Source organism: Vulpes vulpes, chromosome 2, assembly GCF_048418805.1.
Source record: "Vulpes vulpes isolate BD-2025 chromosome 2, VulVul3, whole genome shotgun sequence".
Classification (NCBI taxonomy): Eukaryota; Metazoa; Chordata; class Mammalia; order Carnivora; family Canidae; genus Vulpes; species Vulpes vulpes.
In genome coordinates this window covers 17,413,387-17,556,267 of record NC_132781.1, presented here as the reverse complement: position 1 = coordinate 17,556,267, position 142,881 = coordinate 17,413,387, and the positions used below count along the sequence as shown (strand labels likewise).

Sequence of the window (142,881 nt, the reverse complement as noted above, 5' to 3'; positions counted from 1 at the left end):
TGCTTACAATGTTGTTCCCTATTTAATCTTCGCAATCAGTTCATGAAATAGGTATTGATAACTCTCGGGTGTATCCAAAACTAGCCTATGTGGCAGGTTGTGATATTTTTCGGTCTCTCTCTCATGTCTTTTGGTTCATGTTGGCACCAAACATAAAGCGGTTCAACATCAGGCCCTTGCCCTAAACAGCTCCCAATGCCAAGAATTGGCAAATTATTATTTTGATTTCAATGGATGGTCAAAATGGATCATCAAGGCAAACTTTATAGATTTTCTTTGACTAATCAGACTCACTTCAACATTGAAATCCTGGACATTAGAGAAGAGAGAACTGGGAGTGGGGAGATGTGAGAGTTCTCTAAGTGGAAACACCTGAACATTGGCCTGCCACCTAAAATTAATAATACTCTCAATGATTTGGGTGGCAGTGTTCATAATTTTCACCAATATTTGTAGGGTGTAGAATAAAAAACAATTGTCTATATCTAATAGTTCATTTGCAAGTCTTACTTGATTTTGAAGCTATAGGATACTTCAACTGTTAGCTAGGTTTGCTGGAGTTTAGTTTTTATTTCTAATAACAAAACATCTTGAGATCCTAGGAAGGACCTTTAATTGAAAATCCCAACAGCTTCAGGATCTTTCTGACTTTGAAGAAAGGGAAAATGAAGATACCACGGAACCCCTTCAGAAGCAGAGCCTGAAATTCTTCTGTGCTTTAGAGGTGGTGTTGCCATCCTATGAGGGCAAGAGTCTTGGAGTTGGCATGGTCGAGGAGCCTTTGGATAAGCTGCAGGAAGGTCTGTTTACAGTGGAGGTAGAGGTGGAGGTAGAGTGGAGAGGAGGTAGAATCTTTCATCTTTCTAAAACTCATCTTTTCAGATATATCATCAAGTCTTTCCCCTTGCTGAGCTACTAAAGCCCTGGGGGAAGTGGAGTTTTCTGCCCTACAATACAGTTTTGTTTTGTTTTTGTTTTTGTTATTTTTTTATCATAGACAATACCTGAAAGAACCTTTAGCTTTAAAATCAAAAGCTGACTCTCTGCCTAGAAGTTTAGGAAGAGGGAAGTAATATTTTTCCTATTTTTGGTTAAGAATTTGCCTTTTCCTAGTCCTTCAAATACAGTTCTCTTGTAGCCTTCAATTATGCCAGCAAAATTATCAACTAAAGATTTAAATAAACTCTTTGTAAATGTTCAGTCCTTTGCCTCCGATAAAAGGGCTGCTGTGTAAAGAAACAAATACAGATTCTTAGAAAAGGTATTCCGATTGATACCGATTTTTTCCCAGAGTTCATAGCACTTAAGCTCTGGGTTGTTTGTTTGTTTTTGAAGATTTTATTTATTTATTTATTCATGAGAGACACACCCCCACATACACACAGAGGCAGCAGAGACATAGGCAGAGGGAGAAGTATGCTTCATGCAAGGAGCCCGATGTGGGACTCGATCCAGATCCCAGGGGCCCCAGGATCACGCCCTGGGCTGAAGGCAGACACTCAACCCCTGAGCCACCCAGGTGTCCCTAGGCTTAGTGTTTTAAGGCAGGGACAGGGCTGTTAGCAAATAGGCTCCTGTGGGTGATGCTTAGGAAGAGACCAGGTCATGTGCACTAACACCAAATGTTCCTTACTGTGTGATTCCAGCCCTTGATGCACAGGAGAGTAGGTAAGGTCTGTAGAAGTAGAGTTTCAACTTGTCCATTTGAAATCTGTGATGTGAGATTTGTGCCACCTTTTTTGGCTTGCATCTCCCTTCTGGTACTTCAGGAACTTCTGGGAGAGATCAGGGCAGTAGAATGTGCCCTTCCAGGATACACCTACAGCAGAGCCATTCCACCAAACTCTTGTGTTATGCCTGCCCTTAGTTGCTAGGATAATGATCTAAGAATCATGGATGCACTTTCCTTTTAAACATACAACAATAAAAATCAGTTATCTTTCAGTTATAAATTTTAAGTTCATTTGTTTTGTTTGGATTTAGGGCCATTATCATTTCTGATGAAAAGGAACCCAGAAGCTTGCTTTTCAGAAGTCTATATCTGATGTATTCCAGAAACTGTTGGTTGTGGTTTTAGGTAAGACTTGTTTGATTGTTCTTTTTTTTTTTTTTTTTTTTTGTCCTTAAAGTACTTCATGTTCCTTAAGCAAATAAATTCATTTTGAAAAGTTAGTTGATGAAAACACTTCATATTCTTTTATTCACCAAATGCTTCCAAAGCGGCAGTCTCAAATTTGTTGTTTGTTGTATGTGTGAGACAAATGTGTGAGACAGCAAATATTTTTGTCCCCAGTGTATAGGTATACAATGACTTGCCTCCACATAGGAAGTGTTTGACCCAATCTTCTTTCTTGATTGCTTGCCCATAACACAAAGTAGTGATATAGTGATTAGAAGCTTTGGGTATCTGTTGTCCATTTCTGTCTCTAGATTTCTTATGCAATTTTAGGTTTTAGAGTCAAATTTGTAGGTATTTATTCTTGCTAGGCTGCTATTTCTTTATCTGCAAAGTAAGGTAATTCAACTTACATCATGAGGGATATTGTAAGAGTAAACGAGATGACAAATATAAAAAGTTTAGAACTATCCCTGGAACATGGTAAGCAGACAAAACATGTCAACTTCTTATCATTATTGCTTTCCTCTTGGAGAATTTATTAGATTATGTTTTTTGAATCAGTTCGGTTTCATTTTTTGTTTCTGGCACTGACATATTGAGTAAATATGATTCTGATATAATGATCAACTATGTTTTTGTGAACCTTGAAAGTGGTCATCCTATTGAATAGTGTTGATTGTATTCCCTATTGAGTTCTACAGTGCTGTGAATGTTACAGGCTGTGCTCAAAGGAAATTTTATTTTTTAATATTATTTTATTCATTTATTTTCTTAGAGAGGGAGGCAGGGGAGGAGTACAGGGAGAGGAAGAGAGAGCTAATCTTCAGCAGGCTCCAAGTCCAGCATGGACTCCAATGTGGGGCTTAGTCTTACAACCCTGAGATCATGACCTGAGCCAAAATCAAGAATCAGACACTCAACAGACTAAGCTACCCAGGACCCCCCCCCCCTTTTTTTTTTTTTTTTTTGCCAATTTTACAATTAGTAGAGAGTCCCCAAATAGTTCTTCCCCTGCTTCAGAGCCTTGAGTAAGAAATCCTGGCAGCCCTCCTGGCTCAGCGGTTTGGCACCACCTTCTGCCCAGGACCTGATCCTCACGACCTGAGATCTAGTCCCTGGTCAGGCTCCCTGCATGGAGCCTGCTTCTCCCTCTGCCTGTGTCTCTGCCTCTCACTCTCTCTCTTATGAGTGAATAAATAAAATCTTAAAAAAAAAAGACTAAGAAATCCTAGCTAAGTATTAGAAGCTTTGTTTGCTTGTAAGAAGTGACCCTAACGCTGGATTAGTCACAGGTTTCCAGCTTGGGTAGCTCTTCCAGTGAAGATTGACTTCCGTGGTCATCAGATGGAATCTCCATTAGCTGTCAACTCTACAACCTTTAAGAACCAAACTAAACGTTTGGGTTGTTGGCCTCGCCCTAATATTCCAACCCTCGCCCTAATATGCTGTGGTATCCTTATACACATTCAAAACTCCTTAGGCGGGATCCCTCGGTGGCACAGCGGTTTGGCGCCTGCCTTTGGCTCAGGGCGCCATCCTGGAGACCCAGGATCCAGTCCCACGTCTGGCTCCCGGTGCATGGAGCCTGCTTCTCCCTCTGCCTATGTCTCTGCCTCTCTCTCTCTCTCTCTCTCTCTCTCTCTCTCTCTCTGTGCGACTATCGTAAAAAAAAAAAAAAAATTAAATACAAAACTCCTTAGGCTAAAAAGTCTTGTAGCTCTAGTTTGCCTTAAGGGAAATTGTATTGTCTATAAGGTACATAGGCCTGTTTCTGCCAGTAAAGTGTTCAGATGCTTGCCCGCCCCCTCTCCAAAGTATTGTATATTGTATCTGCAAGAAGAGGAAAACTGGACTCCAGCTGGATTGAAAGCAGTAGGGAAGGGATCATCTCAATAGGCTTCCAGAATAGAAGAATGGTGGTTGCCAGGGGCTGGGCTGTGGGTGGGATGGGGAGTTATTGTCGAGTGGATACAGAGTCTCTGTTCAGACACATGGAAATGTTCTGGAAATGGTTGCAAAACAATGTGAATGTACATAATGCCACTGAACTATACCCTTAAAAATAGTTAATATGAGAGACAGGGTCACAGATTTAGAAAGATACTTAATCCAGCCTCAAGATTGGTGTTGAATTAGGTAACATCTAGAAATCTCTTGAAGATACATACATTTATGTTTGTATCTGCATATCTATCTGTATCTTTGTAGGTAGATAGATTATAGGTAAATACAGACATGTTTTGGTGGGGGGGAAGATATGCTTTGGGGAGAGGATTGGGACAAACTGCTTTTAAATGTATTCTGGAAAAAAATCCAAGGATATACAGGAATCATTAGTAAAAAAAAAAAAAAAAAGAAAGAAAGAAAAGAAAAGAAGGGTAATGAGAGAGAATAGAGCTATCAGATATTAAAGCATATTGTGCAGCATAATGATTTTTTAAGTGTGATTGGTTTATCACTAAATGAGATGGAGGGACTTGTGGGTGGCTAGATGGGTCCAACATTGGACCTCTGATTTTGCTTAGGTCATGATCTCAGGGTCCTAGATCCAGCCCTGAATTGGGGGTTCCACACTTAGCAGGGAATCTGCTTGGATGCTCTCCCTCTCCTTCTGTGCCTCCCCCTACCAGTGCCCTCACATGTATTCTTTTTTTTTTTTTCTCTTTCTCAAATCTTTTTTAAAAACTGAGATGGAGGAGTGCCTTGGTGGCTCAGTGAGTTAAGTGTCTGCCTTTGGTTCAGGTCATGATCCCAGGGTCCTGGAATCAAGCCCCAGTCAGACTCCCTTGTTCAGTGGAGAGTCTGCTTTTATCTCTCCCTCTGCCCCTCGCCCCCGCTTATGCCTGCTCTCTCTCTCTCTCCCCTTCTCTTACTCTCTATCTCTCAAATAAAGTCTTTAAAAAATAGTTATGATAAAAACAGAAGTGTGAGATGAGAAAACTTCTAGGAAAATGCTTTTATTTTCTGCTTTTAAATCCAAAAGAATGTCTAATAATGGGTTCTATTATTGTATATGGCAAATTTTATTTTATTTTTATTTATTTATTTTTATTGGAGTTCTATATGCCAACGTATAGCATAACACCCAGTACAGCACATTTTAGAACAAGAAAAACTCTGAATTGATCCTCGTTAACTTTATTACAGAAAGTGGTAAAATAACTGTGGAATACAGACCCTGTGAAGAGATTACAGATGCCAGAACCCAAGAGGAGCTCCACGATTTAATTCAAGCATGTGGTTATTAAAGCTCAAGGGTTCCACATCCACTATAACCATAATTTAAAGCAACTGACAGGATTTGGAAGACTATTGTTAGCTCTGTCATCTTTTGGGAAATGTGAAACTCTGAAACTGCTTTTGAGTGCGGGGAATTTGTGGGGCTTCTCTTGAAGTCTTGGCCCTTGGATCTGACCCCTTATTTGAACTTTGGAGAGCCAATTGCATCAGAGTGCTCCTAGAGTTGTGGACATAGAAGAGGACACAGCCTTTTAAAGCTCCCCTCAAACAGAATCTCAGGGACTTGGGAACAGAGTAACTAACTATGGCCTTAAGTGAGATGATGCTACAGCATTTGAAATCCTTTATGTGCATTGGGACAGTGGTTGAGCATCTGCCTTGGGTTTGGGGCGTGATCCCAGGGTCCTGAGATGGGAGTCCCACATCCCTCCCCTCAGGGAGCCTGCTTTTCCCTCTGCCTATGTCTCTGCTTCTCCCTGTGTGGCTCTCATGAATAAATAAAATATATTTTTAAAAAATTGTCTTTCAAATAAAGTATATTACCCAGATATCAGTATCTCATACACATCTTGTATGAAATATTTTGACGAACTTTTCTGTAACCCTAACGCTGAATTATGGATTAAGTTGACAAAGTAATTTCTAAAATAAAATACCAATGTTCTACATATTGAATGTTAATAAAAAAAATAAAAGAAGCAAAGAAAGTGTTTCATGTCGTTAATAATTTGGGGCTAGAATTCTGATTATTTAACTAACTCCTAGTTGCAGCCTTTGTTTTGAAGGGAAGAGAGTAGAGAAAGAAAAGATCGTTACTTTCTGAAAAAGTATTTGACATTTTGTCTGTGCAAAAATTCTTCTAATTCAATTTAAATCAAACCAGTCAAGGAAATTTCAGACTTATCCAAGTTTACACTTTAAGAAGTCTAGCTTCCTGTGAAATGTGAGAGAAAGAGATTCAGTACTGATGCTATAGATTTCAGAAACCTGACTCTAACAACAGATCCATTCCTAAATAAGAGCAGTTTTGGAATTAGTTCCATTTAAAACCATTACTATGTGCTAGACACTGGGAATAGGATAAAATCCATTCTCTTGGGCAGCCCAGGTGGCCCAGCGGGTTAGTGCCCCCTGCAGCCTGGGATGGGATCCTGGAGACAGGGATCTAGTCCTGCATCGGGCTCCATGCATGGAGCCTGCTTCTCCCTCAGCCTGTGTCTCTCTGCCTCTGTTTCCCTGAATAGATAAATCTTAAAAAAAAAAAAAAAAAAAAGGACGTTCTCCAGAGCTTGTGCCAGACCATAAACACGAACCAAAATGAAACAGATTATAGAAAGGACAGTGAAGGAAGTAAACGGGGTGCTAGTTACAGTATTTCCAGAAAGTTTAACACGCTGACCTCAACATTTTAAGTGCCTTCTCCAGGCGTGCACACGGGGTAGACCTCTGAGAAATGGTGGTTACTTGTTCTAGATTGACAGGTGTGTTGAGTGTAGGTGGGACTGGGAAGTTTTCCATACTAATGTAAGCTGAGGGCTAGTCCCTTGGTTTCAGACTCTCATTCCCAGAATGAATTGCTCACCTCTCCCCTACCCCATGCCCCCAAGCCCCTCCCACAATAATTTGGAGCCACCACTGATTCAGTGGTAGGTAGCCTCCTCCTAACACAGTAGTGAATTAAAAATCAGACATGCGTATTGAGAACTTAGAGGAAATGGCAGCATTTCAGAGTAACTGTAAAGTGCGCGCCCCTCCCCACTGTCCCCCTTATTCTTCACGTCAGCCTCTTTTCTTAGAAACAGTATAGCCAGGGGGAGGAGGAATGTGTCTGGGATTTAAGCTCTGAAGAGGACAAGTTCGATCCGCCAGAATTGGACTAGCATTTTGAATCTCCCGGGACGCCAGGTCTTCTGCTTCCTTGGGAAACTGCTCCACACCCCGACCCTTACACCTCAGAGCGCTGGAGTCTGGGTCCATGCAGACTCCAGCAGCCCAAATGCTTCCCCTTAGCTCAGCGGGAGGTAGTGGTGGCCTTTGCAGGGGAAGGGAGGCTTGGCCTGGGGATTCTGGGGAAAAGGCTTGAAGGAGGGGCTTCAGGGCCCAGCCGCACCCCAGCTGTGCCAAGCTACTAAAGGTGTCATAAATAAAGGGTGGGACTTGGGCGGGGGAGGGGCGCGCAGTTGCTAACAATGGGGGCATCCCAGGGCTCCCTGAACACTTCCGTTTCTATGGCGAGACCAAGCACCCCACTGGCTTGGGTCTCTGCTCCGCAGAGTATCATGACCCGTCTTTGCTTCTGCGTTTTATTACTTCTCTTTACCTGACAACCATTGTGGTTGTTGGGCCAGGCAGCTCCCCTTCGGGAGTGGGCCCGTCGGACCTGAAGCCTTCGAGATCCCCTGAACCCTGGTCTTCCCACTCTTTTGAACTCCTGCATGAATCGCTCCAGGAACTTACCCACCCCGCAGAGCCGGGGGCTTTAATAACTTGAGGTCCTCTGCTCCAGCCCAGATATCGCCCCGCCTAAGCAGTTGACTGAGACTTTGGTTCCATTCCTGGACACGGATACAAATGGTGAGCTGCCCCCAGACACAGATCAGTATCTGAATGACAAGCCAACCCTGCACGAGAGGCTCTTACAAGTGGTTCCAATGTTAGGTGATGAGAATCAGGCCATAGTTCTGCCTCCTCCACTCAAAGGCAAGATGAAACCTGGAGATGAGCCAGAATATCACCAGTCATTGGAAATACTTGCTCCACCTCTGGACAGTCAGAGTTTAAACCAAAGAAAGTTTTTTGTTTCATCCCCAAACCTGGACAAAGATCTAGTTCAGCATCGAAGGCTTGCCAAAGTTCTTATTGGAACTCCAAACCAATTTGCAAATAAAGAGCTCCTAGAACAACTACAGGACGATTATTCAGATTCTGGTACGGATATCATATATCCTGAGGAAAACCGACCAATGGATTCCCCAGGGGGACCAGATCAACCCCCAAAGCACCCTGAGGAGCTTGAAATTTCTTCACTCCTGCAGCAGACCCCTGCAGGACCTCTCCAGTCCACTTGAGAGGAACCTGAACCTTTTCTGCCTGGGGTGGAGGCCCAGGCCAAGCATCCAGAGTCCCCCGAAGAGACAGAAACACCTCCACTGCTTCAGGACGCTCTATCTCAGCCTCCAGAGATCCTTAAGGAAGCTGGACATTCTGTAGGCCCACAGGAGGCCCCAGCTGAACCTTCAAGTACCCCTGAAGTCCAAAAGGAAGCCTCAGCTCAACCTACAGAGGCACCTGAGGAAGTAGAACCTTCGACCCCTCAGGAGGCCCCAGCTCAGCCACCAGAGGAGGAGGTACCACCTCAGGAGGTAAATGTGCCATCTCTGAGTCAGAATGAAGCTCAGCGGCCAAAATTACACAATGTCGTGTTAAACCTGTAGATTTGGCACTTACTGTAACTGTGACTCAGCCTCCACAGCACCCCGAGAAGGCTGAGCCTTCTCCAGTCCCATAGGAGGTCGCAGCTCAGCCTGTAGAGCTCCCCGAGGGGGCTGGGCCTACTCTAGTCACACAGGAGGCCCCAGAACAGGCTGTAGAGCTCCCTGAGGAGGCTGGGCCTACTCTACTCACACAGGAGGCCCCAGCTGGGCCTGCAGAACTCCCCGAGGAGTCTGGGCCTACTCTAGTCACACAGGAGGCCCCGGCTCAGCCTGTAGAGCTCCCCGAGGAGGCTGGGCCTACTCTACTCACACAGGAGGCCCCAGCTGAACCTGCACGGCTCCCTAATGAGGCAGAATCTTCAACCGAGCAGGAGACCCCAGGTCAATCTCCAGGGGAGATAGAATCTTCTGCAACCCTGCAAGAGCAATGATCTCAGCCACCAGAGCTGTCTTTGGGGGAGGTGGAACCTATTCCAACCCAGCAGGAGCACCCAGCTCAACCTCTAGAGCATCATGAGGTGACAGTTGCACCTCCAGGTCACCATCAGGTTCAACATTTAAATCTGCCCAATATCACTGTTAAACCTGCAGACGTGCAGGTTACTGTAACACCAGAACCCACTACAGAGGTGGGACCTTTGCCAGTTCAGCATGAGTCTGTCGCTCAGCCCTCTGTGCCCCTTAATGTGGAACCTTTTGCAACCCAGCATGAAGCCCCAACTCTGCCTCCACAGTCCCCTGAGGAGATTGAACTTTTGCCATTTCAACAGGAGACTCCAACTGAGTCCCCAGAATCTCCCACACAGGAGAAACCTCCAACACAGCAGGAGACCCCTGTTCAGACCCCTGGAGAGGTTAAACCTTCCACAACCCAGCAGGACACCCTGGCTCAGGATTCACAGGCCCCTGAGGAGGGTGAATCACCTTCAACCCAGGAGGAGGCCCTGGCTCAACTTCCAGGGACTCAGGAAGAGAAGGAACCTTCTCCACCCCAGCAGGAGGCCCCTGCTGAGCTTCCACAAATCCCTGAGGAGGGTGAACCTTCCTCAATACAGGAGGAGAGCCAGGGTCATCATGCACAGACTCCTGAGAAAGCCAAACCTTCTTCAACCCAGCAGGAGGCCCCAACCCAGTATCCACAGGCCTCCGAGGAGGGAGAACCATCTCCAGCTCAGGAAGAGGCTCCCACTCAATTTCCACAGATGTCTGAGAAGAGTGAATCTTTAACCCAGGAGGAAAGCCAGGAGGAAAGCATCCACAGACCTCTGAGGAGGTTGCACCTTCTCCAATCCAACAAGAAGCCCCAGCTCAGCACCCACAGGCCTCCGAGGGGATCAAACCTCCTCTAACCCAGGGGGAGTCCCCAACTCAGCACCCTCAGACCCCAGAGGTGGGTGAGCCTTCTCCAACCCAAACAGAGGCCCCAGCTAAGTATCCAGAGTCCCTTGAGGGCATTGAACCTGTTCCGGCCCAGTCAGAGGCCACAGTTCAACCTCCAAATCCCCTAGGGGAGGTTAAACCTTCTGCAACCCATCAGGAAGCCCCAAGTCGGCATCTACAGACCTATGAGGAAGTTAACTCTTCTGCCACTCAGCAAGAAGCCACAGCTCAGTATCCAGAACCTTCTGGTGAGGTTGAACCTTCTCCAACCCAGCAGGAGGTCCCAGCTCACTCTCCAGAGCACCATGTGGTAACAGTTTCTCCTCTAGGTCAGAGTCAAGCTGAGCTTTTACTCTTCCCCAAAGTCACTGTTAAACCTGTGGATCTGGCACTCATCATAACTGCAGAGTCCACTAATGAAGCTGAAACATCTCTACCCCAGCAAGAGGCCTCAGCTCAGTCTGCCATGTCCCCGGAACAGTTGGAACCTTCTGCAATCCAGCAGGAGTTTCCAGAACAACATCCAGCCCCTGCTGAAAATGTTGAACCTTCTCCAGTCCAGCACGGAGTCCCAACACAGACTGGAGATCTTCCAGAGGAAACTGAACTTTCTCCAAGCCAGCAGTGGAGCTCATCTCTGCCTCAGATGCCTGTTGTAGGTGTAGAACCTTCTCCAGTCCAGCCTGAGCACCAGGCTCAGCCTCCAGAGTCCTCTACAGATATTGTAGCTCAGCCTCCAGTACATCATGAGGTGACATTCTCATCTCTAGGTCCTGGTGAAGCTCAGCATCCAATGTTGCCCAATATCACAGTAAAACGTGTAGATCTGGAGGTTTTCATAACTCCAGTGCCCACTAAGTTTGAACATTCTCCAGGGCAGCAGGGGACCCCTGCTCAAGCTCCAGTTCCCCCTGAGCAGGTTGAATTTTCTCCAGCCCAGTCCAAGCTTCATTTCCAGGCTCCAGAGACCCCTGAAGATGAATTTCCTCCAGGCCAACAAGAACTCATAGTTCAGACTCAAGACCCTCCTAAGGAGATGGAACCTACTTCAGCGCAACAGGAGGTCCCAGCTGAGCCATCAGAGCCCCCTAAGGAGATTGAACCATGTGCAAATGAGTATGCAGTCTCAGCACATTCTCCAGGGCCCACTGAAGACGGCAAACCTCCAACCCAACCAGAGGTTCCAGCTCAGCCTCCTGTTCCCCAGCAGGTCCCAGCGATATCTCCTGAGCCCCCTCAGGAGGCAGAGCCTTCTCCCACACAACAGGAATCCCCAGCCCAGTCTTTAGAACTTGCTGACAAAGTGGAACCTCTTCCGGTCTCTCAAGAGACCCCTTCTCAGCTTCTGCAGCTTCCTGAGAAGGTGGAATCCTCTCCATTCCTGCAAGAAGCTCCATCTCTACCTCTAGAGCCCCTTAAGGAGGTAGAACTTTCTCCAGCCCAACAGGTGCCACAGACTCAGCCTTCAGAGCTCCCTGAGAAGCTAGAGTCATTTCCAATTCTGCAGCAGGCTTCAACTCAGTCCCCAGAGCCCCATCAAGAGGCAGAACCTTCTCCAGCTCAGCCTCCAGAGCCATCTAAGGAGGTTGAACCACAACTTCCAGTCCATAACGAGATGACAGTTCCACCTCAGGGACAAGATCAAGCTCAGCATTCAAGCTTGCCCAGTGTCACTGCTAAACCTGTTGACCTGGAGCTTACTGTACCTCCAGAGCCTTCTACAACCCTGTAGCAGACTCCAGCTCCTCCAGAGGATCCAGAGGTGACACTTCCACATCTAGAACATGTTGAGGCTCAGAGTCCAAGTTTGTCTGAAGTCACAGTTCAACCTTTAATCTGGAGCTTACCATAACACCAGAACCCATTACAGAGGTCGAAACTTCAACCATGCAAGAGACTCCAGGTCCTCCTTTAGAGCCACCTGAGGAGTTTGTAGTTCAGCCTCCCATGTATCGGGAGGTGACAGTTCCAACTCCAGGTCAGGATCAAGCTCGGCATCTCTTGTTACCCAATGTAACGGTTCAGCCTTTGGACTTGGTGCTTACCATGACTCCAGAACCCCCCACGAAAGTGGAACATTCTACAACCGTGAAAAAAACTACTGCTCCTCCAAAGGACCTGGAAGTGACATTTGCACATCAAGAGCAGGTTCAAGCTCAGCATCCAATCTTGACTGAGGTCACAGTTCAGCCTTTGGACCCGGGGCTTCCTAGGACTCCAGAATTCACTAAGGAGATTGAGCATCCTCAACCTATGCAGGAGACTCCAATCCAGATTCCAGGGCCACCTAAGGAGGTTACTGTAGTTCAATGTCCAGCATATCAGGAGGAGACCATTCTGCAGTATATCAGGGGGAGACCGTGCCCTGGTCTGGACCCTGCCCTTCTGACCTCCGGCCTTCGGGGATCCCCCGAACCCTGGTCTTGGCACTCTCCTGAACTCCTGCATGAATCGCCCCAGGCACTTACCCCCCAGCAGAGCCGGGGGGGGGGAGGCTGTAATACCTTGAGGTCCTCTGCTCCAGCCCAGATGTCGGCCCTCCTAAGCAGTTGACTGAGACTTTGGTTCCATCCCTGGACACGGATTCAAATGGTGAGCCGCCCCCAGAGACAGATCAGTATCTGAATGACAAGCCAACGCTGCACGAAAGGCTCTTACAAGTGGTTCCCACGTTGTGTTGGGATGAGAATCAGACCATAGTTCTGCCTTCTCCACTCAAAAGTAAGATGAAACCTGGAGATGAGCCAGAAGATCACCCACCAGTCATTTGAAATACTTGCTCCACCTCTGGACAGTCAGAGTTTAAAACCAACCAAGGTTTTTGTTTCATCCCCAAACCTGGACAAAGATCTAGTTCAGCATCGAAGGCTTGCCAAAGTTGTTATTGGAACTCCAAACCAATTTGCAAATAAAGAGCTCCTAGAACAACTACAGGACGATTATTCAGATTCTGGTACGGATATCATATATCCTGAGGAAAACCGACCAATGGATTCCCCAGGGGGACCAGATCAACCCCCAAAGCACCCTGAGGAGCTTGAAATTTCTTCACTCCTGCAGGAGACCCCTGCAGGACCTCTCCAGTCCACTTGAGAGGAACCTGAACCTTTTCTGCCTGGGGTGGAGGCCCAGGCCAAGCATCCAGAGTCCCCCGAAGAGACAGAAACACCTCCACTGCTTCAGGACGCTCTATCTCAGCCTCCAGAGATCCTTAAGGAAGCTGGACATTCTGTAGGCCCACAGGAGGCCCCAGCTGAACCTTCAAGTACCCCTGAAGTCCAAAAGGAAGCCTCAGCTCAACCTACAGAGGCACCTGAGGAAGTAGAACCTTCGACCCCTCAGGAGGCCCCAGCTCAGCCACCAGAGGAGGAGGTACCACCTCAGGAGGTAAATGTGCCATCTCTGAGTCAGAATGAAGCTCAGCGGCCAAAATTACACAATGTCGTGTTAAACCTGTAGATTTGGCACTTACTGTAACTGTGACTCAGCCTCCACAGCACCCCGAGAAGGCTGAGCCTTCTCCAGTCCCATAGGAGGTCGCAGCTCAGCCTGTAGAGCTCCCCGAGGGGGCTGGGCCTACTCTAGTCACACAGGAGGCCCCAGAACAGGCTGTAGAGCTCCCTGAGGAGGCTGGGCCTACTCTACTCACACAGGAGGCCCCAGCTGGGCCTGCAGAACTCCCCGAGGAGTCTGGGCCTACTCTAGTCACACAGGAGGCCCCGGCTCAGCCTGTAGAGCTCCCCGAGGAGGCTGGGCCTACTCTACTCACACAGGAGGCCCCAGCTGAACCTGCACGGCTCCCTAATGAGGCAGAATCTTCAACCGAGCAGGAGACCCCAGGTCAATCTCCAGGGGAGATAGAATCTTCTGCAACCCTGCAAGAGCAATGATCTCAGCCACCAGAGCTGTCTTTGGGGGAGGTGGAACCTATTCCAACCCAGCAGGAGCACCCAGCTCAACCTCTAGAGCATCATGAGGTGACAGTTGCACCTCCAGGTCACCATCAGGTTCAACATTTAAATCTGCCCAATATCACTGTTAAACCTGCAGACGTGCAGGTTACTGTAACACCAGAACCCACTACAGAGGTGGGACCTTTGCCAGTTCAGCATGAGTCTGTCGCTCAGCCCTCTGTGCCCCTTAATGTGGAACCTTTTGCAACCCAGCATGAAGCCCCAACTCTGCCTCCACAGTCCCCTGAGGAGATTGAACTTTTGCCATTTCAACAGGAGACTCCAACTGAGTCCCCAGAATCTCCCACACAGGAGAAACCTCCAACACAGCAGGAGACCCCTGTTCAGACCCCTGGAGAGGTTAAACCTTCCACAACCCAGCAGGACACCCTGGCTCAGGATTCACAGGCCCCTGAGGAGGGTGAATCACCTTCAACCCAGGAGGAGGCCCTGGCTCAACTTCCAGGGACTCAGGAAGAGAAGGAACCTTCTCCACCCCAGCAGGAGGCCCCTGCTGAGCTTCCACAAATCCCTGAGGAGGGTGAACCTTCCTCAATACAGGAGGAGAGCCAGGGTCATCATGCACAGACTCCTGAGAAAGCCAAACCTTCTTCAACCCAGCAGGAGGCCCCAACCCAGTATCCACAGGCCTCCGAGGAGGGAGAACCATCTCCAGCTCAGGAAGAGGCTCCCACTCAATTTCCACAGATGTCTGAGAAGAGTGAATCTTTAACCCAGGAGGAAAGCCAGGAGGAAAGCATCCACAGACCTCTGAGGAGGTTGCACCTTCTCCAATCCAACAAGAAGCCCCAGCTCAGCACCCACAGGCCTCCGAGGGGATCAAACCTCCTCTAACCCAGGGGGAGTCCCCAACTCAGCACCCTCAGACCCCAGAGGTGGGTGAGCCTTCTCCAACCCAAACAGAGGCCCCAGCTAAGTATCCAGAGTCCCTTGAGGGCATTGAACCTGTTCCGGCCCAGTCAGAGGCCACAGTTCAACCTCCAAATCCCCTAGGGGAGGTTAAACCTTCTGCAACCCATCAGGAAGCCCCAAGTCGGCATCTACAGACCTATGAGGAAGTTAACTCTTCTGCCACTCAGCAAGAAGCCACAGCTCAGTATCCAGAACCTTCTGGTGAGGTTGAACCTTCTCCAACCCAGCAGGAGGTCCCAGCTCACTCTCCAGAGCACCATGTGGTAACAGTTTCTCCTCTAGGTCAGAGTCAAGCTGAGCTTTTACTCTTCCCCAAAGTCACTGTTAAACCTGTGGATCTGGCACTCATCATAACTGCAGAGTCCACTAATGAAGCTGAAACATCTCTACCCCAGCAAGAGGCCTCAGCTCAGTCTGCCATGTCCCCGGAACAGTTGGAACCTTCTGCAATCCAGCAGGAGTTTCCAGAACAACATCCAGCCCCTGCTGAAAATGTTGAACCTTCTCCAGTCCAGCACGGAGTCCCAACACAGACTGGAGATCTTCCAGAGGAAACTGAACTTTCTCCAAGCCAGCAGTGGAGCTCATCTCTGCCTCAGATGCCTGTTGTAGGTGTAGAACCTTCTCCAGTCCAGCCTGAGCACCAGGCTCAGCCTCCAGAGTCCTCTACAGATATTGTAGCTCAGCCTCCAGTACATCATGAGGTGACATTCTCATCTCTAGGTCCTGGTGAAGCTCAGCATCCAATGTTGCCCAATATCACAGTAAAACGTGTAGATCTGGAGGTTTTCATAACTCCAGTGCCCACTAAGTTTGAACATTCTCCAGGGCAGCAGGGGGCCCCTGCTCAAGCTCCAGTTCCCCCTGAGCAGGTTGAATTTTCTCCAGCCCAGTCCAAGCTTCATTTCCAGGCTCCAGAGACCCCTGAAGATGAATTTCCTCCAGGCCAACAAGAACTCATAGTTCAGACTCAAGACCCTCCTAAGGAGATGGAACCTACTTCAGCGCAACAGGAGGTCCCAGCTGAGCCATCAGAGCCCCCTAAGGAGATTGAACCATGTGCAAATGAGTATGCAGTCTCAGCACATTCTCCAGGGCCCACTGAAGACGGCAAACCTCCAGCCCAACCAGAGGTTCCAGCTCAGCCTCCTGTTCCCCAGCAGGTCCCAGCGATATCTCCTGAGCCCCCTCAGGAGGCAGAGCCTTCTCCCACACAACAGGAATCCCCAGCCCAGTCTTTAGAACTTGCTGACAAAGTGGAACCTCTTCCGGTCTCTCAAGAGACCCCTTCTCAGCTTCTGCAGCTTCCTGAGAAGGTGGAATCCTCTCCATTCCTGCAAGAAGCTCCATCTCTACCTCTAGAGCCCCTTAAGGAGGTAGAACTTTCTCCAGCCCAACAGGTGCCACAGACTCAGCCTTCAGAGCTCCCTGAGAAGCTAGAGTCATTTCCAATTCTGCAGCAGGCTTCAACTCAGTCCCCAGAGCCCCATCAAGAGGCAGAACCTTCTCCAGCTCAGCCTCCAGAGCCATCTAAGGAGGTTGAACCACAACTTCCAGTCCATAACGAGATGACAGTTCCACCTCAAGGACAAGATCAAGCTCAGCATTCAAGCTTGCCCAGTGTCACTGCTAAACCTGTTGACCTGGAGCTTACTGTACCTCCAGAGCCTTCTACAACCCTGTAGCAGACTCCAGCTCCTCCAGAGGATCCAGAGGTGACACTTCCACATCTAGAACATGTTGAGGCTCAGAGTCCAAGTTTGTCTGAAGTCACAGTTCAACCTTTAATCTGGAGCTTACCATAACACCAGAACCCACTACAGAGGTCGAAACTTCAACCATGCAAGAGACTCCAGGTCCTCCTTTAGAGCCACCTGAGGAGTTTGTAGTTCAGCCTCCCATGTATCGGGAGGTGACAGTTCCAACTCCAGGTCAGGATCAAGCTCGGCATCTCTTGTTACCCAATGTAACGGTTCAGCCTTTGGACTTGGTGCTTACCATGACTCCAGAACCCCCCACGAAAGTGGAACATTCTACAACCGTGAAAAAAACTACTGCTCCTCCAAAGGACCTGGAAGTGACATTTGCACATCAAGAGCAGGTTCAAGCTCAGCATCCAATCTTGACTGAGGTCACAGTTCAGCCTTTGGACCCGGGGCTTCCTAGGACTCCAGAATTCACTAAGGAGATTGAGCATCCTCAACCTATGCAGGAGACTCCAATCCAGATTCCAGGGCCACCTAAGGAGGTTACTGTAGTTCAATGTCCAGCATATCAGGAGGAGACCATTCTGCAGTATATCAGGGGGAGACCGTGCCCTGGTCTGGACCCTGCCCTTCTGACCTCCGGCCTTCGGGGATCCCCCGAACCCTGGTCTTGGCACTCTCCTGAACTCCTGCATGAATCGCCCCAGGCACTTACCCCCCAGCAGAGCCGGGGGGGGGGGGGAGGCTGTAATACCTTGAGGTCCTCTGCTCCAGCCCAGATGTCGGCCCTCCTAAGCAGTTGACTGAGACTTTGGTTCCATCCCTGGACACGGATTCAAATGGTGAGCCGCCCCCAGAGACAGATCAGTATCTGAATGACAAGCCAACGCTGCACGAAAGGCTCTTACAAGTGGTTCCCACGTTGTGTTGGGATGAGAATCAGACCATAGTTCTGCCTTCTCCACTCAAAAGTAAGATGAAACCTGGAGATGAGCCAGAAGATCACCCACCAGTCATTTGAAATACTTGCTCCACCTCTGGACAGTCAGAGTTTAAAACCAACCAAGGTTTTTGTTTCATCCCCAAACCTGGACAAAGATCTAGTTCAGCATCGAAGGCTTGCCAAAGTTGTTATTGGAACTCCAAACCAATTTGCAAATAAAGAGCTCCTAGAACAACTACAGGACGATTATTCAGATTCTGGTACGGATATCATATATCCTGAGGAAAACCGACCAATGGATTCCCCAGGGGGACCAGATCAACCCCCAAAGCACCCTGAGGAGCTTGAAATTTCTTCACTCCTGCAGGAGACCCCTGCAGGACCTCTCCAGTCCACTTGAGAGGAACCTGAACCTTTTCTGCCTGGGGTGGAGGCCCAGGCCAAGCATCCAGAGTCCCCCGAAGAGACAGAAACACCTCCACTGCTTCAGGACGCTCTATCTCAGCCTCCAGAGATCCTTAAGGAAGCTGGACATTCTGTAGGCCCACAGGAGGCCCCAGCTGAACCTTCAAGTACCCCTGAAGTCCAAAAGGAAGCCTCAGCTCAACCTACAGAGGCACCTGAGGAAGTAGAACCTTCGACCCCTCAGGAGGCCCCAGCTCAGCCACCAGAGGAGGAGGTACCACCTCAGGAGGTAAATGTGCCATCTCTGAGTCAGAATGAAGCTCAGCGGCCAAAATTACACAATGTCGTGTTAAACCTGTAGATTTGGCACTTACTGTAACTGTGACTCAGCCTCCACAGCACCCCGAGAAGGCTGAGCCTTCTCCAGTCCCATAGGAGGTCGCAGCTCAGCCTGTAGAGCTCCCCGAGGGGGCTGGGCCTACTCTAGTCACACAGGAGGCCCCAGAACAGGCTGTAGAGCTCCCTGAGGAGGCTGGGCCTACTCTACTCACACAGGAGGCCCCAGCTGGGCCTGCAGAACTCCCCGAGGAGTCTGGGCCTACTCTAGTCACACAGGAGGCCCCGGCTCAGCCTGTAGAGCTCCCCGAGGAGGCTGGGCCTACTCTACTCACACAGGAGGCCCCAGCTGAACCTGCACGGCTCCCTAATGAGGCAGAATCTTCAACCGAGCAGGAGACCCCAGGTCAATCTCCAGGGGAGATAGAATCTTCTGCAACCCTGCAAGAGCAATGATCTCAGCCACCAGAGCTGTCTTTGGGGGAGGTGGAACCTATTCCAACCCAGCAGGAGCACCCAGCTCAACCTCTAGAGCATCATGAGGTGACAGTTGCACCTCCAGGTCACCATCAGGTTCAACATTTAAATCTGCCCAATATCACTGTTAAACCTGCAGACGTGCAGGTTACTGTAACACCAGAACCCACTACAGAGGTGGGACCTTTGCCAGTTCAGCATGAGTCTGTCGCTCAGCCCTCTGTGCCCCTTAATGTGGAACCTTTTGCAACCCAGCATGAAGCCCCAACTCTGCCTCCACAGTCCCCTGAGGAGATTGAACTTTTGCCATTTCAACAGGAGACTCCAACTGAGTCCCCAGAATCTCCCACACAGGAGAAACCTCCAACACAGCAGGAGACCCCTGTTCAGACCCCTGGAGAGGTTAAACCTTCCACAACCCAGCAGGACACCCTGGCTCAGGATTCACAGGCCCCTGAGGAGGGTGAATCACCTTCAACCCAGGAGGAGGCCCTGGCTCAACTTCCAGGGACTCAGGAAGAGAAGGAACCTTCTCCACCCCAGCAGGAGGCCCCTGCTGAGCTTCCACAAATCCCTGAGGAGGGTGAACCTTCCTCAATACAGGAGGAGAGCCAGGGTCATCATGCACAGACTCCTGAGAAAGCCAAACCTTCTTCAACCCAGCAGGAGGCCCCAACCCAGTATCCACAGGCCTCCGAGGAGGGAGAACCATCTCCAGCTCAGGAAGAGGCTCCCACTCAATTTCCACAGATGTCTGAGAAGAGTGAATCTTTAACCCAGGAGGAAAGCCAGGAGGAAAGCATCCACAGACCTCTGAGGAGGTTGCACCTTCTCCAATCCAACAAGAAGCCCCAGCTCAGCACCCACAGGCCTCCGAGGGGATCAAACCTCCTCTAACCCAGGGGGAGTCCCCAACTCAGCACCCTCAGACCCCAGAGGTGGGTGAGCCTTCTCCAACCCAAACAGAGGCCCCAGCTAAGTATCCAGAGTCCCTTGAGGGCATTGAACCTGTTCCGGCCCAGTCAGAGGCCACAGTTCAACCTCCAAATCCCCTAGGGGAGGTTAAACCTTCTGCAACCCATCAGGAAGCCCCAAGTCGGCATCTACAGACCTATGAGGAAGTTAACTCTTCTGCCACTCAGCAAGAAGCCACAGCTCAGTATCCAGAACCTTCTGGTGAGGTTGAACCTTCTCCAACCCAGCAGGAGGTCCCAGCTCACTCTCCAGAGCACCATGTGGTAACAGTTTCTCCTCTAGGTCAGAGTCAAGCTGAGCTTTTACTCTTCCCCAAAGTCACTGTTAAACCTGTGGATCTGGCACTCATCATAACTGCAGAGTCCACTAATGAAGCTGAAACATCTCTACCCCAGCAAGAGGCCTCAGCTCAGTCTGCCATGTCCCCGGAACAGTTGGAACCTTCTGCAATCCAGCAGGAGTTTCCAGAACAACATCCAGCCCCTGCTGAAAATGTTGAACCTTCTCCAGTCCAGCACGGAGTCCCAACACAGACTGGAGATCTTCCAGAGGAAACTGAACTTTCTCCAAGCCAGCAGTGGAGCTCATCTCTGCCTCAGATGCCTGTTGTAGGTGTAGAACCTTCTCCAGTCCAGCCTGAGCACCAGGCTCAGCCTCCAGAGTCCTCTACAGATATTGTAGCTCAGCCTCCAGTACATCATGAGGTGACATTCTCATCTCTAGGTCCTGGTGAAGCTCAGCATCCAATGTTGCCCAATATCACAGTAAAACGTGTAGATCTGGAGGTTTTCATAACTCCAGTGCCCACTAAGTTTGAACATTCTCCAGGGCAGCAGGGGGCCCCTGCTCAAGCTCCAGTTCCCCCTGAGCAGGTTGAATTTTCTCCAGCCCAGTCCAAGCTTCATTTCCAGGCTCCAGAGACCCCTGAAGATGAATTTCCTCCAGGCCAACAAGAACTCATAGTTCAGACTCAAGACCCTCCTAAGGAGATGGAACCTACTTCAGCGCAACAGGAGGTCCCAGCTGAGCCATCAGAGCCCCCTAAGGAGATTGAACCATGTGCAAATGAGTATGCAGTCTCAGCACATTCTCCAGGGCCCACTGAAGACGGCAAACCTCCAGCCCAACCAGAGGTTCCAGCTCAGCCTCCTGTTCCCCAGCAGGTCCCAGCGATATCTCCTGAGCCCCCTCAGGAGGCAGAGCCTTCTCCCACACAACAGGAATCCCCAGCCCAGTCTTTAGAACTTGCTGACAAAGTGGAACCTCTTCCGGTCTCTCAAGAGACCCCTTCTCAGCTTCTGCAGTTTCCTGAGAAGGTGGAATCCTCTCCATTCCTGCAAGAAGCTCCATCTCTACCTCTAGAGCCCCTTAAGGAGGTAGAACTTTCTCCAGCCCAACAGGTGCCACAGACTCAGCCTTCAGAGCTCCCTGAGAAGCTAGAGTCATTTCCAATTCTGCAGCAGGCTTCAACTCAGTCCCCAGAGCCCCATCAAGAGGCAGAACCTTCTCCAGCTCAGCCTCCAGAGCCATCTAAGGAGGTTGAACCACAACTTCCAGTCCATAACGAGATGACAGTTCCACCTCAAGGACAAGATCAAGCTCAGCATTCAAGCTTGCCCAGTGTCACTGCTAAACCTGTTGACCTGGAGCTTACTGTACCTCCAGAGCCTTCTACAACCCTGTAGCAGACTCCAGCTCCTCCAGAGGATCCAGAGGTGACACTTCCACATCTAGAACATGTTGAGGCTCAGAGTCCAAGTTTGTCTGAAGTCACAGTTCAACCTTTAATCTGGAGCTTACCATAACACCAGAACCCACTACAGAGGTCGAAACTTCAACCATGCAAGAGACTCCAGGTCCTCCTTTAGAGCCACCTGAGGAGTTTGTAGTTCAGCCTCCCATGTATCGGGAGGTGACAGTTCCAACTCCAGGTCAGGATCAAGCTCGGCATCTCTTGTTACCCAATGTAACGGTTCAGCCTTTGGACTTGGTGCTTACCATGACTCCAGAACCCCCCACGAAAGTGGAACATTCTACAACCGTGAAAAAAACTACTGCTCCTCCAAAGGACCTGGAAGTGACATTTGCACATCAAGAGCAGGTTCAAGCTCAGCATCCAATCTTGACTGAGGTCACAGTTCAGCCTTTGGACCCGGGGCTTCCTAGGACTCCAGAATTCACTAAGGAGATTGAGCATCCTCAACCTATGCAGGAGACTCCAATCCAGATTCCAGGGCCACCTAAGGAGGTTACTGTAGTTCAATGTCCAGCATATCAGGAGGAGACCATTCTGCAGTATATCAGGGGGAGACCGTGCCCTGGTCTGGACCCTGCCCTTCTGACCTCCGGCCTTCGGGGATCCCCCGAACCCTGGTCTTGGCACTCTCCTGAACTCCTGCATGAATCGCCCCAGGCACTTACCCCCCAGCAGAGCCGGAGGGGGGGGAGGCTGTAATACCTTGAGGTCCTCTGCTCCAGCCCAGATGTCGGCCCTCCTAAGCAGTTGACTGAGACTTTGGTTCCATCCCTGGACACGGATTCAAATGGTGAGCCGCCCCCAGAGACAGATCAGTATCTGAATGACAAGCCAACGCTGCACGAAAGGCTCTTACAAGTGGTTCCCACGTTGTGTTGGGATGAGAATCAGACCATAGTTCTGCCTTCTCCACTCAAAAGTAAGATGAAACCTGGAGATGAGCCAGAAGATCACCCACCAGTCATTTGAAATACTTGCTCCACCTCTGGACAGTCAGAGTTTAAAACCAACCAAGGTTTTTGTTTCATCCCCAAACCTGGACAAAGATCTAGTTCAGCATCGAAGGCTTGCCAAAGTTGTTATTGGAACTCCAAACCAATTTGCAAATAAAGAGCTCCTAGAACAACTACAGGACGATTATTCAGATTCTGGTACGGATATCATATATCCTGAGGAAAACCGACCAATGGATTCCCCAGGGGGACCAGATCAACCCCCAAAGCACCCTGAGGAGCTTGAAATTTCTTCACTCCTGCAGGAGACCCCTGCAGGACCTCTCCAGTCCACTTGAGAGGAACCTGAACCTTTTCTGCCTGGGGTGGAGGCCCAGGCCAAGCATCCAGAGTCCCCCGAAGAGACAGAAACACCTCCACTGCTTCAGGACGCTCTATCTCAGCCTCCAGAGATCCTTAAGGAAGCTGGACATTCTGTAGGCCCACAGGAGGCCCCAGCTGAACCTTCAAGTACCCCTGAAGTCCAAAAGGAAGCCTCAGCTCAACCTACAGAGGCACCTGAGGAAGTAGAACCTTCGACCCCTCAGGAGGCCCCAGCTCAGCCACCAGAGGAGGAGGTACCACCTCAGGAGGTAAATGTGCCATCTCTGAGTCAGAATGAAGCTCAGCGGCCAAAATTACACAATGTCGTGTTAAACCTGTAGATTTGGCACTTACTGTAACTGTGACTCAGCCTCCACAGCACCCCGAGAAGGCTGAGCCTTCTCCAGTCCCATAGGAGGTCGCAGCTCAGCCTGTAGAGCTCCCCGAGGGGGCTGGGCCTACTCTAGTCACACAGGAGGCCCCAGAACAGGCTGTAGAGCTCCCTGAGGAGGCTGGGCCTACTCTACTCACACAGGAGGCCCCAGCTGGGCCTGCAGAACTCCCCGAGGAGTCTGGGCCTACTCTAGTCACACAGGAGGCCCCGGCTCAGCCTGTAGAGCTCCCCGAGGAGGCTGGGCCTACTCTACTCACACAGGAGGCCCCAGCTGAACCTGCACGGCTCCCTAATGAGGCAGAATCTTCAACCGAGCAGGAGACCCCAGGTCAATCTCCAGGGGAGATAGAATCTTCTGCAACCCTGCAAGAGCAATGATCTCAGCCACCAGAGCTGTCTTTGGGGGAGGTGGAACCTATTCCAACCCAGCAGGAGCACCCAGCTCAACCTCTAGAGCATCATGAGGTGACAGTTGCACCTCCAGGTCACCATCAGGTTCAACATTTAAATCTGCCCAATATCACTGTTAAACCTGCAGACGTGCAGGTTACTGTAACACCAGAACCCACTACAGAGGTGGGACCTTTGCCAGTTCAGCATGAGTCTGTCGCTCAGCCCTCTGTGCCCCTTAATGTGGAACCTTTTGCAACCCAGCATGAAGCCCCAACTCTGCCTCCACAGTCCCCTGAGGAGATTGAACTTTTGCCATTTCAACAGGAGACTCCAACTGAGTCCCCAGAATCTCCCACACAGGAGAAACCTCCAACACAGCAGGAGACCCCTGTTCAGACCCCTGGAGAGGTTAAACCTTCCACAACCCAGCAGGACACCCTGGCTCAGGATTCACAGGCCCCTGAGGAGGGTGAATCACCTTCAACCCAGGAGGAGGCCCTGGCTCAACTTCCAGGGACTCAGGAAGAGAAGGAACCTTCTCCACCCCAGCAGGAGGCCCCTGCTGAGCTTCCACAAATCCCTGAGGAGGGTGAACCTTCCTCAATACAGGAGGAGAGCCAGGGTCATCATGCACAGACTCCTGAGAAAGCCAAACCTTCTTCAACCCAGCAGGAGGCCCCAACCCAGTATCCACAGGCCTCCGAGGAGGGAGAACCATCTCCAGCTCAGGAAGAGGCTCCCACTCAATTTCCACAGATGTCTGAGAAGAGTGAATCTTTAACCCAGGAGGAAAGCCAGGAGGAAAGCATCCACAGACCTCTGAGGAGGTTGCACCTTCTCCAATCCAACAAGAAGCCCCAGCTCAGCACCCACAGGCCTCCGAGGGGATCAAACCTCCTCTAACCCAGGGGGAGTCCCCAACTCAGCACCCTCAGACCCCAGAGGTGGGTGAGCCTTCTCCAACCCAAACAGAGGCCCCAGCTAAGTATCCAGAGTCCCTTGAGGGCATTGAACCTGTTCCGGCCCAGTCAGAGGCCACAGTTCAACCTCCAAATCCCCTAGGGGAGGTTAAACCTTCTGCAACCCATCAGGAAGCCCCAAGTCGGCATCTACAGACCTATGAGGAAGTTAACTCTTCTGCCACTCAGCAAGAAGCCACAGCTCAGTATCCAGAACCTTCTGGTGAGGTTGAACCTTCTCCAACCCAGCAGGAGGTCCCAGCTCACTCTCCAGAGCACCATGTGGTAACAGTTTCTCCTCTAGGTCAGAGTCAAGCTGAGCTTTTACTCTTCCCCAAAGTCACTGTTAAACCTGTGGATCTGGCACTCATCATAACTGCAGAGTCCACTAATGAAGCTGAAACATCTCTACCCCAGCAAGAGGCCTCAGCTCAGTCTGCCATGTCCCCGGAACAGTTGGAACCTTCTGCAATCCAGCAGGAGTTTCCAGAACAACATCCAGCCCCTGCTGAAAATGTTGAACCTTCTCCAGTCCAGCACGGAGTCCCAACACAGACTGGAGATCTTCCAGAGGAAACTGAACTTTCTCCAAGCCAGCAGTGGAGCTCATCTCTGCCTCAGATGCCTGTTGTAGGTGTAGAACCTTCTCCAGTCCAGCCTGAGCACCAGGCTCAGCCTCCAGAGTCCTCTACAGATATTGTAGCTCAGCCTCCAGTACATCATGAGGTGACATTCTCATCTCTAGGTCCTGGTGAAGCTCAGCATCCAATGTTGCCCAATATCACAGTAAAACGTGTAGATCTGGAGGTTTTCATAACTCCAGTGCCCACTAAGTTTGAACATTCTCCAGGGCAGCAGGGGGCCCCTGCTCAAGCTCCAGTTCCCCCTGAGCAGGTTGAATTTTCTCCAGCCCAGTCCAAGCTTCATTTCCAGGCTCCAGAGACCCCTGAAGATGAATTTCCTCCAGGCCAACAAGAACTCATAGTTCAGACTCAAGACCCTCCTAAGGAGATGGAACCTACTTCAGCGCAACAGGAGGTCCCAGCTGAGCCATCAGAGCCCCCTAAGGAGATTGAACCATGTGCAAATGAGTATGCAGTCTCAGCACATTCTCCAGGGCCCACTGAAGACGGCAAACCTCCAGCCCAACCAGAGGTTCCAGCTCAGCCTCCTGTTCCCCAGCAGGTCCCAGCGATATCTCCTGAGCCCCCTCAGGAGGCAGAGCCTTCTCCCACACAACAGGAATCCCCAGCCCAGTCTTTAGAACTTGCTGACAAAGTGGAACCTCTTCCGGTCTCTCAAGAGACCCCTTCTCAGCTTCTGCAGCTTCCTGAGAAGGTGGAATCCTCTCCATTCCTGCAAGAAGCTCCATCTCTACCTCTAGAGCCCCTTAAGGAGGTAGAACTTTCTCCAGCCCAACAGGTGCCACAGACTCAGCCTTCAGAGCTCCCTGAGAAGCTAGAGTCATTTCCAATTCTGCAGCAGGCTTCAACTCAGTCCCCAGAGCCCCATCAAGAGGCAGAACCTTCTCCAGCTCAGCCTCCAGAGCCATCTAAGGAGGTTGAACCACAACTTCCAGTCCATAACGAGATGACAGTTCCACCTCAAGGACAAGATCAAGCTCAGCATTCAAGCTTGCCCAGTGTCACTGCTAAACCTGTTGACCTGGAGCTTACTGTACCTCCAGAGCCTTCTACAACCCTGTAGCAGACTCCAGCTCCTCCAGAGGATCCAGAGGTGACACTTCCACATCTAGAACATGTTGAGGCTCAGAGTCCAAGTTTGTCTGAAGTCACAGTTCAACCTTTAATCTGGAGCTTACCATAACACCAGAACCCACTACAGAGGTCGAAACTTCAACCATGCAAGAGACTCCAGGTCCTCCTTTAGAGCCACCTGAGGAGTTTGTAGTTCAGCCTCCCATGTATCGGGAGGTGACAGTTCCAACTCCAGGTCAGGATCAAGCTCGGCATCTCTTGTTACCCAATGTAACGGTTCAGCCTTTGGACTTGGTGCTTACCATGACTCCAGAACCCCCCACGAAAGTGGAACATTCTACAACCGTGAAAAAAACTACTGCTCCTCCAAAGGACCTGGAAGTGACATTTGCACATCAAGAGCAGGTTCAAGCTCAGCATCCAATCTTGACTGAGGTCACAGTTCAGCCTTTGGACCCGGGGCTTCCTAGGACTCCAGAATTCACTAAGGAGATTGAGCATCCTCAACCTATGCAGGAGACTCCAATCCAGATTCCAGGGCCACCTAAGGAGGTTACTGTAGTTCAATGTCCAGCATATCAGGAGGAGACCATTCTGCAGTATATCAGGGGGAGACCGTGCCCTGGTCTGGACCCTGCCCTTCTGACCTCCGGCCTTCGGGGATCCCCCGAACCCTGGTCTTGGCACTCTCCTGAACTCCTGCATGAATCGCCCCAGGCACTTACCCCCCAGCAGAGCCGGGGGGGGGGGGAGGCTGTAATACCTTGAGGTCCTCTGCTCCAGCCCAGATGTCGGCCCTCCTAAGCAGTTGACTGAGACTTTGGTTCCATCCCTGGACACGGATTCAAATGGTGAGCCGCCCCCAGAGACAGATCAGTATCTGAATGACAAGCCAACGCTGCACGAAAGGCTCTTACAAGTGGTTCCCACGTTGTGTTGGGATGAGAATCAGACCATAGTTCTGCCTTCTCCACTCAAAAGTAAGATGAAACCTGGAGATGAGCCAGAAGATCACCCACCAGTCATTTGAAATACTTGCTCCACCTCTGGACAGTCAGAGTTTAAAACCAACCAAGGTTTTTGTTTCATCCCCAAACCTGGACAAAGATCTAGTTCAGCATCGAAGGCTTGCCAAAGTTGTTATTGGAACTCCAAACCAATTTGCAAATAAAGAGCTCCTAGAACAACTACAGGACGATTATTCAGATTCTGGTACGGATATCATATATCCTGAGGAAAACCGACCAATGGATTCCCCAGGGGGACCAGATCAACCCCCAAAGCACCCTGAGGAGCTTGAAATTTCTTCACTCCTGCAGGAGACCCCTGCAGGACCTCTCCAGTCCACTTGAGAGGAACCTGAACCTTTTCTGCCTGGGGTGGAGGCCCAGGCCAAGCATCCAGAGTCCCCCGAAGAGACAGAAACACCTCCACTGCTTCAGGACGCTCTATCTCAGCCTCCAGAGATCCTTAAGGAAGCTGGACATTCTGTAGGCCCACAGGAGGCCCCAGCTGAACCTTCAAGTACCCCTGAAGTCCAAAAGGAAGCCTCAGCTCAACCTACAGAGGCACCTGAGGAAGTAGAACCTTCGACCCCTCAGGAGGCCCCAGCTCAGCCACCAGAGGAGGAGGTACCACCTCAGGAGGTAAATGTGCCATCTCTGAGTCAGAATGAAGCTCAGCGGCCAAAATTACACAATGTCGTGTTAAACCTGTAGATTTGGCACTTACTGTAACTGTGACTCAGCCTCCACAGCACCCCGAGAAGGCTGAGCCTTCTCCAGTCCCATAGGAGGTCGCAGCTCAGCCTGTAGAGCTCCCCGAGGGGGCTGGGCCTACTCTAGTCACACAGGAGGCCCCAGAACAGGCTGTAGAGCTCCCTGAGGAGGCTGGGCCTACTCTACTCACACAGGAGGCCCCAGCTGGGCCTGCAGAACTCCCCGAGGAGTCTGGGCCTACTCTAGTCACACAGGAGGCCCCGGCTCAGCCTGTAGAGCTCCCCGAGGAGGCTGGGCCTACTCTACTCACACAGGAGGCCCCAGCTGAACCTGCACGGCTCCCTAATGAGGCAGAATCTTCAACCGAGCAGGAGACCCCAGGTCAATCTCCAGGGGAGATAGAATCTTCTGCAACCCTGCAAGAGCAATGATCTCAGCCACCAGAGCTGTCTTTGGGGGAGGTGGAACCTATTCCAACCCAGCAGGAGCACCCAGCTCAACCTCTAGAGCATCATGAGGTGACAGTTGCACCTCCAGGTCACCATCAGGTTCAACATTTAAATCTGCCCAATATCACTGTTAAACCTGCAGACGTGCAGGTTACTGTAACACCAGAACCCACTACAGAGGTGGGACCTTTGCCAGTTCAGCATGAGTCTGTCGCTCAGCCCTCTGTGCCCCTTAATGTGGAACCTTTTGCAACCCAGCATGAAGCCCCAACTCTGCCTCCACAGTCCCCTGAGGAGATTGAACTTTTGCCATTTCAACAGGAGACTCCAACTGAGTCCCCAGAATCTCCCACACAGGAGAAACCTCCAACACAGCAGGAGACCCCTGTTCAGACCCCTGGAGAGGTTAAACCTTCCACAACCCAGCAGGACACCCTGGCTCAGGATTCACAGGCCCCTGAGGAGGGTGAATCACCTTCAACCCAGGAGGAGGCCCTGGCTCAACTTCCAGGGACTCAGGAAGAGAAGGAACCTTCTCCACCCCAGCAGGAGGCCCCTGCTGAGCTTCCACAAATCCCTGAGGAGGGTGAACCTTCCTCAATACAGGAGGAGAGCCAGGGTCATCATGCACAGACTCCTGAGAAAGCCAAACCTTCTTCAACCCAGCAGGAGGCCCCAACCCAGTATCCACAGGCCTCCGAGGAGGGAGAACCATCTCCAGCTCAGGAAGAGGCTCCCACTCAATTTCCACAGATGTCTGAGAAGAGTGAATCTTTAACCCAGGAGGAAAGCCAGGAGGAAAGCATCCACAGACCTCTGAGGAGGTTGCACCTTCTCCAATCCAACAAGAAGCCCCAGCTCAGCACCCACAGGCCTCCGAGGGGATCAAACCTCCTCTAACCCAGGGGGAGTCCCCAACTCAGCACCCTCAGACCCCAGAGGTGGGTGAGCCTTCTCCAACCCAAACAGAGGCCCCAGCTAAGTATCCAGAGTCCCTTGAGGGCATTGAACCTGTTCCGGCCCAGTCAGAGGCCACAGTTCAACCTCCAAATCCCCTAGGGGAGGTTAAACCTTCTGCAACCCATCAGGAAGCCCCAAGTCGGCATCTACAGACCTATGAGGAAGTTAACTCTTCTGCCACTCAGCAAGAAGCCACAGCTCAGTATCCAGAACCTTCTGGTGAGGTTGAACCTTCTCCAACCCAGCAGGAGGTCCCAGCTCACTCTCCAGAGCACCATGTGGTAACAGTTTCTCCTCTAGGTCAGAGTCAAGCTGAGCTTTTACTCTTCCCCAAAGTCACTGTTAAACCTGTGGATCTGGCACTCATCATAACTGCAGAGTCCACTAATGAAGCTGAAACATCTCTACCCCAGCAAGAGGCCTCAGCTCAGTCTGCCATGTCCCCGGAACAGTTGGAACCTTCTGCAATCCAGCAGGAGTTTCCAGAACAACATCCAGCCCCTGCTGAAAATGTTGAACCTTCTCCAGTCCAGCACGGAGTCCCAACACAGACTGGAGATCTTCCAGAGGAAACTGAACTTTCTCCAAGCCAGCAGTGGAGCTCATCTCTGCCTCAGATGCCTGTTGTAGGTGTAGAACCTTCTCCAGTCCAGCCTGAGCACCAGGCTCAGCCTCCAGAGTCCTCTACAGATATTGTAGCTCAGCCTCCAGTACATCATGAGGTGACATTCTCATCTCTAGGTCCTGGTGAAGCTCAGCATCCAATGTTGCCCAATATCACAGTAAAACGTGTAGATCTGGAGGTTTTCATAACTCCAGTGCCCACTAAGTTTGAACATTCTCCAGGGCAGCAGGGGGCCCCTGCTCAAGCTCCAGTTCCCCCTGAGCAGGTTGAATTTTCTCCAGCCCAGTCCAAGCTTCATTTCCAGGCTCCAGAGACCCCTGAAGATGAATTTCCTCCAGGCCAACAAGAACTCATAGTTCAGACTCAAGACCCTCCTAAGGAGATGGAACCTACTTCAGCGCAACAGGAGGTCCCAGCTGAGCCATCAGAGCCCCCTAAGGAGATTGAACCATGTGCAAATGAGTATGCAGTCTCAGCACATTCTCCAGGGCCCACTGAAGACGGCAAACCTCCAGCCCAACCAGAGGTTCCAGCTCAGCCTCCTGTTCCCCAGCAGGTCCCAGCGATATCTCCTGAGCCCCCTCAGGAGGCAGAGCCTTCTCCCACACAACAGGAATCCCCAGCCCAGTCTTTAGAACTTGCTGACAAAGTGGAACCTCTTCCGGTCTCTCAAGAGACCCCTTCTCAGCTTCTGCAGCTTCCTGAGAAGGTGGAATCCTCTCCATTCCTGCAAGAAGCTCCATCTCTACCTCTAGAGCCCCTTAAGGAGGTAGAACTTTCTCCAGCCCAACAGGTGCCACAGACTCAGCCTTCAGAGCTCCCTGAGAAGCTAGAGTCATTTCCAATTCTGCAGCAGGCTTCAACTCAGTCCCCAGAGCCCCATCAAGAGGCAGAACCTTCTCCAGCTCAGCCTCCAGAGCCATCTAAGGAGGTTGAACCACAACTTCCAGTCCATAACGAGATGACAGTTCCACCTCAAGGACAAGATCAAGCTCAGCATTCAAGCTTGCCCAGTGTCACTGCTAAACCTGTTGACCTGGAGCTTACTGTACCTCCAGAGCCTTCTACAACCCTGTAGCAGACTCCAGCTCCTCCAGAGGATCCAGAGGTGACACTTCCACATCTAGAACATGTTGAGGCTCAGAGTCCAAGTTTGTCTGAAGTCACAGTTCAACCTTTAATCTGGAGCTTACCATAACACCAGAACCCACTACAGAGGTCGAAACTTCAACCATGCAAGAGACTCCAGGTCCTCCTTTAGAGCCACCTGAGGAGTTTGTAGTTCAGCCTCCCATGTATCGGGAGGTGACAGTTCCAACTCCAGGTCAGGATCAAGCTCGGCATCTCTTGTTACCCAATGTAACGGTTCAGCCTTTGGACTTGGTGCTTACCATGACTCCAGAACCCCCCACGAAAGTGGAACATTCTACAACCGTGAAAAAAACTACTGCTCCTCCAAAGGACCTGGAAGTGACATTTGCACATCAAGAGCAGGTTCAAGCTCAGCATCCAATCTTGACTGAGGTCACAGTTCAGCCTTTGGACCCGGGGCTTCCTAGGACTCCAGAATTCACTAAGGAGATTGAGCATCCTCAACCTATGCAGGAGACTCCAATCCAGATTCCAGGGCCACCTAAGGAGGTTACTGTAGTTCAATGTCCAGCATATCAGGAGGAGACCATTCTGCAGTATATCAGGGGGAGACCGTGCCCTGGTCTGGACCCTGCCCTTCTGACCTCCGGCCTTCGGGGATCCCCCGAACCCTGGTCTTGGCACTCTCCTGAACTCCTGCATGAATCGCCCCAGGCACTTACCCCCCAGCAGAGCCGGGGGGGGGGGAGGCTGTAATACCTTGAGGTCCTCTGCTCCAGCCCAGATGTCGGCCCTCCTAAGCAGTTGACTGAGACTTTGGTTCCATCCCTGGACACGGATTCAAATGGTGAGCCGCCCCCAGAGACAGATCAGTATCTGAATGACAAGCCAACGCTGCACGAAAGGCTCTTACAAGTGGTTCCCACGTTGTGTTGGGATGAGAATCAGACCATAGTTCTGCCTTCTCCACTCAAAAGTAAGATGAAACCTGGAGATGAGCCAGAAGATCACCCACCAGTCATTTGAAATACTTGCTCCACCTCTGGACAGTCAGAGTTTAAAACCAACCAAGGTTTTTGTTTCATCCCCAAACCTGGACAAAGATCTAGTTCAGCATCGAAGGCTTGCCAAAGTTGTTATTGGAACTCCAAACCAATTTGCAAATAAAGAGCTCCTAGAACAACTACAGGACGATTATTCAGATTCTGGTACGGATATCATATATCCTGAGGAAAACCGACCAATGGATTCCCCAGGGGGACCAGATCAACCCCCAAAGCACCCTGAGGAGCTTGAAATTTCTTCACTCCTGCAGGAGACCCCTGCAGGACCTCTCCAGTCCACTTGAGAGGAACCTGAACCTTTTCTGCCTGGGGTGGAGGCCCAGGCCAAGCATCCAGAGTCCCCCGAAGAGACAGAAACACCTCCACTGCTTCAGGACGCTCTATCTCAGCCTCCAGAGATCCTTAAGGAAGCTGGACATTCTGTAGGCCCACAGGAGGCCCCAGCTGAACCTTCAAGTACCCCTGAAGTCCAAAAGGAAGCCTCAGCTCAACCTACAGAGGCACCTGAGGAAGTAGAACCTTCGACCCCTCAGGAGGCCCCAGCTCAGCCACCAGAGGAGGAGGTACCACCTCAGGAGGTAAATGTGCCATCTCTGAGTCAGAATGAAGCTCAGCGGCCAAAATTACACAATGTCGTGTTAAACCTGTAGATTTGGCACTTACTGTAACTGTGACTCAGCCTCCACAGCACCCCGAGAAGGCTGAGCCTTCTCCAGTCCCATAGGAGGTCGCAGCTCAGCCTGTAGAGCTCCCCGAGGGGGCTGGGCCTACTCTAGTCACACAGGAGGCCCCAGAACAGGCTGTAGAGCTCCCTGAGGAGGCTGGGCCTACTCTACTCACACAGGAGGCCCCAGCTGGGCCTGCAGAACTCCCCGAGGAGTCTGGGCCTACTCTAGTCACACAGGAGGCCCCGGCTCAGCCTGTAGAGCTCCCCGAGGAGGCTGGGCCTACTCTACTCACACAGGAGGCCCCAGCTGAACCTGCACGGCTCCCTAATGAGGCAGAATCTTCAACCGAGCAGGAGACCCCAGGTCAATCTCCAGGGGAGATAGAATCTTCTGCAACCCTGCAAGAGCAATGATCTCAGCCACCAGAGCTGTCTTTGGGGGAGGTGGAACCTATTCCAACCCAGCAGGAGCACCCAGCTCAACCTCTAGAGCATCATGAGGTGACAGTTGCACCTCCAGGTCACCATCAGGTTCAACATTTAAATCTGCCCAATATCACTGTTAAACCTGCAGACGTGCAGGTTACTGTAACACCAGAACCCACTACAGAGGTGGGACCTTTGCCAGTTCAGCATGAGTCTGTCGCTCAGCCCTCTGTGCCCCTTAATGTGGAACCTTTTGCAACCCAGCATGAAGCCCCAACTCTGCCTCCACAGTCCCCTGAGGAGATTGAACTTTTGCCATTTCAACAGGAGACTCCAACTGAGTCCCCAGAATCTCCCACACAGGAGAAACCTCCAACACAGCAGGAGACCCCTGTTCAGACCCCTGGAGAGGTTAAACCTTCCACAACCCAGCAGGACACCCTGGCTCAGGATTCACAGGCCCCTGAGGAGGGTGAATCACCTTCAACCCAGGAGGAGGCCCTGGCTCAACTTCCAGGGACTCAGGAAGAGAAGGAACCTTCTCCACCCCAGCAGGAGGCCCCTGCTGAGCTTCCACAAATCCCTGAGGAGGGTGAACCTTCCTCAATACAGGAGGAGAGCCAGGGTCATCATGCACAGACTCCTGAGAAAGCCAAACCTTCTTCAACCCAGCAGGAGGCCCCAACCCAGTATCCACAGGCCTCCGAGGAGGGAGAACCATCTCCAGCTCAGGAAGAGGCTCCCACTCAATTTCCACAGATGTCTGAGAAGAGTGAATCTTTAACCCAGGAGGAAAGCCAGGAGGAAAGCATCCACAGACCTCTGAGGAGGTTGCACCTTCTCCAATCCAACAAGAAGCCCCAGCTCAGCACCCACAGGCCTCCGAGGGGATCAAACCTCCTCTAACCCAGGGGGAGTCCCCAACTCAGCACCCTCAGACCCCAGAGGTGGGTGAGCCTTCTCCAACCCAAACAGAGGCCCCAGCTAAGTATCCAGAGTCCCTTGAGGGCATTGAACCTGTTCCGGCCCAGTCAGAGGCCACAGTTCAACCTCCAAATCCCCTAGGGGAGGTTAAACCTTCTGCAACCCATCAGGAAGCCCCAAGTCGGCATCTACAGACCTATGAGGAAGTTAACTCTTCTGCCACTCAGCAAGAAGCCACAGCTCAGTATCCAGAACCTTCTGGTGAGGTTGAACCTTCTCCAACCCAGCAGGAGGTCCCAGCTCACTCTCCAGAGCACCATGTGGTAACAGTTTCTCCTCTAGGTCAGAGTCAAGCTGAGCTTTTACTCTTCCCCAAAGTCACTGTTAAACCTGTGGATCTGGCACTCATCATAACTGCAGAGTCCACTAATGAAGCTGAAACATCTCTACCCCAGCAAGAGGCCTCAGCTCAGTCTGCCATGTCCCCGGAACAGTTGGAACCTTCTGCAATCCAGCAGGAGTTTCCAGAACAACATCCAGCCCCTGCTGAAAATGTTGAACCTTCTCCAGTCCAGCACGGAGTCCCAACACAGACTGGAGATCTTCCAGAGGAAACTGAACTTTCTCCAAGCCAGCAGTGGAGCTCATCTCTGCCTCAGATGCCTGTTGTAGGTGTAGAACCTTCTCCAGTCCAGCCTGAGCACCAGGCTCAGCCTCCAGAGTCCTCTACAGATATTGTAGCTCAGCCTCCAGTACATCATGAGGTGACATTCTCATCTCTAGGTCCTGGTGAAGCTCAGCATCCAATGTTGCCCAATATCACAGTAAAACGTGTAGATCTGGAGGTTCTCATAACTCCAGTGCCCACTAAGTTTGAACATTCTCCAGGGCAGCAGGGGGCCCCTGCTCAAGCTCCAGTTCCCCCTGAGCAGGTTGAATTTTCTCCAGCCCAGTCCAAGCTTCATTTCCAGGCTCCAGAGACCCCTGAAGATGAATTTCCTCCAGGCCAACAAGAACTCATAGTTCAGACTCAAGACCCTCCTAAGGAGATGGAACCTACTTCAGCGCAACAGGAGGTCCCAGCTGAGCCATCAGAGCCCCCTAAGGAGATTGAACCATGTGCAAATGAGTATGCAGTCTCAGCACATTCTCCAGGGCCCACTGAAGACGGCAAACCTCCAGCCCAACCAGAGGTTCCAGCTCAGCCTCCTGTTCCCCAGCAGGTCCCAGCGATATCTCCTGAGCCCCCTCAGGAGGCAGAGCCTTCTCCCACACAACAGGAATCCCCAGCCCAGTCTTTAGAACTTGCTGACAAAGTGGAACCTCTTCCGGTCTCTCAAGAGACCCCTTCTCAGCTTCTGCAGTTTCCTGAGAAGGTGGAATCCTCTCCATTCCTGCAAGAAGCTCCATCTCTACCTCTAGAGCCCCTTAAGGAGGTAGAACTTTCTCCAGCCCAACAGGTGCCACAGACTCAGCCTTCAGAGCTCCCTGAGAAGCTAGAGTCATTTCCAATTCTGCAGCAGGCTCCAACTCAGTCCCCAGAGCCCCATCAAGAGGCAGAACCTTCTCCAGCTCAGCCTCCAGAGCCATCTAAGGAGGCTGAACCACAACTTCCAGTCCATAACGAGATGACAGTTCCACCTCAAGGACAAGATCAAGCTCAGCATTCAAGCTTGCCCAGTGTCACTGCTAAACCTGTTGACCTGGAGCTTACTGTACCTCCAGAGCCTTCTACAACCCTGTAGCAGACTCCAGCTCCTCCAGAGGATCCAGAGGTGACACTTCCACATCTAGAACATGTTGAGGCTCAGAGTCCAAGTTTGTCTGAAGTCACAGTTCAACCTTTAATCTGGAGCTTACCATAACACCAGAACCCACTACAGAGGTCGAAACTTCAACCATGCAAGAGACTCCAGGTCCTCCTTTAGAGCCACCTGAGGAGTTTGTAGTTCAGCCTCCCATGTATCGGGAGGTGACAGTTCCAACTCCAGGTCAGGATCAAGCTCGGCATCTCTTGTTACCCAATGTAACGGTTCAGCCTTTGGACTTGGTGCTTACCATGACTCCAGAACCCCCCACGAAAGTGGAACATTCTACAACCGTGAAAAAAACTACTGCTCCTCCAAAGGACCTGGAAGTGACATTTGCACATCAAGAGCAGGTTCAAGCTCAGCATCCAATCTTGACTGAGGTCACAGTTCAGCCTTTGGACCCGGGGCTTCCTAGGACTCCAGAATTCACTAAGGAGATTGAGCATCCTCAACCTATGCAGGAGACTCCAATCCAGATTCCAGGGCCACCTAAGGAGGTTACTGTAGCTCAATGTCCAGTATATCAGGAGGAGACCATTCCAACACCAGGTCGGAATCAAACTCAGTATCCATCATCACGCAATGTAAGAGTTCCACCTTTGGACCTGGAGCTTACTGAAAGTTCTGAACCCACTACAGAAGTTGACCATTCTACAGCCCTGTAAAAGACTACAGCTCCCCCAAAACACCTGGAGGTGACAATTGCACATCTCGAGCAGGTTCTGTCTTACCGTCCAAACTTGACTAACATCACAGGTCAACCTTTGGACCTGGAACTTACCATAACTCCAGAATCCACTACAGAGAATGAACCTTCTCCAGCCATGCGTCTAGAGCTGCCTAAGGAACTTGTAGCTCAACCTTCCATATATCAAGAGGCAGGAGTTCCAACGTCAGCTCAGGATCAAGCTCAGCACCTGTGGTCACCAAATGTGACAACACAACCTTTGACCCTGGAGCTTACCATAACTCCAAAACCCACTACAGAGGTTGAACAGTCTACAACTCTGCATCAGACTACAGCTCCTCCAAAGGACCTTTAAGTGACATTTCCACCATCAGAACAGGTTCAGGTTCAGCACTCAACCTTAAATAAAGTCACAGTTAAACCTTTGGACTTGGGGATTACCATAACTCCAGGACCTACTACAGAGACCAAACCTTCTCCAACCATGCAAGAGACCCAAACTCAACCTCCAGAGCCACCTAAGGAGGTTGTAGTTCAATATCCATTCCATCAGAAGGGGACAGTTCCAACCCTAGGTCAGGATCAGGCTCTGTATCCAACTTTACCCAGTGTCACAGTTCATACTGTAGACATGGGACGTACCATAACTCCAGAACCTACTACCCAGGATGAACGTTCTACAACCACCAAGACTACAACTCCCCCTCCAAGGGACCTTGAGATGACGCTTGCGCATCTAGAGCAGATTCAGAATCAACATCCAAACCTGACTGAAGTCACTGTTCCACCTATGGACCTGGAAATTACTGTAACTGCAGGATCCAAATGGAAGTTGAACCTTCTCCAGCCATGCAAGAGACCCCAGCTCAGCCTCCAGAGCCACCTAAGGAGGTTGTAGTTCAATATCCATTCCATCAGAAGGGGACAGTTCCAACCCTAGGTCAGGATCAGGCTCTGTATCCAACTTTACCCAGTGTCACAGCTCATCCTGTAGACATGGGACGTACCATAACTTCCAGAACCTACTACCCAGGTTGAACGTTCTACAACCACCAAGACTACAACTCCCCCTCCAAAGGATCTTGAGATGACGCTTGCACATCTAGAGCAGACAGAATCAACATCCAAACCTGACTGAAGTCACTCTTCCACCTATGGACCTGGAAATTACTGTAGCTGCAGGACCCAATATGGAAGTTGAACCTTCTCCAGCCATGCAAGAGACCCCAAGTCAGCCTCCAGAGCCACCTAAGGAGGTTGTAGTTCAATATCCATTTCAGCAGGAAGTGATGATTCCAACTCCAAGTAAGGATCTGCTTAGTAAAGTAAGGGTGAAGGCCAGCATCCAGAATCACCCAGCATCACATTTCATCATGTGGGCTTGGGGCTTACCATTACTCCAGAACCTATTACAGAGGCTAAACATGCTGCAACCACAAAGACTACAGCTCCTTATCCAGCGGACCTTGAGGTGACACTTGCACATTCAGAGCGTGTTGAGAGTCAACAGCCAAACCTGACTGAAGTCACTGTTCCTCCTATGGACTTGGAAATTACTGTAAGTCACCAACCAAAGTCATCTGAGTCGGTTCTCCCCCCAACGACTCAGCACTCAGTGGTGCATTTTGCAAAATACTTCCCAGAAACGGCATATACAACTTTAACTGAGCAGCCGGAACAGAATATTACCACAAACGTCAACATATGTGAGCTCTGTACCTGCAAAGATGAGACGCTGTCGTGTAGTGGTTTCAGCCCAAAGCAGAGGCTCCGCAAAGTGCCTGTGCCAGAGCCCAACATGGACAACAACACCTTCACCATCTGGTAAGAATTGCCTTTTCTCATTTGTTCTCTGCCTCCTGCTTGACACAGCAGCCTTTCTTTGAGGTCTTCCTGGGCCTTTGTCATCTCCCCAACCATGTTGACTGACTCTCTCTTTTTACCTTTTCTTTGTCAACTGTCCTTATCTTCATTTTCCTGTTTGCTGTGGTTCTCTCGTCTGCACTCGTTTACTTGTAGTTGTCCTCATTCTTTATCCAGTTTTTTTAGCCCCATGATTTCATCCCTTAACCTCTACTCTCCCATCTTTATAGCAACATGTCCCTCTTTCCATCTCCTTGGTGATATACAAAAAAGTGGTTAAGAGGGATCCCTGGGTGGCGCAGCGGTTTAACCCCTGCCTTTGTCTCAGGGCGTGATCCTGGAGACCCAGGATCGAATCCCACGTCGGGCTCCCGGTGCATGGAGCCTGCTTCTCCCTCTGCCTGTGCCTGCCTCTCTCTCTCTCTCTGTGTGTGACTATCATAAATAAATAAATAAATAATTTAAAAAAAAAGTGGTTAAGAGTAGAGATTCTGGAATTAGACTGCCTGGGTTTGAATTCAGTTCTGTCACTTATTAACTTTTGATTCAATTTCCTTATCTATAAATGGGATAATAGTTACTACCTTGTGGGATTATTGTGAGATTTGGTGAGTTAATACATATAAAACCCATTTTCAGTGGCTCGCATATATGTGAGTGTTAGCTATTATTTGATTCCTCAGCTATGTTTAGAACTCATCTTTGTCCCTTGGTTTTCTATATACAGCCCCCATTTTGTGCCCAGCCCAGGACTCAGTACTGTGGCAGCCATGCAAGTATGGCATTGTCTTTAGAATATGAAATAATAGGTGGGAAGAAAGGAAATAGGCATAGAAAGACAGGTGACCTATGATTAAGTACAGACTATAGGTGCTGTAAGTCACCAGAATCTGTAATCAATGGAGTGTAGGGGTCAGAGAAAGCTGCATGGATAAGCTAAAACTTCAGCTGAGATTTAGAGTGGCTATGATTTGTTAAATACAGCAAGAATAGGGAGTATAGTCTAAGCAAAGGCACAGCTGAAAGAATGATCAGGAATTCAGAATTAGCTTAGAAAAAAAAAAAAAGAATTAGTTTAGGAGGGCAGCCCCAGTGGCTCAGCAATTTAACGCCACGTTCAGCCCGAGGCGTAATCCTGGAGACCCCGGATTGAGTCCCACATCGGCTCCCTCCATGGAGCCTGCTTCTCCCTCTGCCTGTGTCTCTGCCTTTCTCTCTGTGTGTCTGTCATGAATAAATAAATAAAATCTGAAAAAAAAGCATTAGCTTAGGAAACAGTGAAAGATACAATTATGAAAACCCTTGACTATCAGCTAGAAGGGTTTGAAAGTTATGCCGAGATATAGAGAGTCATTGAAAGTTTTCCAGAAAGACATATGTATCACCAGAACAAGAGGATTGTTTTCTATTCCCTATGTACAGAGATCTAAAGAGGAAAGCTTGATCCAGGGAAACCAGAAAGAATGGTCTAGCAAAAGCTGGGAGTAAAGTGACAAGGGGCCAGATCAGAATGGCTGTGATAGGAGTAGAAAGAAAATCCTGAGAGCACCACAGAGGGGAAGCAACAAGACTGCGTAACTGCTGAGGGGAGTAGTGGGTAGGGTGCATCCAGACAAGAGAAAAATCAACTATAACTCTCAGAAATTTCTGTCCCAGATGAGCAGGTGGAAATACAGCAGTTGGGAAGGACAGCCAGGTGGAGGGAGATACATTCAGGTTTAGGCATCTTTTATCAGGGAACATAAAGCAACCAGAAGGCTTTTTGGTAGACTGGAAATGGCCACTAGGCAGATGGGCAGATGGCTATCTGTTTGGCCTTATTTCTGACTCCCCTGAAAAAAATGTGGATATAAACTGAATAGGGGGGAGGATTCCTGGGTGGCTCAGTGGTTTGGTGCCTGCCTTCGGCCCCGGGCATGATCCTGGAGTCCAGGGATTGAGTCCCATGTCGGGCTCCCTGCCTGGAGCCTGCTTCTCCCTCTGGCTGTGTCTCTGCCGCGCGCTCTCTCTCTCTCTCTCTCTCTCTCATGAATAAATAACACCTTAAAAAATGAATAGGTAAGTTGTTGCTGAGGGAAGAAGATAAGTTAAAAGTAAGATTCAGTCATATACGGAATTAGTGATTAAAACTGAACTCAGGCATTTCATAGCTTCTTTGAAATACTTGCAATTCATGGATACATTCTCATTTTTTTTAAATGTCACAAGCATATAGGATAAAATGTGAAAATCCCACCAGACCCCCCCTACCACCCATAAGATAACTCCTGTTACCATTTTGGTGTCTGTCCTTCTCATCACTTTCTTTTGCAATTTTTCCCCTAATCAGGTAATACTTTTTATTCCTTGCTCAGTGATTTGTTGCTTTTCCCTATGTAACATGTCTAAGAAATCTCTCCATATTAGTTCCTCTCATTTCTAACTTCTCCTAACAGCTGGAGAGATTTCAAAAGAAGTCACTGGGCCAAAGCTTTGGTGTTTCTGGCATAAGATTTCTTTACCTTTGTTTCCTGGCATAGGATTTCTTTACCTTTGTTTTTTTTACCTTTGTTTGATACTTTTTTTGCCATTTTTCGGTTGAATTATTTTCTCATTGATTTACAGAAAGAACCATTTTAGACACATAGAGGTGATTTGGAGAAAAATACCTATATTCATAAAGTAATTAACTGGCATTATCTATCCAAGAAATTAGACAGATAGGAAGTTCCGATTCTAAGGAGATGGCTTGTTTACACCAATGGCCCCACATTTCCTTATTAATTGTGCAAACTGGGATGCTGATAGCTATGGATATTAAGAAGCTGGTATTTTCTGCATTTGCATATTCCCCCAAGGTTGCCAATGATTCTTTTACTTATTCTGTTCCTTCTTTTCCTAACTAGTCAAGGATCTGAACTATGTTTCTTCACAGAAATTTCCAAGGAAACTCTATTTCTTACATTGAGGAAAATACATGGAAGCCATACCGTTGGACTGAGAAATTGTGAGTATATTTTCTCCAAATATGAATACAAAAAACTGCATCCTAAGATCCTTCTTAGTCAAGAATTTTGAAGTCAGTATCTTGGAGGAAAGGTACTTCCCCCTCCATATCCCAAATCAACCTCTATTGTTGGCAATTCTATGTTTATCTTGAAAATTGAATTTGACGGGCTCTCTTTAAAATTTAGAGTCAATCTAAACTTATTTTCCATTATATAGGAATACATGATGATATCCTCAATATAGAAAAATGAAATAATAGATAAAGTGAACATCCTCTTTGTCTTCTGATACCCTACCACTGGGATAGCCACTACTCTGGATTTAGTATATTTCCTTCCAGATCTTTTTCCATGCATTTGTCTACATACATATTTATAGACAACAAAATAGGTTTGTTGTGGGATTTTCTTACTTTGTTTTTGTTTTTTGTTTTTACATAAATGATAACTTCCTACAACTTGATTCTTTTGCTTATGCTTATGCTTATGAAATAATCTTTTGATTCTTTTATCTTATGTCTTAGATTTCTTTTCTTTTAGTACATAGATAGGGGGTTACCCCATTCATGTATATGCCTGTGTAATATATTCCAAAGTATGAATGTATATAGTAATTCTCCTATTGATGAATGTTTAGACTGTGTCCCATTTTCTTGTCACATGCGCTGCTGTAGTGAACTGCCTCAACCATGCATCTTTGTGTATGTGGGCAGGTATTTCTGTAGAATAGATATCTAGAAATGGAATTGTTTGACTAAAGACTATGTAGATGTAAAATTTTAATTGCCCTCAAAAAAGTTGTGCCAACTTAAACTCCAACCCATAGACCATGACAGCATTCACATCCTCTTACCACCCACTACTGGATATTCTCCATTTCTTGGCTGATCTGATGGGTGAATAAAAGGGGTCCCATGTGAATTTGAAGTTTTCTGATTACTTGTAAATTTAAATACCTATGTTTACTGAACATTTGTATTTCTTGAGTGAATTTTCTGTCCTTTGCCAATTTTCTGTTATCTTTTTAAAAAATTGATCTGTAGAAAAAGTCAATGTAGACACAAGTGTTTTTAGAAATAAAATATTAGTCAAAGCAATTAACTGGTGTTTTTATGAGAGTTTTGTGTCATATCATTAGTGCAACTTGAGCAGAGAAGTCATAAATGACTCCTGAATTAACAATAAAAAACACAGTAATCATAGCAATCTAAAAATAGGGATTATGATCCCTCTAAAGTAGATTTTGCCCCTCAGTATGATATCTTATTGGTAAGGGAGAAATGCTAGAACTAGGCATTTGTTTATTTTGTGAATTTCTTAAATACTATGTGTAGTTTACATTTCTCCATGATAGTGTCTGACTGGGAGATTTTATTTCCCAAACTTATAAGAAAACTGAAAATAATTGTCGCAAGAAATAAATAACGTTAGTTTTCTTTAGGGAATGGAGGGGGATGGGTGGGCTGAGGACAAGGGTTGGAGAAAAACTTTGCGTTGTGTACTATATACCTTTGGAATTTTGGACCATGTGGATATATATTACATATTTTTAAAAAATGAATTGAAATTAAAAAATTAATTTCTAAAGATCATGTGCTTGGGAATTTATATACTAGAACACGAATGTGGTAAGTCCTGCAGATGTCTGGTTCAGCTTGAGGGTTATACCTTGTAAGCAGAGGTTCCTAACTATGGATCACTGCTCTCCTGGGGCAGGATTTTAACCTGTGTTTCTATATATATATCTATTGGATGATATCTGCCAACAGTAGAATGAATAAAGTGTGGTATAGTCATAAAATGGAACACTATTTGTTTGAACCATAAAGCCACATAAGTAATCTCAAATTTTCTGATAGCCATTTAAAAATTAAAAGTAAAAAGAGAGAGATGACATAAATGTTAATATATTTTGTTTAGCTCTTATATCCAAAATATTATTTTGACATATAATTATTATACCCATTATTAGTAAGATAGTCTATGTTTTATACTGTCTTCAAAATATCCAATATCATTTCTACATGTAATCAGTACAAAAATTATTGAGAGTTTATGTTCTTTTTTCCATAGTAACTCTTTGAAATCCCAATTTGATTTCTAATTTTTTATCAAGAATACTTGATCTGTATTTAGATTTCATAAAAATTACAGTTGAAAAAGTAATATCAAATACCTATATTGTTGCAAACATATTTAAAAATTTTCTAATAAATGTTGAGTATCAATTTTTTCCTTTGTATGTTAAAGTAATTAAAATTAATTAAATTAAAAATTCAGCTCCTCAGTCACACTAGCCACTCCCAAGTATTCAGTAGCCACATGTAGCTAGACATGCAATACTAGGTATTGAAATGAACCAACCTCAGCTACATGCAACAATATAATGAATTTATATGATAATATTGAGTGAAAGAAGCAACTTAGAAAATAATACATATAATATGATTCCATTTATATAAAGTTCAAGAAGAGGCAAAACTAAATTATGTTGTTTATGGCTGACATATGATAGGTAAAACCAGTGGAAGACGAAGAAGGAGGCTCAAGGTAAATTGGCAATTATTAAAGCAGAATTTCAGAACTAGACTTTAGAACTCCTATTTCACTCCCCTTGTTTTACACCCAGGAAACTACCAAAGGCAGAAAGAATATTGATTTGGTCTAATGTTTTGCCTGGATCCAGCCAAATTAGCTTCCCAGACAAATCTGAGTTAGAATGGAACTGACACAGAGCATCTACTGTCACTACTCCTTTAAAGAAAAAGGGTGGAGACGGGTTGGGTGCACCTGTTCCTGCTGGTACTGACCATCAGGCCTGGCTACAGAGTCTTGGCCTAAGAGGGCAAGTCTTCAAGGCTGATGGAAGGCAGAAAAATAGGACTCCTTCCTGTAAAGTGGCAGGAAAACTTCCCTCCTCCTCCTGGTTTTTGATCCACCACTCTCCATTCCCTTTGTCCAGACTCCATAGACTGTTAACTGGGAGAGGCCTTAGGTAATTGTTTGTCTCTTCCTTTTATAATAAGGAAATGGAGAAGAAAGGGAAGGTAAATTGCCCCATGGACTACTGCTACTGAGTGTCAGAAGATGGTTCCTTTCCAGAGGGGCACTTCTCCTCTGATTATACTGTTCTTGGGCTGCGAGCTACATTTTAAGTCACAACTCAGTACATACATACTGTCAAGACATAAGCAGGTTTTTAAAAATATTTTTTAATTTATTCGTGAGAGATGCAGAGAGAGAAGCAGAGAGATAAAGAGATAAGCAGGCTCCTCTCATGGAGCCTAATGTGGGAGTCAATCCCCAACCTGGATCACCCGCACCCTGAGCCAAAGGCATTACTCAACTGCAGAGCCACCTGGGCGTCCCAACATAAGCAGTTTCTAAGACAAACTTACTATACACTCTGATTTTTTCTATGTTGTTTGTATTCAAAAATAATATTTTGTGTTTTACTGCTGGCTGTGACCTTTAAGCTGATTTCACGACTCACTCACTCATTAGCCACAGCCTGCAGTGAGAAAGTCAGTGAGTTAGGTAACTTTGTTGGTTGGACTCATGCATTTATTTGGTGTGAATGAACTTGTAGGATAAAGCAGCTAGGAAAATAGAAACACCTCTCTCTCCTCCTCCCCAGCAAATGATGCCTATGAGACAAAGTCCAAAGGGGACCAAAGTAAAATGCTTCTGGAGAGAGTAAAGTGCTTCTGTGTTATACTTGCACAGTTTGTTCACTGCACGAGGGCCTTGGCCAAGGGCCCAGGTGAGCAGGATGAAAATCTTGCTTCTACTCAATGCCAACCCACATACAAAGGCCTCCCCAGAGAAATTGTGGGGCCATTTTGGACACACATGGGAAAATTCTGGAAGTCTAGCATGCATGGGATTATTTTCAGGATCCCAGGTCTGTAGTGATTTTGCTTCCTGTGATTATGGACTGAGATGTCCTAATAGGACCAGAGATACACATTGTGAGAGGCATGAGAAATGGCGTGAATCACTAATTGTCTGCATATGTGTTTCCTCCAAGGCTCTTCTTTAATTCTCTGCTGCATAAGAGATGTTCAGTCGAACGTGAGAGTCAGGTAAGTCTGAGGAAAATAAATTCTCATGGATGGAGAAAGCAGGGAAATGCAGAACTAACACTATCCTTTCTGTTTTCTAGGAGGGCTTTTTCTGGAGAAGGCGGCCACTTTGGCGTCGGGACATGTACAGACCTCTTAATGCCACACGGAAGAAAAACATGGCACAGAAGCTACCCGACAGGGATTCTTCTGATGAGGATGAGATTTTCAACAAGGAACCAGGTACTTGATTGGGGACAATTTATAATTCTTTTCTAAAATGCGTTAATTATGAAAAGTTTAATTGTTCCTTTACATAGTTAAAGGCATTCTTCTTCATTTTTGCAGAGAGAAAGGTGATGCCCCAGCAGAGAAGCCTCAGGCTGCAGATTCAGCTGCTGAAGACCTGGGTGAGGAGAGGGACACTGAACTCCACACTGTCATCGTCCTCAAGTGACCTTGTCCTGCCTCAGGCTGTCTATAAAATTTGTTTTCTTCTTCTTTTTCTTAAAAACATTATTTTTTATTGGTGTTCAATTTGCTTACATATAGAATAACACCCAGTGCTCATCCCATCAAGTGCCCCCATCAGTGCCCGTCACCCCTTACACCCCCACCCCCTGCCCTCCTTCCCTTCCACTACTCCTAGTTTGTTTCCCAGAGTTAGGAGTCTATGTTCTGTCTCCCTTTCTGATATTTCCCACTCATTTTTTTCTCCTTTCCCCTTTATTCCCTTTCACTATTTTTTGTATTCCCCAAATGAATGAGATCATATAATGTTTGTGCTTTCCGATTGACTTATTTCACTCAGCATAATACCCTCCAGTTCCATCCACGTCGAAGCAAATGGTGGGTATTTGTCGTTTCTAATGGCTGAGTAATATTCAATTGTATACATAGACCACATCTTCTTTCTCCATTCATCTTTCGATGGACACCGAGGCTCCTTCCACACTTTGGCTATTGTGGACATTGCTGCTATAAACATCGGGGTGCAGGCGTCCTGGCGTTTCATTGCATCTGTATCTTTGGGGTAAATCCCCAGCAGTGCAATTGCTGGGTAGTAGGGCAGACCTATTTTTAACTCTTTGAGGATCCTCCACACAGTTTTCCAGAGTGGCTGCACTAGTTCACATTCCCACCATTAAGTTTATTTTCTGATATTGGCTTCTCAGTATTGCTTGTAAAATACTTATTTTTCTCATATTAAAAATGTATAATTAATAACCAATTCTAGCCATGTGGTAAGGAATTAAAATGGAAATAAACATGTATATACAGGTAACAGGGGCCATTGGTGAGAGGAACAGGCCTGAAGCTAGAATCCCTCGTGGGAGACTGTACTTCCACAAGAGGCAGTGCACGCAAGGAAGGATGAATAGGGGTATCTTCCCCTCATTTCTCCCATAAAATCAGTGTCTGAAAACTGGAAAATGTATCTCCAGGTGTACAGACTATTAAATCAATTGGCAGTTTATTCTGGTGCTCTCTCCCCTGGTTCACCAAATACAAGTTATTCACAACATGCTTGACCTGCCCATAGAAGATCATCTGTTTCTGGCCCCTATTGTAAGATTCTTAGCGTTACCAGAATATTTGGATCACTGAGCGTAGCTCCACAGTAGGGCTAAGGCCTCTTTTTCTTCCCAAGAGCTCAAACTCATGCACAAAATATGTGCCCCGTCTTGGCATAGGGGGGTTCTTCATTCATACAAGCTATAGATAATTCACATTGGGGTATTTTGTTTCTTTTCGTTAAAAAAAAATCCCAACCCTTGGATAGCTAGCGGGGGCAGGGGGGGGAGCCTGGAGGGCTAGGGTAAAGAAAAATGTATGAGGGTGGTAATTACCCAAGACTGCCCTCCTCAGCCCTTTATTTCAAGAAATATATTGGTGGTGCCACTTACCCATTCTCATGGACCACCCTACTGGCTTCTCCTGACTCCACTGAGGGTCAGATGTGTGCTACCAGGCTCTCTCCCAATGCCACCCAACACCAAACCTACTACTGCCTTCCTCAACCAACACAGATAATGAAGCACAGGGATAATGAAGCACAACCTGTGGAAGAAGCAAAACTCCCTCCGTTTCTGGGATGCCAGGGTGGCTCAGATGGTTAAGCATCCAGCCCTTGGTATCAGCTCCGGTCATAATGTCTTACAAGGAATGGATGCTCACCACTGTGGGGCTAGCAGTGGTGAATATCAGGTTACTCTACCACAGCTGCTTTCCATACATTCAAAGCTGCTGCTGCCACTCAAAAGTCAGTACACTTCGGGAACCCAGTGCTGAAGTCACTGCAGCCCTCCATGGTCCCAAGCCTGTGACTGGCAACAAGGAGCCCCAACATGTAGCCTGCACATCTGCTACTGCAGAGGAGGAAAGAATGGTTTCCACCTCCTTTTCAACCCCTAGATTTCACATAGGTACATTTTATTGGCAGAACTCTGCTGTCAAGGGAATCTGTGAAATGTGGTTTGTGGGCTTCTAGCACCTGCAAAGAAAGGGATAGAAGTGGGTAGCAAGAGCCAACCAATACTATCTAACAAATGGGTGGGTGTTAAAGTCTTTCTAAAAGGAAGGTGTTGTCTCCATGGAGTAGTAACATGGTGGAGAGCTGGCTAAGTCAGAAACACAAAAGGTGTCCTTCTAGCTGGGCAGCAGGTTAAGGTACCAGATACTGGATGCCAATCACATGCAGTCAACTCCAGAAGTGACTGGAGAAGCACTTGGAGTTGATTCTTAGCTTGGCCTCCAGAATGTTCTCACTGGAATGAAAGCTGCATGGACTAATGGCAGTGAGGTATCTGAGAAAACATAGCCCCCATTCAAAAGGCCTGCCAGAGGAAACGGTGCCCATAGGGAAACAGAGTTTCTGAAAATGTGGCCTTGTGGGGATCCCTGGGTGGCTCAGTGGTTGAGCGCCTGCCTTGGGCCCAGGGCATGATCCTGGAGTCCTGGGATGGAGTCTCGCATCGGGCTCCCTGCATGGAGCCTGCTTCTCCCTCTGCCTGTGCTCTGCCTCTCTCTCTCTCACACATGAATAAAAAAATAAAATCTTTTTAAAAAATTTGGCCTTTGGACCTCTAAACTCAAACATCCTTGGGATGCTTATTTAAAAGGCTGATCCTGAAAAATAAGCAAATTAATTTTAAAAGCTGATCCTGAACATCTCCCCCGTCAATAACTAACCAAACAAGGCACTACTTAAAGTGGTCCAGACAGATTTCCATAGTAATAGAATATTGCCCTGGCACAGGGGAAAGGGTCCATCGTGAACGGAACTCAACTGGGGCAAGTACAGAGGTGACTGAGTATTGCACAGGGAGATTGAGGGACTAGGGAAGGGAATGAGTAGGGGCTCCATAGTCAGAAGTGAGAGATTACAACAGGCAGGAAGGGGCAGGAAGGGGGTTAGCCCAGATGGAACCATCTGGATTTGCTAACTGGCACTCACCAAGGCTAGACTCCTTCTCTCTCACAGAAGCTGGGACACAGGGGCCCTATCTTCAGGTAGTGGCTGGAATAAGCAGCAAATTCTTTAGACAGCCTTGAGTTCCACGGGCAGGCACTTTAGGGGACGCTGGGGTCTTACTAGGGCAGAGGTCAGGAGCTGCTCAAAACTCTGTTAGCCTTTGCTCCAGGCTTCACGGGCTTCAGGAACGTTGGCCCCGCCCCGCGGCTCCTCCCGCCCCGCCATTGGCTCCGCGGGCCGGGGGCGGGGCCGAGCGCCCAACCGCCGGGAGGGCGTCAGGCGCCGCGAGCGCAGTTTCCGGGTGTCGGTGGCGGAGAGGCCGGCGCGTCGGGTCAGAGGCGCAGAGGCTGCAGCGGCCAGGAGCGACCCCCGCCCCCTCCCCGCTCCCTCCGGTGAGTCCGTGGTCAGGGGGGCGGGGGGGAGGGGCGGCGGGGTCGAGATGCGAACGGGCGGCGGGCGCGGTCCGTGGTCCCAGCCCCCTGGTTCCTTTGCGCCGTCCTGCTGCAGGACCCTTTGCCTTCCGCGTTCCAGCCCCGCACCCTGCCCCCTCGGAGCCGAGCCTTCAGCCCGCACAGCCCCTGCTGACCGCCCCCTCCATCTTCTCCCGACGGGGACCAGCGCCCAGCACGTACCCCCACCCCTCACCTCTGGTGTTGCTGCTGCAGCCACACCCTTGAGCCCTGGTAGTCCAGTTCCAACCCCGAGCGCAGACACATCCTCCTCCGCCCTCTGAAGCATCACGTCCTCACCCCTCAGCCCCTGTGGCGATCCCGGTGCTCCACGCCAACCTCCTCTGAGCCCCACCGCCTTGGCTTTCCCCTTTTTGACTCAGCTTTCTTATCCCAGTCCCCCAAGGTCTGCTCAGCCCTAACACCCCACCTCCACCCCCCCTTATTCAATGCCTGCCATCCAAGCGGATGCCCTGCTGAGCTCACCCCTTCTTGATAGCTCTGATCTCAGCCCTATCCCAAGTCTTCTAAGTATCTTCTTGTCCACACGGACTCAACCCCTCACTTCCCAGCCCACCACATACTTTCTTTCCACCTGCAGCCATCCTGAGAACACTTCATCTTTACAAAACTGTCCCTGACTCTTGCAGCCCCAGTTCCTACCACCCCAACCCAATCTTCTTAAAATGAGGCCTCCGTGCCCCCATCTCTTCCTCTCAGCTCTGTGCCCATTCTTCCCTTAATGCGGTCCCCATGTGATCTGAAAACTTAGTGCAGTCTCTTGCCAGCCCCACCTGCTGCCCCCCAACAGCCAATCCAGGTGCTTTTTCAGAGCCGGGTAGTTACTGAGTAGCTCGATTGGTACAGGGCCTCAGATGGTAAGTAAGTGTGGAGGAGTAGAGATCTATGTCCCATGGGTCAAGAGGTTTTCCTGAATGTCTGGTCTCCTGCACCTGTCCTCAAGGATTGTGTTTCTAGCATTCATATTATGTTACTTGTGTTGGCTGCTGCAATGGTACCTTATCATCCAAATACCTGGAAGGTGAGGGATGGCTACTCATTCAGCCTGGGACAGTGGAAGCTTATCACTTCCTTTTGGACTGTAATCTGTAGAAACTCAGGGGGTTGCACTACGTGGGGTTGACTGTGGTCACAGACCCATGCCCATGAAGGTTTTCCTGGCATTTAGAGATGACCCTCACCTGGGGCTCCTCCCAGCCAGAGCTGATTGCAAGTTAGTCCCAGTACTGAACACAGGGAACACAGTACTAGACGTGATGTTACATGTTGTGAAGAGTGTAGGTGAGTGGATCCTGGGGAAGCTGATGGCTAGGTGGCTTTGGAGGCTTTTGAATTGCTTCCTCTTTTTGTAGGTGCTGGATCGTTGAGTTTTGACCATTTTGATTGCCCTTGAACTGAGAGAACCAAGTTCCCCCAGAGTAGCTAGACATTCTTGAGGCACCCAGGCCCATTTGTTAACCTTTATAATTTATAATTTCCTGGGCTTTTTGGATACACATCCCCTCTAAGTTCTGGTGACCAGGCCCCAAGGGATTGCCTGACAGTAACTGTAAAGGGCCCCAAAGAGGACCCATCGTCTTTACTTGCCATTTATAGTCTCACTTCTTTGAAAATTGAATGCCTGTCTACCTTCAGTATCCCTCCGTAAAGGTGTCTATCCTCTTGCCTTTCTTCTGCTTCCTGATCTCCCTCTCTCCTCCATCTCCCTCCTCCTTCAGCTCAAAAACCCTAAAAAAAAAAAAAACCCTCTTCTAAAAACCTAAAAACCTAAAACCCCCTTCTCCCTGTTTGAAGGGCTATGTCTGGCTTTTGTGGAAAGCAGATTCAACATATCGAAGGGAAATGAAAACGCAGACGGCAGCTTCGACTACAGCATCTTCCAGATCTACAGGCATTACTGGTGCAACGATTACCGGAGTCACTCAGAAAACATTTGCCACGAGGACTGTCAAGGTCTGGCCAGGGCCCCAGGGTGGAAAAGCTCTACTCACAGAACTTCTCCTCCTATTCAAAGCCTGGGAGTGTCCCCAGAGGGACTTCCCATGGAGTTTTTGCTGAGCAGAGGACAAGTGGCTGTAGTGCCCATCCACTTAGCAGATTCTTTGGTGTACAGGATCAAGAAAAGCTCTGCATAGTCAATAGCAGAGCAGGAGCAACAGCAGCAGCCAATATTTTTGAGAGTGTGTCATATACTAAGCACTTTACCTGCAGAGCCCATTTCACCCAGCGTGTCATGTGATGGAAACTATTATGATGCCCGCTTTACAGATGAGCAAACTGAGGCTCATAGAACCAGTGCCAAATACCAGGCTGGTGGCCCTGAAGGCTCCACTCTAACCATCAAGTAATAACTTTGGCCAGTGTCTGATTAAAGGCCAAGTGCAAACTGCCCACCTCAGAGCCGCTCCAGGAGGCTCCATAGGTCCATGACTTGGACCTTCCCTCCTCTTTCATACTCTGATTCATATCCTGAGACTCTTCAGAGCCTAGCAGCACACATCTTACCCTCACTGGAGTCAGGAGAGGCTAGTAGGGTGGTCCATGAGAATGGGTAAGTGGCACCACCAATATATTTTTTGAAATAAAGGGCTGAGGAGGGCAGTCTTGGGTATTAACCACCCTCACACACAGACACACAGAGGGGCCCTCCAGCCCCTCCCTGCTAGCTATAGAAGGGTTCGGATTTTTTTGGGCGGGGGTATTTTTTTTTAAAGAAATGTAACAATACCCCAATGTGAATTATCTATAGCTTGTAAGATTGAAGAACCCCCTATGCCAAGACGGGGCACATATTTTGTGCATGAGTTTGAGCTCTTGGGAAGAAAAAGAGGCCTTAGCCCTACTGTGGAGCTAGGCTCAGTGATGCAAATATTCTGGTAACGCTACAAATCTTACAAGAGGGGCCAGAAATAGATGATCTTCTATGGGAGGTCAAACATGTTGTGAATAACTGGTATTTGATGAACCAGGGGAGAGAGCACCAGAATAAACTGCCAGTTGATTTAATAGTCTGTACACCTGAAGATACATTTTCCAGTTTTCAGACACTGATTTTATGGGAGAAATGAGGGGAAGATACCCCTATTCATCCTTCCCTGCGTGCACTGCCTCTTGTGGAAGTACAGTCTCCCACGAGGGATTCTAGCTTCAGGCCTGTTCCTCTCACCAGTGGCCCCTGTTACCTGTATATACATGTTTATTTCCATTTTAATTCCTTACCACATGGCTAGAATTGGTTATTAATTATACATTTTTAATATGAGAAAAATAAATATCTTGCAAGCAATGCTGAGTAGCCAGTATCAGAAAATAATCTTTATAGACAGCCTGAGGCAGGACAAGGTCACTTGGTGACGATGAAGGCGTGGAGTTCAGTGTCCCTCTCCTCACCCAGGTCTTCAGCAGCTGAATCTGCAGCCTGAGGCTTCTCTGCTGGGGCATCACCTTTCTCTCTGCAAAAAAAGAAGAAGAATGCCTTTAACTCTGTAAAGGAACAATTAAACTTTACATAATTAACTCATGTTAGAAAATAATTATAAATTGTCCCCAATCAGGTACCCTGGTTCCTTGTTGAAAATATCTTCCTCATCAGAAGAATCCCTGTCCTGTAGCTTCTGTGCCATATTTTTCTTCCGTGTGGCATTGAGAGGTCTGTACATGTGTCGAAGCCAAAGTGGCCGCCTTCTCCAGAAAAAGCCCTCCTAGAAAACAGAAAGGACATTGTTAATTCTGCATTTCCCCTGCTCTCTCCAGCCACGGGACTACTTTATCTTCCTCACATTTACCTGACTCTCACGTTCGATTGAGCATCTCTTATGCAGCAGAGAATGAAAGAAGAGTCTTAGAGGAAACACATATGCAGACAATTAGTGATTCATGCCATTTCCCATGCCTCTCACAATGTGTATCTCTGGTCCTATTAGGACATCTCAGTCCATAATCACAGGAAGCAAAATCACTACAGACCTGGGATCCTGAAAATAATCCCATGCATGCTAGACTTCCAGAATTTTCCCATGTCTGTCCAAAATGGCCCCACAATTTCTCTGGGGAGGCCTTTGTATGTGGGTTGGCATTGAGTAGAAGCAAGATTTTCATCCTGCTCACCTGGACCCTTGGCCAAGTGCCCTCGTGCAGTAAACAAACTGTGCAAGTATAACACAGAAGCACCTTACTCTCTCCAGAAGCATTTTACTTTGGTCCCCTTTGGACTTTGTCTCATAGGCATCATTTGCTGGGGAGGAGGAGAGAGAGGTGTTTCTATTTTCCTAGCTGCTTTATCCTACAAGTTCATTCACACCAAATAAATGCATGAGTCCAACCAACAAAGTTACCTAACTCACTGACTTTCTCACTGCAGGCTGTGGCTAATGAGTGAGTGAGGAAGGTCACAGCTAGCAGTAGAACACAAAATATTATTTTTGAATACAAACAATATAGAAAAAAATCAGAGTGTATAGTAAGTTTGTCTTAGAAACTGCTTATGTTGGGATGCCCAGGTGGCTCTGCAGTTGAGTAATGCCTTTGGCTCAGGGTGTGCTTGATCCGGGTCTGGGGGTCAACTCCCACATTAGGCTCCATGAGAGGAGCCTGCTTATCCCTCTATCTCTGCTTCTCTCTCTGCATAAACAAACTGATATATCTACACAACTGTAACACTACTCAGTAATAAAAAGGAGTGAATTACAGGTTGATGCAATCACAAGGATGAATCTCAAAAGGATTTGCTGAGTCAAAGGAGCCAATCACACAAGACTGCATACTGTATGATTTCATTTATAAGATATGGTGGAGGGGCACCTGGGTGGCTCAGCGATTGAGCGTCTACCTTTGGCTCAGGGAGTGATCCTGGAGTCCCGCCATCAAGTCCCACCTCAGAATCCTTGTATGGAGCCTGTTTCTCCCTCTGCCTGTGTCTCCACCTCTCACTCTTTCTTTGTCTCTCATGAATAAATAAATCTTAAAAAGAAAAACACTATAGGGACAAAAATGAGGTTGATGGCTGTCAGGGACTGATAGTGGGAACAGGAGATTAACCACAAACAGAAATGTTCTGTATCTCAAACGTGGTGGTGGTTACACAACTATATATTTGCCAAAGCTTATTAAATTGCATACTTAAAAATAGTATATATTAACTGAAAATTATGCCTCAATAAATCTGACTTATAAATAAAACAAACCTAAATACACAACTAAGGGGAAATACACATAAGAAAAATCAACTTACACTTTTTCCAATTCAAGGGTCATCATGAGAATGCTCTCAATTGTTGAAAATGACACCTGTGTTGTTCCCATGTCTCTGAAAGAGAAAGCCCAAACATGCATGATACCAAAGACTAAAATTCCACACCAAGTACAAAAAGGTACTTAATAGTATGTGATTATTTAAATTCTGGCTTCTCTGTCAAGCTAGCTCAAGAGTCTACTTGCTATGGAAGATAATTTCAGAGCATTCTTATTGAAGAAATTTAAATTTATGTGCATCGTGAACATAATCACCTTGGTGCTAAACAGTGCAATCTCTTTTTACCATTTTTCTACTCATTCTCAGTTGCATCCACCTTTCTTGATTTGTCTTTTGTTTTAAATAATGTATACCTTATTCCACTTTGCTTTTTGAGATAAAGGATATTTCTACATATGTGATAAATATTTCCATATACACCTGCATGTTCCATATCTGTATGTGTTCTTCAATAGATTTCATTTATTTATTCATGAGAGAGAGAGAGAGAGGCAGACACACAGAGGGAGAAGCAGGCTCCATGCAGGAAGCCCTACATGGACTCAATCCCGAGTATCCAGGATCACACCCCAGGCTGCAGGTGGCGCTAAACCGCTATGCCACTGGGGCTTGGGCAAAGGATTTAAAGAGACATTTCTCCAAAGAAAATACACAAATGGCCAATAAGCACATGAAAAGATGTTCAATGTCTTAAGTCATTAGGGAAATACGAATCAAAGCTATAATAAGATACTACTTTATACTCACTAAGATGGCTATAATCAGATGGAGAATGATAAGTGGTAGCAAGATTATGGAGAAACTGGAATCTTCATACATTGGTGAGAACATAAAATGGCATAGTTACGTGTGGAACACAGTTTGGCAGTTCCTCAAAAGGGTTAGACATAGAGTTACTACACGACCCAGCAATTCCACTCCTAGGTATGTATCCAAGAGAATTAAAAACATATGTCCACACAAAACCATGTATGTGAATACTCATAGCAGCATTATTAATAATAGTCAAAAAGTGGAAACAACTCAAATGTCTAATAACTGAGGAACAGATGAACAAAAGGTGATGTGTCTATGTAAGGGAATATTATACAGCCTTACAAAAGAATGAAGTACTGGTATCTATGCTTCGACATGGAAGAACTTGAAGCTAACATGTTATGTGAAAGAAGCTAGACACACATTTGTATGAAATGTCCAGAAGAGGCAAATCTAGGATACAGAAGGGGAATTGGTTGTTGCCTGGGAGGAGGGAAGAAGGGGGTGGTCACAACTGATGGGTATGGTATTTATTTTGGGTGGTGATGAAACTGTCCTGGAATTAGGGTGACTGCTCTCTATCGAAGTATACCACTGGACTGTATACTTTACAATGTTGCATAGTCTATTATGTGGATTATATCTCAATTAAAAATAAAGAACCGTGATGTGATAAATAGAACACTGGGTGGTAGAAGACCACATATGTTGGTAGGTGAAGAAAAGAAGAGTAAAAACTTGGACTCTTCCACAGCCGAGGTCAGAGGGAGCCAGTGGTAGTGAGGTTGGGAGACATACTTTTTGGTTTGGGGGGTCATACATTTTTGTTCTTGCCTTGGAAACTCCCCTATTCTTCCTATTCCCATTCTTCTAGATTTTTTTCAGTACCATTAATGTATTGGATTTGTAATGCTAGTTATTATTCAGCAAGATAATGTTAATGAAGAGGAAGAATGTGAGTGTCACATGTCTGGTTAAGCACAGTTCCTCAACTTTGAAACATTGAATGTCCTTTGCTTTTATTTTTATTTTATTTTTTAAAGATTTTATTTATTTATTCATGACACACACACACACACACACACACACACACACACACACAGGCAGAAGGAGAAGCAGGCTCCATGGAGGGAGCCGGATGGGACTCAATCCCGGGACTCCAGAATCTCGCCCTGGGCTGAAGGCGGTACTCAACCCCTGAGCCACTGGGTCTGCCCTATCCTTTGCTTTTAAAAAACAATTGGCATTAAAATATGTAAGTTCATTGATGGGCTGTGTGCAGGTGAGCTCCTCCACCTCTGGATCCTCCCATCCCCCTTGTTTTAAAACCATTATGTAGCCAAAACAATTTAACAGTTTGTTATCCTTCCCCCAAATTATCTCAGTTCTCTAACTGTCCACTCTTTCCTAGGTGTTCACCCATGGTCTTGTACCCATCAGCTCAGTGTTTCCTCTTAACCAGACAGCCCTTGTCCTACTGAGATTAACATCCTGCATTTATCACTAGTGAAACCAAAATATGGGGCCACTCTAAATTATCCTTGTTCCTCCTCCTGTCTTTAGTGCTGTCTTTTCCTCATGAAGGCTGTGCCTGGAGGAAGGACAGAATGAGAACTGACCCAAAAGTTTACAGGTGGAGTACTCCAGAGCAACTGCTTTTCTACAAACCACAATACAAGTGGTTTAGATTCACTGAGGACATCACACTAGAGACCATTTTCCTTTCGGTTCAGTTCCTTCATTTTGCAGATAAAAGATGTGCTGACCCCAGTCCATTGGCTTTTTGACATTCACAGGGTTATCTTTATGGAAGTAAAATAAAACAACAGTTTTTATTAGCTTTAAAGGCTGTCTTGTCATCAAAGTTGAAGAGATATTATGTTAAATGATTTTTTTAAACTATACCTTACTTGAGGAAAACTCAAGCATTTTGGTAAAAGCCTTTTGCTGTAGAACAATGTGACAGATTAAAGGTAGCTCACAAAATAAGGGAACATGTCTTACCTGTTTGTTTTTTTTTCTCCAGATCTTCTATACGGGTGCAGACAGATGGACTATGTTTCCTTTCTATTAACTAAGGAGACAGAATAATTGAGGACTGAAGCATGTCTTCACTGTCCCGAATGTACTGAAATCCTAATAGCTTTAGCTGAAAAAATGTCCAAAGCAGGCAGTGAAAATACATTTAAAATAGGACAAACTCCAAACTATCTATCCTAGAATCCGAAGACAGGCAGGGAAAACTGGCTCCTGGAAGGAAACCAGTCGAAGAAATAAGTAGAGTGACCTAGACCCTGTTCCAGTATGTTTGAAGTACTTGGGGATGGAAAACCCTTTTCCTTTATTCATCTCTATATGTCTGAGAGCCACGAGAACGTGACTCCCCACGTGAAGCTCCTCAATACAAGACTTCTAACTAACTTTATCATATATATCCTTTCTCAGGGGTAAGGGAGGGGCCAAGTCTAAAGAATCTGAAATGGTAAGCCTATATCTTAATCCAAGTTCTGAGAATAGTTTTAAAGAAGAATTCCTGGCAGTGAGGAACAGCAGAAGAAGCAAGGGCCCTTGGAACCAGGCAGACCTAGGCTTGAATTCTGGCTGTCACTTCCTGGTGAAGTGACTTGAATAACAAACATCTCTGAGTCTTACTTAGTACCATTTACCTCATAAGGCGATTTGAGGATTAAATGAAAGACCATATGCAAAGCATCTTGCATAAGGCTGAGCATAGAGTAGGTGCCTAGTAGTAATGGTGTTACATTTGCCCTGGGGCAGTGAGCGGAAAGTCTGGGGATACCCATAGGTGGCATGGCCAGGAGCTCCAGCAGCATGGGACTGTCATAGGGAAAAAGAGTTCTCTGCTCTAAAGCTCTTATTCCAGTTAGAAACCAACTCCAAGAGACAATGCACCAAAAGCCAAATAGTCATCATTCAGCTCCTAGTACAAGGGAAAGCGGAGCTGTATTACTTGAAAATCTTGTAAGTGGTTTTGCCACTTATTAACAATGTGAACCTAGGCAAGTTACCCAGTGTCTCTGAGTTTCGATTTCCTTGTCCCCAAAGTGGGGATAACAATATCTACATCACAAGAGCTGTTGGAAAAACGAAAATGAGATACAGTGTCAGGGAGCATGTATTGAGTATTTTCCACGTGCCAGGCACTTATCTAAGAGTTTTGGTCACACTGTCTTGCTTGTACAATACATAAAAGTCCTTAGTATAGTGCCTGGAGCACAGTAAGCACCTAATAGAGGTGGGTATTAAAGAAATATTATGGGGCAGAGGAGGAACTGCTATGGTTCCGAGAGAAAGAAGATACGTTAATAACATGCATGGGAAGAATAAGATGCAGTTGGGAGAAGGAAAGTATAGTGGTTGCTGGGTATGACTGTCTGAAACCTTTTGAACTATTACTAATAGAAAATAATAAAACAGCCACCCTGAGTCCTCCCAAAGGACAGACCGAGTTATTATTTCCACCCGTAATGATTATGCCTTTCTGAATCTGAAGAAGAAGCTGCCAGGATTTCCAGTACATACCAAAAAGTGATGACAATACCCTGAAGTGTATAAACTTGTGTGTGCACACAGCTATCTAAAGGAAACCAATGCTGGATGACTGGGGAAGCATTAGGGTGTCTCTGTGACTGCAGCTCAATTTGCCTTCATAGTATGGCTACACCTGCCTCATTGGTATTCTCAACAGTGGGGTAAATAATTCAATAGGGATAAGGCTTAGAATCACCTTATTCTCTCTTAGTGCTTATGTTCTTAGCACAACACTGATGTACCACAGACAAGCCAGCATGTGAATGTACTCTACTTGCATAAGATATAGCCCTTCTACATGGTAGAGTCCTTCAGTTTCTAAAATCATGGAGCTTGTATTGTTAGAACCAATGAAGTGAAAAAAAAAAAAAAGAACGAATGAAGTGACTAAAAGAATTTTTAAAAATAATCCATCAGTCTGGACCTGTGTAGGTGAATGAAGAAGCACTTTAAAGTCAGAAAGGAAAAAAGTATACTTAACATTTCGGATTATCAACCACTGCTGGTTTTCCATAATCTATTTCATTCCTGATTTTATCTGAAAGAGATATGATTATTACTACCATTCAAAAGTGGTACCTTATTAAAGCCACTAATCTTTGCTACTGACAAAAAAGGTTCGCTACATAATTTTAGTAGCTTTCTACTAATAAAATTAAAATCATATTTCAAAATGATTATAACAAAGAGGTTTACAATTAAGTTTAACAAAAATTCCAAATATAAGGAAATTATATTTGTAACTTTCATAAACTGAAAAAAAGGTAGTGGTTCAAACATACATCTTTCAATAGATTGTATCTTATTGCAGGATAAATCTCTAGGAAAAGTAAAAGGAAAATACTGCCTCAATTAGCTATTATATATACCTAATTAGTAGGATGATAGTATTGAATAAGTAGCTTTTGCCTAAACTCTGAACCATAGGAATTGTTATTTGAACCTTCCAGAGCCCATAACTCTCCTCATCTCTCTTAAGAGTCTCACCTTCATAAATGAAACATGTAACTACAGCTCTTGATAGATTCTGGAAGTAATCTTTCCTGAGAGTAGAAGAATTGATTAGAGGACATTTGAGGCCTTATCAATTTCTAGATTATGAGAGCAAAGTTTTTAACTCCACATAGAATTTCTTTCTTTATTTTTTAAATTTTTATTTAATTTATTCATATCGACACACACACACAGAGAGAGAGAGGCAGAGACACAGGCAGAGGGAGAAGCAGGCTCCATGCAGGGAGTCCGACGTGGGACTGGATCGGGGTTCTCCAGGATCACACCCCGGGCTGAAGGTGGCCCTAAACTGGTGAGCCATCCGGGCTGCCCCTATAATTTCTTTTTAAAAAATATTTATTTATTAGAGAGAGAGTGTGTGTGTGCGTGCGCATGCACAAATGGGAGGAGCAGAGGGAGAGGGAGAGAGAATCCCAAGCAGACTCCTCACTGAGTGCAGAGCTCAACAGGGTGCTCCATTTTAGGATCCAGAGATCATGACCTGAGCCTAAAACAAGAGTCAGATGCTCAGCCAACTACACCAACCAGGCGCCCCTATAATTATAATTTCTAATATTAAAAGGGGTATTGTCATATTGGAACACATTGGTTTAGTTCTATTTTTCTAGGCCAATTCAATACCAGAAAAAATAAAAGAAATCCTTTCATTTATATTGAAAGGAAGTTACTCCTCTAAGCAATACATAAATTTGAACTAACAGAATCATATCATAATGTTAATAGAAATTCATTTTTGGTTGTATATTTGCCTTAATATTCCATGAATTTATTAATTGCTTCAGTTGCAAGTGGTGAGACACAAATAACAAAAAACCCACATAGTACTGGATTTTGATTTGAAAACACCCATTCTTGATTATAGTTGACCCTCATACTTCCAGTGATTCCAGCTTAGTCTCTCATTTTCCACCTACTCTTCAGACTGGCATTGCCATCTCTAGTCTCTCCCTTTCTAATCCATCCTGCACACAGTCACCAGACTAATTCTCCAGAAGTGGTTCTCGAATGCCAGCATCACTTGGGCACTTACTCAAGATGCAAATTCTCAGCCTTACTCTAGACTGATGGAATCAGTAACTGTGGAGGTGGAGCTTGTTTTGTGACCAGCCCTCCAAATGACTCTGTTGCAGTTTATTTATTTATTTATTTTTCTGTTGCAATTTAAAGCTTGTCCTGGAGCACTGCTGTGATAATCCAGTAGTGTGGCATGTTAATCCCCGGCCTTCAAAATCCTAGAAGACTAGCTCTAATCTCCTACTCTACAGGTACTCAAGATATTTTTTCTGTATTTTGCCTTTCTCCCATTCTCCTTTGCAAGCTTATTCTTCCTAAAATGTCTGTCTGATGATACCCAATAGCTCTTCAAGGTCCTGTTGAAACAGCATTGCTCTAATAACTTCCCTGATCCAATGTGAAGTCTTTTCTCCCTCATCTGTGTTCCAAAACCAATGAGAGCATTGCCCATATCCATTTCTTCTTCTTTTGAAAAAAAATTTAAAGTAGGCTTCACGCCCAACCTGGGGCTTGAACTCATGACCCTGAGATCAAGAGCCACATGCTCTACCAACTCAGCCAGCCAGGCATTCCAATTTATTTTTAATATAGTTATTTTTGCATCCTTTTTCCTCTGATCATAAAATCCTTGAAAGTATGGACTAGTTGTGTTCATCTGCATTGTCTACCATGTTTAAAATTGACACATGGACATAAAACTCAAATATTTATAAAATAAATATAAGGAGCTGGGTAGTGAATAGCAGAAACAAAATGACTGTGTAAAAAGAAATGTGGTTTTATGACTTTATGGCTCCCTCTTCTGCACCTCTTCAGCACTTTGTCATCCACTTAGTGCTTTATGCATTATGGTTTGAGCTTCTGTTTATCTTCCTTGTGGGATCATGAGTTCCTATAGGGGTAGGAAGCCTGTCTTAATCATCTGAGTGCATATGATATTGGGCATAGTGCCTGTCATATTAGCTTTTTATTGACCTTTTTTTTTAATGAATTGGAACACTTCAGCTAACATAAAATTATTGGCTTACAAAGTATTTCATAGTAGTAGTAACGAAGTTCCTAATCCTTTGAGCAGTTTATCTCATTTGATTTTCTTCAACTGGTGTTTGTAAAGTTTAGAGTCCAGATGGCAGAAGTAGCCAAGAAAACCAACACAATTGGCTGTCCCCTAAGACTTGGAAGGTTTGATAACTTAAAGGACTATTCTTAGTGTCATATCATGCTCTTTTTTACCCACTATCCTTAAACCTTCTACATTTGCAAGAAGACTCTATTTGCTCAAGAGCATCATTAATAGGGATTAATGACTTACACAGCTCTGGATGCCACAGACAAAGATAAAAATTGAACCTTTATAGCAAAGAACATGGTATCTCTGCATGTATACCTAGAAATACTAAAGAAGCTTTTCCTCCTTGACAATGAGGCTGCGGAGATTTTATTTTATAATTAGTGACATTAGGGGCATTTCTGATATGTTTGCTTAATGTAAACATTTCTAACCATACCACTTAACCATCATTTTATTTTACTTTAAAGATTTTATTTCCTTAAGTAATATCTGTACCCAATGTGGGTTTCAAACCCACAACCTCAAGATCCAAAGTCACTTGCTCTATCAACTGAGCCAGCCAGGTACCCCTTAACCATCATTTTAAACATCTACTTTTAATACTGGTGTTAGAATTCCCACTGAAATCCTTAATCTGTTCTCTTGGTAACTTAATAGGTACTTGATAATACTGCTTACATAATTCACCTGCTTAAATAATTAATATTTAAATGTTTAATTTAGATTAAATTATTAAAAACATTCTGGGTTAACGGCATTCAAAATAATATAAGTATATTTTCTTGTCCTGTAGGTGACAACTTGAGGTTTATTTTAATTCGTCTCATTTTACTTAACCAACTTTTTCAAACCTTTTCTGTGAAGCCCAGATAGCAAACATTTTGGGCTTTGCAGGCCATATATGGTCTCTGTCATATATTCTTCTCTTTCTCTTCTTTTCTCTTTTACAGTCCTTTAAGAATGTAAAAATCATTCTTAACTCATAGGCTGTATAAAGACAGACCTGAGCATGATTTGATCCATGAGCCATAAATTAAGTTTAAATGTAAGCACACAGTATCTGAACACTTACAAAACAGGTTCATATGTGCATCCATAATTGCTCAGACCTAATTACCCCTTTTGCTCTATAACTGAAGGGTCTTTTTCTATCTTTATCTTGTCTATAGAATTAAAGAATTGAAAATGCATATGAGATATTTAATGCTAGAGATGGAATTTTATTGTTAGAAGAAATTGTAGTGATTATCTAATTTGAACCCCATATTTATTTTACAGATAATATAACTAAAAACTCATAATAAGTGATTAATTAACTTACAAATAGTGTAGAGATAGCAGGCCTTCAAATGAGTCCTTATGTAATTCAGTCAAATAATTTTCACTGAGAATTCTGAAAAATGAAAAGGTTATTTCTGCATCAAAATGCAAAACAACTACAACTATTTACTACACAGGACTAACTCCCATCTGGGAGGGAAACCTGTGTAATGGTGCCACCTAAGTATACTAATTCTTCTTTAATTTAGGAGTACTGAGCTCTGCGCTGTTTCCATTCAAATCCTTTTTTTCCTTTATTCCTTTTTCTCTCTCTCTCTCTCTCTTTCTCTCTCTCTCTCTCTCTCTCACACACACACACACACACACACACACACACACTCACACAGCCATCCACTATTTGAACCAAAATGCATATTTAATGTCTACTCTCTGGATCACAAAGTCTCTGCTAGAACCCTGGTTTAGATGCCAACAACACTGGCAGAACTGACATTTCCTCCTCTCTTTTTCTAAATTCTATGTTGGAAGTCCCATATACAACTAGAGCAGCACTATAGGTAAAGCCATTTGATTTTTTTTTCCCCAACCAAAAAAAGTTTTGAGAAGTAAAAAAATGCACATCAAGTGTACATAACATAAATGTTCAGTTTAATAATTATAAAGCAAATACCCATGAAACACCACCTGTATCAAGAAAAAGCCCTGCCAGCATCCCGGAAGGCTTCAGTGTGCCCCTTCCAATCACAGCCCTCTCTCTGATTCCCCAGAAGTAACCATTATCCTGACTTTAATAATTTCTTTGCCTTTTTAAATTTTTTAAAAAAGATTAATTGATGGGAGAGGGGCAGAGGGAGAGAAATAATCTCCAGCAGACTCCTGGCTAAGTGTGGAGCCCTATCCCATGACCCTGAGATCTGAGCCCAGTCAAGAGTTGGACACTTAACTGACTGAACCACCCAGGGACCTCTAATTTCCTTGCTTTTTTAAATGTAGTTTTACCTATCATATGTCAGCCGTAAACAACATAATTTAGTTTTGCCTGTTCCCTATGCCTATGTCTCTGCCTCTCTCTGTGGGTTTCTCATGAATAAATAAATAAAATCTCTTTTAAAAATTTTAGATTTCTCAACTCCGTGTGGGAAACGATCACTAAAGATAGAATACTTTGGCTTAATGCTTTCATGAGGGACGCCTGGGTGGCTCAATGGTTGAGCATCTGTCTTCCGCTCATGGTGTGATCCTAGGGTGCAGGATTGAGTCACATATCAGGCTCCTTGCAGGGAACCTGTTTCTCCCTCTGCCTATCTCTCTGCCTCTATGTGTCTCTCATGAACAAATAAATTATTAAAATCTTAAAAAAAAAAAAAGTCCCGAGGTTTCTAAACAGTGGTTTTCAGACTGGAGCTGGTCTTTGATGAAGTTTTCACCAGTCCTTGGCAAAACAAGAAAAGGACCATATAATCAGGGTTTACTTTTGTTTTCTTTTTCATAAAACAAAATCTATCCCATTTTGTTATCCTAAAAATATGACCTTAGTTTTTCATGCTAAAAAATTGTTTTATGAGGAGTTGCTGATAGAGGATAGTTTTAATGAGTGCTTTTACTTGAGCTTTAAAATAAAAAGTTGGAAATCTTAACGCAGCCTTAACTTTGTTGATGTTTTACTGGTCTGTGAAATCCAAGTGAAGGCCCAAAAGTAGGGATATCAGTGGCCCTAGTGGGACAGTTTAGTCAAACAGTGTTGTTAGCTATGTGCAGGACATTCCTCCAGCTGCCCCTTTTCTGTCTTTGCATTGTCCTTATGCACGTTTTACTCTGCATTAGCACCTTCAGATCCCAAATAGAGATGCCTTTATTTTTTAAACATCTGGATTTTAGCCCATTCTCTGAAAGCACCCCCAAATCATTGGCACCTGGCACCATCTCTTGACCCCAGCCAGCACTACTTTCTCCACCTCAATATACAAGACCCTTAGCCCCAAACATTATCTACTTAGGAATCTTCTTTTACTTTGAAAATAGTTCTCTTTGGAGGAATAACTGGGATCTTGATACTGTTTTAAACCAAAAATTGTAGATTTTATTACCCATCTCATTATCCATTGTATTCATTGTATGTATCCACTCAATTATTATACCCATTAGTTGAGTATGTCTCCACTTCTCTGGGTAGCTTATAAACACCTCAAGAACAATAGTTGTGGTTTATTTTCCTTCTTCAAGTGCCTGCCACACTCCAACTAGATTAGGTACTGGAATATATCTAGAATTAAAAATGAACAAATCAACACATTCTTTGCACAAGGAATGCTTTAATAATTATCCAAATATAACAACTTCTTCATTGTGGTCCTCTTGGTTTGCAAATGAGAGTCAGAACCAGAGGCCTGGGCTCAGATAGGTACAAGGAGGAAGCCCGAGAAAACCATTTATTCCTGGGGGCTCTGGTCAGGTTTATTTGTAAATGGGAAGGAAAGAAAATAACGTGAAGCAGAGGCAAGAGGAAGGAGAAATGAATTCCTGAGTGAGAAGAGGAGCTCTGGAATGACTCTACCACAGCCCTGTGTCCTGTCTCATCCCAAGAAACATCCTGTCATCCAGTAGGAGAGTGGCCGGCCTGCACAGTGCAACCTCCATGCTACCCTGTGGAAAGAAAACAGATTGGTTCTTGTTTTTACTACTCAGTAAGCTCCTTCTGCACCTACATGACCCAGATCTTAGAGCAGTGCTCAGAATCCCCTTCATTCCTAGCTCTCTGCTTTGTCCCCCTCTGGTCCTCTGATTCTTCCCTTAAATTTCCCCTATCTGTGGTCTTTGTCCTCTACTTCCCCCACCCAATATGCTTCCACATTTTCAAATCCTTCTCTTCCTCTGAAGTAGGAGAGCACCATTGTAGAAGGATGAGTGTTACTAAATAAATTAAAAGGTAAATAAATAAATAATCAATCTCAGGTGCAACCATTGACTCTTCCATCAGTGTCCCTTGTGCGTGGTGTTTCTAGAGTAGGCAAGGCACTTAACTCCCTCCATCCTCACAGATGCCTGGAGGCCAGTTGTAGTCAACTGGCCAGTTGTATATACAGCCAGTTGTATTCTGTATATATCCGGTTTGAAGCTCAGAAAAGTAAAGTAAACATCCTAATGTCCACCATCGTGGACAAATGCTGACAACTTGGGGGTATCTGCCCAGCTGAGGAGCATTTACATTTACAGGAAATGTTGCTGCCAATTAGCGAGAGGGGACCCTGTGGCAACCGTGACGGTATAGCTCAATTGCTCCCAGGCCTCCAGCTGATGAAACCAAGCAGGGATCTGCATCCAAACTGAACCAATCAGGTTCTTTATCCCAGGCACTTGGACAGGGACTAAGCCTAGGCAGTCTCTGTTGTTGCTCAGGCTTGGGCAGCCAGAGTGTGTGCTGGGGAATGTGGAGCAGAGAATGCTGCTCTCTGCCAAGAAAGTAGTGAAGCAAATGCACCAGGAGGCAGAAACTTGCCAGGAAAAGCTGGCTGACACTTTCCAGCTCTGCTTCCACTACCTTCCTGAGGTCTAGCCACACCTGTGTAAGCTCAGTGAGACACCTTGTGCCCTCAGGAAACAGCTCCCTCAACTCACTTGAGTTACTTTGTTACTGCATCCAGAAAAGTTTTATTTATTTTTTATTTTTTAAAGATCTATTTTTTTAAAGACTTTATTTATTCATGTGAGACACACAAAGAGAGACAGAGACATGGGCAGAGGGAGAAGCAGGCTCCCTGCAGGGAGTTGATGTGGGATTCGATCCCAGGCCCTGGGGATCACTACCTGACCTGAAAGCAGATGATCAACCACTGAGCCACCCAGGTGCCCAAATATTTATTTATTTATTTATTTATTTATTTATTTATTTATTTATTTATTTTGAGAGAGAGAGACAGCCCTAACGGGGTGAGGGTCAGAGGAGAGGGGGGAAATCCCAAGCAAACTCTGTGCTGAGTGTGGAGCCTGACTCCGTGCTTGGATCACGACTGTGAGATCATGACCTGAGTGGAAATCAAGAGTTGGACGCTCAACTGACGGAGCCACCCAGACGCCCCCTTCTAAAATAATTTTAGTACATCAGAAAAAGACCCAGGTCCTGGGTATTATAAGTCAGAGTTCCAAGCCCTGCCACTCTCCCACATTTTTCTAGGCTATAAACGGGTCTAGTCCTTGCCTACTGTGCCTTTCTCTGTCACTACAACCTTCCCAGGGCTCTGGCTGCTAACTTAGTCCCACAGTGTCCTCCTCACCAGTTCTTCATCCCCCCTGCTCCAGACACAATCTTTTTTGCACAGCTGATGGCTGAGAGAAGATTGGGGCTCAGTATGTCTGGAAGGAAGAGAGAGAGAGAGAGAGAGCACCTGTGAGAACAGAGGACTAAGACTGAGGCAGACACACTCGCTCCTGCTTGGCTTGTCCCTGCGCTGGCATGCACCCCCCAGGGGCTGAGTATTTCCAGATTAGGCAAAGCCTCCCTCCCAGAGGCCTATTTAGACATCCCCACAATGGCGACAGGGAGTGGCTGGGGGTGAGGCCAGGAGGGACAGGACAACTGTTTACCCCCATACTTCCTAGTCAGGGTAGATGGTAGTTCATGCCACGTTTGAGGGTTTCTAGGGAAAGGAGATGTCAAAACAGGCAGCATAGAGACCAGGGTAAATCTTGCCTGATCAGGGAGGCTCTTCAGATGAAGAGTCTCGGGATATGAATCAGAGTATGAAAGAGGAGGGAAGGTCCAAGTCATGGACCTATGGAGCCTCCTGGAGCGGCTCTGAGGTGGGCAGTTTGCACTTGGCCTTTAATCAGACATTGGCCAAAGTTATTACTTGATGGTTAGAGTGGAGCCTTCAGGGCCACCAGCCTGGTATTCGGCACTGGTTCTATGAGCCTCAGTTTGCTCATCTGTAAAGCGGGCATCGTAATAGTTTCCATCACATGACACGCTGGGTGAGATGGGCTCTGCAGGTAAAGTGCTTAGTATATGACACACTCTCAAAAATATTGGCTGCTGCTGTTGCTCCTGCTCTGCTATTAACTATGCAGAGCTTTTCTAGATCCTGTACACCAAAGAATCTGCTAAGTGGATGGGCACTACAGCCACTTGTCAAGTCCTCTGCTCAGCAAAAACATTCTTGGACTCCATGGGCAGTCCCTCTGGGGACATTCCCTGGCCTTGAATAGGAAGAGAAGTTCTGTGAGTAGAGCTTTCCCACCCTGGGGCCCTGGCCAGACCTTGACAGTCCTCGTGGCAAATGTTTTCTGAGTGACTCCGGTAATCGTTGCACCAGTAATGGCTGTTGATCTGGAAGATGCCATAGTCGAAGCTGCCGTCTGCGTTTTCATTTACCTTCGATATGTTGAATCTGCTTTCCACAAAAGCCAGACATAGCCCTTTGAACAGGGAGAAGAGGGTTTTTATAAGAGGGTTTTAGGTTTTTAGGTTTTTAGAAGAGGGTTTCTTTTAGGGTTTTTGAGCTGAAGGAGGAGGGAGATGGAGGAAAGAGGGAATCAGGAAGCAGATGAAAGAAACAAGGGCTAAGAGGCTGGATGGGGCAAGTGGGCTAGAAACATCCGTTAGCTTCTCCTCTCACCATTCGTGCCACCCACCCAGTACAACCAGTCATCACCCATCTGTCCATCGATGCTTCCTGCACTTAATGACCACCTACTGCATCCCAGGAACTGTACAAAGCCCAGTTTAGGGACATGTAGCTAGGTCAAATGTAGATGCTGCCTTCAAGGGGCCTATAGTACAAGAATGAAGATACATACCTTAAAAAGCCCGAAAACAAGATAAAAGGAGAAAGACAGCACAAGACCAGTGTGTACAAAGTCTGGGCAAAAGGCAGCTATCCCTATCATGGAGTAGGATGAAGCCTTAGAACCCTCTGTTCCCTTTGCCTGGAATGCTATTACCCTAGAAATTTGGGTGGCCAGGTCCTTTGCTTATTGAGTGCTGCTTGATGTTGCCTTCTCAGAGAGGCATTCCTCGACTTCCCCTTCTAGGACAATGTTACCAATCACTCCCCCTGCTTTATTCTTCTGCATGACATTTATCACCACCGGAAGTACTTCATCTATATGTGTATGTTTATTTCTTGCTTGCCTTTCCCTCTAGAATGTGAACGCTGTAAAGGAAGGGGCTTTGCTCATGTCTATATCCCCAGCACTGAAAATGGTTCCTGGCACATAAGTGCTCATTTAATAATTGTGGAATGAATATGGAATGTTGGGAAGGGCCTCTTGGGGAGGGCTGCCTTTTGAACTTGGCTTTGAAAGACGAATGACAGAAAGATGGCCACCCAGGGCATGACCAGGAGAGGAGGAGAAATGAGAGGGGTGTGAGAAGCAGCACTCACAGTCATTCAAGGAGTAGCCCTCAAACCCATCCAAGTCCTCCTTGCGCAGCACCCTGGCCAAGTCACAGCGATTGATGAGGCTGGCCTGATTTATGGCAATGAGGAAGCTGACCAAGGACATGAACAGCACCCTTGTCATCTTTGGAGGAGAGGAGGTACAGTCAAGGGCCTGTGTTTCTGAGGATCTCACAGACGTGCCTCTGGTCTTCTCCCAACACCTGAGGAATCTGGAGAGAGCAGCCACATGTCCCAGCTCACTCACAGCTCCCCACATGGCTATTTCTCTTCCCTCTCATTTATCATTATATAGTTGTTTATTATAGAAACTTTTAAATATTTACAAAATAAGAATAGTATCATGAATCTCCATGTACCCATTGCCCAATGTCAACAGTGAAAAACTGAGGCTGATCTCCTTTCATCTATAGGTCTTCAGCCCTTTTAGCTATCCTCACTCTTGTAATGGGCACCCCGCTATTGGCTGTATTTGAGCATAGGGTGGGGAGTGAGGGTGGCAAAGGAGATTAATGAGAACTGTACTTCATTGGTATTTGTGTGTGTGCATTTGAACATGTGCTGTGGAAGGGCTAGGACACTAGACACTGAACTCTCCACACCCCACACCCCCAGATACAAGACACATGACTTTTCCCAAGGGCATACACTGCCTTGTGTAATTCCTAGGAAGCTGTTTATGGGTCTAACACTTTCATTTCCACTCAAAGGTACAAATCATAAAGCAAATAAAAGTGACCTCGATGTAGAAATAACCTTCACCTTCACACTCTCTATGTTTAGGGGAAGGAGGGAAGAGCAAGTGTTCTAGATTCACACTGCCTACTTTCAAAGACAGGGCTGCTCTGTGACCTTGGGCAATACACTTTACCTCTCTGGGCCTCATTTGTAAAATGAAGATACACTAATACCTACTTAAAAGGGTTGTCATGATAATTAAAGGAAATTTGATCTTGGTTTTGCATTCCCCCAAAAGGAAGCAGGACTTTTAGGGAAAAAGTTGATTCCTAGGCTGGAGTAGGAAAGGATATGAGCTAAGTCTGGATTATTTTGTGCTGGGAAGTAAAGAAGGGCTAAAAATATGGATTGGAGCATGTCAAATGGACATGAGAGCTCCAAGGGGTACCCACAGGCTAAATCTGGAACACTATTTTTGGTAACAGCTTTATTGAGATAAAATTCACAATATATATTTCACCAAGCCATACAATCACTTCATTTAAAGTATATAATTCAGGGCAGCCCTGGTGGCGCAGCGGTTTAGCGCTGCCTGCAGCCCAGGGTGTGATCCTGGAGACCCTGGATCGAGTCCCATGTCAGGCTCTCTGCATGGTGCCTGCTTCTCTCTCTGCCTGTGTCTCTGCCTCTCTCTCTGTGTGTCTCTATGAATAAAGTCTTTTTTAAAAAAGTATACAATTCAATAGTTCTTTACTGTGTTTGCAGAGCTGTACAGCTATCACCACATCAATTTTAAAACATTTTCATCAACCCAAGAAGAAACCCTATGCCCATTAGCAGTCATTCCCTGTTCCATCTCCCTCCTGCCTCTGGCAATCACAAATCTACTTTCTGTCTCTACAGATTTGCCTCTTCAGGACAACTCACATAAATAGAGTCATACACTATGTGGCCTTTGTCCCTGGTTTCTTTCACTTAACAATGCTTTCAAGATTTATTCATGGCATAGCATGTATCAGGATCTCACTATGGCTGAATAATATTCCATTGTATGGATAGACCTCAATTTGTTCTCTATCATTTTATAGACATTTGGGTTGTTTCTACTTTGGGGCTGTTATGAATGATGGTGCTACGAACAAATTTTTGTGTGGACAAAAGTTTTCATTTCTTTGGTCATAAACTGAGGAGCGGGATTGGTGAGTCATATGGTAACTTAAAGTTTAAACTTTGGAAGAACTGGGGTGCCTGGATGGCTCAGTCAGTTGAGCATCCAACTCTTGATTTTGGCTTGGGTCATGATCTCAGGGTCATGGAATTGAGCCCAGGGTTGGGCTCCATGCTCACCAGGGAATCTGCTTGAGATTTTCTCTTTCCCCCCTCTCCCTCTGTCCGCTTCCCTCATTCTTTCTCTTTCTCTCTCTCAAATAAATCAATAAATCTTAAACTTTGGAGGAACTGACAGACTTCAAAGTGACTGTACCATTTTCCACTGATATCAGCGGTGTCAGTGTATGAAGTTTCAAAATTTTCCACAATTTTCACCGACACTTTCCCATTACAGCTATCCTAATTGGTGTGAAGTGGTATCACCTGCTGGTTTTGATTTGCATTTCCCTGGTGGCTAATGAAATTTTCATGTGCTCCTTAACCATTTGTGGATCTTTGGGAAAATATCTAGTATTCAGATCCTTTTCCCATTGTTTTAGTTATTTGTCTTCTTATGGAGTTGTGAAAGTTTTTTACTAGATACATGATTTGCAAATATTTTCTCATAGTCTCTGGGTTACCTTTCACTTGATTTTTTTCTAAGATTTTATTTATTTATTCACAAGAGACACAGAGAGAGAGAGAGCGAGGCAGAGACACAGGCAGAGGGAGAAGCAGGCTCCATGCAGGAAGCCCAATGCAGGACTCAACCCCAGGACTCCGGGATCACGCCCTGAGTCAAAGGCAGACGCTCAACTCCTGGGCCACTCAGGTGCCCTTTGATGGTGTTCTTTGAAACGAAGGAATTACATTTTGATGAAGACCAGTTTGTCTATTTTTTCTTTTGTTGCTGTGCCTTTAGTGTCATATCTGCAGAACTAATGCACAGTGGTTTCTAAGGGAATCTAGGACAATTTGACCATCAAAATAAATAACGATAGTGATGGATTATTATCTACTGAATGATATAGGAATCCATGAGTCCTTAATAGTAATAGACACATAATGGGGATGGGGTAGAACTCTTACTGACAATAATATATGATAAATGTGGAGGTAGTCATGAAGTTGGAAAGCCACCATTCTGCAACCATCAAAGATTGGTCTGAGCAAGAATCATCAATGGGGGCTAAATCTGAGGTGGTGGGAAGCTTGATGAAGAACTGGACATACACATGCTCTTAGAGTATCTCCCCACAGATCATGTATTAGTTGCATGGGAAAAACAGAAACTATGTAGCAAAGAAACCAGACAGTATGTGGACCTTGCAATCAAAATGAACACCTCCAATGAAAGAGAAAGATTCTGTGCCTCCAGAAGTGATACCCCAAGAAGGACACATATATCTTATATGGTATTCTGGCCAGGGATACATAACTTGTATCTAATCCTAAGGAAAAATTGGACAAAGTCAAACTGAGGGAAAATCTATAAAATAACTGGCCTATATTCTTCAAAACTGTCAACGTGATGAAAGCAAAGGATGGGGCTATTTCTGTCACTGTGTGTGTGTGTGTGTGTGTGTGTGTGTGTGTGTGTGTGTGTTTCCCCTTAAACTAAGTATATGTTCCCAAGGGCAAAGGCCTGTGTTCCTCCATCCCCAGGCTTCAGAGTCAGGCAACTTCTGCTTGGCCAAGATGACTCCCCTGATGGCCCTGTTTCCTCACAGATGTCTTCTAGGACTCACTTCATACCAGCCTGAGCTTGCGAACATTCTCTTGCTTCTCTCTCTCTCACTCTAGAGTTGCTAGATTTAGCAAATAAAATTAGAGGATGCCCAATTACATTAGCATTTCAGACAAACCACAAATAAGTTTTTAGTATGTCTCATGCAACCCTACTCTACTCTGACTTAGTAGATTCCTTGAGAGACAGGTGTCACTGAGCCTTGGCAAGCAGGGAGCTCTGTCTCTGCCCATGAAGTCCCCTCCCCTCTTAGGGTTTCCTTAGGGGAATACAGTACTTGTGGCAGGTGCATTCCCACACTCCCTTCCAAAGCTTACCTCTCTCCTAGCCTTCTCTGACCCCAGGTCCCAGACAGCCCAGTGTTTTCCTAGAGAGTCATTAGAACAAAGCCTCGTCCACAGGACCTATACTCTAGCCCCACCCAGTTCACAGCTCCCCATGTTCTAGGGAAGGTGCGAGTGCTGGGCCAGCCTGCCTTCTGGAACCTCAGTTCTGTGACATCATCATTCTCCTGGAAATACTCTGGTCTTAACCATGCAAATTGAGGCCCACTCAAGCTTCCAGCAGAAATTACACATGGGTCTAGGACTGGTGATAACTGTGATGAAGACCACTGGGTGGGGCAGGGCAGAGTGCTCTGGTTGTTCTATCTGCCCACTACCCTTCCCTTTGGTGAAGGTGAACCTTTGGGGGTAGCTCCTTCTCCCATGGGGTAAAGTAGTGGAAGCTGCCAATCACAGAGCCCTGAGATCCAGGTGACAGGGGGTGCCTATGGCCCCACTGCTATATTTTGAATTGAAACTAAATTGAGCAACTCAGCTTCTCACGGGAAGCCTTCAGGTAGGAGGCCAGAAGCTGACAGTTTGGAATCATATGGCTATAGCCCATTTGAGAGGATAAACCTTCTTGGAGAGAGAGCAGAGTCCACACAGGATGCCAATCCTAGAGTTCACCCTTCCTGAGACCTAAACACACACTTAACCTTATCACAATCCTGTGATTCATGAAATATCCTTTCCTGCAGAAAGGAGTTTAAATTGGGTTTCTGTCACTTGCAGCCAATGGAGACCTGCCTAGTAGAGAGAACAGGGTTAACTATCGGGGAACTGGGGACCCAACGACCTGTCACCTCCCCATGAAAGTTGCACATCTGAGTGTCATGAGTCACCAAAGAAATCAGAGATACTTCCAACTGTAGCAGAAAGGAAGCAAAGGAAAGTTTTGTGACTGATGGGCACTCTACCCTCTGAAGCAGGGTGGCAGGGGCCGACAGAAAGTAGGAAGAGCTTGTGGGTGGGCGGTGCTGCCCTGTTCCTTCCACCTTGAGACTTCCCTTCCCAGCAGGGCAGCAGGACATTGCAGCTTGGGCTAACAATGTTGGGGTGAATAACAAACATATACCTAGTATACCTACTAGAATTAGTAGCATTATGTTTAAAGTCTAGATACAGGAGCCGGGGGAGGGGTGCCTGCGCTGCGCAGGCGCGTGGGCTCTGCGAGCGCCTACTGCGCATCCCTGCGCTGCTCGTCCCGGGGCGCTGGGCTCCTCCCGGCTGGCGGGGCGCGCTGCGGGCCCGGGTTAGGCGCGTGCGGAGCAAAGGCAGTCCTTGCCGCAGAGGCGGAAAGCATTACTTCTCAAAAGTGTATTTGCAAAGATTTTATTTTCAAAGTCAAAATATGCAAGAGTGGGCAGTATGATGAACCCTCTATACCCATGGTTAGTACACTATTCGGATTTTCTTTGTTTTGAATCAATGTTGGGCCTTTTCATCGTCTAAAAATGCCCCTTTAGGGGGCACCTGGGTGGCTCAGCGGTTGGGCGTCTGCCTTGGGCTTAAGTCATGACCCCGGGGTCCTGGGATCCAGTCCCGCATTGGGCTCCCCGCGCGGAGCCTGCTTCTCCCTCGGCCTGTCTCTGGGTATTTCATCAATAAATAAAATCTTTTTTAAAAAAATGAAAAAAAAAAGGTCTAGATACAGATACAAATTTGAATAATGTATAATGTGGTTTATGTGATATCGCAAACATTTCCTCAGCTTCCATTTACAACCGAAGCAGATACTAATACAAATTCACGTGTAGCACCAGAATCACAAATAGGAACATGAAATATGAAGAAATTGTACACTCAGAGCCTACTAGAAAATGACACTTCTTTGTGCTCAAATCTACTGCATTCAGGCTGAGAGGAAAGACCTGACAAGTTAATTAATTTGTCTTTTCTCTTACCTAAGTTCTCTGCTCAAGGTCTCTGCTCTCTGAGATAGCACCTGGCAAGGGTCCTGTTAAGCTTTTGTTAAACCTTTCTATGCAGGTGCATGTTTTCTCCCATCCACATAGAGTAAGATGTGAAACATCCACCTGGGGCCTGAATGTTGTTAGTCATGAGCATAGAGCTTTAGGGTTAGATCTTGCTGTGCCAATGCTGATGATCTAAAAGGAAACATGCAGGTCCCCTGGGTGGCTCAGTGGGTGAACATCTTCCTTTGGCTCAGGTCATGATCCTGGGGTCCTGGGATTGAGTCCCCCATCAGGATCCCCGAGGGAAGCCTGCTTCTCCTTTTGCCTATGTCTCTGCCTCTCTCTCTGTGTCTCTCATGATTAAATAAATAAAATCTTAAAAAATAAATAAATAAAGGAAATATGCCTCCCTGATAGTCAGCCCTGTGAGAAAGAAATCTCAGTGAGCTGAAATCTAGCTGTGCCCACCTTCTCTGCTCTCTCTCAGTCCCCAAGCATCAGGCCACACAGCACTGTAACCCTTGGAGTGGCGGACTGCTGGGCTTTGGAGCCAAACTGAAGCTTCTGGCCAAGTGGGTTTACGAAACTGTACGTATAGATGAAGTGTCTGACTACATCATTGTATGTTCTATTGTGATCATGCCTGAGCACTTACATGGAATTTACCTGCTATTTTATTTATTATTTTATTTATTTTCCTTCAGCTTCTCTTATATTTAGGGCATTATGTTGATTTTTAAAAATTACCATCATTCTGAATGGATAAACAAAGGGTAGTACACTCATATAATGGAATGCTACTCAGCAATAAAAAGGAATGAACCATCAGTACACCCACCAACATGGATACATTTGCAAAATAATGCTGAAAGAAGCCAGAGCAAAAAGAAAGAAGTATATACTGCATGGTTCCATTTATAAGAAACTCCAGAAAATGTAAACTAATCTAGAATGACAGAAAGCAGTTTCTAGTTGCTTGGGATTGGGAGAAGCAGGACGGGACATAGGAATGAGTTATTGAGTGGCATAAGGAAACTTTTGGTAGTGAGGAGATGTTCACTATCTTGATCAGGATGGTGGATTCATGGGTACATACATATGTCAATAATTAACAAATCGTACACTATAAACATGTCATTTACCTGGATACCAATTACATGCCAATACCTGGATAAGGTATATTATAGTTACACGCAATATAATTTTATGAAAAGGGAGTTGTGAGTCTGCCATGGTTGAGAACCCCAGCGACAGGCCGATTGGTGGGGGGCGGGGGGGGGGGCGAGCGGAGGGGGGCTCCCATCGTTGTCCTCAGGCCAACTCCCGGTGCAATCTATCCAGTGGCCACTAGAGGCCAGCAGCGACCCACATACAGGATGTGTGGGTTGCTGGTCACCAATATTTTTAATTCCCTCCTCTGTGTTCTGCAGGTGAAGAGGTGGACCTTATCATCTCCACCTTACACAGTAGTAGAGCTGATATTTGGGCTGTCGTCTCCTTGGGTCCTGATTCCACTTTGTTGGTCCCTCAAGCCAGGACAACTGTGCTACCACATCTTGTGAAAGTGTGTCCTATCTCCAGTGGGGCAGCTAAGCTAGCCAATAGCTCCAGGCCAGTTAGCTGCAGGGCTGACACTGAGTAGCTGGAGATGGCACCAATGTCTTGTAATTCTCAAGATGCCTTTGGAAGACCTCCCGGGCCTGGAGTAGCCTCTGTATTGGCTTTCCACTTTCCCTGGAACCCCACCATTGTAAAACAAGACAAGATGCCATTAGCCAACCAAGCTAAAGAACAAAGCACTGGAAAGATTTTTACAAGGGAAAGTGTAATTGTGTAAAGAAGGTGTAATGGGGGCAGCCCTGGTGGCGCAGTGGTTTAGCGCTGCCTGCGGCCCGGGGTGTGATCCTGGAGATCCGGGATCGAGTCCCACATCGGGCTTTCTGCATGGAGCCTGCCTCTCCCTCTGCCTGTGTCTCTGCCTCTCTCTCGCTCTCTCTGAATGAATAAATAAATAAATCTTTAAAAAAAAAAAAAAAGAAGGTGTAATGGGGGCGGGGAGGAGATGGTGGAACACCCAGGGGATGCTACAATGGAGGCTTCCCTGTAAGAACTATTGCTAACACATGCCGAGCCCTCCCAGTGTGTGAGGCATGACGTCAACCATTGTATGCATTGTATGCAGCGAGCCATGTTGTCCTCACACCACTCTTGTGAAATTAGTTGCTGAGATGTTAAGTAACTGGCCCAAGATCACAGAACTAGTGGGAGGTAGAGTAAGGATTTGAATCCAGGTTTGATACCAACATAATGGGTTTAGTTGTTACTCTATCCATGCTCATTTTAACAGCATGGTCTTTCTTTCTCTTTTGGGCCAGGGTGTTATTTAGTTCCTGTGTTAAACTGGTTGGTGTTGGTAGCAGGTGGTTGTTATTTTAGTTGTACCTCCTGAAGATAAAGCTCTTGATGCTTCAAGAGAATTTTAAGCCTCTCTGAGGGTCCAGGAGGGAAATCTTCCCTCCTTATTTGCTGAGCATTTACACTGTGTAAGATTCCATGTTAAAACTGGTACTTTCTCAGTGATGGTACTTGAAGGGCAGGTGGGCAGAGGCCAGCAACAAGGAATCGAGGGGCAGGTGACCTGTAGCCATGCAGTGTTCATTTGTGCCCACAGGAGTGCATCAGAGGCAGCAGTCCCCCACCTCAACTGGAGTCCTGAGCAGATAACCAGATCAAGATACAGGTCAAGAGAACTCCCCAGGATGCCCAGTTATGAGAACAAGGCCAAAGCAGCCTGGTGAGCAGATACTCATGTCCATGGTTTTTGGGTAATTGAAGTCTTCCAGAGGTTTCTCTCCTGGAGAAAACACCCCACCTTGGATCATGCAGCTTGATTCTCCAAGCAAGGTGCCTCAAGGAGGTGGTCTCTTCTGTTCTAGGTTCTGCAGGGGTCAACAGCTCTGGGCTTCTGCCCATTCTGCTGCTTCTATGCTTCTATGGCCACACAGTGGGGTGGTTACAGGTACCAAGTAAAGGCTGCACATGTGAAGACAAAGCAAAAGGAGGCCAAAGCTAAACATTGGGTCCATTTGCTTCATTTCATAGATGGGGAAACTGGGGAAACTGAGGTCTGGGGAGGTGAAAGGACTCAAGTGAGCTAATGGTCAAACTGGGGGTAAGACATCCAGCAGTCTTTCCTCCCCACTCCCCAGCCATATTTTATAATAGGTCCCTGATGCTGGGTGCTTCTCTGCACTTTGTCAATTATTATTCACACATTATCTCTCTATTTCTTAAAAACAATCATCCTTTAATATTGTAACATATTCAGTATCCAAATTTCCAAAGATGTCATGTCAAAAAGCATTTTCAACAGTTTGATTTATCAAGATGGAAATAAGAATGCACTCAGTTGTGGTTGGTTGATGTCTCTTCAATCTCCCTTAATCCATAGGTTCTCTTTCATCCTTCTCTCTTTCCTTGTGATGTATCATTGAAGAAGGCATGTCATGTATACCATCGATTGTCCAGAGTCCAGGCTTTGATTATTGAAAATCCATGATGTAGTTAAACATATTGCTCTGTTTTCTGTATTTCCTGTATTTGAGCCTAGAAGTTTGATCAGATTAAGATTGGGGTGGGGGGTAAGACTACTTCATACTAGGTGTTGTGTTCTCCCACAGAAAGGACCTAATGTCTAGTTAGCTTCCTTCTTATGACATTAGCAGCTCTTGATGCTCAATGCCTACACCCAGTAATTCCCTGGGGGTTAAACATGGTGGCATCCCATCATTTCTTCATTTATTAGCTGGATTATTTCTATAAAGAGAAATTTCCCTCATTTACTCTCAGTTCCCCAAGGGATTATCTAGTAAATTCTGTGAGAATTCTGGGTACATGTGATTATCTCCACTTCCGTGTGAGCAAACTGAGGTCAGTGGAGTTAAGAGAACTGTCACCAGAACTGTCCAGCTGAGCCCCGTGCAACTCACGAAATCATAATAAATAAACAGGAGTTGTTTTATGGCCCCAAGTCAGGCAGAGCCCATGAGTAGCTAGCAAGGTTGAAGAGCTCCAGGGCCCTTTACTCCCTCCATAAGGAGACAGACTTGCAGAGTCATAAACATCACCCAATTCAGCCTTTTCATGCTCAGATGGGGGAGCTGAGGGCTGGAGATGGTAATGACTCACGCAGGCTTGCACAGGTAGCCAAGGTCATGGGCATATTGTTAAAGGAAACCCCTGAAAATTCTTGTGATGAGTTCTAGTGTCTTTGATGGCTGTGTCTGATCCTCTCATTCTACAGCCCACTTGTACCCACAGCACCAGGCCTGCCTCTCAACTTCATCTTACTGTTGTGTCCCCAGTGAGCATCTGTTGAATGGATAAATGAAGGTACCCTTGTCTTTATATCTCAGGAACTGGTTGCTCCTGGACCTGTCCACTGGGGAAGGTATTATAGGCACTGGCCCTGCTATAGATGCCCAGAGAGCAGCCAGTCAGGCACAGGGCAGGAGCCAAGGGTAAGGGGATGAGAGGGAAGCAGGGCTCACTCCAGGAAAGCAACTGGCTGTCTTCCACCTTGGCAAGAGGGAAGTCCAGCAATGCAAAATCCTGTGGGCAGCATGGATGGGGTGCACCAGCAGGTAGCCGGGTGCAACCACGGAGATGAGGTAGGGGGCAGAACTCCAGTCTGTAGGAGGAGCAAGCCAGGACCCTCATCCTCACACTGGGCGGGAACTCGGGCCAAAGGTCAAGTCAGAAGTCCTGAATGGTGTCAGTTAGGATTCAGTTGGGTTGATAGGAATGGAGAACCCCAAATGTCGTTGGCTCAAATAGAGTAGAAGCTCATTTCTCCCTCATGTTAAATGCCCTGAGGGAGTCAGTTCACAGCCAACAGGATGTTCCATAGGGCAAAGATGACAAAGGGCTCACCCATCATGTTGCTCTTTTACCCTAAAGCATGACTTTTGTTCCATAGCATAGTCTGGCTTCTGGAACTCATTCTTTTCATGCCTTATCCCAAGCAGCAGGAAAGAACAGTGGGAAAAGAAGAGCACTTTCCTTTTTAGGGCAATTCCCAGAATTGTGCAGACTACTTCACTTACATTCTATAGGCCAAAACTGAGGCACCTGATGACACCTAGCTGCAAATGACAATGGGAAATATAGTTGTCATCTCACACTCTCCAGCAAAAAACTGGAGAGTCTGTGAGTGAAGACCAGAGAAGACGTGTCCAGTGACTTGGATTATGATACAAGGCCGAAGTGAGCAGAGGATGCAGAGCTTAGGCCCAGACGCTGGACCCTAGCTGCTCACATTCCTGTTGTCCTAGGTCCTGGGACTGGGGCAGCATGAAGTCGTATGAGTCCAGCCGTGGCAAGTAGGGAGCTTTAGAGCCTAGCCATAGGGCCTGACTGTTGATGAGTACTGCCGCTGCAGCAACAGTGGGCATTCTGTAGCTAAGCATGGCACCGGCCCACGAAGAAGCATCAGCAGTAAGAAAGCAGGTGTGCTCATTGCCAAGGACAGGAGCACCCTCAAAGGCCAACAACTACCTGATGCCATGAAAAGCATCCTCAAGATTGATGAGTCCAGGGCCACAGACGGCCTTTTCCCAGGGGACAGTGAAGTAGCTGATGACAACTGCTTTTTTTATTTCCTTAAATAAATTTTTTTTACTATAGAGTAACACATAGAAAAGCACACAAATCATAAATGTACAATGCGACAATTTTCACAGAAGTGAACACACCCAAGTATCCAGCACCCAGATCAAAAAGTAGAACATTACCACAACCCCAGAAGGCCCTAAGTATCCCCTTCCAGTCACTACCTTCTCCCCCCTGCTCCCAACTCCACCCTTCCCCCCACACTGCTAGCATTTAGAAAAACTTTCCAGGCGATTCCATAGTTAATGCTGAGAATCAGTGCTTTTTTTTTTTTCTTTTTCTTTTTTCTTTTTTTAAGATTTTATTAAGGGCAGCCTGGGTGGCTCAGCAGTTTAGCGCCGCCTTCAGCCCAGGGCGTGATCCTGGAGACCCAGGATCGAGTCCCACATGGGGCTCCCTGCGTGGAGCCTGCTTCTCTCTCTGCCTATGTCTCTGCCTCTCTCTCTCTCTCTCTCTGTCTCTCATGAATAAATCTTTAAAAAAAAAAAAGATTTTATTGCTTGTGTTTTCTCCCTCTCTCTCAAATAAATAAAATCTTTTAAAAAAAAGTAATGGTTATCAAACTTGGCTGCATATTAGAATCACATAGGAGAATGTCTGCCTTTTGAAGTAGAAGGTGGAAAGAGATAGTTAAGCAGACAGTATGGTGCAGGGGAGAAACTTGGGAGCCAGAGGGGGCTGCCACTTACCAACTGTGTGACCTTGAATGAGTTCCTTCACCTCTCTGAGCCTCACCTATGAAATGGGAATCCTATCACAGGCCCTGCGGAGTTGAGACTGAGAGAGAGAGAGAGAGGGAGAGAGAGGATGTAAGCACAGGCCCAGGTAGGGTCAATATATGGCAGCCACGACTGTCATTTTTAAAGGTGAGCAACCCCAGGAAGACCAAAAGCCCTTCTTTATGCAGATGGGACCCAATCTGAGGATAGTGGACACAGGTTATATTGAGAAGAGAGGCAGCAGGTAGTGTTGATGAGAAGCCAGGGCCTTTCTGGGGAGCACAGGAAAATTCTAGGGGCAGCAGAGGTTCCAAGCCAGACCTGGGAAGTGGTGGCTGCCAGCCGGCACAGCTGCAACAGCACCAGGGAGCAGCAGTTGTGGATGACCCTGGACAGGCTCAGTTTGGGCAAAGCTGATCCTTTTCCTTCAGCAAGAACAAGGAAGCTGACTGCTGCAGGCTCTGACTCTGTGAGCTGCCTATGCAGAAAGAAGCAAACTTTAAAAAAAAAAAAAAAAAGATTTTATTTATTTATTCAACAGAGAAAGAGAGCACAAGCAGGGGGAGTGGGAGAGGGAAAAACAGGCTCCCCACAGAACAGGGAGCCTGACACAGGGCTCAATCCCAGGAATCTAGGATCATGACCTGAGCCAAAAGCAGATGCTTAACCAACTGAGCCACCCACCCAGGCACCTGAGAAAGAAGCCGACTTGGTTGAGCACACACCTTGTGCCAGAAATTGTACATTCATGCCTTTGATTCTGTGATGTGGGCACACTCGCCCCATTTAACATTTGAGGGGCTTAACCCCTGCTGCCTAACTCACAGAGCCCTGGTGTCTCCATGAGCCTGGGACCTGCCTCTCTGCCGGGCTGAAATGACAGTACCCTGAGGGTGTGCTGTATACACATGTGACCCAGGAACACCTCCCTTCATCAGGTGCTCATCTCTGTTTTTTTTTTTTTTTCCAAAACAAGAAGGATATTTTTAAGCTATCTATTTTCATACTTGTTACAAGGTATAATGTTCATTGTAAAACATACAGAAAATACAGGTAACCAAAAAGAAAATAAATTAAAGTGCTTCATAGCCACATGGTACAGAGATGGGCCTGGTCAGTGTTTCGGCATCCATTGTTCATATATGTGAGTCTGTGTGTGAGTTCCGGTAGAAAGGACCAAAAAGGGGTCATATGGTACACTGTTAGGTAATGTGCTCTTTTTCCCTTAACAATATATAGTGGCCATATTTCTACATCAGAGAATATCCCTCTACAGCAGCAGCTCCGTATTAGAACCCCCTGGGAAAGCTTAACAAATAATGTCTGTGCTCCACCCAGACATGGATTCATTTGGTCAGGGATGGGGTTGGACTAGGGAGGGACTTCTAGACTCCCTAGGTGGTTCCAATGTGTAGCCAAGTTTGAGAGCTGCAGCGTCATTTTTCAACAGAGGCTCTGCGTTCTATTTGCTGAAGGGATGCACTATAATTTGACCAATCCCCTTTGCTTAAACATTTAGATTGGTTCCAATTTTTCATCATTAAGAACCAGAGTTAGCAAGTGTTTCCTGTAAAGAGCCAGATAATACATGTTCTGATTTTTGGGGGGCCTGAGGTGTGTGTTGCAATGATTTAATTCTGCCATTGGAGTGCAAAAGTAGCCATCATGCATAAAGGAATTTATTTGTTTGTTTGTTTTAAATAAAACTTTATTACAAAAACAGGTGGTGGCTAAATGTAGCCCAAGGGCCATAGTTGGCTGACTCCTTTATACATAAAGCTGCAGTGAGTCTCCTTAAAGCTAAACCTTCCAGTATTGAAATGATCATTTTCTCAGGACAGTGGTTTGATACTGTTTATTTTTATTTTTATTTTTTTTAATTTTTTTTATACTGTTTATTTTTAGAAGTTGGACCCTTTTTCAAATGAAACTTTAAGTAGAACTCATGTTAACAACAGGTCAGAGAAGGATTTTTGTTAGCTAAATATATTTTACAAATGCAAATGTACGTTGCATATTTAGAAAGTCAGTTTGGGGTTGTAGATGATGGTAATGATTTTTTTTTTTCTGATCAGCCTCAGCACCTGTGGCATTCAAATCAAAGTTTTGCAGAACCAGCATAACATCTCTACAGAACCCTAGTGTTCCACAACGGACACAATTTGAAAACCACTGCAATAAGATAAATTCCTGGTGTAAGTGACCAAAAGTCAGCTGGAGGAAGCTTAAGTCATAAAGAGGGATTTAATGGCCTATATTACCAAACTGTGGGAGAGCTCAGGGTCCTACTTACTGGGACTTTCTCTTAAACCTGTTAAGCAGTGGTTCCCTCTTCCCCTCTGCCAGCCCCGGGCAACCATCAATCTACATTCTGACTCTATGGACTTGCCTATTCTGGATATTTCGTGTAAATGGAATTGCACAATACGTGATCTTTTGTGTCTGGCTTCTTGCACTTGGACGTAACATTTTCAAGGTTCATCCATGTTGTAACAGGTACCAGTACTTCATTCCTTTGTTTGAGCAAGATCCCACTGTATGGAGAGATCACACTTGGCTTGCCCATTCATCTGTTGATGGATATTTGGGCTGTTTCCACCTTGTGGCTATTGTGAACGGTGCTGCTATGAACATGTGTGAACATGCATTTGTACCAGTTTTCCATCCTTCTGGGAATATGCCTGTGAGCGGAGTTGCTCACCATTACCATTTGCCTAGTCAGTTGCAGTCCTCCAAACTGGCCTCCACATGGTTGTGAGGGTCATCCTTTTCCTTTTCAAAAGCACTATTTTCCTTCCTATAAATGAACATGCTTCTTTTAAAGCTATACATGTTCATAGTCAAAATTTTGAAAAATACAGAAAAGAGTGAGTATGAGGGTGTGTGCGTGTGTGTGCGCATGTAATACAGGGGATTATAACTGACATCTATGAATTTAATAAAGTCTCCAGCATTCTGGTGCCCACCCAGTCTTTCGCCTCCTCTCCTGACCATCGTCTGTACTACCACCCATCCCTGGGGCTCTGCCACCATGGCCCGGTGTTCCTGTGGGCTTCTGAGCCATAGCAGATGCTGTTTCTCTATGGGTTGCCTTTCCCTGCCTAAATTCTCCGACTCAGATCTCCCTGTCACTGCTCCCCCAGCATGTCATACTTACTTGAAAGGAGCCGAGAACAGTGTGCCCAGAACCATGAGAAAGGGAGGCTGATCCATGTGGGATGCTGTTGGGTTCTTCTGCTTGACTCTAAAGTGACACTGATCCTTACTTCTCCCCAATCTGCCTCTGAAATATGCCCCACAGCATCTGAGCCTAGCAGGGAACCTCAGACTCCCCCAAGCCTTGTCTTTAGGGGTTGGCATCTTGCTTCGTTCCCCTGTTGTGACAACTGGCAGTGAGGCTGGTGCACAAATGGACAATCCAGAAGGATCTTTCTCTTCCTTTTTCCTTCCTCTGGGCTTGTTCTTTCAACTCGGGAAGCCAGATGCTTTGGAGTTTAATTACATGCTGCAGTTGGAAGCTCAGAATGTCAGAGCTGGAAAGGAAGAACCTTATTATAAATAATAGCTACCAGCATTTATTGAACATTTACTCAGTGCCAGGCCCGTTTCCAGGCATTACCCCATTCAGCCTTCCCGACAATTTCAGCGGCAGGTGCTGTCATCATCCCTGTTTTACAGGGAAGGAAACAGACATTAGGGAGATCACAGGGCATTTCCCAAGCTGTGCTGAGTGGTACATAGTGCAAAAAAATATTACTTTGTTTTAGTTAAATGCTGCATCCTGCATCCTCCCTGGGAAATTCATAATGCACATCAACATATTAATGGCCCTGAGAAGTCCTGTATTGATCAGACCTCTTTAGGTCGGTGTCACCTCTGTTGAGTAGTTTGCAGAATGCAAGTATTAACATGCTTCTTATTTTATGGATGGGGTCATGGAGGCCCAGGCAGGGCTTTCAGTGCAGACCAGGCACAGATCTTGGGCTCCATGTTCTCTGAACCCCACAGGAAATGTAGAGCAGAGGAAGGCAGACTATGGCCCATCTGACCCACACCTGTTTTTGTAAGTATAGTTCTATTGAAGATGATTTGATCCAGGTCCCTTGATTTATAAATGAGCCAATTGAGGACCAGGGAGGATGGCTGACTTGCTCATGGTCACACAATTAGGAGCAGAGGCAGAAATAGACCCAAGATCTCCAGAATCCAGGTATTCTCCAAAATACAAAACAGACAGGTGGTGGGAGGTGAGGGGCAGGAGGCGGGGTGTGAAGCTCCACGATCCCTGTGATACCTGTCTCTCTTATCTGCTGCAAGGTACATACACAGGCACGGCTCCCTTTCTACACTACACAGATCTCTCCTAGGGGTCTCTCCCTCCTGCTGCTTTGGGTAAAGCTCCCGTGGCCTGAACTGCCTGCACCCCGCTCTGCCACGACCACCTGCTCTCTACTTCGTGTGGGGGGGCGGGTGGCAAAGGCTGAACTGGGTAACAGCATTTATTTTAATTCTGTGAGAGATGCAGTAAAACAGTATTAACTTCCTCTCTGCCGGTGTGAAACATGAGATCATTTGGACAGGAACCTGGCAGAAGGCAACCTTTGCCCGCTCCAGGGAGAGTTTGCCAAATAAATGAAGAGCGTAAACAGGATCCTAGAGCGTTGTTTGAGACCACTTCAGGAAATAAATTATGTCCAAAGGTTCTTTGACTTCCCCGAAGTATGTTATGCAATGGTCATCTATTTACATTTTTCACCTGTGTGTGTGTGTGTGTGTGTGTGTGTGTGTGTGTGTATGTGTGTGAGTGAGTGAGAGAGGGAGAGAGAGAGAGAGAGTAGTTTGAAGATGCAAATAAAATCATTCTTATCATTAAAATGGCTCATGCATAGGGCACTTCTTACTCTTGTTTGAAATGTGAATGATTTAAAATATCTGTAGATTTAAATATTTTAGTTCAGAAAGGTCCATCTACTAAGTGGTACTAATTAAGGAGGTTTTATTAATCCCTGAATCTAGGGGAGGGAGGCATCTAACTGACCCTGGGTGGCCACAGCATGCCAGAAAGCTAGAGGTTCATCTAGAAACAGCTGCTGGAGACAGCAGGGCATAAACGGTGGCCTCAGGGTGGAGGTTCTTCCTGGGACAGCCAGACTGCCCAGATGGCCTTTCCAGAGCTGGGAGATGCAGACTTGTCACTGAGGTGGAGGGTAAAAATAGTCCTGTGTGGGTGGCAGCTGGGCCCAGAGGCACCCGCTTCCTTGTCTCTAGAGTAGAGAAGGCAGCCCAGTTGACAGATAACTTCTTAGGCTCCTCAGGCCTTCCCCCAGCTCTGGGGGCTGGGGACGGGGTGTCCTTCCTTAACAATGAAGCTCATCCACAAACCCCTATCCACACGCCAGGTTCTGGAAAGAGCTGGGGTCGGGTTTTAAGGTAGCAAAGGGCTTATATCCCGGCTGTGTCCAGCTCTGTGTCCTCCGGCAAAATCTCTCTCCTTCCTGGGCCTCATTTTCTCATCTGTCAAATGGGGCTAATGATGTAAGGTGGCTGTGAAGCTTAAATAACAAAGACGGTGAGCACATTTTACACTGCCACCTCTCTTATATGCCCCTCTCCCTCCTACCAGTTGCTCACTATGCAGCACATCCTTTAAGAGTGGCTCTGAGGCAAGCCAGCTGCCATGTCAGCCCCATAGAAAGGTCTACATATACTGGAACTGAGGCCTCGAGACAACAGCCACGTCAGTCATCTTGGCAGCTCGGTAGCCAGTCCTCTACCCCCAGGCAGGCTCCCTGGCCACCACCCTGGCTGCAACCTCATGACATACTCTGAGCTGGAAGCTCCCAGCTAAGCTGCTTCCAGCTTCCTGACCTTCCGAAAGCCGTGGGAAGTCATAAATGTTTGCTACATTTGGGGATAAGCTGTGACGCAGCAGTAATAACTAAGACGCTTACCTTTCAGGGTTGTTACACGAATTAAGAGTTGATGCACATCAAAGAGCAACCAGACTTACTGAGACCAGTGGCTCCAGAAAGGGCAGAAGGGAGTAGCCAGGGAAGGAGCATGAGTTAGGAAGCCTCTGTCCAGGTCCACGCCAGGCAGGCCCCCCCGTCCAGAAGTCTGGCGAGGAGTCTGAGAGACCCAATATGCCAACAGACAATGGCCTCGCCGTCTATCAAAATAGAACTCTGATCCACTCCCTGCCACAACAGCCAGGGGGGCGAAGCCCTCTCTGCTGCAGGTAGCCCAGGCGGTCAGCCCAAACACAGCCAAAGCTGGACCGCTAGCTGACAGCCTCCCTAATTTTGCCCCCACATCTGATGTACGACAAACTGGAAAAAGTCCGATAGGCTCCCCTAACCAATCACATAGGGACCCTCCTTCTAGTTAGCCCACCTACAGCTTCCCCATGCTGCGAGCCTCTGATCTAAGCCTGAAGCCTTCCCTTTGTCCCACTATAAAGCTTTCCCATTCTCCTGCCGGCCTTCAATTCTCTGCCGAACTCAAGTGGTGGTGGCTGACTCCCTTGGAGTAGCAGCCTCGGGAAACACAGCCTTTGCATCTTCTCATTTGGGTGGTCTTTATTTCCACAAGCCTATGTTCTTTCTCTGCCTTCCCTACCCCCGGGGTCAAAGACATCTTCGTCTTCCCCCAGGCAGCCACAGAAACCAGCTCAGGGGTGACCGATGCGGGTGGGGCAGGAATAACGAAGAATGTAGCTTTGGAACAGGACAGATCCCGGCTCAAATTCTGGCTCTGATGCCTAACTAGCTGTGTGATCTTGAGTGAGCCAATTAACCACTCTGAGCCTCTGTTTTTTCATGTCAAAAGGACAATCCAATGGAACCCAAGGGCTGGGGTAAGAATTCAGTGAGGTGGTAACATATTTAATGCCCTGAGCATATAGTAGGTACTTCATAAATGGAAGGCCAGCCATCCTTCTCCTCCCAGCCTCCTGCTGGACAGGCAGGCCTCTGTTCCCCATGGTTCCTCCTCTCACTCCTGCTTTCTGTGCAGCAGGCAGCCTAACCTCAGGTGCATGGAGTCAATCAAGAGCATAGTCTCCACGTCCAGGGTATGTCAAAGCTCAGGGTTTGGTCTTGGGAGAACCATGGAGAAAGGACATAACCAAGCATTTCTCTAAAGAAATCCAACTGGTCAAAAGCAGAGGACAATATATCTGGCCAGAAATAATATCTGTTGTCTCCCTGTTTCATCCTGGCTCTAAGTGCCCTTGTGCCAGACAGCTTGCCCCGAACTGAGGAGGGTGAGCCAGGTCTTCTTCCCCCAATCTCTCCTGTGTGTCTGTGTGTGTCTAGTTTCTTTGTCTCTAAAATGAGAAATGTAATAGCTTCCCAGGAGACACATGCACAAGCACATGCACACACGTGAATCAGTTCTAATGGTGGAGCGGTGGCTTTGAAATGCTCTATGCTGGGGGCATCCAGAGTCTCCTCACTCCCACTTGCCAAGCCCTTTCCATCCCTGGGTCTCTCCGTCCATCAGCACCAGCAGAATCCAAGCTTCCAGCAGCATTTTCTGCCTGGATTATGGAAAAGACTCCTAAACGCTTTCGCTCTTTCGCCAGAGCTCAAAGAATGCAAATTACACAAGGATGAGAAACCATCTCACATCCCATAAACTCAGGCAAAGATTTTTAAAATAATGACAATAAACAGAATCAAGGGCAATGCCTTCCTTCCCCACAGGGCTGGAACATAAACTGGTATATTTCTAATACATTTTTTAAAAGATTTACATATATATATATTTTTTTTTTTTTGAGAGAGAGAGCACGCACGTGCATGGGGGTGGGGGCAGAAGGGGCAGAGGGAGGGGGGAGAAAATCCTCAAGCAGACTCTGCTGAGTAGGAAGCCCAAAGCAGAGCTGGATCCCAGGACCTTGAGATCATGACCTGAGGCAAAATCAAGAGTCCCATGCTCAACGGACTGAGCCATCCAGGTGCCCTCTAAACTGGCATATTTCTGCAGAGCAATTTGGTAGGATGTAACCTTTTGATTCTGCAGGTCCATTTTTTCAAAATGTAAAGAAAAAAATTCGACTATGGAAAAATCTGCACAGACTTCGTTAAAAGCTCTTTATGGTAATATTGCTCCCCATGTAAAAAAGTGAGGGGACAATGAAAATATCCAAGAATAAACACCTTCCTTAAATAAATTGTAGTAGTCTCTATCTTGAAACACCATTCCTTCACTTAAACTGGTATTACAGATGAGTAGTTCTCAAAGCATGACCCAGAGAAGCTGCAGCAAGAGTATCACCCAGGAATTTGTTAGAAATGCACGTCCTGGGGCCCCCACCCCCAATCTGCCGCTTCAGAATCTCTGATCTGGGTCCACCTGGGTTGTTGAGAGTCTGCCTTTGGCTCAGGTCCTGACTCTGGGGTCCTGGGATCGAGTCCCACATCCGGCTTCTCGCAGCAAGCCTCTGCCTATGTCTGCCTCTCTCTGTGTGTCTCTCATGAAAAGATAAAATCTTTAAAAAAAAGAAAAGAAAGAGAAACTCTAAAACTCAGCCATCTGGGTTTTAACAAGTCCTCCAGGATACTCAGAACCACTGTTGTAGATGAATATTTATCACTAAGAAAAGATACATAAGCGACAAAGGGTTGCAAAACAACAGGTACAAAGCAGTAGGTATGAACAGTGCATCTCTATTTGAATATACGTATGTTTTGAGACACACAAAGAAAAAAGCCTAGATTTTTTTTAAGGTTTCATTTACTTATTCATGAGAGACACAGAGACTCAAATCCCAGAATCACCACCTGAGCCAAAGGCAGATGCTCAACCACTGAGCCACTCAGGCGCCCCAGCCCAGAAGACTTTGTACCAAGGTGGTAAAGTCTACACTCTGGGTGTTACAGGATTATGAGGTTTTAGATTTTGTTCATTTTGCTAATCCATATTTTCTAAGCAGTTTACAATGATGCGTTTTTGTAAAAAGGAATGGAGGGGGGGGGACCGCAATAACTTCTTTTAAAATTAAAAAAAAAAAAAATCAAGTGGGGTGGGGTGGGGGCGAGGTGGGAAGGAGGCAGAGAGCGCGCCGGGCCGCCGCAGCCTGCAGCCCCGGGACAGCGGCGAGGCGCGGGCAGGGGCGCGCGGGACCGCTGGGGACGAGGGGAGAGGCCAGGGAGGCCGAGGCCGGGGTCGCAGCTACGCCTCGGAAGTCGAGGAAGATTTACTAGGAGCAGAGGAGCGGAGGAGAGACTTAGGGCAGACTTCAGGAAGAACTTCATCCCAGAACGGGCGCCTCGGGGAGGTCTTCCGCCCCGGAACCTCCCGCCGCCCCCCCGGGGGCGAGACCTCCGCCAGCCCGGGGCGGGGCCGCCCGCACCCCCCACGGCTTCCAGCCCCGGCAGCCCGGGGGGCGCTGAGCCTGCCGGTGGGGGCGCGGTGCCGCGCGGCCCGGGTGGGGGCGGGGAGGCGGCGTGGGGAGCGGGGGGCGGGGCCGTCGCTAGGGGAGGGGCGCGGGCGGGCGCGCACAGCGGCGGGCGGCGGGCGGCGGGCGGCCGAGGAGAGCGCTCGGCTCTCGCGCTCCAGCTCCCGCGCCGCCTGTTGCTCGTTCCTCCGGGCCGCCGCTTCCCGCGCGGTGCCCAGGGGCAGGCGGCCCGAGGGGCGCCGGCGCGCGGGCGGCCTCCCGCCGGCCCCTGTCCCCGCGCGCCGCCGGGCCCCGGCGTCTCCGTGAGCGCGGGTGCCGGCCGGCCTCCCCGTGCGCCCCGGGCCGCGCGCGCCGAGGGACCGCGGGCGCCGAGCGGCGATGAACGCGACCTTCCTGAACCACAGCGGCCTGGAGGCGGCCGGCGGCCTGGGCGGCGGCGGCGGCGGGGCCGCCCTGGGGAACCGCAGCCACGGGCTGGGCACGTGGCTGGGCTGCTGCCCGGGGGGCGCGCCGCTGGCCGCCAGCGACGGGGTCCCCGCGGGGCTGGCGCCCGACGAGCGCAGCCTGTGGGTGTCGCGCGTGGCGCAGATCGCCGTGCTCTGCGTGCTGTCGCTCACCGTGGTCTTCGGCGTGTTCTTTCTGGGCTGCAACCTGCTCATCAAGTCGGAGAGCATGATCAACTTTCTGGTGCAGGAGCGCCGGCCCTCCAAGGACGTTGGCGCCGCCATCCTGGGGCTGTACTGAGGCCCCCGCCCCCCGCCCCCCGCCCCCGGCCGCCGGCAGACGACGAGGGAGACCCGGACCCTCGTGCCCGGCACGGGCTGTGCCGCCGCCGCCGCCGCCGCCGCCGCCGCCGCCGCCGGGCCGGGCCGGCTGCGCCAGGGACTGCGACGGGCCTCGGGGCGCCCAGGACCGGGACAGCGCGGGACTCGAGGCGGCGGCGCGGGAAGGGACTTCCACACCCGGCTCGTCCTGTGTGCGCCTCGGCGGGGGCGGGGGCGGGGGCGGGGGGCGAGGTCGTGCGGGGCCGCCGGGGCCGAGGTCACGCGCGGGGGCTTCTGCGTGTCTGCAGAGGGCGCGACGCGGGACGAGCTGCGGGCTGGAGGAGGTTGAGGACCCCGAGGCGCTGAGCTTGTCGGCCTGGTTTTGCTTTTGAAAAGAAACCTCGTAATAAACCTGCAGCCGTCGGGCTCCCGCGGCTTCCCCCGGCGCCTCTGCGGGGTGTGTGTCTGTGTTGGGGTGTGCGTCGGCTGGGGCCGGTGTGGACAGGTGTGGGCGGCCCGTGTGTACCCCCTGGGCCGCGGGCCCGCCTGGCTGCAGAGCCGTGGGGGCCGGTCCGGGGCTCCTGAGACCCCACTCCGAGGAGGCCAAGGAGGCGGCAGCTTCGGAGGGGACGGGGCTGGCCTTGCAGGGCGGCCAAACCGCTGGTGAGATTATTTAAATCTTTGGGAAATTTTAATCTATTACGTGAGATTAAAAAAAAAAAAGTCCCAGTGATTTAAGTGCAAAAGGGGAAAACAGTAAAATGAATCTATCGGGACCGTGAACAAAATTTAATGGTGGGGGGAGCTAATTCTAGTTAAATTACAGGGCCAAAAGCCTCATCGAAGGGCTTGTCTGGACCTCACCTTCATATAGAGTGTGGACTAGTAGCAGTAGGGCGCTGAAGATATGCCTTCGGGGCACAGGAAGTGGGGGATGCAAGTTTGGGAGGGGGCTTTGTGGTGCAAAGCCCCTGGGAATGTTTAAAATGCAGAAAATGGCCTCCAAATGCAGCTGAGTTCAGGGAATTTGGAGCCTCCCATTATGAGATGCCTCCCGCTGCCCAGAACCCCGCCATTTATTGCAGATGCAGAATTAACTTAAAGCAGCGTTAATGCCTAAGAACCTAGGCACTACTGGCCCAGGGGAGTGGGTTGGCGCTGCTGTCTGGTTGGGGGGCGGGGGGAGGGGGGCTGGAAACCGGGAGGAGGGCAGACAGGAGGAAAGAAAGCTGGGCTTTGCAGTCTATATATAGACCCCATAGTCCTACCCTGCCCCCTCTAGGCACCTTGGTACTTGGAAGATTAGGGGATGGGGAGGGGGCTTTAATGGATTTCTCCCTATCCTCTCTTTGGCCATGAGTGGAACTGAAGGTGAACGATAAGGAAGATGGCTGAAGCCTTTCCTGGCTTTGGGAAAGGAAGCGAAGAGAAGACTATCCCCTGTTTTCAGCACTAGTTCCACACCAGGAGAGAGGACAGTTTCTCAACAAAACCATAGATGATCTCTGACAATGAAGAATCTGGAATCTTCCTGGGTCCTGAGTCCTCCTGGGTGGTCAGAATCCTCATCCCTGGGACATGTTACCTTCCCACCCACCTCCCCATCTCAATCTCAAACCCAGGAGAATTCATCCAGTTTGACGGTCAGGCCAGTAAACTATTAGTGAAGTGTCCATGGGGCAAAATGTTCTCTACAATGTGAAGAACATTCTGTTGACGGTTTGGACAGGCAGGTAGCCCGGCGCCATCTGGGGAGAGCAGCCTTTAATGATTTGGGCAGCCTGGGTATCCGGCCTCATGTAGTACAAGTGTCTGGGGCCTAGGCTGACCCACTGCCTGGAGCACAGAGCTCTGACAGCCACAGGGTTTCCCCTAAAACCAAAATGACTGGCAAGTGGAAGTTTTTGGAGGAAAAGAGGTTCAGACACTTTCTGGCTGACAGAGACTCAACACTGTGAGAACTTTCCTCTAATGACACGGATCTGGTACGGTGACCGAGGCAAGAGGAGGGCATTCAAGAGTTAAGTTTCCTGAATTTGCTGAAAAAGGAAAGTCGTAGTGGGGAAGCCTTATTCTCTCTGTAAGGGGGGGGAAAAAAGGCTAGTGAAGACATATCTGTGTGCCAACATGCATATCGGTGCTCTCCATTCCATGACTAGTACCCTTGCATGTGCAAATACACACGGTGCATGTGCATGAGTGTATGCTCTCACATGCAGGCCCACTCCAAGACAGGCTCAAGCCTTGAGGACAACAGCGAGCTTGAGCGGGGTCCTGGGAAGGGGTGGAAGGCTAGATCAGTCAGGCTTCATTCTTTCCAGGCCCTGATGTCCCCCAGTGTTTGCTGAGCTGTCTCATTTAAAGTGTGGGGGTGGGGCAGCCCCCCCCCCCCCCCCTCAGCGGTTTAGCACCGGCGTGATCCAGTCCCGCATCGGGCTCCCGGTATTCAAGAGGAGCCTGCTTCTCCCTCTGCTTGTGTCTCTGCCTCTCTCTGTGTCTCTAATAAATAAATAAGTAAAATCTTAAAAAAAAAAAAAGTGTGGGGGTGGGGGAGAAACGCCCAGTTACATAAGAGCGCTGGAGGTCCGGTGCTGTTGGGGTGGGGGGCAGCGGGGAAAGGTGAGGCTAGATCAGAATCCTGAGCCTGGATCTTGCAGGATGGAGGAGGGCCCTCCTTCTCCAAAGCCCTCCCCCCCCCCCCACTCTTGAACAAGGAGAGCTCCTACAAGACCTGCCCAGGATGCTGGGCCCAAATCTTCCCCAAACCACAAAAGATGACCTGGGATCCTGGTCTTTGAAATCTTAGCTGCCAAGCTTCCTAGCTCTGTGACTCTGGAGAAGTAATTCAACCGCTCTGTGCCTAGGTTTCCTCATTTATAAAATGGGAAGCAACTGACCCGAGAGCTCCCAGGAAATGATGTGTGTAAAGTAGCCAACACAGTGCCGGACATGTAATAGATAATAAAGATGATTGTTGTGATTATTGCTATTTTGGTTTATTGCGTGAACTTTTGCCTCAGCCGGATGTGTTTGGTTCTCTGAAATGGGATCCCTGGACAGAAAAATAGTCATTCATATTTGCATTTTGTAGTCTCCAAAGCACTTTCATAGGCAGGACAAACATCATGTATCATGTTAATAATGTATTAGACAATGTGCCAAAGACTGAGCTCCCACCCTTGTAAGGAGGGTTTCGTTATTACTCCCATTTTACAGATGAAGAAACTAAGGCTCAAAGAGGTGGCCTGATGTCACAGAGCTAAGAATGGGCAGAGCTAAGATTCAACCCTGCCTGTGTGACCTCAGACTCAACTCTATGTGGGCCCGCTTGCTCTCCACACCAGGTTAGTGAGCAAGGACAGGCATTCTCCCGTGTGCATGCTTGGAGGAGACTTGCCCAGGTTCATTCATTCACGCAGTGTCTATTGCGAATCCGCTGTGGACCGGGTATCGTGCCAGGACTGGTGTGAGCAAGGGGATGGTGGAGCTAGAGTCCGGCTCAACCTGCAGCCCTTGAAGCCCCAGATACTCACATCACTTCTCAGGCGCTGGAGGGCTGGTTGCCCTGATATCAAGGACTAGGGATAGTCTTCCCTCTGCTTCCCTCCCTCTGAGTCAGGGATGCAGTCTCTGGGGTCAGGTGCCCTCACTAGGAAGACAGCCCCTGGAATGGAGGACATAGGGAGGGCTTCCAACACAACATCCACCCAATTTCCCACTTGTCCGTTGGAGTCCACTTCACATGGTCATGCTCAGCAGGCTACTAGAAGTCCCCTCGCCCTCAACCCTCCCCAGACCCCAATTCAGCAGTAGACCAAGAGCAGCCTTGAGCATTAGGGAGGTTTTAGAGGCAAACAGGGAAGGGTGATGGTTGTGGGTACAAACAAAAATGGCCCACACAGAGCATTCCAGTCCGGGGAAAAGGTGTATGTGTGCATGAGCACAATCACGCATACACACACACTTTATACAAAGGACTTGAGTAGGATTTCTGAATAGCATCTGTTGAGGGCAAGTCATGATTTTCTCTTGGTAGTCCAGGTCACAAGGGGTGTGTGGGATGTCCAGATCCCTAAGCCCCCGAGGCTAGGTAAGCATCTAGGCCTCTGAGATGGCAGTTGAGGGAGTATCCAGAAGCAGCACCTGCTTCCTCTTGCAGCCATATGCCTTTCCACTCAGGCATCTATAACTCCAGTCCATAGATAAGGAGAGTTTAATCCATGGGGAACACTCTAGAATTTTCAGGAGAAAAAAAAAGAGGCCAACCAAGTCAGAAAACTAGCTCTTTTAAGATTGTCATCTGGCTTTCTGTGTGTCCCACCGTCTTAGAGGAGCCATCAGTGGGTACTGGCAGCCCTGGGAGGTACCCACACGTAACATGGAGCCATCCACACGTAGGCTGACCCAGGTGGGCAGGCCAGTGGACATCTCCTGACACAGACACACCTTCGGACACAAGAGGACTTGAATCGTTATTTGCACGCTTCCTTGTGCTGTATTCCACAAACCAGATTACAACAGTGCTAGACTATCTTTTTTTATATGGTTGCTCTGCTACTCACTTTAAGGACATTATCTAAATTCATCCCCATAACAATCCTTTTAGGCAAATATCAGCATTATCCCCACTTTACCTTTTACTGATGATGAATCTGAGGCCCAAAGAGTTTAGGTAGTGGGTTCAGGGTCACACCCGCACCTAAACCGTGGCACAGGTGACATGTAAACCTGGGTCTCAGGAGCATGCCAGCTGGTTCCAGTAGGGCCCAAGTGTGTCCTAGATAGCTCTCCTGATGCTGCTGCTGAGGACGTTACTAAGCTGAGGGCAACTCTGCCTTCAAGATGCCGGTAACTCGATTATGGAACAACCAATCACACGGGGACTCAGTGGGGTCCTCCTCTGTGCCTCCACTATTGGGGGGCAGTTAGCCAGTACCAGCCAGTAGGGTGCGGGGTTCTGGTGGGTGCCTGCAGGCTAGCTGTGAACGTGGGTTTCTCGTGGGGCCTGTCTGCAGCAGAATGCTTGGACAGAAAGCCCAGGACAGGGGACCAGGACGCTGATGATGACACAGCCAGCCGGGCAGAGGCCAGCCTCCATCACCGTTGGTCATGCCACACAAACTGCTGGTTGCCTGCTGAGCTGGGCCTGGCTGACAGGTCTCTGCTCCAAAGGTGAAGGTCAGCAAGGGCTCCAGGGACCCTACCTGTGACCCTTACCTTCTTCCTGGGGTTTCTTTCCTATTTCGGGTCCTGTCCCCATAGCAACACTGAGGGTGATTATGGCTAGGCTTCAAATAAAAAGCAGTTACCTGCCTTGAGGGGGCTTCCCTCCTCCCCATGTGAACTCTGCCCCCTGCCCACCACTCTAGGCCCAGGCCTCCCTGGAAGGGTGATCTTTCCTCAAAGCCAGGCCCTGGGCTCTGCCCCTCTCTCTACTTCCCAAAGCTTCATCCTCAGTGTGGGGAGGGAGAGGGAAGGAGGGCTGTACCATCACCCCATCCTGCCGAATCCAGCCAATCTCCCTGCTTTGCTGTGTGCAGGCCTCACAGAGGGGAACATGAGAGTGGTGCTCTGGCTGGGATCAAGGAGGCAAATGGAATCAACTTGGGTCTTGAGTCCTTTCCAGGAGGGCAGCCGGACTGGCCCCTCATGGGGATGGGGAACTTTGGGCCATAAGAAGCCTCTGGAGACCTGGGAAGGGAGAGGAAGAGGAAAGACTTAGGGCAGGAAGAGGGACCCAGAGCAGTGGAGGCCTGGAGGGAGGCCCAGCCACGGAGGCTTCCACCATGGCCCAGCTCCCTGCTGCAAGAGAGGCGCAGTCCTGAGGTACCGGAGCAGGTCTGGGGTAGCCACACAAGGGCCAGGCATCAGTAGTAATGATTTCAGCGCAAGGCCTCCCCTTGGACCCATGATTTCCAAACTTGGCGGCTCATGAGAATTACCTGGCTGAGCTTTAAAAGTCCTGCCACCCACGTTGCACCCCAGACCAATTACAGCAGAATCTCTGTGGGTGGAAGCAGGCTTCAGAATTAGAAGACCCTTCCCTGTTCAGTACTGTCAGGTGGTGCTGATCACTAGAGAGATGCCTCTGGCATTTCAGGCTTATGTAGTGCCGGCTTGCCACCTGTGTCCTCAAGACCCTTGTGACCATCTGTGTAGGGGCACCGGTGTCTGGGAAGAGGAGAAGGGAATAGAATGAGTTCAGACTTTACAGAAGCAGCTGCGTGTGCAGCAGCAAGTCAATTAAGTGCTCTGAGCCACAGTCTACTCATCTGACGAATGGGGATCATAAAGCCCGATTCCTGTGTTAGTTGAGAAGACTCCATGTGATCATGATGGCTGAGCTTGGCACAGGGCTCTGCCCACAGTAGGTGTTGGATAACTGGTTGTGGTGCCATGATGATGCCGGTTGACCTTGTAGAGTCTGCTTTAAGCCTCTGCACCAGCCCCTTTCCCGGCACTTCTCTCTCTGCTCTGATGATCCAGCCCTGCCACGGAGCCAGGATAGTTCAAGGCAACTAAACAAAGACTCAGAGTCTCATTGAATTTCAATCTGCGGGGCAGGGGGACTGAGAACACCCAGACTCAGACCCCGGGGCTTTATCTCATCCAGCTTTTATTAAGAGAGCTAGCAGATTAGCTATAGGAATGATTAACTTTGGGAAACAGAGAAAAACATGTTAACTTCAAAGGGTAAAAGAATTGTCCTGCACAATACTTTGCAATCACGCCACATGACGTGTAAGGAGGCTATTAACTCAAGGAGGGGGAGCGGAGGAGCTATATCTGGAGAACAATGTGGTCGAGAGTCAGTGTGCCGGCTCAGGACCTCACGTATCCCCAGTGTGCTGGGGGTAACGAGATTCAGTTCTCAGATAAGCTCGGCAGCTGATTACCCCCACAGCCCCCAAGCTCCACTCTGAAAATACTGCAGAGTTCACACTCCATGCCTTGGCTTCTGCTGCTCTGCTTCCCTCAAATGCTTTTTCTCCTCCTCCTTTGTCTCTTGATAACTACTCATTCTCCAAGGTCAAGCTCAAGTGCAATCTCATCCATGAAACAGAATTGCAATCACTTCTATCCCATAGCTTTGTACTTCTACACAACAGCTAATGTTTATTAAGCCCTCATATGTGTTAGGTTCTATTCATATATTAACTCTCCTAAGAGGTGGCTTCTATTAACATCCTTATTTTACTCTTGGGGACACTGAGGTCCAGCCAGGTTAAGAAACTCATCTGAGGTTGTACAGCAAGTAAGTAGAGCTGGGATCCAAACCTAGGGGGACTGGTTTCTGAGCTCACGCTCTGAACTATCAGGCACACTGCCAAGGTGCATGGCATGTGCCTTGCTCTGCCTCAGTTATGGTTCCTGTCGTTGGTGTCTCTCTCCTTCATTGTGTTTGTCCCTGAGGACCAGAACTATCTTCCCTGTGTGTGTACTTTCTACAGCACCCAGCCCGATGCTTTATTCAGCTTAGAAATATCACAAACCTTTGTTAAGGACACAACCCCTTTTTGCAAGGGGCCCTACTCATCATAGGGACCAAAAATATGTAATCAAATCAAACATGAGGAGGAGGGTATTCACTTCAGTAAGATGCAAATAAGATTTCGTGGGAATGAGTCCCTCTTTAGGTGCTAATAAGCATACTTGCCATTTAGAGAAGATCTTTCACAAGCCAGGAATGGTGTGAAGCATTTTTCCTATTTTATCTCATAATCCTTTCTGATTTTTCTATAACTCATCTCTAATCATCCCTGCAAGGCAAATATTGTTGTCATCTTTGCTCAAGAAGGCAAGGCTCAAATTGCTTAGGTCACTCATCTAAGATCACAGCAAATCATTGGTAGAATCAGAGTTCAAATTCAAGTCTATCTGAATTCAAAAGATATTTGGAGGGTAAATACCTGGTACAGTTCATAATTTTAATTGAAATTTTGAAATGAAACCATGCCTTGATTTTTTTTTTCTGTTTCATTGTTTGGGATGTGGGAGGAATATTTTTGTGAGCATTTCTCACTTTTCTCTGTTGCAGATGTGACAGTGACTCCTCCATCATGAAGTGTACTACTACTGGTGATGAAGATGCTGAGCATGAGAGAAACAACCTGGCACCATCACTAGACAGACTATGAGGTGACAGAGAAAGAGAGGGTTAGGTTAGGATGGCAGAAAAAATACTCCAGCCAGCTGTGCATCAGAGTAAAACATCAGGACTGATGGTAAAGAAGGTCCATGGCATTGCTGGGAAACAGAAAGGGTGCCCTCAGTAGACTAGAAGTGATGAAGATTTCCTACAAAATAGATGGCAGTTAGGTCATGCCGAAAAGGGTGCCCACCGCCCACAGGTCAGGCATACAAAGTCACAGAAAGTAGGAACAGTGCCAAGGGTGCCCCCAACTCGGGTGCAAGGAAGCAGAAGAAGGCATTCCTGGGTTCCGCAGAGAGTTGAGGTCAGAAGGATCAGCCTCCTCCCAGTCCCACCACTCCTTGCCATCAGGGGCAACTCCAAGGTTTTGTCATGGAAGGGACATTGGAGGGGGAGGCTATGGAAGAAGAGAAATTATTTATGCCCCGTGGTGAGCGGAGGATGCACTGATCTATAAAGATCAGGAAAGCCTTGCCGTGGCAGTAAGAAGGCCAAACGGCCCCAAAGACTGCTCTGGGTCCTTGATGTCATGGACCTGCCCTGGAACCTGCCCTGTTTTGTTTTGTTTTTTAAGATTTTATTTATTTATTCATGAGAGACACACACAGAGAGAGGCAGAGACATAGCAGAGGGAGAAGCAGTCTCCCTGCAGGGAGCCAGTATGGGACTCAATCCTGGGACTCTGGGATCAGGCCCTGAGCCAAAAGCAGACGCTCAGCTGCTGAGCCACCCAGGAGTCCCAAGGAACCTACATTGTTATGTTCTCGACTGCAGACTTAGATAATGAGATACTCTGCTTCTAAAAATGTGATTGTATATTAATTTTGCTGCAATATACATATGTGCAGCCGCATGTGTACTTATCAGGCGGGTGAAAAACCCCAATGAATTGCCATGGAGATGACACCTGGGATGAGGTTGCCATGGTAACTAAATTATTTCTAAAAGGCCAAACCACCTTGGGGAAGTAGGAAGCTCCCGTCAAGAACTTAAAGTTAGAGGGCAAATCACAGACCTTCCCATCAGGGCCGGGTGCTCTTTCAGTTTCTTTTTTCTCCTCTCTTTGCCCCCCCCCCCCCCGCCTTTCTTTCTTTGCCATCACCAAAGGCAAGTGATTTAGATTTTGGAGACCTTGGTTCAAGCACTGGCTGCATCATAAGTCATGGGGACCAGGTATCTGTGGGCTCAGAGGAGGCATGAGGAGATGGGCTATTGGGCTTCCTCCCTAGTGCTGAACTCACTTGCCATGTGACCTTAGACCAGTCATTTATCCGTTCCTGGGTTTCCTCCCGTACCAAGTGGGGGTGCTGGTGGCCTGCCTCATCTCTAAAATCATTCCCATACTTCTTCCCTTTTTCTCCCCTGACCCTGCCTTGCAGGGCCAAAAGCCTCCTGAGTAATAGGCCCGCTGAGCTGTCTGTGGTGCTGAACATCGGCTGCTGAGGTCCTGGACCGTGTCCTGTTCCCAAAAAGACCTGGCTGTTCTCAGCACTGTCACACACTTCTAGACACAGGTCATCCCCATCAGGAGTCTAGGTCCTGCCTTGCAGCCGGAGAGGAGACTCCAAAGGGTCTTGGGGTTCAGACAGCACTGGAGAAGGAATCTAGAGAAGTGGTCCTAGCCTGACTCTGACCAGCTCTCAGTATGATTTTGATGAAGCCACACCTTCCCTGTGGACCTTTGTTTTCTCATCTGTGAACCTGAGGCGGGGACTAAGATGATCTCTAACACCTGATGGGTCCCGGAAGCCTGCCTGGGCTATGTGGGAGAGGAGGGCCTGTAAACATGCAGCCACTCCCCACCTGTCCCACAGCTCAGGCTTCTCTACTGGTGACTAAAGGTGAGGAACAAAGCACATTCACTGGTCAGGAACATGTGTTCTTTTGTCTGGAAGAAAAAACAGACAGTGGGCAGATGCAGCATTTACATTTTCTCAAATGACAACTGAACGCTGAGGATGATTAGTGCTTTTTATGAAATGTGTCAAAATCATAATAAAATCTCCAATTTATACCATCTGCCTACTTAATGATCATCTTTCCAGCACCCTCTTCACTCCTCAGTAGTCCAGGATGAAAAAGACAATGAGGGGTAAGCTTAAAAGGAGATCACCACCCTAGGGGAGATGCAAACACTGTGATTCACTCCCAAATGACTTGTGTTTTTCAGCCTTCGACTTCCCCACGTGGCCACATAATGCGATGGTTGGGAGTGTGGAGTCCATAGCAAGAAGGGCCCTTGATTCAAGTGCTGCTTATGCTCCTGCTTAGTTGTAAGACATTCCTTCCAAGCCTCAGTTCTTCATTTGTAAAATGAGGGAGGTTAATGGTACATATCTCTAAGTATTTATTGAAAGGGTTAAACAATGTTATTTATGAAAAGGTTTAGCAAACAGTGTCTGGCATGCCTCAGTAGTGATTGTTTTGGATATCTATAGCTGTGTAACAAACTACCTTCAAAACTTTATGCTTTGAAACTATTTTTTAAAAAGATTTTATGTATTTATTTGAGAGAGAGAGAGAGAGAAAAAAAACAAGCTGGGGGGAGGGGCAGAGGGAGAGGGAGGAGCTGGCTCCCCACTGAGCAGGGAGAATCATGACCTGAGCCTAAGGCATACGCCTAACGACGGAGCCACCCAGGCACCTTGAAATAGCTTTATTATCTCTCCTGGTCCTGTGGGTTGACTGGGCGACTATGGGCCAGCTGGACAGATCTTCTGTGAGCAGGAACTGCAGCCACCTGGAGGTTGTCTGGTGTCCTGGCAGGGACAGCTGGAAGGCAGTGTTCTGCCGGGGAGGGCTGGACCTCTCTTTCCCACATTTTCACGGCATCTCCTTCTCTACCTTGTTTCTTTCTTTCTCTCTTTCTCTCTTTTCCTTTCTTTCTTTCTTCCTTTCTTTCTTTCTTTCTTTCTTTCTTTCTTTCTTTCTTTCTTTCTTTTTCTTTCTTTCTTTCTTCTTTCTTTCTTTCTTTCTTTTTCTTTCTTTCTAAGATTTTATTTATTTATTCATGAGACACAGAGACACAGGAAGAGAGAGAAGCAGGCTCCACGCAGGGAGCCCAATGCAGGACTCGATCCCCGGACCCCAGAATCACGACCTGAACCGAAGGCAGGGGCTCAACCCCTGAGCCACCCAGGCGTCCCATCTACCTGGTTTCTATAGCAGGATAGCTGTACTTCCGACATGGCAGGTTTGGTCCCCAGAGTGCAGAGAAGCACAGGTGCCAGGCTTTCCTAAGGCTTTGGCTCAGAATTGGCATATTCTTCTCTCCGCCACATCCTATTTATTAAAATGAGTCATAGAGTCAGTCCAGATGCATTGTGGGAGGAGAGACTACATAAGGCCATGAATACTGGGAGGCATGGTTCATTGGAGGGTGTCTTTGGAAACCAACTGCTACATTGATCAGTACGTGATTTTTATAATTGGAATTCCAAGTATGCTTCCCACCCTTGTCTCTTTCTCAGAAATATGTCTTGCTGGGTTTGCACAGAGTTACTGAAAAGTATTTGTTGACCATATAGAGTAATGTAGAGTCATGTGGACACCACCCAAGCTATAGTTCCCTGGGATGGGTGTCACGTTTGTTTCTCCCATATCGCCCCACAGGCCTAGGACAGGGCTCTGCATACAGCAGGTATTAAATAAAAGCCGCACATTTTGTTGGATATTAATATTTCTATACCAGCTTTATTTTGGTTAAGATTTTCCTTGTGTAATTTTTCTTCAACCTTTTCTTTGCAAGTTTTCCCTGTCAATAAATGTTAGGCACATAACATATAACCAGATTTTAAAAATATAATCTTTTTCCTGGTGTGTTTCCTCTATTTTCATTTATTGTGGTAACTAATATAGTTGGATTTCCTCCTACCACCTTATTTGGTGTTTTGTTTTCACCACTTTTTAAATTGCTTCTTTCTGAAAAAAAAAAAAAAAGTAAATAAATAAATAAATTGCTTCCCGGCCCCCCCAACTTCTACTGATTCAGAAGTTATGCATTTTATTTCTGTTCTTCTTAAGTGGCTACCTTCAGTTGTTTTTTTTTCTATCTTCAGTTTTTAACAGCTTTCTTGACCAAACAATCTGAAATTAATCAGTATCTCAGCCTTCATTCTAGACAAAGACTTCAATCTACCAAGTTTTGTTTAGGATTTTCTTTCCACCTTAAACAAACAAACAAAAAAACTTCCCTCCGAAGTACTCGTTATAAAAATGTATTTTTATCTTTAAATGTACATACAAAACTATTCACTTTTATTTCTTTTTCTTTCCTTTTTTTTTTTTTTTTTTGTTTATGGTACTAAAGAATCTTGACAAAGGATTAGGGTTGTGTAACCACCAACATAATCAAGATACGATTCTACCAAACAAATTCTTCATACTGCCACTTTGGAGTCAAACCCCCCTTCCTTCCCTTAGCCCTTGACAAGCACTGAGTTGTTCTTTGTCCATATGGTTTTTATTTTCCAGGATGTCAGATAAATGGAATCATAGGCTAGGTAGCCTTTTCAGTCTGGCTTCTTCCACTTAGCCCGATACATCCATGTTGCTACAAGCGTCCATAGTTCATTCATTTTTATTGCTGAGCAGTAGTCCATCGTATGGATGCATCATGGGGTTCCTTTTTAAGTTAAATTTTTATTTTTATCTATTTTCAGTTGAGGGACATTCGGGCTGAATCAGTTTTTGGTGATTATGAATAAAGCCAACATAAATATTCATGTACAGTTTTGATGTGTGTGTGTGAACAAAGGTTTTCATTTCTCTTCAGAAAATACCTAGGAGGAGCATTGCTGAATCATACAGAGAGTATATGCTTAACTCTCTAAAAACCTGCCAAACTGTTTTCCACAGAGGCTTTTACAGTTTGCATTCCCATCAGCAATGTATGAGTGTTCTAGTTGCTCAGCACTTGGTTTTGTCAGTTGTGTGTGTGTGTGTGTGTGTGTGTGTGTGTCTATTTCATTTGTGTGGTGCCTTTCTATGTGTGTAATAGAATCTTATAGTGTGTTAAATTTGTGTTTTCTAACGAATGATGATGTTGAACATCTTTTCAGGTGCTTATTTACCATCTGTGCATCTTCTTTGGTGAAGTGTCTTTAGCTCATTTTTAAAGTGGGGTTGCTTTCTCATTGTGGAGTTTTGAGAGTTCATTATTCATTTCTGTTACAGTCCTTTGGCAGATATGAGATTGGCAAATATTTTTTTTTCCCAATCCATGGCTTGTCTTTCCATTCTCTGAACATGGTCTCTCACAGAGTTCCACACCTCCTCCATCCACTGCCTTTTTCCCTCCTGCTACTGTGTCTGCAGTGCAGTACCTAGCAAGTGTCTGCATAGTAGGTACCCTCAAATGTCTGTTGAATGAATGAAGTAATGAATGAATGGGAGACCAAGCTTTCTGGTCCCTGAAGAGGTGGCTGCATATTGAACCCCTCAGGACTACTACCTCTTTGCTATGGTTTCTGTTCTTCAAGTGACCTTCCAATTTCTATTTGGCTTCCTGGGTCTCCAGACTCCCAGAAATGCATCCCCAGAATAGTGAGCATGAGTAGCCTAGTAACTGAACAGGTAGCCTTCATCCCTCCCATCCCGAGTTTAGTAAGCGGCATTCTAGTGGCTCATCATTTTTTAAAATGTTATTTATTTATTTATTATTTATTTTTTTATTTCTCAGAGAGAGACAGCGAGCCAGAAAGCACAAGCAGGGGAAATGGCAGAGGGAGAAACAGACTCCCACTGAGCAGGGAACCAAACACGGGGCTCAATCCCAGGACCAGAATCATGACATGAGCCAAAGGCAGATGCCTAACTGATTGAGCCACCCAGGCATCCCTCTAGTGGCTTATCACTGAATTTGGTTAGTCCTGAGACTAACTTCTTTTGAGTGTCCTGGTCTGGCTGAGCTTCTGGACTTTTCTGAAGCCTGGACCATGGCGATCACTCTGAATTCCAGCCTGGGAGGCCCTGCCTGAGGACACAGCCAACATTCCTCCTATGGCTTCTCTCTTGTTATCTCCCTTCCCTGCTCAGTCGAGAAGTGAGAAGAATGACTCCTGAAGAGGACTGGGATGGGAGAGGACTTTCCATCATTAGGGAGAGTAAAAGAGAAGGGAAAAATTTGGGGGTGGAGAGTAGGATGGCACAGAAGAGAGCCTGGAACAGGAAAAGAGCTCAAGAAATGCTCTAGCTTAATCCCTTCTCCCCGTAACTCAGTGGAAGGGGGCTGCCATCCACGGGAGGTGGTAACAAAGTTTTACTTCCAAATGCCATGAGACCCAACAGAGCCTTTTTCTTTGTTCTAAAGATAGTCAAATTGCCGCTTTTCTTAGTTCCCAAAGGAAAGATAAAAAACATCTCCTTTCTCCAGAGTTTTTAATGCAGCCTGAGCTCCAGAGACTGAAAAATAGCCAATGTCTGGAGCACAATCCAACAAAGAGAAAGAAAGGGGGGTGGGGATGGGGGTGGTGGATTTAGGTTTTTCTAAAAAGAGAGCAATATACTTTTCCCCTTGAACCAAACATCTGCTTTAAAAAATTAAAATTGGAAAAAAATTGAAACATTAGAAATTGGAGGTTGCATGCTTTGCTACCTGCCTCTGAGTTCACTTGATCAGTCAGTGTCTCCATCTGTCTGCTGGTAGGAAGCAGCTGATGCTTCTGCTAAGCCTCACTCTACCTTCACCTTCCCATTTTCTGGTGTCCCTCTCTAGCTGCACTCTACGTTCCTCCTTACCTTCTTGACACTGACTCACTTGTCTTAGGACACATCTCTGCCTGAGGAGGGAGCCTTGGGTGTAGTGCATTTTGTCAGGTTACCCTGCATGACCCTATAGACATCTCTTATCTCTGGGTTGGACTTGACTTCAGTAAAGCATTCCCCATCTCCCACTACTCACTCGGCCTTGTATTAGCTCTTCAAGGCAGGCTGTGCATTTCGCTGTGGGGGAAGCCAAGGAGTCAGGGGGCAGAGTGGCTAAAGCTCAGTTCTCCCAACCCATGTCATGTGTGAGATTTTTAAGGATTGGACTCAGGATTCAGGCAAATTCAATCTCCCCCAGAGCCTCTGACTTCCCAGGAAGTTGGGTCCATCCGTCATCTCCATCCCAAGATGTCTGGAGGCAGGGAGAACTTCCTTCCACCAGAAGTTGGTGGGGGGGAAGGGCAATGCCCTCATGACCCAGTCCTTACCCCGCAGCTAGCACATCCTTCTGGAGGGTTTCATAGCCAGACCTCAGACTAGCTCAACTTGAAGGCCCCTTCCAGCTTCTGCTCCCAATGGTTCTTGGCTTAGTCAGGCTCTGAGACGCCTTGGTTCCTGCCGTCAGCACTTCCTTCAGCTTAAGAATAAAAGGAAGCCATCCTCTGAGTCCCCACGCATGTCTCCCACCCCCAGAGTCTTCTTTGCTAGCTCCTGCTGTTGCAACTGTCAGGAGTGGATTTTTGGGTAGTTGTTGCCATGGAGACTCTGCCTTGAGTTATTGTGCAAATGTGTCCCATCTTCCTCCTTATTTGGTGTGTGATATGGAGGCTTGCAAAATGGTGAGGCTGAAGGCTCTTTACCTCTCTCCCTTGCCCTCCAAGTTGGTTCACCTGGGCCAAAGCTTCTTGGCAGCCTGCTTCCCATTTCTCTCTTCCCTGAGGCTCCCTGGCCAGTCACTGCTAATGGAAACAAAGTCCTGACAGCTGAGGACAAGAAGACCTGCACTCCGTGGGTTGAATGGGGTGGCCCAGATCCAGTGACATTTGGTGGCAACTGATCTCCAAAGCAGCAGCCCAGATTCCTGGGGCCTCTGGTGCCTGGATGGGGAACAGAGCCAGAGCTCCTAGCACCTTCCTCCAAGAGGAGAGCCTGTCTGTCTACAAGTTGAGGAGTTGCTCACACAGACCTCAACTCCATCCAGTTTCCATAATTGTCACCAAGCACACTGATCCGCGGTGCAGAACCCTGGCTTCACGCCTCGCCTCCATTTCCCCTGAGCGTTCATCCTCCCACATGGAGATGATGGGATCATTAGCACTATTTTTAGCATGTCTCTTTCCTATCCAAGATCTGCCCTTGTCTCCCCATTGCTTTTTCTACCAAATACAGACTCAACTTGCATTCAAGGGCTTCTATCAAATCCCTCCTCTCCCACCAAACCAACCAGTCCTTAATGTCCTCTCTGCCCTACTCCTTCTCATCTTTGCTCTCTGCTCTCCATAGGTCCTTGCAAGTCGGCTTTCCAATGCAGCCTCACTCACGTCACTCACAATTGCCTTTCCTCAGGTTATCTGTCCTTCCAGAATCAGTGACTTTCCCTGACTCTTTTGGGAATGCATCGCCTTTAAGACCCTATCTACAGTAGCATCCTTCCTCTACATCTGCTCATTGTATAGCTTCAGTGTAGGGGCGCCTGGGTGGTTCAGTCAGCTAAGTATCTGCCTTCTGCTCAGGTCATGATCTCAGGGTCCTGGGATCAAGCCCTGTGTTGGCAGGGGGTGGGGGGCAGTCCCTGCTCATCGGGGAGTCTGCTTCTCCCTCTCCTTCTGCCCCTCCCCTTTGTTCTGTCTCTCACTCCCTCAAATAAATAAATAAATAAATAAATAAATAAATAAATAAATAAATACAATCTTTCAAAAAAAGGCTTCAGTGTAGGGATGGGGGCAAGGGGATACAATGACACTGCAACACGTTGAACAGAGCAGGATGGTGGCATCCTGTCTCTCTGGTACTATCGGCTAGGCAGGTTACTCCAAGGCTGCCATCCAACGGGAGCCATGAGACAGTATACACACGCCCCCTCAGTGTCTACTCGGATTTGACAAGCTTCCCAATAAAGGATTCATCATTATACAACAGTAGCGAAACAAGGGAAATAGGAAAGCTTATAATGCAGAATTCTGGCCTTATGTGGGGACAAGATTTCTGTTTATGTTGCTGCACAGGAGGAGACAGGACCCGAATTAGAATATTGTACGAGTTGCTGAATAACATAACTGGCCTGGGACTAATCTTAGGGACTGTTAATCAGTTTTTCCCTGCAGGGTAAGATGGACCCTCGTGCTAACTGCTCTTTCCCCTCCTCCCTCCACTATCCATCTCTACAGGGTTGGAGTCCAGACCATATTTTCTTGTCTTGCTGATGAGTTTGCATGGGGCATGAAGATGATCCTTGATTGTGCAGGTCCTGTTCTGATGTGAGGAGAGGTAGCATCTGGCCCCTCAATCTAACAGAGAAGTTAGAGCCTCTGGCCCCAGAATGTGCCTAGTATGATGGTGGAGACACAGCCCCTGTTCTGAAAAGCTCTTCAGTCAGTTAGGAGGAGGTGTGGTGGGAGGGATAACACATGGAAGCTCTACTGAAATGAAACGTCTAACCAAGCACAGCTGGACCAAAGTGTTACTGAAAAGAGGTAATCACAAAGGTAGGAAGGATGATGGAGTTAAGACCTGGCTTGGAAGACTTCCTGGAGTGCTGAAGGAATGGTTTGTTGAAGAAATGGGATTCCACACCAGGCACTCCCACCAAAATGTGTTTGGCTGAGCTGTCCATTAAAAATTGGAAATTCTCTTCCTGATATCGATGAATCTAGTTCAAATATCAAGTTCTTTCAAGCTTTTATTTGACTCTTGTTGAGAAAAGAATTTGGGGGCTCAAAGTCTATTATGTGCCGGCTTTGCATCTAACATCTTATGATGTGGGTAGCTTGAGCATGGAGAGCAGAGACAGATACATGGTCTTGGTCTTAGGGGAGTTTTCCTTGGGGCTCCTTCACTGAAAGAGAAACTCAATGTAAACCCGCTTAAGTAGAAACGAGATTATTGGTTCCTCAAATTAGGAAGTTCTGAGGCTTCAGGCCTGGTTCAATCCAGGGTTTAAGAGATACTATCTTCTTCTCTCCCTCCACCCCACCTCCCCTCCCATCTCTTAGAGGGCTTCATTCTCAGGCAGCCTCTCCACACAGCAGGAACAAAGGCCTCCAGGTGAAGACAGCTTCATCTCACAGAGGGCAGTAATCACTTAGGATTACTGCTAAAAAGAGTCATGCCAGCTGAGCTGGTTCTTTTTGAAATCTTTTCCCAGAAGCTCCTCCCAACAATTTCTCCCCATATCTTATTGACCAGAACTGGGTGATATGACCCTCCTCCTAGTGGAAAGAAAGTCTGGAGAGGCAAATGTTTTCAACTGGGCTTCCTCTGCTGGATTAACCAAACTATGCCTTTGTTAGTGAGAACCCAGGGGAGAATAGACATTGGTCAGGGAACCAGCAGCATCCACAGCAATACCAGGGAAGACTCTGACTGGCTCTGCATGGTCATGAGGTCATCCTTGAACCAACCACTATGGCCTACTGGTAGAGTGCTCCAATTGACCCGGCCTGTATCAGATGCTTCCCCGTTGGAGGAGGCAGCCCTAGCCAAATCCCATGGAACAGGTTTTACACAGGAAAGAGAGATTATGTTACGGCAGAAGGGCATATGGGCTTGTAGTGCAGAGATGGGATGCTGAGCAGATAAACACCATACACCCACTACAAGAATCTTCCAGGACAGAAGATATCCCAAAAAATAGCTTTGTAAAGGAAAAAAAAAGGTTCAGGAATCTCCCCCTCTCCCTGACGCAATATATACAAAGTTATGTTGCAGAAACCAAATATAGCCACGCTGAGAGGATGCAGAGAAAAGTGGTTTAGAAAGGAAGGCTTCCTGGTGGAAGTGAACGTGTAGCCAGGTCATCAAGGTGGTGACGGTTAGAGGGGGAAGCACCAGGCAGGGGCCAGGAACAGGGCTGGCAGGGAGAATTGGGTGGCGGTGGTAGACAGACCACCCTGAGTGTCCTCTCACCCTGTGGCCATGAGGCTGGGTTTTCCTGGGCCCCACAGACTGGAGGCCTCCCCTGCCTGTCCACCCCCACCCCACCCCCACCCCTGCCCCAGGGTTAGCAGCTGCAGCTGGCTTTGGAGCAGCCTTGATTGGCATCATCTTGGTCTGGGAGGTTGCGCAGAGGGGAATGGGGAAGATCTCCAATGCTAAGTTCCAAAGGAGAGGAGGGAGGTGGCTCTGACACAGGAGCAAGAGGAGGCCACTGGGAGCAAGTTCCTAACCCAATTAAGAAGTGATTACATGGTCATTTTCAAGAGCTATGCCAGTTACCAGGCACCTCCCAGGAGGCCCTAGCTGGCAGCCTGACGATTCACCGTTAAACCTGGGATCTGGAGCTGCGCCTGGTGTGGCAGCTGGGCAAGGAGCCCAGGCTCAGTCAGCTGGGGTGGGAATCTTTAAGGATGAAATGATGGGTAAGGAGTTTGCTGTTACCATGGAAACTGACTCTGGGTGGATGAGATATAGTCCAATGCGTAATGGGGAGAATGCCACTTATCACCAGGCTTCACTATGGTGGTAAGTGGGGACTTCTGAAACATACCACTCCAGTTTTGGTCACGGGCTCTGTCCACCTCTGTCTGCATCCTCTTAGGGACATCACAATGTGGCAATGTGCATGCCAGTTCACGGCAATATCTGAGGGCCCTCGGGAGATGCCTCCAAATCAGAAAAGGCTTTGGCACGGCTCCTGCTACCCTAAGTTAGCTGTACCTGACAGGAATATAGTACAGTGCCAGGCCACGGGGTTGTAGTTGGGGTAAGGGCCACAGACTGGGACCAGGCCAAGAGGGCATGGGGAGAATGCCCGTGGGCAGCAGGATGAGATGGCAGGAGCACTGGATTGGGAGTAGGTGACCTCCACTCTGATTCCAGATCGGGCATTACCAACTGGCTGAATGACCCTTGGCAAGTCACCTCTCCCTGGGGTCAGCCTTGGTGGTCCCTAAGACCCCTTCCAGCTCCACTTTTCCTCTCTTCTGCAATTTTTTTTTAAGATTTATTTATTTATTCAGAGAGAGAGAGAGAGAGAGAGAGAGAGGCAGAGACACAGGCAGAGGGAGAAGCAGGCTCCATGCCGGAAGCCCGATGTGGGACTCGATCCCGGGTCCCCAGGATCACACCCCGGGCTGTAGGCAGCACTAAACCGCTGCGCCACTGGGGCTGCCCTCTTCTGCAATTTTGAACCCGACAGTTTTCATCTCAGCCCCACACGTCAGCCCACTGAACTACCCTGCCCCAGCACAGAGTGCCACCCCCCCCTTCCCAAGTCCAGGTTCTTCTCAGGCTGCTGCACAGGATCTGAGACAGGCAAGATGCTGGGGCGGCCTCGGCCCCACGGGCCTTTGCTGCTCGGGGCCATCCTGCCCTGAGCTCAGGGGTATCTGAGCACATGGAGGATGTTCTTGAAGCTCACGACTCGCCCTACATGCTCCAGGAGATGGGCTTAATAAGCTGCCTGTTGCAATTACTCTGCCATTTCCAATAGGTGCTATTTTAATTGGGCCTTTCTCTGGGACAAGTGTCAAGGGAAAAGCAATTTGCAGTGTGAGATTTTGGCTCTGGCACTGTATACACTGACCAATTTAATCTTCTCTGCCCTCCCTCCCCTACCCTCCCTCTTGACCCTTTCACCCCCCCCCCCCTCTGCCATGTCCATCCTAGGCTCCTCAGCCTGAAGCCTCCTCCCTACCCTAAGAGGGGCAGCAGAGTGTGGGTTGGGGCCCAGCAGGCAGGGGAAGAGGACCCAAGAGTCCTGCCTGGGGCGAGGGCTAAGAAAGAGAAGGGATTCAGGTACTGCTGCCAGCTTCTGTGAACTCTTTCAGAGACACTAAAACATAGAGAAAAGCCAGCCACTAAGAAGGACCCCAAGTTCCTACAATAAAAAAGGTGCCTTCTTGCCTGTCTTCAACCCACACTCCTGCAAGAGGCCCAACTGCATCACCCAGGGTTTCCTCTCTTTGACACACACTGTTCACTCCAACTTCAAACAATATTTATGACCTGCCCACTGTGTGCAGAGGGGTAGGGAATGGAGGAGGGCAGAGAGTAATGGGCCTGCTTTCAGGAACCCAAGCCCGAGGCCCACCCCACCCACCTTAGGCCACCCCTTTGCTCACACTATTCCCTCACAGACCTTCCTCCCAAGCTGTGCCCAATCGAATCTGACTCATCTGGAGATTCGGCTCAAGAGCCTCCCCAACCGTCTCGGGGGGCTAGATGCTACATGGTACCTATGGCAAGAGTTGGCGTGTTTTATTGTCCTGAGCTAGATGTGCACATTACTCAAGGGGACTGTGGCAGACTGTACTTTCCAAAGATGGCCATGCCCGTGGGTTTATCCCATCCGACCTGCTCTTCTAAACACTGGGGCCCACACTCTTCCCCCAAGAGCCCACACAGCCCAAGTATTGGGCAGAACTGATGTCATGTGGCTTCTGAGACTTGGCCATAGAAAGGATACAGCTCCCACCTGGCTGTCTCCCTCGGATGGCTCACTCCAGGTGCTGCCGTGCTGTGAGGAAGCCCCGGCCACAGGGAGAAGCCTGGGAGGGCATTCCAGGGGACAGCCCTGGCTGAGGGGCTCAGCGGACATTAAACACCAGACACGTGACTGACCTTCAGATGATTCTCCTCCCCAGCCTTGGAATCTTCCTGCTGAGGCGCCAGCATCATGCACGGAGCAGAGGTGGGCCATCCCAGCCAGGCCCCATCCTAATTCCAGATCCTTGGAAACCATGAGGTAGAACTGAGTATTGTTGTTCTAAGCCCATAGGTGCTTGTGGTGACTGGTTTACACAAGAACAAATCACTGATGCAGATGGGATCTTGTGAAATCATGTTGGGACTCCAGGCCCAGCCCCGTGACGTAAGTAGCAGGTGCTCAAATACTATTTACTGAGTGAATAGATGAAGGAACTTTGGTGGGCAATGATTCCAGTCTGACCTTTCCACCATAACTCTGGTGTCTCTGACAGCTCTTCCCCAGAATTCCACTATCCTTGGGGAACCTCGGCAGTCTCCAGCCTGGCCTTGATGCCTGAGGGCACCAAGCCCCGAATCACCCAACCTTGCAGCCTGCCCCCAGCTCCACAACGCTCACTGCTTGGCTATTTGGAGTTGGGGTTGCTGTCTCTTGCAGTCCAGAGGATCCTCAATGGTCCCCACATGCTTAATCATTCTGTCCTCACTACACCTCTGAGGGTCATTATTACCATCCGCATTTCACACGCGAGGACACTGAGGTCGAGGAAGAGACGGGGTGAGCAGCCATAAGTAATCAAGTAGGAGGGGATCCCTGGGTGGCGCAGCGGTTTGGCGCCTGCCTTTGGCCCAGGGTGTGATCCTGGAGACCCGGGATCGAATCCCACATCGGGCTCCCGGTGCATGGAGCCTGCTTCTCCCTCCGCCTGTGTCTCTGCCTCTCTCTCTCTCTGTGACTATCATAAATAAATAAATAAAAAAAAAAAAAAAAAAAAAAGTAATCAAGTAGGGATCTGGGTTCCAGTCTTCTGGTACCAAACTCAGTTTTATATCCCCGGAACCTATTCACAAACACGGTCCCCCTGGAGAATGCTGATGGGACTTTCTGTGGGGATATTAGACCCTTTGATTAACCACCACATCAAGGGGAAGAAGAAGGCACCAGACTCAGGTCTCCTGCAGTGCTGACAACAAGACTTTAGCTACTGTCTTTTTATGGCCCAGCCTGGGCAGTAAGCACTTTCTATACATTGCAGTGTTCACTGGCTCCCAGCTGGCCGGTGAGATGGGCTCTATTCATCCCTAGAAGGTAAAAGAACAGAGGCTTGGGTGATGTGACTCACTCAAGGTCACACAATTAATAAGGGATAGAGCTGGGGTGCCTGGGTGGCTCGGTCAGTTAGGCGTCTGCCTTCGGCTTGGGTCATGATCTGAGATCCTGGGATTGAGCCCCGCGTTGGGCTCCCTGCTCAGCGGGGAGCTGCTTCTCCCTCTCCCTCTGCCACTCCACCTGCTTGTGCTCTGTCAAATAAAAAAAAAAATCTTAAAAAATTAATAAATATTTAAAAGGGGGAGGGGTTGAGCTGGGCTGCAAATGCAGGCCTGCTTGATTCCTATCACTCAAGTTCTTCTGCCTTCTTACAAATCACTGTCACTTCCTGGCAAGATTCCAAGTGTGGCCATTTGAACCACCATTCTATATTATTATTCCCATTACACACAAAGAAACAGGTCAGGGTGATTAGGCCCAAGGCTGCTCTGCTCAGAGTGGAAAAGTCAGGATTGTAAGCCACGTCTGCCATCCGCATCCCAAACAGCACACCACCAGCCCCATCGTGCTACATCGTACCTCAAAAGATCGTGTCCACAGTCATTGGTGGTCAGGTCCTCCCAGCAGAGCTGAGCTTATCCACACCCCGCACCAGACTGACTCCTCTGTTATGTCTCATCAGCATGTCACCATCAAGAAAACGAGCTGTTGGGGTCTCTCAGGGTACACAGCAGTGCCAGCCCCCCACACCCACGTCCATTTGATGGTTTCACCAGGGCGAGGGAGTCCAGGTTTGCTGGATGCTCCTGAGACTGGCCACCCAGAGCCCCAGCACACCCATTCTCCTGCACACTTACCCAGGCTGCGTTAGGAGCACACACCCCTCTTTACTGAGCAGGAGCTCCTGGGCCAAGTCCAGGGCACGAGCAGGGCCCCTTCCTACGTTTCTGGTTTCAGGAGGATAGCCTGGGATCCCTACACCGGCGTCCACAGCGGCACCTCCTGGCCTTCCTCTGCCACCCCTTTCCTGCTTCCCACCCAATACTTCCCTACCCTTTCAACAGGACACTCCAAACCCAGCCAGCTGAGAACTGGGCTCTCCTCCCTGATGTCCCCATCAGGGGAAAACAGCAGTTAGTACCACAGCTCTGGCCGCTAATCCATCCTCTACTCAGCTGAAGTCCTCCCTCTGCCAGCAGGTGCTCTGTCACCACTCCCTCCCCTGTCCGAACTCTGTCCTCTGGACATGGTCTCTGGTGTCCACCCTACTTGCTTGGCACCTACGACCACCCCATGACATTGCTGGTCGTGATTTTTTTTTTTTTTTAAGATTTATTTTAGAGAAAGTGAGAGAGAGAGAGAGTGGACGGGGAAGGGGCAGAGGGGGAGGGAGAGGGACACATGGACCCCAGCTGTGTATGGAGCCTTATGAGGGGCTTGTTCTCACGACCCTGAGATCATGACCTGCGCCAAAACCAAGAGTCAGATGCTCAATCGGCTGAGCCACACAGGTGCCCTCTTGTCATTATTAAAATGACTTTTCACGGTTAAGAGGCCACAGAACTAGGATTGAGCTATATTTTTCCTCAAGTGAATATCTCAGGCCTTCGACATCTTTAATTAAGTGCTGTTCCCCCAAATGGGTGACCTCCAAAGACTTTTCCCAACGCGTTTTCTCATCGAAGGAGGTGGCCACGACTTCTATTCTGGAATTCTGCTCTTCTTCCAAGAGGTCCCTGGACTGTGGTAAGAGAGGCTGCCCTCTGCCAAAGGAGTAAAGCAGGGGGAAGGAAAAAAAAGTTTATTGAAAGAAGCTCTCGCGGACGATGAATTTACCCCATGCCTATAGCACCAAGAAGTTGGACGATATTCAGGAGAGTTCAGGGTTTTATCTGATATTCACGCCGACCTGGGGAGGTCTGGGGGGCAGCGGTGATTCTTCTTCCCTCCTACAGGGGTCCAACTCCCTGACCCCTCGCCTCTGCCCCTGCACATGCCCTGGGCATGAGACATTCTTAGCAGAGTGTGTGTCTGCTGAGAGGGGCCGGGAGGGGAGTAGGGCCAGAGGGTGGGCTCTGCCCACGCGGTCCCAGGGGGAAGGAGCGGGGAGCCCGACGCCCTGGCCGCCGGCGGGGGGAGCAGGGGGCGGCCCGGCCCCTGGCTGCACAGGGCACACACGAGTTACTGCCCACCAGCGATCGGCTCCACGATCGGCTCCACCGAGGCTTCTCGGGCCTCTGAGCCGCAGCACTTCTGCCAGGAGCTGTGTGCAAGGGGCGGGGTGTAGGCCCTCCTGGCACCTACCGCCCTCCCCCTCCTCCAGCCTCCGCAGCTCAAGGCTGGTCAGAGCTCAGGAACTGCCCCTCACCCGGCTTCTCCTGTCATCCTGCGGCCACCAACTCACTCTCCCAGAAGGCCCCTCCTGGTTAGCCCACTGTGACAACCACTCTAGACTCTTGCCCCTGACCCTGAACACATCTGCAGGTCACTGTCCTCCGGTTGTTCTGTGTGACCTCCTGTCTTTCCAGTTAGGCAGGCATAACCACCAACCACACCTGGGAGGCATTTAGAGCAGTGGCCTCAACCTTGTCAGTACAGGAGACTGTCTTGGAAAATTCGAACAAATATCCTGAGACCCGGGCTGCACCCCAGATTAAATGACTCCATGGCTCTGGGGGCAAGGCCCCAAACCTGGACTTTGTAAACTCTCCAGGAGGCAGTCGCAGCTGAGAACCACTGCTCCAGGCCTCCGGCGTGTTTGTAGAGCCCCTGCGTCTGCTGTGGGAAGCGCCGCGGGACAGGCGTTACCCCCATTCTAAGAGAAAGTGGAGGCACCAGGAGAGGCCTGCCATGTGGTTGCCACCTGCACCCTGGACTCCAGGCTCTCACCGCTGCCCTGTGCCTCCTTCCCGCCAGCTGCAGAGACAGGGCCTGCTTCCCACCCACACTTGCCCTGGAACAGCTACGAGGGTGCCGGGCCCATGCTGGGCTCTGGTGGCCTAGTCCTAAAGGACCAGGGGCGCCAGGTGGACGGCTCAGCTGCTAGGCCCAGTCAAGGCCACGTCAACTCTCCAGAAGGTGCCGATGAGCCCCCACTAGTGGAATCTCTAAGTCGGGGGTCAGCCTCCAAGATCAGAGTCCCCCCCCTTCCTGGGTACTTTGCGTTTGTCGGGTTTTTGTTAACCTCTAGTGTAGCTAGGGTGGCCAACCATCCTGATTCACTCTGGCCTGGGGAGGTTGTCAGGAGTTAGGACTTTGAGCTTTAAAACCAGGATGAATTGGTCCCCCTACTGGTCTCTCCCCTAACTGTCCCTGATGCATTCTATTGAAGTCCCACACCTCTTCCCCTTTTGCTTCAACCACACACAATACCTGGCTAGTGGCATGTGAATCTTTTGGTTTCCTCCCGGCCTGGCCACAAAAACTTTGCTGAACCACTGTACCCATTGCTCAGAAATGTGTTACCTGCATGGGCTGGGCTCTTCAAGTGCCTCCTGCAGGCCAGTGAACCCCAAGAGCTACTGAACACTTACTATGCACAGAGGGTGCACAAAAGTCCCTGTAGTGAAGACACACCTGAATCTCCACTGTTCCTCAGATGTGCAGTGCTACGGGTCTGTCGGGGATTGAGGGCAGGGCTTCTTGGAGAGGACCTGGGATTGTGGGAGTGTGGTGGCACACCCTGAAGGAAAGATCTTGTGAAAAAGGTGCAGATGTGCAAGAGTACGGGAGGTTCCGTAGAAGAAGAACCAAGCAGTCCAGGGAGGACAAAGAACTGGGGAGAGCTAACAGGTGCACCAGGGTGGCAGGAGTCACTGGCCCGTCACCCTGAGGTGCTTCACTCAGCAGACACAGAGGTAGCAGTCTATGAGGGGGGTCCACTGGCCAGGAAGGGTGTGGCCCCTTCCCTAACCTGATGGGAGAACCCAGCTTCCACCCTCCAGAAGCCCACCCCAAGCGGTCAGGGCAGTGGCTCCCTGGTGTGGCCACAGGGCAGTTTGTGGGGGACAGCCTTACCTTGTGTCAAATGCTCTAGGGCTAGAGCAGTCTTTCTCACCCTTGTCTACATGTTACAATTGCTTGGACAACCTGTAAAACTTCTCATGCCCAGGATACATGCCAGGCCAATTAATCAGACCAGATCAGGTTAAGACCCACACATGGGTATGTTTAAAAGCTCCAGGAAGAATGCACATGTACAGCCAAGGTGGAGAACCCTGTGCTAGAATGATGTAGGGAAGAGGCGGGGAGGGCATGCTCACAGAGGGGTTCCTTTGGCAGGGAACTTACCAACTGAACCAGAGGGGCCCAGGACCTCCCAGATTCCCTTACCCCATCCCACCTCCCTCCTCTCCCATGTGTCACAAGAAATGAAAGGACATAAAACGGGGAGTAAGAATGAACACACACTTTTGAGAAACATTTTCCATTCTTGTAGGAAACAGGTCTGTGTGCTGAAGGAAACACCAAGTGGAATGGGAGTCTGAAAATCAGAACTAGTAGGTTTCAGGTCATTTTTGGCCACATCCCGAAAGCCCCACAGAACAGCCCAGAGCTGCCACTCAGCAGGGAATTTTGTATCTAAAAGGAACCAACCCAAGTGGACACCCGTTTCCTCCTCTTCCAAATACACCAGGCCTCAGGCCCAGACTCAGCACCCGGCAGACCAGCCACAGGTAGGGTTATGTCGCTCCCTAGTGGCGATGCCTGAGTACAGCTCCATCCTCTTATTTCCAGAAGCTTCCCCTGACAAATCTCCTCTCCCACTTTCAAGTAGGAAAATACTTCAAGATGGAGAACCTGCCATGTGAAGCACAAATGCCTTATAGCCTGTACTCAACCCTGGAATTCTGCCCATAGTTCCTGCCCCCCATCCTGGGTGTGGGAGGTCCCTCAATGCCATGGTTGGGAGCTTGGGCTATGAGGCCAGACAGATGTGCGGCCTAGAGAAAGTCACTACATCTCAGCCACCTGCACGATGGCGATAATACAGGACCTGATTCAGAGTGTTTGTAGAGAGCAGAGGGACGGCCCTGGAGAATAACCACACCTGACTTCCAGTAAGGGCCACAGACCAGCAGTATTAAGGGTCTGGGTTTTCCTCTGAATGAGAGACATCCCCAACCCCACTGAGACAACAACAGATAATGCTTCTCTCTGCTTTGGATGCTGGGGCTCAAAACCAAACCCAGAATAGTTCTAGAAGGGCTTCACAACTTGCACTTGCATTATTTTTTCTTAGTAATGACACTAATCTTATTTGTTCTTGGTCCTCATTTCTTCCTGTTGTATTGTTAGTACCTGTAAGTCTCCTCAAATCTTTTCTGGAATAAGATAGGATATAAACAAGTGAGATTTTATTTTGGACATTGATAAAAGTTTTGCTCTTTATACACAGATCCCTACTGAATTCAGCATTTACTTTAAAATGGTATCATCTTTGATTAAGACAAAAGCCTTCTGTCTAAAAAGACAGTGGTTCCAAAATACACACATCAGAATTACCTTAGACTTTAAAAAATATTCTAATTTAGAAGGTTTGGGAGAGACCCCAGGAATCTACAATTTCAAAAAAGTTTCCCAGCTGCTTCTAAGGTAGCCAGCCTAACCCTGGCCATGGAGCTGTGTGTGAGAATCTCAGGCCTGAAACTTTAAAAAAGAGTAGTGACAAAATAGAATTTTCTAAATAAAATGTAAACCTCAACTTTAACTGATGTTTCAATAACAAGGGGTATAAATCCAAATCTGCAAATCAGACCCATCTAAATTCATTAAGGGCAAAAGATTTTGGGAAAAACCCAGCAGTGAGGCCTCCTATGAAATCAAGACACTCCTACTTATTTTTGGGTCCTTGAGTTTGGTTTTTCTTTAGGTAGTTGCACCTGGAGCAAATTCCCCTGGAATGAAGCTATTTCCCGGTTCCTTGTCTTCAACAGGCACACTCAAATCTTGTATGAGGTTGCAGATGCCGCCAACAGACCTGCCTGTTTTAAGATTTCACCCCAGCTCCACTAGAGGGTGCTCCTTCCCTGGCCTGGAACTCTTCCCTACACCGGGGGTGAGGGTGGGGGGGTGTTGGTGGTTGATGGAAACAGTAGCACCCAGTAGGCCAAGGTGTGTTTCACACAGGACACTGAAAGTCAGCTTGTGCCGTCCCCGTCTCTCTGGGCCTCCAGACACCCTGTGGCTGCCATTCCCTAGCCCCAGGCGGCAAAGACCCACAAACTGCCTCTATGATTTTTATTACAAAGTGGGGAGGATGGCTCTGAAAGTACAGCAGGACGGAAAGCCTTACTTCTGGTACATCAAGGCCAGCACTCACTGTGAAGTGTGCGAACACACTGGTGTACACTACGAACAGACCTATCACAACAGCAAAGCAGGGGGAGAGGTGCTAGGGGGACTTTCTGTGCCCCCAAGTCCAGGTCTGCAGGGCTTAGTTGTTCCTTATACACCTTTCCTCTAAAGGATGCTCTTTGGCAGGATCCTCAGATGCCCAGGGAATAGGACAACCGGGTCTGTGCATTAAGAACCTTTTTTATAGACTGCTAAGATCCCTCTGCTGGCAGGGGTGCTGAGGGTGCTGCAAATTTCACCTCCCCAAAGTCAGACCTAGGTCTAAAGATGCCTAGACAGCTATCTACCCTCTGGGCCACCATTCGTACTCTGGTGGGGCCCTCAACCCTTTTATGAAGGGGTCACAGTTCCCTCCCCTTCCTTGGAAATCCAGGGCCCCTGTTTAGCACAGGGAGCTAGGAGCCATGGAGAACCCACCAACTATGAAATCAGCACCTGGGAAACCCATGTTAAAAATCTGTGACAATTATGAAACATTCGCCAAAAAGTATGCTAGAAAAGACCAATATTGCTACAGAAACAGGTGGGAGGTAAATAAAGGAGGTGGAATAGAACACACATAGAGAAGGAAAAGAGATGACAGTCCAGGTGACCAAAAAAAAAAAAAAAAAAAAAAAAAACCAGGACACACATGGGGCAAGGCAATCACAGGTGGAGTTAATACTGACCAGTGGTCCAGTTCTGGGAAATTCTCAGTATTATTTTACATCTTGCTATAAGGTACTGAGCCTGGGGCTGGCAGGCCTGTGACAGATGAAAACACACGCTAGGTCTTTCTAGTACATGCAGTGCTCAGCTACAACAGAGCAGCTGGCTTTACAAGAAATCCCACAACACACCAGGTACTGATATAGCCTTAACCTGGGGTTGGTCAGAGAAGGAAAGAGGTCCTGGTCTGACAGCAGAGACACACAGGACACCAGGGCTGTCTCCGGGGTGGGCCCTGCCCATGCTGGCTGGGAAGAATGGGGGACTGGCTGGCAGATGCTAGTAGATTTCGGGGAAGGGAAGAGAGCCAGAGAACCAGGGATGCTGAAACTAGAGAAGACGCTGTGATGGTACATCACTAACCCCCATGCACAGTGGCTTTCGGGATGGGCGGGGGGAGGGGGGCGGTGGGGCGGTGGTGGACAGGGGCAGAGGCCCACCAGTGCCTGGGCATGATGCCAAGTGGCAGTCCTGAAACCACAGCAGCCACCCATTCTATTAACCACTGGGAAAGAATCAGTGATTAGGGGCCTCAGTCCCAAGACTGAACATTCTCAGGGAATAATACTGGCCTTATTTTAGAAAGGAGGAACACCCAACAAGCTTAATGTGGAAAATCTTACTTGCTGACTGCAATGGCATCGGTGCCTCTGTTTCCTCTAGGTAGCTGCTTCCAGGGAAGGGTGACAAGTACCAGCAGTTAGTCATCTGCCTGTCACTGAGGGTGGGTGATGCTGGTAGCAAGAGCATGGAAATCCATGTGTTACAATGACACGGGAAAAGAAGGCCTCCTTCCCCTCCTTCTTTTTGCTTCTGCTCTGACCTTTCCACGAGGAGCCAGAAAGGCCAGATGGTGATGAAGCAGACAGTCCTACCTACAAGGCTCACTATGAAATCTTCTCAGGGTGCGTGTTAGCTAGAAACCAACAAAGCTGTTCTTTCCCTCCCGCTTCCTTCTTCATCCCTTACCCTTCTGTCACTTCCTCCCCCATGAGGGCAAGGGGGGGGGGGGGAAGAGAGAGAGAGAGAGAGAGAGAGAGAGAGAGAGAGAGAGAGAACAGGTACTCCTTTCACTTCCTAAGTACTGTGCATCTTGGTGGCACTAGCTCCCCCTCCATGGTGTCACAGACAACAAGGCAGGTTTGAAACTCCCACCAGGTTACAGATGACAGTTACTTCCAAGTGGTCTTCACAGTTGAGAAGGGCATACATTTCAGGAGGCAGCCTCTGGGCCCCCCCCATTCTCTCACGCACACACACTCACACAGATTCAAACGCAGTGGGAACAATGTGCAGCCACTGGGCTCAGTCAGCTCATGTCAAGTATTGCACCACGAGGAACATGAGCACACAGGTGAGCAGCATCCCACCGATCATAAAGTACTTGTCCTGGAAAGCCCGCTTCTCAATGAGCCGCATCACTGTGTTGGACAAGCCCAGCATGTTGGCAATGTCAAGGATCTTCTTCTGAGTCCCCTGGGGGCAGACAAGAAGAGAAAGAAAAACAATGATCAGCTCTTTTTGCCAAGGAATGGGACTTTACCAACAGACAGTCTCCTGGTCATGCCTGAAGCATATAAAAAGCAGCATTAATCAGAAACAGATTCACGCTTATGGTCAAATGACTTCTGATCAGGGTACCAGAGCAAAGCAAGGAGGCAAGAAAAGTCTTTTCCACAAATGTGCTGGAACAAGGGACTCTAGGCACATGGGGATCACAGACACACACACACACACACACATACACACACACACACACGTCTCATATATGTTATACCCATGTATGTGTGTGAAAAGATCCTCAATTCATATTATGCCCCCAAATTAATTTGAGATGGATCACAAAATTAAACACAAGCTTCTAAAGGAAAATAGGAGAATGTCCAAAAACTGGAAACCCAGGTGTATACCAAGCACAGAATAAGCAAACGATGTACAGTGAATCTTTGTACTAGAATACTACTTGACAATAAAAAGGACCTAATGACCCACATGGAACAACATCAAAGAGCCTGGAACACATTCCTGAGAGGAAGAAGTCATACTTCCGAATACATTTATGTGAAGTTCAGCAACAGGCAAAACTACTTAATGGTGAGATAAATAAGAACAATGGTTGCCTGGAAGGAGGGGTAAACTGGCTGGGAAAGAAGGAGGGACTGTACAGGGCCAATGGAAATGGTCTGTCTAGAGAGCAGTGTGAGTTACAAAGGTGTGCACACTTGCCAAAATTCAATGACCTGCACACATTAGATCTGTGTGCCTCTTGTACATTATATCTCAAGAAAAAATTTTTTACAATGTCTTATACATTTTCTTAAAAAAAAGGCAACATCAAAAAACTTTTCCTCTGCTTCTTAACTCCCAAACCCTGGCTATCAGCTTGTTCACCTTGTAGAATAGAAATTTCTGGGATTCTTCGGCGTGTAACGTGTGGGTCAATGTCCATGTTTATCAAAGGGTCTGAAGGGTACAATTACCAGTGCCATGATCCCTTACAAAACACCACCAAGCCAAAAGGATATTTTACTCCTAAATCAACAGCCCAGGGATCCCTGGGTGGCGCAGTGGTTTGGCGCTTGCCTTTGGCCCAGGGCGCGATCCTGGAGACCCGGGATCGAATCCCACATCAGGCTCCCGGTGCATGGAGCCTGCTTCTCCCTCTGCCTATGTCTCTGCCTCTCTCTCTCTCTCTGTGACTATCATAAATAAATAAAAAAATTAAAAAAAAAAAAAAAAAAAAAAGTTATCTAAATCAACAGCCCATAGCACCCAGCCTGCCCCTCCTCTTGGCTTTCTAATTTTTGTTTTTAAGCACAATTTCTTATGAAGTAATAAGTTTAAATGACTCCTAGGACAGACCCCACAGCCTACTTCCACACACATCACCCACTTCATCCTTACGGATGGCATCTAACCTAATGCCCTACGTGCCTTTTTTAAATCAACAATGCATTAACGAGCAAGAGAGAAGAGGAAGAGGTGTAGACAACATGAGGCATCACAAGACAGGAATTCAAAACCTAGGTTCAGCCCCACAATGACAGACAAGCCTTACTGAAAGACATCTCTCAAGTCAAACTTTACTGTTGCGAGAAGGCCAGAGACATGTTTTTTCCATGACAGTAATGGTAAAATTTAGGCGCTCGCTAAAGATTCTGTTTAGCTCAGATTATTTTATTACTATATGAAGTGTAAGTAGCAAATCACTAGAAAATTAACATAAATTTCAAAAAAAATGTATTCCTTTCCAACCCCAAATTTCCCCAAATCATGGCCCAGTTCCTTCATGCTCTCTCCTATGTTCCTTTCAAATGGTTTAGGCAGAAAACCCCAACAGGACTGGGGTGGGAGGAGGGAATCAAAAGACTTCAAAAGACAGGTAGGCAGCAGATGTCCAGAGGAAACTGAATCAGAAACCTCACATTCCAACCCCAACCACTTTGCCAGGCTTCCCGGCACTTCCTTCTGGGGACAGTGTAGGGGCAATGTTACTTGGACTCCCCAGTGATACAAGACTTTGCAAGGACATGAACATTTGTTTTAACAATAAGCTCTAACTAACCCCACCTCCCAGGTACATGGGTACGACATGGGGAGTCTTGTCCTAAAAGACTTTTACTAGGGCGCCTGGATGGCTCAGATGGTAAGTGTCCAACTCTTGATTTTGGCTCAGGTCATGATCTCAGGGTTGTGAGACTGAGCCCCTGATCAAGACCCAGCATGGGTCTGCTTAAAATTCTTTCTCTCTCCCTCTGCAAGCTCCGCCCCTCCCCCCCAATCAAAAATAAATAAATAAAAGGGTTTTACTGTTTTACTGGGTTGTGGGCAGTTTTCTAAGGAAAATGTAGATTAATCATCATGTATCAGTTGAGATTACTGCAGGTGGCCACTTGGAACGGTGGCACCCGTGAAGCTGTCAAGAGAGCATACTTCAGGACCACAAGCACCACCACAGCCAGTGGCAGGTTAATTGTCCCTCGCGGCTCGCCTGACCTTCTCCCTGGTAAAGATGGCAGGGGCTGGTCAGCAATGTACCAAAGGCCTGTGGAGCTGACAGGCTCAACGAGGTCCAAAAAAAACTAAGATAAAGTTCACACTTCCGAGTGACTGTTTCTCACAGCTCAGTGGCCGGGACTGCTTCGTTCACAGGGGACCACACCCTGATAATAGGCGCAGCCCACACCCCATTATCCATCAGGGCTGATACAGGAAAAGGGCTGAGGCTGAAACACCACGATTGACATCAGAATCTGTGTAATGTTTCTGTAAACCACTCCCGGGGAAGGGGTGGGAGGCAGGGGGGAGTTGGAGTCTCAGCCAATGGGGCAGGGCTTCTAGAAAACACCTGTGACTACCAAAAGTACAGAGGTGCTGTAGCTCAGCAGCAGGTGCTCTAGAAGCCATCTGCCACCAGGCAGCTAGGGCAGCCCTAAGCCCCCACCACTCACTACTATCCGCTTCGGTTACAGGTGCACAAAAGATGTAGTGTCCAAGGTGGTCCACAGGAGGGGCTCTCCAAGAAGCCACGGAGGGGGAGGTGCCACATACGGCCGCATCTGCCTTCTTAGAATCATGGATTCTATAATTTCTGAAATTGTGGAATTTCTTGGATCTTACTGGTTCCTTCTGTAGCGGCCACTGTCATGAAAGGTTCGGGACAGGGAAAAGGACCTAGGTACCAAGAGATGCCAAATCATGCTTCACAGTGAGCACAAGAAATAGCTACTGGTAAAGGGAGCATGGTGACCCGTGGACTCGCAATAATTCAGCTCCGACAGGAAGGACCCCAGGCTCCATCAAAATCTCAAAATGTGAAGATAAAGAGCCGAAAGGTAAATGCAGGTACCAAACTGTTGGAGGAGGCCAAGACAAGGGGCCTGGTCCCTGTCCCCCGGAAGTGCCCCACCTTCAAAGTCAGTCTCTGGGCCCTTAGTCCCTCCAGAATACTGTGCCCTCCTCCAATGAGGTCATCCATGCCGTGGTGAATTTTCTGGAGGGAGGAGTTGAACTGCAGCGAGTCATCCATTGGGATGGTGGTGTCAGAGTCCTGTGAAAGAGACGCAGGCACTGGATTAGCTCTGCTGGCTGCTCGGCTCCTGGGATCCCGCCGCATCTGGCCACTCTGCCTTTGGGCCAAGGCCAAGCTCGAGGAATAGCCAGAGGGAATGGTGCAAGAATCAAAGGAACCGAATAGAGAGGAAAATGCAAAGCAGAGACCTGGGTGGCCTCTGTTCGCTCAGAGCAAGAGCAACCTTCCTCAGATGTGGCACTCTGCAAACGAATCCATTACATGAGGCCCGTTAACTCCTGCCTCTCTGCCATGACCATGGTCTAGGACAGATGTCGGTCCTTCAAGGCCTTGCTGGGCTCCTCCTAAAGGCTTTCTCTGACCATGAACTCAGCCTGTTCCACACGTTCCTCTCCTTTGCTTTCCCTTAACGCAATATTAACTGTTTGCTTTTGGTCTGCAGCTGTTTTATCTACAGCTTATCACTGCAATTAGATTGAGACTAAGGGTAGAGGAACCTGTGCTTTCCATCGAAGGCCAAAGCGTGGCCCGGATGGGACAATTCTAAGCAGGCAAGAAAGGTCTGGAACGAAAGGGAGGAAGGGAAAAACAGATGTTGATCAAGCCCTTTCCACTCTGCGTGCACATTGCCCTAAGCTCCCTGTATCTTCATGCAGACATTACGGCGTAATTACCATAGCATTCCCATTTTAGAGGTGAAGAAACTGAAGCCCAGAGAGGTGGAGCGGTCTGTCTCGGCTCATGCAGAGCTAAGTTCAGTGGGACCTGCATCTCACTACTGAGAGCAAGCCAGCCCTCCTAATCATCCTGTAGAGACCAATTGGAGACTGGCCCTGGAACTCTAAGTTTACACCAAAGTAGACTGTATACAGCAGTCAGGACTGGCTGTAATGCTGTTTTTTCCTGCCTCCTGATGATGGCATGCTCTTCAGTCTGCCAAGCAGTGCCATTCCCATCTCTTTTGATCATCACGAAGAAGCTAAACCATCTCATCTTTGCTCCCGAGTTCAGAGCCATTTTTCATGCATCTACCCTCAATCCCCGCAGATGACACGCTTCTCACAGGTAGGAGCCATGGCTTTGTATTTTTCCACAAGCTTTACTCTTGGCACCCTCCATGGTGTTCTGCACACGGCTAATGGTCAGTGGGGCAAAGACTCCAGTGTTTGAATGAATCAACGAGCGGCTCTGACAGGCATTTGCAGAATGCCTTTTATATACAAATTTTTCTTACCCTCCCACCTGAAAGGGTATATATAGCTCATGGGGAAAAATGTATTATAGTTGCAGCTCACAGAATGACCAGCAAGTACTTCATTTGGCAAGTCAATTTTCTCTAGGGACACTGTCTACACAGTCCCACACCAAGCTGGTAAGAAACAAAATAATTCTGAGTGATCGTCCCAGGCCTAAAACAGGCCTGAATACCCAGTGCTGTATCAGACGCCCACACATCTTTTAGTGGGTTGGATAGTTCATTGCACCTTTTGAAGAGCAGCTATGAAAATCTGAAACTTATAATTAATTAATTAAAATTTTTTAAAAAATTAAAAAATTTTAAAAATTTAAAAATTTAAAAAAATTTAAAAAAGAAAATCTGAAACTACAAAAAAGACAGCTATCCTTACCATTAGACCACCAACATGTCCTCGTTACACTTTTGAATTGTTAATCATTGTTACGTGACTGCTTACCCTAGAGAAGCAAAAACTATGCAGGCACATTCAGGGAAATTTATTGCCAGTGTAGACACAGCAAAGAGACTTAAACATCTGTGAAATGTGGACTGGTCTGAATTCTGATGGCAGACTTTGAAAGCTAAGATCTTGTTAGAAAATGAACCTCTCGGGACACGTGGGTGGCTTAGCGGTTGGGCGCTTGCCTTCGGCTCAGGTTGTGATCCTGGGATCTGGGATGGAGTCCCACATCGGGCTCCCTGCAGGGAGCCTACTTCTCCCTCTGCCTGTGTCTCTGCCTCTCTCTCAGTCTGTGTCTCTCATGAATAAATAAATAAATCTTAAAAAAAAAAAAAAAAAAAAAACCTCTCTGTAAAACAAAACAAAACAAAACATAACATAACAAAAAGGCCTCCAAGCCCAGCTCACTTGATGAAAATATATTACACAGGACATGAGAAAGGCCAGTGTGCTCTATAGCCATGTGCAGGAAATGAGCCCATGGAGACCCGAGGGCAGGGGCAAGGGTATCCCAAAAATCCAACATGTGAACCAACAGGCCACTTTTGAACAGGCTCAAGTTAGGCAATCTGTCCAAAACAAAGTATCTGTTAACAAATTCCTTCAAATGGCTGCTCAGGTTAGGGGCAAAAACATTTTAATGCATCTGACGCTGGAACCACACACAGACACAGCACAATGGTGACCGCCCGAAGGCAGCTTTGAAATGCTGCCCTCTTGACAAATGGTCTCCATTCTAATCATCTGTCTCTATCTGATCAGAAAAACGTTTCCACCACGTGAACTTCCACCTCTCCGTCAAACCAGGTCATTTTTACCTCTGCCCATTCCCTCAATTCAACTGCTTTCTTTTCAGGTTTCTGTATTAGAAAAAAAGAGATTTCCCATCTAGGTCTAGTGGCTGTGGCAATGCACAAAGTCCACCGTCATTTCCAGTTAGTCTCCTCTTGCTCAGTTGGCTTCAGATACCCCCCAAAAAGGATGAAGCTCCAAGACCCTAGCTGCAGCTCCAGTGAGCCTCCCAGTACCTGCAGATCCCCACCCCAGGAGCCTGGCTTACGTTAGTGGTGAAAGTGCGAGATAGGAGCGCCTCTCGCTGTCTCTCCTGCTGTTCCCTCGCGTATCGCCGATGCTGGAAGTTACTGAGAGCAGTCTGCAGATGCTGGACATCATACTTTAACTGGTCAACACGACTGGAATTAATGGAGAGAGAGATTACATTCCGGAAACTCAGGCAGCACACTTAGAGTAGCCAGGCTTTGCATTCAAGATGTTTCCTTACTTCTCCCTACATCACTGTGTGTTATCCCCGCTAAAATCATCTGATTTTGATCAAGGATATTGAAACTAAAAGCAGCAGCCTGTGGTCAAAGCAAGGTTGTAGCACACAAGATTCCAACAGCTTTACTTAAGCATCTGCTGGTCTCTGATTCTGGATGCATGACAGGGAACAGGTGACAGGAAGCAGGCTCAAAGACCTCTCCCTGACCTTCTATGGATTAGATCGCTTTCCAAGAAGCCCAAGGGCATCTTTTGAGTAAAGCATCAACAAAGTTTCATAAAACTTTAGGGAGCAGGGGCTGGGGTGGAGGTGGTGAGGGGAGTTTCATTTTAATTTTATGGGGGAATATCAAACATTAGATCGGTAGTTCATTATAAACTGAAGTGATTAAGGGCAAGATTTCATTTCAACCCAAGAATGCAGCGGGAACCAAAGGGTAGGGCAAATCTCCCTGGCAGCAGCAGGATTCAAGTGGGCAATCTGGTCAGAAAAACAGTACTTGGAGGCAAAATTTTAGAATGACCCAATATAAAGAGATATGACGCTTCTGAGCCACCAGCCTCACAGGCTTTTTATGTTGAGGAAGCATCCCTGAAGTGGAATTGTGCCCTTTAGGGACTTTGCCAGCTTTATCTTTACAGAGTCTCAGTTTTTCAATGTGTAAATGGATTTTCAGAATATTCGATAGCCTCCCCTGGGCTAGCTCTGATGGGCTGGGGGTGTCAGAGCACTCACAGTTTGGCATTCTGTCTTTTGTTAGGGGGCTCCTTGCTGGACAAAATCTCCAGACGCTCTAGATGGTTGAATATCTGGTCTATGCTTGCTTGGATTTCGTTTTCTACTACTGCACAAAAGAGAAAAAAGAATAATTGCTGGAAAAGAGACAGTGAACTTAAATTAGAATGATACATTAAACACATCTTTTTTCCATATCCAATAAATTCAAAGAAACACATTTGAAAAGGGAGAAAAATGCAAGTACCACTGAATAACAGGAAAAAATTCAAGTTACACTAAGTGACTCTGTAAACATTGTTCTAAATAGATACACGCACACAACACACACACATATATGTAGCTGTTAAAGCCATGACAATGCCAATTTTTTAAAAAGCTAGATAAATCTGTAGAAATAAATTTCCTGCCTTTAGAAATGAAATATTTTAAGCGAAATGCAGTATCTTCTGAAACAGAACGAGGTCTCTTTTCCTTTGAGATTATTCTCAGATACAAGTTATAAATATCTAGTATAAAGGCTGCCAATTGAATTCCCTACAGTAATGAGGTTAAAAGAAAAAAAAAAGCACAAAGGGGAAGATTAGTGTGTGAAACACAGAGAAGCGCTCCCTTAAGGCTTTCCATAATAATGGGCAAACTGACGTTGCAATCCCCAAAATAGACCAAATATCACTAGGAAAGGCCCAGGAAAGAATCCTCAGAGGTAAAGATATGATAAATACACTCATTTTCCTTATCCCTTTTGATAAACAGTCGAAATGACCTCCTTTCCATTTCTAATCGTGTGACAATGAGAACGCTGGGAAGGCAAACAGAGCCCATGGACACTGTGCACAAAAAAAGGGCACCCAGACTGCTTCTTGCTGAGTAAAGTCATGACAGCAGACAGTGATGTCACCGTCCTGGGCCAACCTACAGCTAACAAACACAGTTTAGATTAGAACAAGGTGGGCACAGAACCCAGAAAAGAGACACTTCTGAAGCTGCAGAAAGAAGGTACTAGTGGACTGAATACGGTGCACTCACAGCCAGGTAGGGAGGTGAGGGGGTGGCCTCCACAGTGTGTGGGTAACCAGCGGTGCCCCTATGACCAGCTCTGGGACAGGACCTTTCCTTCTAACAGAGAAGAAACTACAAAACAAAAAGCAGTGCTCTTCTCCAAAGAAACTATGGTGTGGGAACTAAACCAATTAATATTGCTATTCGTTTCTGAATAATCCTCCTAAAGAGCCACAGTTCTCAGCTCAGAAGAAATGACCAATTCCAGTTAAATATCCCTGAAGTGGTATGGAGTACATTCCTCTAAGGGCTTGGTAATTAGATTAAGACAGATGGAGGAGAAGAACGTCCATTCCCATAGGGCCATGTCAGGTTGAGTGGAGGGGTAATGGGGGATAAGACTTGTGGGATTCCACAGGGTGCAATCAGGGAAGTCAGGGACTTTGCCAGAGGGTTTTTCTGTCCACCCCAACAACAGAACTCATTCTGCGCTGAATCATTAAACCCCTGAGGCAGAAATGTGGTCAGGAAACCCAGCCCATTAGCATCGTGTCATCAGAGAAAGGACTCTGGTCTCCATAGTTAATTACTCACAGTGCAGAGACTGCTTGTCTGCCGTCTCCAGGCGTGCCATGTGAGACTGGATCTCATGGACCTGCCTATCAAAGGAAGAGAGAGGAAATGAGTGAGACAGGAGTAATCAACAGTGCTTCGGTCAGGAAAGACACGTTTTCTGATGCCAACATGTAACTGATTTAAATTGACAGCATCACTGAACTGTAAAATTTGTAAGTGGCACTTTAGGCCACATGTTTTGGCATGATTTCTAACATTTTAACATGAACATGAATAATAATACCGACAGGCAGCATTTATTGAGCCCTTGCCACATATCAGACATCCTGCAAAGTCAATGACCCCATGAGGAAAGTACCATTATCATCTTCGTTTTATAAATAAGACGACTGTAGTGCAGAAAGGTTATGTAGCTTGTTCAAGGTCACACAGCAAGTGATAAACCCCAATCTGGACCCAGCCAATCCCACTCTCTGTTCTTTGACCCAATGTGCCGAGCGCTGGTCTGTACTAGGGAGGGCCAAAGGGCAGGACAGATATAATCCTTGTCCTTGAGAAACAATGTAATTAGGAATGACAGGCCAGAGAGACATGAGAAGTCCCAAGAAGATTTGAGGGAGCACTAATACATATAAGTCTAAACAAAAAGAAAGCTGAGGAACTGTGCCTGGTGGTGCCAAGCAAAGGCAAGCACACAGGAGAGTAAGCTGGAGGGAACAGGTGGGGTGAAGGCAGTTCTGAAGATCATTTTGAAGACATGATCTACTGAGGGAAGAGATGAAGAAAATGGTACCCAAAGAGGCATGTCAGGTGGATTACCATCAGGCTCGCCGGCCTGGAAGGGATTTGGGGTCAGAGGGGAGAAGGGATGAGGCTATCAGTTGGAGATGATCAGAGAAGGTCCTGAAAGATAGAGATCTCCTGTTTGGTAAACATCTTTCCCCAGCAATACCAGGTGATTGCTATCTCTTTTGGAAATGCAACACTGTACCCTGGACCTCTGGCACAATCCCAGACATCAGGCCCTGGAGCACTCTCCAGAGGCTCCCCTGGGCTTGGCCAAGGTTACCCTCGGAGCCCTTCCTGTCAGGCCTGTGTGATCAGTACTGAATACTGCCTCTGTTGCCCCCAACAACTGCCTCCTAGTGTGTCTGGTCTTTCCATAGTAGAGGCACATGGGAGGAGTCTGCTGAGCTCTTCTATCACCTCCAACCCTTGAAAGATTAGCAGCCATCCTCCACCATGAGCACCAACTGTGAACCCAAATTTACTAATGCAAGCCAGGAGTCCAAAGTTGGTTTCAACCTCTCATCTTTTCCCAGGGCTTTCCTGAAACCTCTAAATAGGACCCATGGCACCAGAAGCAAGGCCAGCTCTCTAATGACCCTGAGTGCGCCTGGGTGAGACGCATGGCCCTAAGAGGAAACTAGAAATCACTACTAGAGATGGAGAGACCAGACTGCTACTCCAGTCAGGTAAGTCCTGAGAGTTTACAATGAGGGCACATGAGATTTGGAAGCAGATACAGGAATGCAGCTTGACTTAAGCAACATCTGGATCAGGGTTACCATAGGAACAGCAGTAGAGGACCGCATGGCAACGCTGATGGAAAGGAGAATTAGGATTTCACAGAAGGCCTGAACATAGGCAGTGAGGCAAATTTTCAGTGGTAGCTTCATAGAGCAAATCTGAAAATTAGCAGCATCACTGACAGGAATGGAACATAATACAAAAAGGGGTTGGGGGCAGAGAGTATCCAAGACAACTCTGAATTTCAAAGTATGAGACCTGTCCCACCTGCTATTAACACTTATTACAAAGCTATAATAACAGGGGGATCTGGGTGGCTCAGTAGTTGAGTGTCTGCCTTCTGCTCAGATCGTGATCCCAGGGTCCTGGGATCAAGTCCTGAATCAGGCTCCCCACAAGCAGCCTGCTTCTCCCTCTGCCTATGTCTCTGACAGTCTCTCTGTGTCTCTCATGAATAAATAAATATTAAAAATAAAAACAACCCACCAAAGCCATAATAATAAAAACAATATGGTAGCAGTACAGAGACAGACAGACGAACCCTGACCCCAACCCTGACCAAGAAGCAAAGAATAGAGGTTGGCTAGAAAGAGCTCTCCATGTTTGGGAACTCAATGACATAAATGAGTGGAAAAAAGAAGGTACTAGAGTCAATGCCAAAGGCTCATTTTGTTACCCATATAGCAGACGATATCTCACATAATACACAAAAATAAACTCCAGATGGTTTAAAGCCCAAATGGAAAAAGCAAGGCTTTAAAACTTTCTGAAGAAACTGATGAATCACTGAACTCTACCTCTGAAACTAATAATATACTACATGCTGATTAACTGAATTTAAATTAAAAAAACTTTCTGAAGAAAATATAAAAGTGCATATTATGACCTCAGGTTAAAGAACTTCTTAAGACAAAAAACAAAACTATTCCCAAACCTCACAAACCACAAGGCTGGTAAATCTGAGTCCGTGAAAACAAAAAATTTTTCTGCAGCAAAGGTGCCATGAAAACAAATAAATAATAAAAGGCAGAGACTGGAAAATACCTGGAACAAGTAAGAAAGGACTCTTGTCTAGAATATATAAGAGGAATGCTACAAGTCAACAGGAAAAGTCAAACAGAGAACTTCTGTAAAATGCGCAAACCGCAACTGACAGTAAAGAAAACCCAAACAGTCAATATAAAGAGATACTTCCCTTGACCAGCAATCAGGAGAAGGCAAATTTAAAATAATGAGACATCACACCTCATTGGATTGACAAGTATTTTAAGCTTTAAGGATGAGGGCTTCATGGCAGGCTAAATGAGGTACCCAAAGGATCCTAGGGGAGATTTCTAGCATTCTACCACAAGGCTGCCTTTGGCTTTATGTTTTGTCCAATTTTTTTTTTAAGCCAACATATGAAATTTGTACATGATTCTGTGCTATAAAGAGTAGCTAGACTGGGTGACGGGCACTGAGGTGGGCACTTGACGGGATGAGCACTGGGTGTTATTCTGTATGTTGGCAAATTGAACACCAATAAAAAATAAATTTATTATTAAAAAATGAGTAGTTAGGATATTGTACTGCAAAATAAATATTAATGTTTTTCATTTAGGCTAAAATAGTAAGATGAAATTTGTCAGGGATGAAAAGTATTTTGACTTTTTAAAAAAGTCACATGTACAATATTGAACGGCACTCCATTCTGGGAGCCATCTGTTCAAGGACCCTGTCTATTAAAGGCTTCCCCTAATGGAAGATGATGAAAAGATGACTGGGAAAGAGTCTAGAAGTCAAGTCACAAAGAGGAACTGTCAAAAGAGCTAGTGATAGTAAGCCTCTGAGGAAAGAAAAGGGGGAAAAAAAAACCCTCTATATTAAAACAGGGAAGTTGGTGCTCTTCAAATATCTAGAGTTGATATACAGGAAAAGGAACGGGCTTGTTCTCCATTGCTGCTCCTTAAGGGAGATCCAGAACCAGATTTCAAGATGACAGATTTCAACTCAGCATACCCCCTACCTCTCAAAAAACCCCGGAGAATAATTATGAACTCTCATTCTTCAAGAAAAGGAACAAGGAAAAGGAGAGTTCCTGCATGTCTGCCTTGGATTTTATAAAGGGTCTTTCTGACCAAAGTGTGTTGGAATGGAAAATCTTGCCAGTCCCTTTCAATTCTTTAAAAAAAAAAAATTTTTTTTTTTTTTTAGATTTTATTTATTTATTTGAGAGAGAGAGAGAGAGAGAGAGGAGAGCACACAAGCAGGGGGAACTGCAGGCAGAGGGAGGAGAAGCAGGCACCCCACGGAACAGGGATCCCAGGACCCTGGGATCATAACCTGAGCCAAAGGCAGATGCTCAACCACTAAGCCACTCAGGCAAAAAAAAATTTTTTTTTAATTTTGAGATAGAGCACACGTGTCTGCATGTGTGCAAGCTGGTGGGCAGGGAGCAGCAGAGGGAGGAGGAGAAAGAGAATCTTAAGCAGGCTTCATGCCCAAGGCAGACCCCAATCCTGTGCTCAATCAACCCTGAGATCATGACCTGAGCCAAAAACAGGAGTCAGACTCCTAACCAGCTGTGCCACCCAGGTGCTATCCCCCTTCAATTCTTAAATTCTATGAGGACAGAGGGAGAGATGGTTGCAACACCTACCCTTTAAACACCCTTCATTTGGCTTTTACTGGTTTCTAAGCTAAAACAGGTAAACTTTAAGTTGTCGGGAAACATTACTGACTTTTCCCATCTAAGCTCTATTATAGGCTTTGAATGAACTAGAAAAGATACTGCCAAGAAAATGATTCCAATCTCTATATTTCCTACCTGAGAGGAAATAAATGCAAAATAACCAAGCAAGTATTAATTAATGACAGGGTGGGAACTACAGTATGCTAAGCGGGAAATCTGTTTTATTTTTTTTTAAAGATTTTAAATTTATTTATTCATGAGCGACGCAGAGAGAGGCAGAGACATAGACAGAGGGAAAAGCAGGCACCCTGCAGAGAGCCTGATGTGGGACTTGATCCAGGACCCCGGGATCACACCCTGAGCTGAAGGCAGATGCTCAATCACTGAGCCACCCAGGCATCCCAGGAAATCTGTTTTGAACTGGGAATTCACAAACACACCTGAAGCCAATACGGAACAGGTGATACACAGGTATGACTTGGGAGTGTGGACACTAGAAACTGCTAAGTCCTAGCCCCATTCAGCACGGGGTCCATGGTGGGCTTGGGTAATAATATAAACAAACAGAGACCCTAATAACAAGTCACTGTTGCTGACTCAAAAAAAAAAAAAAAAAAAAAAAAGTCTGCAGAAGATCCAGGAAGAATTTTAAAATGAAGTTGTCTTTTTAAAGTCCATGGAACCACCCTAAAGCCCCTTCATATACACCCACTTTGTATCCCTTATGCCTCTGACCACTGTAAGCAGGAAACAAAGTTTTGGAGTTAAAAGAAACTGGTTTCAAGTTCTGGTTCCACTACATAGCAGCTGAGGGACCATGAGCAAGTCATTTAACTCCTTGACGCCTCAGTCTTAGGTAAAATAGGGTATTAACAATCACAATTATTTAAAGGCTCATAGATCCAAATGCAGTATGAAACTGCTGTGTAACCTACATAGCATCACAGAAACCTTAGTGGTTGTTTTTACTTAAAAGTGGTGGAAACCATCTGGCCATTTTCATCTCCCTGACCTTGCTTCTACCACATTTAGCCTCTCACCAGAAGGCAAAATCAAAAAAAGGTAAAACTGACCTTGGGATAAAGTAATAGTTGTTACACCCAACTGCTCATCAAAATCACTTGGGAGAGCTTGTTAAAAATAGAGCTTCTTCTGCTCCAGACCTAATGAATCAGAATCTCTAGAGATAACAAGGTGCAGAGCACTGAATGGTCCTGAATGATATAGAGGACAAGTATGGGCACTGGAATATCGAAAATAGAAGCCTGGCTACTTATTCCTCTATGATGTTCATTCATAGTTTTATTTAGGTATAAAATGTTTATTCTGATTTTCATCCCCCTTTTTTTTTTCTTTTCACTCGTTCATGTGGTGATTCAGGAGCTTTCAAGACACCTAATTTTAAAATATCAATCTCAAAATAAATTAATTAATTAATTAAAATAAAATATCAATCTCCTTCCAACGTACTTTCAGGGACACCGCACAAGATAACCATCAATTGGGTTCAAAGTCCCAGCAAAATTCATATGCTCGGTTACTGCCGTGTCAATTCAGTTAGACAATCGTTAATTTCTGCCAACTGCAAAAGTTAACTGCTGATGCTCACAGGGTTGCGTGTTCCTCTTTAAGACACTCCATCACCAGTTGTTATGAAGCTGAAAGGAGCCTCGGAGTTGAACCAGCCTCAGACATTTCACAGATCAGAAAAATAAGGTGAAGAAGTCTAGAACCAGGACTCCCAGATTCAGCACTTGAGAAGAAAAGACTAACTGTAAAAGACCAACCCTTCCTTAGCAACATGAGAAATGCCATTCCTTTTCCAATGGACTCACAGGCTGAATTTTTTTTAATCCCTTCCTGTAATTTTGATGAGACCAGGGCTCCAGGGTGAGAACCATAGTCTGTCATTTTAATACGGTTACAAAGTAGGTTCTGTAGTCTCACTCACCCAAACCAAACACTCCATCACTACGGCCTTTAGTATAAACCAGATCAGAATAAAAGCGCGGGGGGGGGGGAGGGGGGAGTGTCGCAGCAACAAGCTTAGTGTCGATGAGGAAGGAGCAGGTGCTGACATCATTTAGGAACTGTGAGCTACAATGAAACTTTTTCTGACGACCTTAGTCCAGGGACGGCTCTTTCTAGATTGCTAAAGAAGATTCCGCTCCTTTACCCTCCATCGCATCCCGTCACACCTTAGATCAGTCTCCCGACTGTCCAACAGTAAACTATGTGGAGGGGCCCTGACTTCCCACCAGCTCTATCAATCCAGAGCGCTGAGTTGGCAGGTGCTGGACAAAGCATTATGATCCATAAGTGTGGCTTTCCCCTCGCCCAGTCTACCCAGCAGGTAGTTGCGCCTCGAAGATCCCAGGAGCCGACCGGCCCAACGTCCCCAGGCATCAGGCCGGACCCTCCAACCGCCGCCGACCTGGGCACCCCGCCAGAGACTGAGCGCTTCCGAGCTGCCCCGGGCAGCGCCCCGCCGGAAGGACTCGGCCTCTACACCGGCGGACGCCCGAGGCCCCAGCCAGGGGAGCCGGCCTCGCCCAGCCTGGCTGCGCCCCCGCCCGTGCCCCGACGCGGCCCTCACTTGTGCGTTTGCTGGTATAGCGGCTCCATGTCGCCGGCCGCGCCGGGTCCGGCCCTGGCTTCCTCGGAACACGTCCTCACAGAGCCCTTTCCGGTTTCCGGCTTCCGGCTTCCGGTCGCAGGACCCGCCCCCTCCTGCCAGCCAGGGCTGCCCCCGGGCGCGCCCGGCTGGCGGTGGTGGCGAGAGAGGAGGAGGGCAACGGGAGAAGAGGCCCGGGCAAGAAGGCCAGGTGTAGTCAGAGGCGCTGCGGCAGATCGGGGACGAGGAAACGTGGGTTTGGGCCGGGGCCAGTCTTCAGCATCAGCTCAGGCGTTGACCAGGGCAGTCGGAGAGGACCGACGTGGGGTCCTCAGAGCCCGGCTGCGGGAGAGCAGGTGGATGGATCCCTGCCCTTCCCTGGGGTTGGCTTCGCCGTCGACTGCTCCGCTGTGGGATTGGATGGAGATTTCGCTCATCGCTGTAGTGTGTGCCCCGAGCTTCTCCTATGTCAAGTCTGTCCGCTTCCTACCCTCCCTGCCCCCCCCCATTATCCTTCCAATAAACTCACAATGAATGAGCGGTTAGTAACTATGTGTGCAGTGGGGGAAACCGGGCTCCTCTTGCCCTCCAAAGAGGTCGCGGGCTAGGAAGTAAGATAAGTATACAAATAAGTCCAGACAGGCTGAGCTGAGCCGGGGTCAGCCCCGTCGAAGATTCAGGAAAGACTCTTAATGTAGGAGGTGGCATTTGAATTAGGACTCGAAGGATTGGGACGCTTCGGTCTCTCTCTCCACAGAGACCTAACCCGTGTCCACCCTCCCAGGCTTATCTGCAGTTCCTCCCAAGGGAGGAGATGTTCCTCTTCCTTTGACAAGTTGATGCTTTTATTTTCCTGTATCCTGGAGCCCACCCAGTTTTGTGTCCTAAGAGACTGTCCACCCATGTACATTCTTTCCCAAACATTTTCCCATTCTAATTATTAATGAGCACCTACTATTACCAGGCACAGATACTGGGAGCAGGAATACAGGAAAGATAGCCTTCAAATCTCTCGTCTCTGTAGTCTGTTGACAGGGCTAATTATGCCCTCCAGCTACTTTATCAAGTAGAAAAGTACTACAGTTGATACAAAGTACCTTTTTTTTTTTTTTTTTTTTTCTGGAGAAAAGCAAGAAGGGTTCTTGGATGCAAGAGCCTATGAATGGGGCCTTCAAGAATCAAGTGTTTTGTTTTTGTTGAAGAATCAATAGAATTTTAACAGTGTCTTGCACATGCTAACACCTCTGTAAATGTTTATGTTTAAAAAGATTTATTTTTGGGGGGGGATTTACCCCACAGATTCAGATGCAATGAAACGTCGGGACACCTGCACCCCGATGTTTCTATCAGCAATGGCCACAATAGCCAAACTGTGGAAGGAGCCTCGGTGTCCATCGAAAGATGAATGGATAAAGAAGATGTGGTTTATGTATACAATGGAATATTACTCAGCAATTAGAAACGACAAATACCCACCATTTGCTTCAACGTGGATGGAACTGGAGGGTATTATGCTGAGTGAAATAAGTCAATCGGAGAAGGACAAGCAGTGTATGTTCTCATTCATTTGGGGAATATAAATAATAGTGAAAGGGAATATAAAGGAAGGGAGAAGAAATGTTGGGAAATATCAGGAAGGGAGACAGAACATAAAGACTCCTAACTCGGGGAAACGAACTAGGGGTGGTGGAAGGGGGGAGGAGGGCGGGTGTTGGAGGGGAATGGGTGACGGGCACTGAGGTGGACACTTGACGGGATGAGCACTGGGTGTTTTTCTGTATGTTGGTAAATTGAACACCAATAAAAATTAATTAAAAAAAAAAAAAAAAAGAAACGACAAATACCCACCATTTGCTTCAACGTGGATGGAACTGGAGGGTATTATGCTGAGTGAAATAAGTCAATCGGAGAAGGACAAACAGTGTATGTTCTCATTCATTTGGGGAATATAAATAATAGTGAAAGGGAATATAAAGGAAGGGAGAAGAAATGTTGGGAAATATCAGGAAGGGAGACAGAACATAAAGACTCCTAACTCGGGGAAACGAACTAGGGGTGGTAGAAGGGGGGAGGAGGGCGGGTGTTGGAGGGGAATGGGTGACGGGCACTGAGGTGGACACTTGACGGGATGAGCACTGGGTGTTTTTCTGTATGTTGGTAAATTGAACACCAATAAAAATTAATTAAAAAAAAGAAAAAAAAAGATTTATTTTTTTGAGAGAGAGCAGCTCACTCAGTGGGTAGGGGCAGAGGGAGAGGGAAAGAGAATCTCAAGCTCCCAGTGGAGCCCAATGCTGGGCTCTGTCCCAACACCCATGAGATCATGACCTGAGCAGAAACCAACAGTCAGTCTCTCAACCAACTGAGCCACCCAGGTGTCCCTGTAAATGTTTATTTTGTTGGCCTAATGGAGATGAAGGGAAGGACGTTTGCTGCTGAGGGGATAGCTTGAGAAAAGGAAAATAATGGGAAAGAACATAGACCTCTTGTGGCTGGGTTTAGGGGGCTTGGGGGCAATAATAGTGTGAGAAGGAAAGTTGGAGCCAGATCATGGGGGATCTTCAATGTCATGTGTAAATTTTTATTTATAGATTTTTTAAAGAAAATTCTGTAAGTAGTTAGAAGCTTTTAGAGGTTGGAAAGAAATTTTAAATTTTCTCAATTTTTATGCCTATGTCTTGCTCTTCTTTGGACCTCACAGCATCCCAGTAAGGTGGGTAAGGCAGATAAGGAAATTGAAGTCCAGAGGACCTCCCCTCTGCTTCTCAGTTTCTAGGTCTTTATTATGGGCGTAGGGTTTTCTCTAAAGAGAAGAAAACTCCATCTTGCTGTGCTTTTAACTGTTTTATTTCTTTTAATGACTAAACCACATTGACAATTGATCTACACTGCCAACATCTCTGTGGATGGCCTGCCTTCCAATCTCTCCTTTGTTCTCCTAGAGCTGTTTTCTAGCTCCTCAGAGTCTACCTGACTTAGTCCAGTGGTCTCTTTCCATGAATTTTCATACATATATTCATTGAACTCATATACATATTCATTGAACTCAAACTCATATCAGGCACAATGCAAGGATTGGGACACAAAAATGAGTAAAACACCCATCAGTTTGCCATAGAAGTTCTTTTATTTTTTTAAATTTAAAATCAATTAAATCACATGGAGTGTATTATTAGTTTCAGAGGTAGAGTTTAGTGAGTCATCAGTCACATATAACACCCAGTGCTCATTATATCAAGTGCCCTCCTTAATGCCCATCACCCAGTTACCCCATCCCCCCTCCCCTCCAGTGACCCTCAGTGTGTTTCCTAGAGTTAAGAATATTTTATAGTTTGTCTCCCTCTCTGATTTCATCTTATTTTACTTTTCCTTTTTTAATATACACATCTACACAGAGGGAAAATATCTACAGAGATCATTAGAATACCACATGGCAAGTGTGGGATAGAGATAATTAGGACCTATGTGATGGCAGAGA

The 142,881-nt window shown here is 47.4% G+C and overlaps 3 protein-coding genes and 2 long non-coding RNA genes across 7 annotated transcripts; 3 read left to right on the top strand and 2 right to left on the bottom strand.

Annotated features, from left to right (window-relative positions):
- Positions 1 to 49,489: 49,489 nt before the first annotated feature.
- LOC112920682 (uncharacterized) lies at positions 49,490 to 56,409 on the top strand. The gene is made up of 2 exons (XR_011999610.1): positions 49,490 to 49,642; positions 51,515 to 56,409. It is a non-coding gene; the product is annotated as an uncharacterized lncRNA (long non-coding RNA).
- Positions 56,410 to 66,216: 9,807 nt separating this feature from the next.
- On the bottom strand, positions 66,217 to 70,179 carry LOC112920681 (lysozyme-like protein 6). Its single transcript, XM_025999497.2, has 4 exons — positions 70,041 to 70,179; positions 68,914 to 69,072; positions 67,932 to 68,010; positions 66,217 to 66,303 (listed from the first exon to the last, which is right to left on the bottom strand). The coding sequence occupies exons 1-4, from the start codon at positions 70,177 to 70,179 to the stop codon at positions 66,234 to 66,236; spliced, it is 447 nt and encodes a 148-aa protein (XP_025855282.2). The 3' UTR covers positions 66,217 to 66,233.
- A 6,181-nt stretch (positions 70,180 to 76,360) lies between these two features.
- Positions 76,361 to 102,598, top strand: LOC140597727 (uncharacterized). Its single transcript, XR_011999613.1, has 3 exons — positions 76,361 to 76,459; positions 78,543 to 78,665; positions 100,466 to 102,598. It is a non-coding gene; the product is annotated as an uncharacterized lncRNA (long non-coding RNA).
- Positions 91,800 to 95,416, top strand: RPRML (reprimo like). The gene has a single exon (XM_072746967.1). The coding sequence runs from the start codon at positions 92,042 to 92,044 to the stop codon at positions 92,405 to 92,407; it is 366 nt and encodes a 121-aa protein (XP_072603068.1). The 5' UTR covers positions 91,800 to 92,041; the 3' UTR covers positions 92,408 to 95,416.
- A 16,994-nt stretch (positions 102,599 to 119,592) lies between the features above and the next one.
- On the bottom strand, positions 119,593 to 139,498 carry GOSR2 (golgi SNAP receptor complex member 2). Of its 3 annotated transcripts, none has more exons than XM_025999499.2 (6): positions 139,386 to 139,498; positions 132,607 to 132,671; positions 131,011 to 131,147; positions 130,054 to 130,186; positions 127,174 to 127,314; positions 119,593 to 123,740 (listed from the first exon to the last, which is right to left on the bottom strand). In XM_025999499.2, exons 2-6 carry the CDS (start codon positions 132,661 to 132,663, stop codon positions 123,579 to 123,581), a joined length of 630 nt encoding a protein of 209 aa, XP_025855284.1. In that variant the 5' UTR covers positions 132,664 to 132,671; positions 139,386 to 139,498; the 3' UTR covers positions 119,593 to 123,578. The 3 variants fall into 3 exon arrangements, with proteins under 3 accessions (XP_025855284.1, XP_025855283.1, XP_025855285.1); XM_025999498.2 differs by having other exon boundaries at positions 131,011 to 131,119; positions 139,386 to 139,492; XM_025999500.2 differs by lacking the exon at positions 127,174 to 127,314 and having other exon boundaries at positions 131,011 to 131,119; positions 139,386 to 139,485.
- Positions 139,499 to 142,881: the final 3,383 nt, after the last annotated feature.

Excerpts from the sequence above, each read along its gene's own strand:
- LOC112920681 (XM_025999497.2), bottom strand. The coding sequence starts at position 70,179 with ATGACAAGGGTGCTGTTCATGTCCTTGGTCAGCTTCCTCATTGCCATA. Across the intron at positions 69,073-70,040 it reads GGGCTACTCCTTGAATGACT|GGCTATGTCTGGCTTTTGTG; the intron begins GTGAGTGCTGCT and ends CCCTGTTCAAAG. Across the intron at positions 66,304-67,931 it reads GCAGGGGGGATGAAGAACTG|GGTAGCATGGAGGTTGCACT; the intron begins GTGAGGAGGACA and ends TTCTTTCCACAG.
- RPRML (XM_072746967.1), top strand. The coding sequence starts at position 92,042 with ATGAACGCGACCTTCCTGAACCACAGCGGCCTGGAGGCGGCCGGCGGC.
- GOSR2 (XM_025999498.2), bottom strand. The coding sequence starts at position 139,414 with ATGGAGCCGCTATACCAGCAAACGCACAA. Across the intron at positions 131,120-132,606 it reads AGACAAGCAGTCTCTGCACT|TAGTAGAAAACGAAATCCAA; the intron begins GTGAGTAATTAA and ends TCTTTTGTGCAG. Across the intron at positions 127,315-130,053 it reads CTCGCACTTTCACCACTAAC|GACTCTGACACCACCATCCC; the intron begins GTAAGCCAGGCT and ends TCTCTTTCACAG.